We start from the raw sequence: 144,179 nt of genomic DNA on the forward strand, positions 1-144,179 counted from the left end.
CAGGAGTGATAATTCAACATGCATAATAAATATATCTATATTACACCCACCACAGGAGTGATAATTCAACATGCATAATATTTATTACGTATAAAATTATGTTTTGATAATATTTCAATTACGATTACGAATGTATCAAATGTAACTATCGAAAAAAACAATAATGAATAATATTGTTTCATTTAGACGTACCGAAAAGTTTTTCGAGGTAGGCATGGAATTGCTCATTGCTGTTAAATCTCATTAAATCCGATCATTTTTCGTTCGTATAACAGATCAACTTTGAACGACCAATGAAATGACAAGCAAGAAGCTGACATTAGCAATCAGAAAGCATTTTTCTGTAGATTTTAGACACTCGTTTCAAATGGCGATTTGGCTCTGAAAACTCTTATCATTATTATTATTCTTGATTCAAAATTTGAAAACAGATCTCATAAATCATTCTGGAATGTCACACAGATAACCGAATTTATATGACAGTATTTTACTTCTTGCGTTTCAATTGATTATGTAGTAAAGGCTGAGATAGACAATAATGTTCTTGCAGTCCATAACTGTCGCTCGGAATCCCTCGTGTAAACGTCTTTCGTGGGTAACGTGAATCATGTGCAACATTTTTTAAGCGACCATTGCCATGATTCGCACATGGAGGCGTTTGGCTGTCATTAAACATCAAGAATCCCAGGTGTAGTTGCGCAGTTCTCATTATCTTTCAGTGATGGGTGCGTTAGTAGGTGATTCGTTGACATATACCATCATCAGCATCAATATTTAAGCGTTGTAAGGTGACAAAGATGTTAACTACCCTGAAGCACAATGGCAAAGGTATTAACTGAATTAGGAAGGTTCATAATCAGGATGAATCAGGAATTCAAAACCGTGATCCGTAGATCCTGGCATTGCCGGGAACGAACAACCAACAACCACTACCTGCGACGCCTATGACCACATGGCTGGCTGTGAGTGAGTTTAACGCCTCTGTTAACACTATTTGTCATAAATACCAAGGAGAATAAGCTCATGAGGGGAACAAGTCCCAGGCAGCACAACGCGGACCGTTTTCCACATCCATGAGCACGGATGGTGTGCTGACAAATACAATGAGCCAACAAACGTATATTCTTGGCTGGCATGGAATGAGCCTTTGTTTCTGAAACATAAACAGAACTATTTCTGATCAATAACTGCTCACAACACGCCTCAATAAATTACGCAACACGTGTTTCTGAACAGATCTGATCCCCCTGCCACCATGTGTAATCTGCGTTATTGCCGGTACACATGCTTTTCATTCAGCGACGAGACCGGGAAATAATATTGCTATTGACTTAGTGCAAAAGAAAATATTTCGCTATCGATCATAACACCACCATCAACCATTTACCATCTTTAAAAACAACAAGCGGCGCGTCAGCACAGTATATACCTGCAGTTAACATAATTACTTCACAGATACACATCAAAGACTCCTCGCGAGATGCCATAAACACAGTTATAGACTATTTGCCCCTACGCTGTAGGGTCAAGGACACCGCCATGGTTTCACGTGAAACTTAGCGTTAGTGGGCTGTGATTTATTTGATGGAACTGAAAGCCGGTGCCAGGTGGTCCTATCTTGAATAACGTTTGTGGACCTTTAATTGACCTTAATGTGTGACATGAACAGTTAAATCAATTACACTCAAATAAACTTCATGGCCGGAGATATCACTGTGAACCCCGAAACTGTTTGACCGATGTTGCAGATTACTAGCAAAGAAAGGATTATCCTTGTAGTGGTGAGTGAGTGAGTTTAGTTTTACGCCGCACTCAGCAAATTTCCAGCTTTATGGCAGCGGTCTGTACATAATCGAGTCTGGACGAGACAATCCAGTGATCAACAGCATGAGGATCGATCAACGCAATTGGGATACAGTGACTTATGTCAACTAAGTCATCGAGCCTGACCACCCAATCCCGTTGGGTTACTAAAGATCAATTCTAACCCGGATCTTCCCGGGTCTTGTAGTGGTGATGTTGTACAGCTTTATACCGATTATACCATGTGAAATGATTATTCGTTTTCGTCAATAATGTCACTTCTTTCTTGCAAATAGAATAAATGTCTGTCAAATTTGTGTTAAATTTAAACATGGCAAAATGAACAAAATAACGTGATCGGTAAGTCAGCGTTTCAGTCTATATATGTTCTTAGAAGGCAGTGTCAGAATACTAAATCTGGTGAATTAGTGATTGCATTTTGTGTTCTTGTGTTGCGTTTATTGGAGCAGTATCTAGTTGACACGATTCCACAAACAAATACATAAAACCTCTGACTGACACGAGACTCGCGCACAGGAGACATAGATTAACATATAGTCTCAGTGGGAATATAATTGCGATAGAAAGGAAGAACGTTTCATCAGAAACCAGATTCAGAACCTGAATCATCTTCTTCCATTCAGGTCTTTTACACTACAGCGGGGATAAATGGAATGGGAAATAATCTGGTTCAGGCACTGTGAGACAGACAAGCTGCAGACACAACAAACACGTTTGATTGAGGACTTCGGGCTCAGTCTACTTCATTACCACAGTGGGATGTAGGGTTTCTTTTACGGTCTGCATGTGTTTCAGTCTACTTTGTATTGACTCTGATGTATCTCTGCACCAGCCATTATCGAGTCCTGGTATTTACTGAATAGTTCATGACAAATCATCCTATTTTATCTGTCTAACGTCTTATAACGCCTGACAGTCTGAAAAGCAATCTCAGCCCTGCTGTGATATAAACTGTTCCAACACGTCCAAACAAGACCTGCCTACACGTGATATCGTAGCACGGACTGTTTCATTGTCGTAGGGGTAAATGGTTATATTTGCACGTAGGTTAAATATAGATGTTGAATTATATATGTACAAAAATACACCAAAATTGCATTCTGCAACTAATTTGTTATTATTGTCAGATTCTGTTTGTCCGTGAAATAAAGCAGAAGTGATTACTGTGATTATGATTTAAACCTGTTCCCCATGAAATAATGAACTTAACCCCTCACGCCCACCTGCTCCCGTCACCAAGTGCTGTCACGTTTGGAACATACAGGTGCAATTGCAGCACTTCTGTGGGGACATGGGTCAACACGTAAATGAGCGTGATGACACGTCAAAGTAACATTGAAATATAACTCGTTCGAAATATATGGTCAGTGAAGGAATGCAAAATGGCGAACAAGTTTTGTGCGTGTCTACTGGCAAATAAGGCTAAGTTGGACCGGCGCAGAGAATGCGTTTACGAGAACTAGGCGGTGCACGGCAATGAGCAAACCCATTTGGATTGTGAAAGAGAGATAAGATGTAGGCTAGGGCACGTGCATTGCATGACGATGAATTGGTTCCGCGCGTAGCTGCACACGTCTTGCTCATAGGACTCTCACGTAGGTGTAGCAAGTCGCACTACACTTGATCGCGGACACCCTGGGGCCCCTTCGCTAACAATGGCAAGCAATATTGGGCGGCACTCATACATGCTAATACGGGTCAATTGTCAGGTCCATGCTCAACTTATCCTTGTTTGCCAGCCAGTTCTTGGAGTCTGAGGTGAACATATCTTACTTCATTAAAATATATAAATAGATTTTATTAAAACTTAACACCCGGCTTAACAGAAAAAGAACTAAAGATCTTTATTTATTGAGTGGTGTTTGTTGGTTAAAAAGGGGCATTACAATTAATTTATTGTTTAAATCGGATTCCTGTTACACAATTCACTCACTCGCCCTCTCACACCTGGTGTTCTCGGCGAATTAAGGCTGGAATGTTATCTAAAGGAGTCCACTTAGTTTAGGCTTTTGGCCAACATACTTAATGTACATGTATGTTTCCGGACAGGGTAATGAAATACATCGTAAAGAATGAACCAATTAGTCCCAATTAAAGCTTACTGAAAATCGAGAAAACAAATTCTCTCAACAGCGTCGGAGTTTTCCGTAGTGAACTTACCGCACTACATCCTGAATTAGCATGATGATAAAGTAACGCTATTCTTCTTACAGTTGTTTCTGAGCAAGGAATCCGCGGCCATGCTGATCGCATAAAAGTGACGCAACTATAGGATATTGTGAAAAATTACAAATAAAATATGTATCAAACATATTATAGTTTAAGTTAGTTCGAATATGATTTATTCCAAATATGGACTCAACTCTACCCTCCTGTTTCGTTGATTTGTATGATTTCGCCATTATCTTTTGTTTGTTTGTTTGTTTGTTTAACGCCCCACCAGTAATATTCCGGAAAATAATCGACTGTAATGAAGACAATCTAGCAGCTGACATCATGAGCATCGCACTACGTCGTTGGGTTAAGATGAGATGCGTAATGAGCCTGACCACTCGTTCCTGCATTACTCGCTGCTTACGACAAGCATGGGTTGCTGACCAGCTTATCTGTATTACATATTAAAGTAAATCGACCTAAATTACTGACGACAAAAATAGGGGAACTAATTATTTGCATGTGCCTTTTATTGAGATAAACATTAACACATGTGGCGTTACATCAGAACGCAACATCTTATCACATTGAGATTTCATAGCATGCATTGACAGCACAGAAGCCAAAGTGCCTGCTGGAAACTCACAATCACTATTATAGGCACATTTCATTAGGTGTCTCTCAATGAACAGAAAAAGGCGAATTGTGGATACGGAAGAGGGAACACCTTGACAAGATCGTGTCGTTACACTGGCGCAATACATTCAGATCTGCTCCTTTTATCGAGGGGAATCCCATACGGTAACCAAACATTGACTTTCCACCATGTTTACGGACGAATCGTGGTTTTCCTCCGATTCACAGATGGCAGGAAACGTTATTTGCGACGTAGCGGCGAGTGGTTCTCCAGAACAACAATTCTTGACCAGGAGTGCGAGTGAGTGAGTATAGTTCTACGCCGCTTTTTGCGATATGCCAACAATATCACGGCGGAGGACACCAGAAATGGGCTTCACACATTGTACCCATGTGGAAATCTAGCCCGGGTCTTCGGCGTGACGAGCGAACGCTTTAACCACTAGGCTACCCCACCGCCCCTCTTCACCATGCACGAGGGGGTAATGTCATTTCCTGGGACTGTATCACACATTGCAAGAGTGAATATTTGACGTGCCAGCGATATATTGACGAAACTGTGCGTCCTGACGTTGTTCCATTTCTCACGAATCGACAGAAATAATGAACTATAAGATGACAATACCAGACCACATCGTGCCCAGAGAAGGCACTGGACTTGCTTGACAAGTCGTCAGACATGTTGCTAATGGAGGGGCCCAACACCTGACAACGTATACACGTACGAAACTGTTCAGGCGGAATTGCGAGTAATACCAAGTGTTGGTTGATTGGTTGTTTAACGCCACACTCAGCAGTATTCCAGCTATACGGCGGCGGTGTGTAAATAATCGAATCTAGAGCAGACAATGCAGTGATCAACATCTAGTGTCGACCAAGACAGCGAGCCTGACTAGCCGAACCCGTTAGTCGCCTCTTACGACAAGCATGAGCTGCTGAAGATCAATTCTAAACCGGATCTTCTCGGGTAATACCAAGTTCAACAACACGCAAGTTAATCAACAGCATGTCATGAAGGTGTCATGCGTCCATCGTCCAACATAGTGGACACCAGAAGAAGATCAACACGCTCGAAATTAATTCTAACAGACATTTATGGCCATTACACCATCACTATTTGTTCACCTGTCCATTTGTTGGTGGTGTATGTTGAAATACACCCACACAAGACAGTCGATCCTGGGGGCGAGGAACAACTTGATCAATGTCCCTGACAAATGTTACCTCCTTCCAGTCAAAGAACTTTCCGGCGTTTGATCTGTAAGATGACGGAAATCTGCCCAGATGATCTGAAGTCGGGATAGAATGTCTTAATGTCCCATCAAAATGTCAACCGCAACACAAGCCGAAAGAAGCCTACTTATACAGAGAACGTGACGGCCTGTGATTCTGGAGATAGGGCGCATGATGCAAGGTAACCCTCGTGTTTCGGGGGAAAAAAGGTTCAAATCTGTACCTGGAGAATAAATAGCCATCTTTTCTTTTCATGTAAGCCTGCAGATAAAATGGGGCGGGCTTGTGCCAGCGCCTCTCTGACTAACAAGCTTCCAGGTGTTGGTGAAAAAGAGAAAATTTATCAACTCTAAACACGCCGTTCCTACCGGTGCAGGTAACGACATTAGCATGAAGAATCTCCGTGAATTGGTAGAATTAGACCACACAGAGATATATTACACCACATCATGCAGCTATTTTAGATTCCATAAAAAGTGAATTTGTTGACTTAATCCTGTGGTATGTTGTATTATTGTCGACGGATTGGTTCGTTCTTTCTCCCGGTAACCGAGAGACTTCTTGATCGACTCTACAACTCGAACTCCTCCGAATCTTGTAGCGATAGTTGGAATTGTCGATGTGATGATTTGTGGGATAACGAGAATTGTGTGAGGTCAACATTGCTGGTCAAATCCAAGACCATGGCCAGAAAATGCATCCTCATAAACGACATACACTTCGTTCGAGTTAACTATGTGTTTGATAAATACTATGAGGATTATCCATTGACTGAATTTGAGTGATTGTGAGTGAGTTTAGTTGTACGCCGCTTTTAACAGTTGTCCAGCAATATCACGGCGGGGGACACCAGAAATAGACTTCACACATTGTACCCATGTGGGTAATCGATCCCGGGTGTTTGGCTTTAACCATTAGCCTACCCCACCGCCCCGATTTGCATTTGTAAGCACATTGATCTAACAATGTGATAATATGAAAGGGTAATAACGTTATGTGCTTTGGGCATGCTGACGTGACGTCTGAAGTAAACTACCCGTGAAGATCCGGGTTAGAATTGATCTTCAGTTACCCATGAGTGTCGTAAGAGGCGACTACCAGGATCGGGTGGTCAGGCTCGCTGACCTGGTTGACACTTGGTTCCCAATTCCGCACATCGATGCTCATGCTGTTGATCACTGTATTGTCTGGTCCAGACTCTATTAGTTACAGACCGCCGTCATATAGCTGGAATACTCACTCACTCTGAAGTAAACACAAAGTGGAAATATGCTTATAAGATTTCGAACTGTAGACAATAGATAAATCATGGCATTATGTTTGTTCATAGTTCTGTACGGAATTTTCCGCAACGCGAATTATCGTGACACCACTAGTGAGAGATCCTTTTAAAGTAATCAGTGATGTTATGTCAGCTGGCGCCCACGATATATATTCAAGAATGGTTGTGCCTAGTGACGTTTGACATTGCATTCTATTGACCTGCAAGTACCATGTCAAAACTTTTATGATACAATCAAACCTCATAAACCTTCGAGCAGTTCATGCTGGAGGCGCCCACCTGTATACAAAAGACATTCCTCAATAGGTTCGCCTGGTTAATCCGGAATTTTGATAATTTCTGAATGGATGACCTTTTAACTGTAGTATTTCACCATCTCGTGCAGACTAGGTGCTGTCTTTGATTCCGTTTATTCCATTCCAACATTGTACCCGTGTAAGTGAGAAACGGGCGGCTCAGGCGTCGAATGTGTTGTGTTCATGAGATGTGTCAGTGATGGTAGGTTCCAGTCCCAAACTCGTTCAAGACGAATGCACGTTCGAGCTTCCTTCCTTCCTTAAACCGGTGTTAAAGCTTATACGCTGTTCAAAATGACATTACGCTCAAATAACTCACTTACGTACATCCTCACTCACTTGTATAGCATTAAAAAGGTGAATCGGCGACGTGACGAGCCAACGTAGACTAACGCCTTGCCTCTTAAAATGCATAATTTTGATAGAAACAAATAAATTCATCCAAATTGAAAAGGAGCCCCAGAGAGATGGAGGATTCAGAGCCTGAGGAAAATCTAGACTTGCTTCTGCTTGTCGTAGGAGGCGACTAACAGGATCGGAGGGTCAGGCTCGCTCACTTGGTTGACACGTCATCGTATCAATTGCGTAGATCGATGCTCATGCTGTTGATCACTCCATTATCTGGTCCAGACTATTATTTGCAGACCGCCGCCATATAGCTGGAATATTGCTTAGTGCGGCGTAAAATAAACTCACTCACTAGACTTGCTGCATTTGGGACATTTGTTTTACAGATCCGATGGTCGGAAAGGGGAATAATGTGGTTCCTCGACTAGGAGACGGAAACACTACAACTAAGAGTCAAAACAGCCGGGAATGCTCCTTTTGTCGCTTCATAAACATGCTGATCACACACGATCTATTCCGATAATAGCCTCAACGATAGATCTTCAGTTTAAAAGGGAGAAGGCAAAAAGAGTTGGAATTTGCCGCTGATTTCTTAAAATACGCCCATGTTATTTAGAACCACTGGTTGCACATTTTTACTTTCATCTCAGCTGTGCCTGGCAGAGAGGGTGTTTTGCTGGAGGAAACAGGGCGATATGAACAATACCGCATCCTCTGTGTTTCATCTCACTGCATCAGTTCAGATTTGTTGTCCCCGTGGGGCAGGATCCCCGCCTCAGCACGTGCGCCAGACAGGTGACACCCCAACACCCAACAGAACACGTGTCAGGGGGAAAATCTCAGGGGGGATGTGAAGACCCTTGGGGTAGTAACAGGTTTTAGGAATAACAGTTCCAATGTATTGAGTCATGTGTGGGTTAGATGCGTGGACGGGTGTTATATTTCGCCACAGCACCAGTGTGAGTGGGTTTAGTTTTACGCCGCACTCAGCAATATCCGAGCTATATGGCGGCGGTCTGTAAATAATCGAGTCTGGACCAGACAATCCAGTGGTCATCAGCATGAACATCGATCTCTACATGTGTCAACCAGGTCAACAAGCCAGATCCCATTAATCGCCTCTGACGACAAGCATGGGTTACTGAAGATCAATTCTAACCCGGATTTTGATAGAGCATCAAGTGAGTATATAGGAAGCTGATTGTTGAGGTAGCGCGTTACACGGTGTTACCATCTAATCCTCATTATGATTTCTACTCAGCACCTCGGGTGTCCCAATCATCTTCATCCTTGATTGTCTCATGTATCATATCTCCATACCATCTAATCCTCATTATGATTTCTACTCAGCACCTCGGGTGTCCCAATCATCTTCATCCTTGATTGTCTCATGTATCATATCTCCATACCTCAATGACATATACACTGGACCCATTCGTCAACTTAGCCTCGTATTGAAACCGGTTTGAATGGCGTCCAATCAGATAACGTTGTTTTTTTCATTAAACAGTGATATTATCAGCATACTCTTCTCAATTATTGCCTTCCATCAGAAATACCAAAAACTCGGATAGTAACTTAAGGGCCTCCCTCCCCTGTTTAAGTACTCAGGAAGACATCTTTTACAGGTAAAACATCGTTCATAACAGTCTTGTTAAAATACACGGAGGTCCGATAGGATCGTGATGAGACTTGAAAATACACTTGTGGTAAACGCACGTTCAGAATTCGAAGTAACTTTTTGATTGTTCATCACAGAAATGGGTTCCCCTTAAGTGGTACGCGTTGATGAACCGCCAACAGCACTTACTTTTCTTTCACACCGTGCACAAAACAGCTGTGATGTAACTGGGAAAAAATGTTCAAAGCAACGCTTTAAAACCCTCTCACCCACTCACTAACTTCCGTGCTATTAGCGTGTCCCGTTGTAAAACAGCTGAATAAATTCAAAACACGTTGTCACTCAGTCAACCCATTATTTTGAAACCTGCATCTTCTAGTTGTTGCCGGTGGAGAAGCAAGGTGAAAGTCACTACGTACTTTCGCCTGTTTGACACCTGTCATAAGAACAGGGCGGAATTACGTAACCGTCCTGAAGGTCTGGGTCGTCGACGGTGAATGTCAGTGTTTCAGCAGATACTTTCAAACTAGTTTGGGGCAGAATTCTGAAACATAGCCAAGCGGCAGGTGGGCTCGAACAGGCTGACATTTCCCATCATTCATAGCGAGGAGCTTTCTTCATCTCAGACATCACAAATACAAGTGATTAATCATTGTCTTTATGTCTGTATGGCAAACGTACTGGTTTATCGTATCATATCGTTATATTAAATTACTACTGATTCTGTCGTTCATATCGACTTGGGAGGCGAGATAAAGTGGATATCCTTGCCCTGTAGAAATAAACAAATACGGAAAGATGCTTTTATTTGTTGTTTTCTAACGCTACACGGTTCTGTACTGAGACTCGAGTTACGAAATCAGACAAATCGGGATGTATTATTTCAAAGTGAACAACAATATATTCCTCTTCTGTTCAACATTCTTCGTCCATCTTTCTCCCTCTAGTGGAGCACGCCAAGGCTCCATCTCCAACCCTATAGTATTGTCAGGTTGTGCAGGAAGAAATGGAAATATTGCTTGGCAGGGATTGGGGATCTCCCACCACTGCTGTTTGAAGTGGATATTATTCTACATCGGTTTGGGTTTACAGAGATAATTACATGAGCTTGATTGAGTATATACTCCACTATTTAATTCATCCTCTGAGATTCCAATGATTGGCTGAATCCATGCTGACTCTGCTGGGTATATGGTAACTTATTTCCTACGTTGTGTTTGTATTCAAAATCAAAAGTAACTGTGATCATATGAAGTTATAGATAAATGACATGTAAGGCAATATGGTTGGTGGGTTGGTTGGTTGGTTTGTTGTTTAACGCCGCACTCAGCAGGGAGCAATATTCCAGCTATATGGCGGCGGTTTGTAAATAACCGAGTTTGGACCAGACAATCCAGTGATCAACGGCATGAGCATCGATCTACGCAAATGGGATACGATGACATGTGGTCAACGAGCCTGAACACCCGGTCCCGTTAGTCGCCTCTTACGACAAGCATGGGTTGCTGGAGTAAGGCGGTGTGGACATTGTCATGCCTGGTTCATCAGTCGTCTAACTGTGTTTACAAAACACCACCTGTCGTGGTTGATAAGGGTAGCTAGATTCTATTATCCTGAGTAGACTGGGGTCGAAGGCAAGTCACCCCCTATATCTCTTCAGGTGGACAGCAATAGCTGAGAACATAAAACAAAACCTGTGTTAAACAAACCTCTGTTAAACAAAACCTGTGTTAAACCAAAGGACATTATATCTACCGGAATTGAAATTTGGAATTTGTACAACATTTTGAAGCATTAGATCGGGTGCACCTTCACGCCAGTTGGGCACACATTATGCATAAACAAACTTCAAAACATACAAAATGTTTGAACACTGATCGTTTGGAGACCTTCACAACCTATATATCGTCTTCACATATATTTCCACTACCTTTTTAGTGTTGGTTAGCGTCACTCTCAGCTATATTCCAGCTATATGGCGGCGGTCTGTAAATCATCGAGTCTGGACCAGACAATCCAGTGATCAACAGCATGAGCATCGATCTACGCAGTTGGGATACGATGACATGTGTCAACCAAGTCAGCGAGCCTGACCACCCGATCCCGTTAGTCGTCTCTTACGACAAGCATGGGTTGCTGAAGACCAATTCTAACATGCATCTTCACGGGTTCACATACACTCTAATTGGCAGTACTTCATCATAACACAACCACGCCTTTGTTTCATAAAGTAAACTGGCAACATGTGTATGTGATGTCAAGGAACCGAATATCCCGAATACTGACCTGTATTGTACAGAGCAGTGTGTATGTTGTCCCAGCGTAATAGCAGCCCCTTCTCCCAGATAACTCCCGTAACTCACAAGGCAGTGTCACATACCGCCCACAACATGGACACAAAGGCCAGCTTAAACAATGGAACAGCTTCAGCTATTACAAAACACGAGTGAAACGGTTTAGAACAATGTAAATAAGGACAGTGTGAAATGAAAACAAGTTTTTAAAGCGATATACAAGGGTTAATTGATAGGATCTCCGCCTCATATAGAAGGAACTGCGGAATTGCGACATATTTTGAAGTGGTTTTATGGATCATTCACAAACCTTGATTCAGTAAAGTGAATTGTTTCGATGAGACAAGTCAGTCAAATTAGAAAAGCTCTGTTACATTTGGAGTATGGACAAACTTGAACATACAGTTATCAAGTAACTTACAAAAGGTAACGACTGTGCTGGCCATTTCATATTCGTATGGAGGATGTAGGCAAAAATTCTTCATGCTTTTTCTGTTTGAAAAATAAAATGATGTTTTTTTCTCATTAAAATTATCAGGTTCTGTATTTATAGCTTTTGTCTCCAAACAACATCCGAGTAGCCACTATCCACACTCCAGAATATCAAATGTCAAATGTCGGGGCATTGACACTCAAAGCAAGCCATGAAGACATGTTGCTGAAGATCAATTCTACCATGGATCTTCACGGGGAGTATGTAAAAGAAGCAGAACTTAAACTAGTTGTGACGTACCTTTTAAAAAAAAAACAGTATCAACATAAGCGTTTGTTAATAACAAACATTTGCATATCAGTAATTAGCGTAACACAGTTCAAGTAATGGAGGGTGGGGTGGGAGGTGGGTGGTGGTGGAGGGGGCTATTGTAGTTGTGCGAAGCGAAAATCTGACATTCAAGACGATTTCATAAGGTACAGGAAAACGTCCGGTGGTAGCTGTACACATAATGGGAAACGGTGTTGCTTTATCTTGAACAGAAGGATTCATTGCCATAAGTGTAGTGGTATACATATATATACCACTCAAAAGAAGTAAAGGAACACCCGATTTGTTCATAACAGAAAACGTATAGTCATGCGAACAGATCAGGTCTTCTTTTGAGTGGTATTTATACCACACAGAGTACGGTGCGGTATCTGTATCCCATAATAACACACAGCACCTACCCATATATGGCTACGATACCACACATCTTACAGTGAAGATTCTTGTACTTTTGTTCTGTTCAGGGACCGTTCATAATTTACGGCGTGTGTGTGTGTGTGTGTGTGTGTGTGTGACTCTCTCTCTGTGTGTGTGTGTGTGTGTGTGATGATGTTAGAGAGGAGGGGTTGTCACCCATTTTGTTCTGGGGAGCTAGGGGGGGTCATCAATTTTGTACACATGTACTGGGGGGAAGGGTCAGCAATTTTGTGCATAAAACTATGTTTAAAATTATGCTTAGAAATTATGGGAAGGGGGGTGATCATTGTCAGAGGAGCACGTGGTCCGTTGTCAAGGCTACAAGTTGTCCGACTTCCATTTTTGTGGAAGCTGCGGTGGCTGAGTGGGTTAGGTGGCTGATTTTGTGTGCTGGCGATTAGTTGTCTGACTCCAACAGTTTGGGTTCGAATCCCGGATGGGCCCCAACTGTGTGGATTGGTGTTCATGATATTAACCATTGGGTTGTCTGGCCGGTACCCTATTATTTCCAGGAAGACGATATTTAACTGGCGTATTGAGGAGTGCGGAGTGCGGCGTCAAAGAAAGAACAAAACACACAGTCCAAAGAAATAACGCAGGGGATGAAAATCTGATGACGGGGGATATCTTGAGTGCTTTATATTACTAAGAACATTTCTGGAGATGAGTCAGGAAGTGTGTTGTGTATTAAATCAAGAATGTGTTCACAATGGCCGAGGAAATGTATGTAATAGTTGTAATGTCAGTACGTGCATTTACTATGTGCACGAGATAGAGAATGGCTGACTGGCTGAGTATGGTTTTACGCCGATTATAGCAATATTCCAGCAATATCACGGCGGGGGACACCAGAAATGGGCTTCACAACTTGTACCCATGTGGGGAATCGAACCCGGGCCTACGGCGTGACGAGCGAACGCTTTAACCACTAGGCTACCCCACCGCCCCAGAGAATGGAGGTTATTGCTTAATGTTGTTAAGATGAAAGCAAGTGTATGTATTCAAATATCAGAATTGCGAGGGAACGTTTGGACTACACGCTGTAAATAATCTTCATTCTTTTCCTTTCATTAACTTTGTGGGTTTGCAGTATATTTGGAGCAGGTTCAACGGAGCCGACTAAGGTGCTGAATTCGCTATGGGGAGTTACGTCCCTTTAGTGTGCCAGAAGCACATGTGGGCTCGTGGGTTCGTGTGAGTGAGTTTAGTATTACGTCGCCGTTAGCAATATTCCACCATTATCACGGCGAGGGACACCAGAAATGGGCTTCACACATTGTACCCAGGTGGGAAATAGAACCGGGTTTTCGGCGTGACGAGCGAACGCCTTAACCACTAGGCTACCCCACCGCTTCCTCGCGTGTTCGAAATAACTTTGCCGAATTGTATACACGTATAGGTTTGTCATAAACACATCTGTGATCGTGGTTTCACCAAAGCTGTGAACCTCGATAACCTGCATCACCTAGTGCGTATCTCACACAAAATATGTTAGACCAAACGTACGAATAACAAAACACTTTGCGGTTTTCATACGAGATCCACTGGAAACAAATCAGCTTCTAAAATATAGTCACTTGAACTTCGAATTGGTGGAAGCTACGCACTAAGATCGGCAATTAAGTACATTAGAGTATTGAGTATTAACGTCAAACTTGTCTAAAACTGTGAACTTCTCATAAGATCAGTGACGTGAGTGATGGGATGATCTTGTCCGTTGATTAAGATCGTACTCCGTAATGTTCCAAGGCTGCCCCGCGAACAGTCAGAGTGAGTGAGTGAGTTTAATTTTACGCCGCACTCAGCAATATTTCAGCTATATGGCGGTGGTCTGTAAATAATCGAGTCTGGACCAGACAATACAGTTATCAACAGCATGAGCATCGATCTGCGCAATTGACAACCGATGACATGTGTCAACCAAGTAAGTGAGCCTGACCACCCGATCCCGTTAGTCGCCTCTTACGACAAGCATTGGTTACTGAAGGCTCATTCTAACCCGGACCTTCACGGGTCGTTAACAGCCAGGATATTCTGGGGCTGAGATACTCCATGCTCACGAGACTGACCGCTGCGATTTAGTCCGCTTTCAAAGCTTTTAAGGCGAGGTGACGACGTGCATGTGTGTATATGCGTGTGGCTGATTGTACTACCCATGGTTTTATAGTGCTAACCCACCGAGATACCATGCCGCAGTGAAGCATGAATACTTCACTCAGACACATTACACTGACTCCGAGCCGACCAGTCCTTGTTGTACCCATTAATGCCTAGCGCCAGGCAGGGACCAACAAGTACCATATTTTAACGTCTTTTTGGTATGACGCGGCCGGGGATCGAGCCCGCGACCTTCCGATCTCCGGGCGCTCTAATCACTGCACCACGGACGCGGTTTCAAATCATGACGTACTGATCACTTGCGGCTTTCCTCACCAAAACCCTTATCAGAGGTGTCAACAAAGTAGTCCGACTTTTTTCGGAAGTTGCGGTGACTGAGCGGGTTAGGCGGCTGACTTTGTGTGTTGGCGATTAGGTGCCTGACTCCCGGATGGGGCTCAACTCAACAAAAATAGTAGAACCTGCACTTTACTAAGAAAGTGTAATCCCAAATATAACATATGTTCCATGACATACTGGCCTGGAATCTATATGGTGTTAAACTTGATGGATTTCCGTATATTCCATAACATATGGTGAACATATACATAAGGATGGTTCAGTTGGCTGACGTTCCGCACTTCGTCGTGCAGAGTTGCGTCCCCTTGGTGGGTGAATAATTTGACCTTGGTTCAACTCGCATGTACAAAATCACGGAAAACACCCAGTGTAGTTCTTCCCAAACCGGCGTTAAACTGAACACATTCATCCATGCATGTAGAGGAACAAGCTGTAGTCACATCTACAACCTTTATTTCATACCTCCATACACCAGGTCAACAGTGTACCCAGGAGGAACTCATGGGTTACCGTGCGTAGTAAACATTGAGAAATACCATCAGTTTCCACACAAATCTCAACAAAAGGCATACAGTTCAATTGATGTCAACAATACTTCATCAGATTTTCTAGAAATACTGTTGTTCGCACTTTCTCACACATGCAGTGAATGTTTGAATAAAAGGCACAACTCAAAATGTATACCCAACAGTAAAATTAAAAAGATACAAATACGTAGGTTTCAATGATAAAGGAGACTGTATTACCTATTTGTATCGGTCGAAATATAATTTATATTAGATAAATATATAATGTTTTGAGATGCTTACAAGACATTGTTTGCAGAGGTATTTAGTCCCCTTGATAAATAAAAACATCCACCCATGGATGGAACAGCATTTCCAAGTACAACAACATTAACTTCAAATAAATGCAAACTAAATTTTTAGTCGTGTTATATGTTTTACATATTTACTCCACCAGTATTATATTCAACAAATACACTAACCCAAACATCTGGGTATTTCTCACGCTAACATTCACAACAATAAAACAGAAACAAATTATAGCACTTTTTGTACTTTTCTCAACATTTTGAAATGCGAGACCTAGTAACAGATTCATGATGTCAATTTCAGACATCCACTCTCTCTCCAACTGTAGATGCAGGGCCGAAATACGAATGTATTCTAACTTCTCCAGAGGATGACCAGGAGTTGCAATCACCGTCTTTTTAATGGCTTTGTTTCGGTATGTGTTGGGCCGTGAAACTTACGGTTTAAAGAATACATTTGACAGTTGACTGACATTTGACAGACAGCAGTTGTCAAAATCATGCATAAACTAATAATGAAATTATGGATACCCCTTTTAAAAAACCTGGATCTGCCTTGCATTTGTGTACGGGTACAAGCAAGGTGGAACAGACGTTGAGATGCATCCTCTGTCTCCATGTACCCTACTCTCAACACTTTCACTATGAGAACCCTGAGAAGATGTTGCAGCATCAAGCCTTGTCTTTCAGTCATTAGTGTTCCATCACCTTCTGCAGGCTCTCTAGGAACAGTGCACCGGTAAGAACACCAATCTCTATCCAATGTTGCGTCTGCATCAGCCCTTTCTGTGACATAATCTCCTTGGCATTGCTTCATCAAAAACTTGCTCGGGACTTTGCCTGATAATTTAGATCCTGTGACCATAAAGCTAGGGTTCTCCATCACCTCACTGTACACTTCCAAAAACTGTGAAGCCTCAGTTTCGTCTAACACACGAGAGTCGTATGATAAGGTCACTGTCATGCGTGTCTGCGGTCGCCCATCGTCGCCTAGTGTGATGCGAGAAGTCCCTACCGCCATGATGGCAGACTGGGGAGGGTTAATGACGGCCGAGAACTCGCTGATTCCAAACATTCCAAGATTGGAGATGCTGTAAACAAAAATGTTTGTGAGGTTTAAAGAGTGAGTGAGTTAAAATATTAAATGTGACAAGGGGGTTTAAAGAAGTATTTGCAATATTCAGGATTTGTCAGGAGACACCATGATACACTTTGTACTATCACCAAACAATTTACCACAAGGCTACCCAACAGCCCATGAAGAAACGAGTATGAATCTGAGGAGGAAAAGTATGAAAATAAGGGAATATATAACGGAGTGAGTGAGTACACTGCTTTTAGCAATATTCCAGCAACATTACCGTGGTAGACACCAGAAATGGGCTTAACACACTGTACCCATCTGGTTGTGATATAAAGCAATTTAAATCAGGACTGTGTCTAAAGCTGACTTGGCTTCTTTTCTACAATTTAACAATTACATACACTAGGACTGAGCAAGTTTATTCAAAATCCATCAGACTGCATCAACCACTCACCTAAAACTTCCACCCTGGAATTCATGTAATTTGAGCTTTCCTTCTCGAGCTCGGCCTGCTAAATCCTGAAGAAGAAAACAACGAAAAACTGTTAATTTGGTACTTTAGTCTGAGTAGTGCCGGAAGCAGTACTTAAAATCTCCATAACTTGCATTAAGACATAGAAGAGTTCTCCCCCCTTGCAGTTTATTATGCACATAGATAACATGGGTCAACAATGTAAAGCACTTTGAAACATAATGGAATTTAGATCCTTATTTGATATGAAACTTTTGAAGTAGTTACTATGAAAATAATTAAAAACAACTGAATACATTCACATGGAATAAGAAATTAACACCAACCTAAAATTGATTTGCTGGGATGAAACCTACCCTGACTGTAGATGATATTTCGTCTACTCCCAGAGCTGATGCATTTTGAACAATTGGGGTAATGAGTCCATTGTCTGTTGCCACGGCAACAGATATGTCTACACTAGAAAGGAGTTGAGCACCATCGTTCTGCCATATAGAGTTCACTCTGGGGACACGCTGGAACAGATTGGTGCAAGTAATCCATTACTTGTGTTGTCATAAAGTTAAAACATGTCTTGAACTTAAGTCAGTCCTAATACCGAAACAGAATCTGCACATGAGTGAGTTTTGTGTTTGGTAGTCATGTTGCTTTATTTGCTTGTAAGAACAATTATACATCTTATTTACGAATGTGTCTTTTCTGCATGAACTCTGCCACAAGACAGTTCATATAAACAATGTCTGATTACTTTCTGGGCCACGTTCCATAAAGGGATGCTAGCACATATGTGACCTTAACTCCCATACTTCAACCCAGGATTACAATCATCATAGCACTTAGGTGACCTTAACTCCCATACTTCAACCCAGGATTACAATCGTAGCACTTATGTAACCTTAACTCCCATACTTCAACCCAGGATTACAATCATCGTAGCACTCATGTGACCTTAACTCCCATACTTCAACCCAGGATTACAATCATCGTAGCACTTAGGTGACCTTAACTCCCATACTTCAACAAAGGATTACAATCATCGTAGCACTTATGTGACCTTAACTCCCATACTTCAACCCAGGATTACAACCATCGTAGCACTTAGGTGACCTTAACTCCCATACTTCAACCCACGATTACAATCATCGTAGCACTTAGGTGACCTTAACTCCCATACTTCAACAAAGGATTACAATCATCATAGCACTTATGTGACCTTAACTCCCATACTTCAACCCAGGATTACAATCATCGTAGCACTTAGGTGACCTTAACTCCCGTACTTCAACACGGATTACAATTTACAATCATCGTAGCACTCATGTGACCTTAACTCCCATACTTCAACCCAGGATTACAATCATCGTAGCACTTATGTGACCTTAACTCCCATACTTCAACCCAGGATTACAATCATCGTAGCACTTATGTGACCTTAACTCCCATACTTCAACCCAGGATTACAATCATCGTAGCACTTAGGTGACCTTAACTCCCATACTTCAACCCAGGATTACAATCATCGTAGCACTTAGGTGACCTTAACTCCCATACTTCAACACAGGATTACAATCATCGTAGCACTAAGGTGTTTGATTACCTGCAGAGCAATACTAGCTGCCTTGATGATAAAATCATTTATCGAAACTTTAATGCCTTCATCTGAAACAAAAGTTGACATGAACAGACCTTATCACAAAATATAAACATCAACAGTTTTTAACAACAATATGTGTCTCCGTAGCAACTGTCTGTAAACTTCATTATAGAATACAACAGTTAAACATATCAAAGTTCCTTGCTGTTTATCAGTTTCACATCAAGTTCTTTTACAGGTTTTCTGGTCAACACATAAGAATACTACTGTGTTTAGAGCTACTGACTAAGCTATCTAGTATGACTTGCCTGCAAGTTGTTTCCGGAGTCGTGACACAGGCCCTATGTTCATGTCCATCGATGCATAGGAATGGGGGATTGTTGTCTGAAACAGGAAGACAACACAGTGATGATTATATGACAGGAAACTTGGAATTCATGGATCTGTTTCAGTAATGTATCACAAAACTTAGTATATTTCCTAGTGCTAGAAATTAACTGATACAAATATATTTCTTTGGGTTCAAGGCTGTGGGACCCATGTTACTTGTCATGTGACGAGGCATAAAAAAAAAAACAATCAGAGACAAGTGGTGTTCAGAATAGCTGTCAACAGTAAGTGAGTGAATTTAGCTTACGCCGCTTTTAGTAATATTCCAGAAAAATCACGGCAGGTGACACCAGAAATAGGCTTCACACATTGTACCCATGTGAGGAATCGATCCTGGGTCTTCAGCGTGACAAGCGAACGCTTTAACCACTAGGCTACCCCATCGCCCAGCTGTCTACAGAATTGATGCTATTTTGGTAAGTTAATGGTGATTAGCAACAGCATAAATCGCTGTAGATTTCACTGCGGACTTTTCATATTATTTATAGGCGTAACAATGTGACAACTCCACATACCTTAGATTCTGTGAGTCTCTTGGCGATAGTTTTCCTCATACTTGTGTTGGGGATGTCTGTGAAAGGCTCACCCTCCATGGGGGCAGGGCCTGGGGGGTGGGGGCAGCAGTGGCTGGGGTAGCTGATGATACTGGTGATGTGGTTGCCAATAGTTCCCTCTTAGGGAGGTTCTTGGACTTGATGTAGTTCAACACATCACTGCAAGAATTAACATATATATATGCCTCATGAAACCAATAAAAACATTCAAATTCAAATTCAATCAATGGCTGGAATGTAGAACGGGTTTTAAATGACGCAGAAATGAGCATCAAGGATTCACGAATGCATATAATAGACATTAAAAAGAAAAATAGTGCATTCCATGGTATACACAATAATTTTCAGTCTACCGAATACTGTTTCACTGTTTCTATAAAAATCTTGTCCAAGTGGCAATGCCTGGTCCTTAGCGTTCCTGTATATAATCTCACCCCTTGGTGACCCAGCTGTGTGGGCCGGTGCCAGTGACACTGGCTGGGCTGATTCCATACTCCTCCGCCAGCTTCCTCACAGATGGACCCACCCCAGCAGCATGGAGGCTGCAACAGACACTCCGTACAGTCAACCGCGTTACTCAGTAAAACATAGGGTCTCTGAATGGCATTTAAAAGTTATACACATATGGAAGAGAGTTTTATGGATGTCCTCATAATAGTGAGTATGGTTTTATGCTGCTTTTAGCAATATCCCAGCAACATTACGACGGGGAACACCAGAAATGGGCTTCACACATTGTAACCATGTAGGCAATCGAACCGTATGACGAGCAAACACTTTAACCATGAGGCTACCCCACTGTCCTCCTCTTAATAAAGAAGTTGACATAGAACTATCTTCCTTCAATGAAACATATATTCCATGCACAGTTTTAAAATTTACTTTATTACTGACGTAAAACTGAACTCACCAATATTCCAGCTATAAGATGGAGACATGTGTAATTGAAACAGGACAATACAATCTTGTGATGGATATTATACGTAATTATCCCTGTTGTGTGGGGTACAATGACATACAATGAACAAAGTCACCAAGTCTAGCCACCCTCTCAATTGAATCACTTTGTATGATCTGTGCTGGTTAGCTATTGTGACCCTGAATCCTGGTGTGGCCGACCATACGACTGGCATATCACTGTCCCAAATGCAGGGTTCAGGTTAATGACTTTTTACAGAACAAGTGACGTCATGGCCAAAAGATACCTATTAAAGCATTTGGAAACATTTTGTATTATTGTTGTAAGTAAATATATGAAAGACAAGTACATGATTGAACAAAATGGCTGTTACTTCAATGCATTGAGCTTTTTGCAAATCAACATAAAACACATACTTCTTATTTATAACACTTTTCACAAAGAAAAAGAAACAAAAACATACCAGCTGATACATATACTTATTGAACAAAGCGATAGAGTGAGTTTAGTTTTACGCCGCACTCAGCAATATTCCAGCTATATGGCAGCAGTCAATCCAGTGATCAACAGCATGAGCATCAATCTGCGCAATTGGGAACCGATGACATGTGTCAACCAAGTCAGCGAGCCTGACCACCCGATCCCGTTAGTCGCCTCTTACGACAAGCATGGGTTACTGAAGATCAATATTCTAACCTGACCTCCACGGGTTGAACAAAGCGATAGAAGAAGTAGGTGATAAGGCACTCACTCCTTGCTAGACACCTCCACTGACGCTGGTGTTGCTGCTGCAGCAGGTGGAGAAGCAGGGCTTGGTGTGCTGGGAGCCGGAGCCGGGGCAGCAGGAGTAGGTGGACCTGTGTCTGGGGCAGTGTGGGCGGGAATCTCCACATTCTGCCAGTCATCCCCCTCATCCACTATCACGGCGATCAGCGTCCCGATCTTTACATCAGCGGTGTTGTCTGGGACCTGCAGTTGTAGGAAAACTTGATAAGACTCAATGTACATTTCAAAAGTCAGTCTTACAGTTTCAGGTTGAGGAAGTGAATGAAATCCATTCAGTCTGTGAGTTATAAACCGGATGATACTAACCTGGTTTCTACTTCTGTAAGCATGGTAAGTAGTGAGTGTGTGTAAATAAACTTTTTCTCTTTGGGCAGTTGGGTAGAGTAGTGGATAAGCGTTTGAAGGCCTCAGTTCAATTCATCACATGGGTTTGGTTTGGTTTGTTGTTTTACACCACACTCAGCAATATTCCAGCTATATGGCAGCGGTCTGTACATAATCGAGTCTGGACCAGACAATCCAGTGATCAACAGCATGAGCATCAATCTACGTCTGATGGCGAACTGGGATCACGCCATTCGTGAACACTGCGATGATGTGTCAACCAAGATCACCTGATCTCGTTAGTTGCCTCTTACAACAAGCATGGGTTACTGAAGGCCAGTTCTAACCCGAATCTTCACGGGTCCCCACATAGGCACAATGTGTGAAGCCCATTCAGTGGTCTCCCTGACCGTGAAATTGCTTGAATATCACTCAACCACTCACCAGAATTTTGGCCAGGATGCCATCCTCCTCATTCTCCATGCTAACCACAGCCTTGTCTGTCTGGATATCACACAAGACGTCCCCCGGTCTCAGCGCATCACCTGCATCACAAGGAAACTGTTCCACACAACGCTCCACCAAGGTTCACACCAGTAATGCATGAATTCAAACACATGATGTTTACATTATATTACATCCCTTGCACAAGTCATATTATACACATGATTTTAACGACAATTCATTTGGACATGCATCATTTGTATGGTGAACACATGCTGAAAGAACCACTGTTTACAATCGCCAGAGTGAGTCTTAAATTCTTTATTTTACATTAGTAAGTGAAACACTAACAACAAATTACGTCTCAACTTTCCATAATTGCAGAGTTAAAATGCTCTCTACACTGTTGGGATGCAAGTTGACCATCTTACCATGGTTCCCAACATATTGGTCATGCAAATAAGTGACGTGTACTGTTTACCTTCTTTCTTTAACCATTTGACGATTGTGCCCTCTGACATTGTTGGAGACAGCGCTGGCATCAAGAGTTTCATTGCATCTACAAAATAAGAAAGGTTAAATGAAAACAAAGTTGAATGTACACCTAATGTAAAATATAAACAAACTCAAACATGTCAAGATCTGTGATTGGTCTTCACATACAATAGACAAAGTAATGGTCTATTCATTGACCATTTCTAAATTATATTTGAATCCCTGTTTTTGTTAGGAACTCATCTCATGCACAAGCATGTTCAGGGGTTCAAAACCCCATCGCCCGACGCAAGTCAGTTTTCACTTCGGGCAATCAAATAATGGTATCTTACTTGTCTGTGGGCTACTAGATAATTTCCACTTATGGTTTCAAACTGCAAATAAACTTGGATTTAACTTCATATCTGCTCAAAATGTAGCTATTAAATTTTGCAATGATAATAAAGTAGAGTTATCTTTCTTTGCTATTTATCACTTTTCAATAAATAGTCCAGTAAACATTAACATCAAATACCATGTTGATTTATTCTTTCATAATTATATCATCATGATTATGTCATAAATTCGGGGCAAGTGGAAAATTAGTCAGGACAAGTTACTTTCTTAAAGTCACTTGCCCTGTGGCAAGTGTTTTTAAATTCTTTTTGAACCCCTGATGTTAATAATTTTCTAGTGATGTGAAATACATCAATCTCTTTCAGATTAACTTTGAATTTTTCCTTCAAGTTACTGCTCAATAACTGATTGATATTTAGTTAGATTATTGATCTCTAAGATCAATATTAATAGCCAGCCCTAATTTTCATAACTATTTCAAGGGGATGCCAGACAGTAATAGAGGAGCAATGCATGGCCATGACTTAACAACGTAAAGTGTACAGACTTTATAGCCTTCCTTAGACTAACGCTTAGTCCCTGAACATATATAATATTGATAGTAACAAATAAGCCCATTTAAATTGAAAAGGAGCCCCTGTCAGGCCAGTGAGTTGGGAGATTCAGGCCTGGGGAAATTGTAGACTTGCTTCATTTAGGGCTTTAGCATTGCAGATAGGGCTTGACAGTTGGGAACATAATGTGGTTCAGGGACTGTGAGACAGACTAAACCTTCCTGTCTACTGATAAACAACTAATATAACCAGTAAAACAACTTGGCAGTGTTACGTTTCATTGCTTGATTTAGATCATTCAAAATTCACTTGATCTTCCAACTGACAGATGCAAATCCAGCTAGTTAATTGCGATATCACCACGAACTTACCCTGAAGACAATGCAATGTTGCATGAACTTGTCAAATCCAAAACGTTTAAGTAACAGCATGGTAATAACTGATACCTTTACTCAAGGACAGCAATATGACATTGACAGTACTTCAATTACAAACTCGACAGTGCATTGCTTTATTGGTCAGGATATTCTCCATATAGAAGATTTGGGTGCATACCATAATTTACTGTTTGGAGGTGGATCTGGCGTTGCAACAGATGCGGTAGCTGACGGTAAGATATACATTTGAAGGTGTTGACAACCCTAGAAAGGTTGCCAAACCTCAGAATGGCAGACGCCATTTTGCCGGTGCGCTGGGAGTCTCGCTACAAATCTCGTGTCATAGTGTTTGCATTATTTTCATTTTCAGTATCACACTTAGCACACACAGTTTTTTATGTGGCTAAACATATATCTAATGACAATTATCTATTATTGTAAGAAAAATGTAAGTTAATCTGGGATCCGTCTCTTTGTTGTATTTGAGCGCCTCTGTCGTGTTTCGAAACCATGGTTTTGGTAAATATTGTGACCACAGATCTACATTTATTTGCTGATTGTTCGGGTAAGTACAGATACCACTTCTTACTGAACATATAATTTATAAATGTAATGTATAATTAATAAATGTATACTTAATAAACAAATAATATATAAATAAGGTGTATAATATTAACGTGTTTGGTTACATTTAAGAATTGAATGTCAGTTTGTGTGTTTGCACTGAAAATGAACGATGTCAAAGCGGTGTTCAAACTCGTGTGAACGAGCGAGTTTACGAGCGAGTTCACGCGCAGTTTGAACAACGCTGACATCGTTCGATTTTCAGTCTACTAAATATTCAATTCTTATAATTCACACTTTGAAGTTTACACATACGTTTTCCACCCACTTGTAGATGATCATTGTTTAGTGTGTTTTAATACCTGTAAAATGTTGTAATGCCATTCGGTTCAAGAACGTACGTATTGCAGCGATGTTTGTATACACAGCGATTTTTCTTTTACACATGTATCCCAACCCTTGAAGAAATAGTTCTCAAAGTATTCGATCTTTAAAATATAACAACAAATTCGTTATGAGGGTTTGAAACTGCTTTAATAAGTATAATCAATAACAGTATCAAACAGAAACAAATATCAGAAGCAATAACAATACCATTTTAACAAACTGGCATTGTACCTTTTCACTTGTAAATACCTTGTTTGACCGCGTAATAATACACTGACCGACTTCGAAGTTGTGCGGCGTGGCGAATAGGAAACAGATCTTGTTGTATTCTATTTATTTGTGATTGTTTATTGTGAAATTTATTGAGCAGTTGTTAAACAGATCTCGGGGCAGAAAACCGCCGGATGAACCCGCAAACTGCGAGACATTAAACTCCTGTGAAAAGGAACAATGTTCGGCAATCCGTTTGGTAGTGACATTGCCAAACTTGGGGTGACTTGAAACAGGTTCGTTCGCGAAATTGGTATCACCAATTATTGGGGGTCCTTGAAACCGAAGCGAAAAACGTTCACACACGTATGAACGGTGTTTACACAAGTATGAACGATTAGAGGGTTCAAGAGTAATGAACCTTGAAATTTAGATCACATGACCGCTCTCTCAACCAACCAACGTTCGGGAATCTGTGTAAACTTGAAAGCACGAAATTTGGCGCTATATTAATGGACACATTATTATTATTAAGACGAGTTGATGTTTAAACTCATAAACAGTGCCGTAAACACACAAAGCGCTTCGCTAAAACGCATCAAAGTTGCCTCCGCACACTACGCGAAAAACCAGTCCAAATATTTCGGCCTTGACATTCAAGCGATCATCTTTTCGCACATGTCAGTGTTTACTATCGCGATCACATTGTGATTTCAACAGCAAAGCCGAGTGGTATCTGTGTGACGTGTCAGCCAAGGTCATGGATCCCAAATATTCTCCGGTTAGCTAAAGACAGGACTAGTGTAGTATGCATTAAGTTTAAAACGTTTAAAACCAACCAACAGGAGTTGCGAACCGCCCGATTCTTTCGTATTACGATCAGGGTTTTACGAGAACGAAGCATTTATGAACGTAGAATAGCACATATTTTACCTCTGAGGGATGCACAATATTAACATGTGTACCATGTTACTTACAAGATTTATAACGGTCATGTAATCAGAGTAATTAGGGACCGTTCCCAATTTATAGGGGGGGTGGGGGGTGGGGGAGAAAGATTTTTGGTGATGATGATTTTTATGCAGAAGCATGTACAATGTGAATGACCACCCCTAAAATGAATGTACAAAGTAAGTGACACCCACCCCTTTGCATATTATGTACAATATTGGAATATTGCTGAGTGGGACGTTAAACAACAAACCCAAAAATGGTCACATGGACTTTTGGTATTACCTTCCCAGGAACATCCACGGAACTTGATTCCAGAGCTGTGTAGACTGTTCTACAACAATGGCTGGGCAACAGGCACAGGCGGTGGAATCAGCATCAAGCTGGGGTAACATTCATGTTTGTTACTGTATGACCTACAACATGGCAGATCACATGAAAACTAAACACCTCTCTTTGCATTCAGTCAAAAAACAAGCCGATACTTTTTAGTAAAGATTGCAAAACTACATAATTTGTAACTTATGACCAGCTGATGACCCACTTTCCCCTAAACTTTCCCATGTTCCTAAATATGAAGTTTTATTTATTTATAAAGAAACACTGTCGTATGACAAACATTTTTTGCACTTGATTGCAATTTTTTGCACACTCCATGCCAATCTAACAGTAGCGTGTAAGATTCTAAGGCAATGCTAGCCATGGTCACCAGACTTTGGAACTGTCTCTTTATTCTTATGACCCAAACAGGTCACTTGATCCATCAACATAATGTTTTCTTTATAACTGTCTAATGAAATAAAACGAAAAGATAGAATCTTCTCTCCCTGTGTTGTCATTTTTTAAATATTCAAAACACCTGTCTGTTACATACAATAAAATACAGATTGACTTATGACAAACATGTCAGTGTAGATGATGATGTTATTCTGATTCCAGGAAATGAATCCTGTATTTGAATGCCTATAGTCCGTTTGGCTCAAAAGCGGACTGATGAATTGCAATCTAACTCGAAAACTAATAAACATATAACACTCAATGAAACGCTGATTATAATCAAAACATCAGACCAACTCTGAGATTTGTTTGCAGAATTTATGTCCTAAAATTAAAAAAGTTGTTTAACAAACTATCATTAAACTATTGACACAGTTCACTATTTGTTACGAGGGAGGAGTGCAGAGAAAGGGACAGCCAGGTGTTAGGGAAGTGCCGACAAAGTTATTGATTCATTAACCTGTGCTGTGCCGTCTCCATCTTTTCTCGCACACCTGGCTGTCACTTTCTCTGCACTCCTCCCTCGTAACAAATAGTGAACTGTGTCAATATTTTAATGATAGTTTGTTAAACAACTTTCTATTTTTAGGACATAAATTCTGCAAAAACTCACAGAGTTGGTCTGACGTTTTGATTATGATCAGTGTTTCATTGAGTGTTATATGTTTATTAGTTTTCGAGTTAGATTGCAATTCATCGGTCCGCTTTTGAGCCAAACGGACTATAGTGATATACAACATTTAATGAAAGGACGCTACTTGCCTTTCATAACTAAACTCACTGGTCGATTGCTAACCTCTGTATGCAAAGAAGATTTTATTTTACTAAGAACAGACACTGGGTACGTGTATCTGGTGTGGATTTGTATTGTATGTTGTTTGTTATGATATGTTTTATATTTCTCTTTGATATTTATGACCAAGGCAGTTGATATTGAAATGAAGTTGGTGTTTAAATTTGTTGTTTTGTATTGGTACTGGTTGTACATGGCACTGAAGAGATGGTCAAGAAGTACCAGCAGATTAATTTATATCACCGAGAGACTTTTGAATAATAAGAATCATTTTCACTGAGTGTTTTGAAGTTTCTTGAACGTGTCTGTTCCCAGGGAGGAGATATACATCGCTCCATCAGGTGTACAGAAAGAACGGATTCAGGTAACTCTGACATTTCTATGGCAGACAATATTTCAGTGGTGGATAGATTTCTGTTGTACAAGCATTTCAGTGTTAAAATATTTCCATACTTCAAAGAGCAGGGGCGGATACAGCTTTTTGAGAAAGGGAGAGTGCACAGTTCATTTTCACCCGTTTTCTCGAGAGTTTCAATGGTCATTTAATAAACTTATAGGACAAACAGGGGGTGTGCACCCCTGCACCCTACCCTGGATCTGCCTATGAAGTGAATAGAAAATGCTTACTTATAGCTACAAAAACTTACTGGCATCACACCAAACATGGCAGAATGTTCAAATAATTTCAAGAACAAAATGCAAACGAATGATCTTTTTCATTATGAATCTTTCTTCTTGCCAAGAAGAAATTTTCACACACAAAACCCTGCAGTCCAAGAAAGCAAACAGGCCTAGTTGTCGGGTGGTGCACATAGTAACTTGCATCAATGTACTCTTGGATTTATTACATCATGCTTTCTTCCAGCCTGACGACCTGTTCGTCCAGACGATTGACAATGAAGATATCACAGAGCCTCCGCCCAGTAAAAAACTTAAGAAGAGCCAATGCACACCTCTCTTCATGAATGCCTTCACAATGAGAAGTAGGTGTTAGTTGTCTGGATGTATTCCTACACCAACTAGAGTTGACTTCAAACACAGATAGTGTTCAAGGTTTTGATTTTTAAACATGAGTCCTGTTACTTTGGTCAGTGTGTTGATGTGATGGAGGAAGGGTGGGAAGAATTTCCGCATCCTCACTTCACATCCAGATGGTACAGAATCACTGTTGTTGTCAGTGGCTGTTATTATGAATTCCTTCTCTTTAATTATCTGTTGTCAAGACTGTCCTTGATATTGTCCTGAATGGCCTTGATATTGTTCTGAATGTCCTTGATATTGTTCTGAATGTCCTTGATATTGTTCTGAATGTCCTTCATATTGTCCTGTCCTTGATATTGTCCTTGATATTGTCCTGAATGAATGTCCTTGATATTGTCCTGAATGAAATGATTGTCCTTGATATTGTCCCAAATGAATGTCCTTGATATTGTCCTGAATGAATGTCCTTGATATTGTCCCAAATGAATGTCCTTGATATTGTCCTGAATGAATGTCCTTGATATTGTCCCAAATGAATGTCCTTGATATTGTCCCAAATGAATGTCCTTGATATTGTCCTGAATGGATGTCCTTGATATTGTCCCAAATGAATGTCCTTGATATTGTCCTGAATGAATGTCCTTGATATTGTCCTGGATGATTGTCCTTGATATTGTCCTGAATGTCCTTGATATTGTCCTGAATGTCTTTGATATTGTCCTGAATGTTCTTGAAATTGTCCTGAATGTCCTATTGTTCTGTGACAGATGCAGGTGCAGTGATACACAGCCACTCCAAACATGCTGTCATGGCAACGCTCATGTTTCCAGAGAAGGAGTTCAGGATCTCTCACCTGGAGATGATCAAGGGAATCAAGAAAGACAGCTCTGGTATGTGAGGCCAGCATTTCCATACAAACGATCATATGATACAGCTACCAACACTCAAATCCGTAACAGCATCTAAATCTGATTGAATTTTTGTATATGTATGGTTTATTGTAAGATACGCATCAATACATGTACATCAAAAAGACTATTGTGGATGAGTGAGTGAGTGAGTTTAGTTTTACGCCACTTTTAGCAATATTCCAGCAATATCACGGCGGGGGACACCAGAAATGGGCTTAACACATTGCACCCATGTGGGGAATCGAACCCGGGCCTTCGGCGTGACGATAGAACGCCTTAACCACTAGGCTACCCCACCGCCCCTATTGTAGATGAAATGTAGGGGCCATTGTCTCTATCTAGTGTCACAGAACTGTCTGTATCTCTTGTGTCAACCTGCCTTTACAATATGTCTGAGCAAAATCCATATGTCTGAGACCTGATTTGAACCTGATCTTGTCCCGACCTGTGTCTGGAGACCTGATTTACCCCAACCTGTGTCTGAGACCTGATTTGTCCGACACCTGCCTGTGTCTGAGACCTGATTTGTCCAACACCTGCCTGTGTCTGAGACCTGATTTGTCCAACACCTGCCTGTGTCTGAGACCTGATTTGTCCGACACCTGCCTGTGTCTGAGACCTGATTTGTCCGACACCTGCCTGTGTCTGAGACCTGATTTGTCCGATACCTGCCTGTGTGTGAGACCTGATTTGTCCGACACCTGCCTGTGTCTGAGACCTGCTTTGTGTGTGATTCAGGTGGGTATTACAAGTACAACGAGGAGCTGGTTGTACCAATTGTGGAGAACACCCCTGAGGAGAAGGATCTGAAGGTATTGTCACTCATCAAGCTGGATATCCTACCACTGGATATTCCGAGGTCATCATCATTTTAACAAATATAAATATTTGGGCACAGATTTTGTCCAATTTGTATGTTTTTGCTCGACTAGCTGCTATTATTAAAAAAAGAAAGTGTTGAAAAAGAAGAAGTATGTGTTAAAAAAATTTGTGTTGAAAAGGAAAATGTTCAGTTCATCATTTCAGATAAAACTTATGTTATGACTTGAAGCAGTTTCTCAAGAAATATTGTCATTCAACATACCTGTGATGATCCGGGTTAGAATTGGTCTTTAGCAACCCATGCTTGTTGTAAGAGGCGCCTAACGGGCGGGTGGTCAGGCTTGCTGACTTGGTTGACACATGTCATCATATCCCAATTGCGTAGATCGATGCTCATAATGTTGATCACTGGATTGTCTGGTCCAGACTCGATTATTTACAGACACCGCTGTCATATAGCTGGAATATTGCTGAGTTCGGCGTTAAACAACAAGAAAATAATTTTTTGTATAAGTTTATCTGAGAGAGTGTTTTCCCACCAGGATGCCATGGCCCGAGCTATGGAGGACTATCCTGACACGTGTGCAGTGCTTGTCAGACGACATGGATTCTATGTATGGGGAGAGACGTGGCAGAAAGCCAAGGCCATGTAAGTATTGATTCCTGCAGACTTCAGTTAAATGTTGTCCCTGTATAATTCAGCATGGGGATCCTGAATAGCAGAAGGAAAACATACAAGAAGATAAACAGTGAATGTTAGGAGGTGTGTGGTCCTGTGCATAGAGCTCAGGTCACAAATCTGGGGAAATTAAGCAGCATTGGGCATGGAGAGTCTGTGGATGGGTGACCATGTTTGGCAGCTTGACTCCTGAAGAGTTTCTAGGACTTCAGTCCAGCCCGACAACGAAGCACATGTGATACATGTGGTCTCACCTGAGGCAAATGAGTTTGTTCAAAATTGCCTCTGTTCATCCAGCAGAAAATGGGTACCCGGTGGGATAAGTCATGTGAATAATAACCTAGCACCTCACAGGTTGGGTTATCCGGGTAATAATGGTCTGATTGTTAGTGCTATGAGCATCCACCTAGTGACTGGAGTTTAGTGCTTTATAAATGCACTCATTATTATTATGTGGCTTTTATGTTTTTTGTGATGTTTCTGTATACTAGCTGTGATGTGGGTGTATATTTAATGTTGCACTGACTTAACTGTGATGTTGCTGTAATATGGCCAACATTTGTCCATATAGTGCTGATCGTTCTCACTTCACGTTTCTCTTTCCCAGGTGCGAGTGTTATGACTACCTGTTTGATATGGGAGTTCAGATGAAGCAGCTCGGACTTGACCCCACCACCGTCCCAAAACCCCTAAAGGGGCCTACGTCTCAGAGACTTCATGATCTCTTTCTTGTCAATAGTATTGTTTTCAAGGATTTTAAATATGATTATAGTATTTTCACTGGAGGTTTCAGGGAATCTGGACAGCCTTGACGCTGGTTTGTCTTTGGAGTTAAAAAAAAAGTATAATATTGCAATTTATGGTTATACTTACATGTCAAAATGTTTTGGAGCATTTATACCTCAACTTTTAACTGTATTGACAGACAACATAATATGTCTGATTTTTGTGAGGTTTTCTATTTCTGAGAAGTATTTCCAGTTTGCTGCTTGTACTGTGTACAGTGTCAGACTGCCACATATGCACTGCCATTATCATCTTCATCTGCCAACGGTCATCTATCCTGTCATCTTCATCTTGGCGCCATATAGCTGGAATATTGCTGAGTGTGGCATACAACTAAACTCACTCTTCATCTTGGTCTTCATCTCATTACATGTGTATTACCTCTACTTGAAGAGCTGATAATGCCCCCATAATATTGGTCAACCAGTTTTGTTGCTGTGATCAGCAACCTCAGCCTTTTTAGGTCGAAGTGCTGTCAAACATAGAAACACATTCAGGGTTATCTGGGATTTGAATCTAGAAATACAATACAGATGCAAGATCATGCCCCTCTTTGCAGTGAATTGTGGCATCACAGCCAACTTGGTGTGGCCCAGGATCTCAACTGTAGGGTTCTAGTCAACCAGTAGGAAATTAGGTTGAACTCAATCTGGAGGTTGTGAGAACCAGGCGCGTAGCAAGCCAATTTTTCTCGTGTATGCCCGATAGGTTTCAAAGCTTTACATATAGATGGTATTGAGGGCTTGCACAACCTTTTTAGCAACAGTCCGCCCGGAGAGCGGAAGATCGCGGGTTCGATCCCCGACCGCGTCATACCAAAAGACGTTAAAATATGGTACTTGTTGGTCCCTGCCTGGCGCTTCGGCATTAATGGGTACAACGACAAGGACTGGTCGGCTCGGAGTCAGTATAATGTGTCTGAGTGGGGTATTCATGCTTCACTGCGGCATGGTATCTCAGTGGGCTAGCACTATAAAACCAGCTTCAGTCTGGGCTAGTACAAGCAGCCGCGCATAGACATACACACGCATGCACGTCGTCATATGAGCGAAATATTCTCAAGCACGACGTTAAACCCAATTTACCCTTTTAGCAACAATCATGTGTAAGCCCGGGCCTTTTTTATAATGGTAGCGCCTTTTGGAAGTCGGATTGTAATGTTAAGACAAGCTGTTTTTAAGTACAGTTGTTTTGTTGTTGGTTAATGCCGCATTTAGCTATGTGAAGGCAGCCTGTGAATTGGAACAGACATTCCAGTGATTTACATCATGAGCATCGATCTACTCATATGCATCAATCTATGATGTCCGGATACTGAGACAAGTATCAACCATATTACTGAGCCTGATCATCTGACAGGCTGTTTCCACATTCATGGGTTGATGCATACCAGTTCTAACAGCTCATAACAGTTTCACATGTCTGAAACTGAATTCAGTTTAGAAATTGAGGGATGCAACAAGTGTCACTAGAAGGATGGGTGCTACGATTATTAGAAGCACAAGGTTGTGTTACACCCCTGTAGTCTGCCTTAAATGTGATACTTTCAGTGTAAGTCTTGTGTTTGGGAAGATTACCGTCTATAATCAATGTATTGGTATATGGTATATGTGGTTTTCCAAGAGAACATGTATTCAGAGTTTATATATATTTGTACAGGAAGACAAGAGCGTCTCTGTGTTGTTATGGAATAAAAGGGGAAACAGTAAATTGTGCCTTGTGTTCCGCAGCTTGCATGTTGGAAGACTCTTAAGATACGGACCGCTGTGGTGATGTGGCTAGAGCGTCCGCCCGGAGAGCGGAAGGTCGCGGGTTCGATCCAAAAGACGTTAAATATGGTACTTCCTGGTCCCTGCCTGGCGCTCGGCATTAATGGGTACAACAAAAAGGACTGACCGGCTCGGAGTCAGTATAATGTGTCCGAGTGGGGTATTCATGTTTAACTGGGGCCTGGTATCTCAGTGAGCTGGCACAATAAAACCAGCTTAAGTCTGGGCTAGTACAAGCAGCCACACATACACACGCATGCACATTGTCATATGAACGAAATATTCTCAAGTGCAACGAAAAACCCCATTTCACCTCACCTCACCTTAAGATAGGGAGAGTGCGTAGAGGGGAGTGAAGGTGGGTTGATCAATATTTAGGACACCAGAATTGTCTTCAGTTATTGTGTCTGTGTGGATCGGTCATGGCTAATGTTAAGATAACGACCACAACACCATACATATGACAGTGTACAGGTCACTGTGCCTCCTGGGGTAACCCCACTAGCCTTTATTACGCAGCTATTCCCGATTGATGGTGGATGTCTGCTTGTGAAACAGAACGATGAATACTAGCATCATCAGAAATAAATATTTAAGAGCTCTCGTAAAATCATAGCTATTTCTCCAAATAACCAGAGCGTCAAATTAATGGGTCCTAAACAGACTCCCCGACAATATTCCTTCGATATACGCTTGTTTGTTACATTGTAAACGTAAGATAACTGGTGGAACTGGTCACTTTGCACTTGATAAGTCCTGGTTGTTGAGGTTGATAACGAGGACTGATGCATCTTGTCATGCTCTCTCAGTTACCATTCACGTGTTTTCCTGTGTGCTGTGTGGTAACGGCTCGCACCGTAACAGTTCTTTCCCCTGCACACTATTGTCGGCTCCAGTCACCCCTTTATATAAACAAGTCAGGCAATGTACCAGACAAACCAGTGGTTGATATAATGAGCGAGGCTATACGCCGTTGGAGTTCGATCTTATGCCATAAACCTAGTCGCTGAGTCTGTACTACCATTCATTTAGATCCCTGTACCGTTGCAGCGTTGGAAATACCTGCCTGCCCGACCGCCCGGGACGGGTTATTTTCAGCACGGAGTGCCAGATTCTCAAATTCACCTGCCCGACGGTCGGGTTAAAATTTAGATATGTATATGGAGATATTCATCATATTTCAGGATAATAAATCATTATTAATTCACTCGTAAAAATATATGATTAATTCCAATTGGATGATAAACTACGTCGCTTGTCAAACCCTGTTTCATACCCTGCTGTGTACGACAAGCATATTTAGGATACCTGGGACGTTTTCCGTGCAGGAATCCTCGTGGTGATGGACAACGTGCTGGAGGTTCGTTGTCTCCATTGTTGACATCATGGCTTGTCCACCAGTTTGTCCTCTCTGAAGTGTTCATTAAAACTGGACCGGTATATGGTATGTTTACCTGCATAAGATCCACAAATACACGAGCAGATTCAGATACGCTTGACCTTGACCTAGGTACTCGTCACAAAGACATCGTTACGCAGATTCCTGCTATTACAGGCTCTCGTCACACACACACGTTACAGACACTCGCCAAGCAAGCACACGTTACAGACTCTCGTCGCACGATACAGACACCAGCGATGCAAACCCTAATTTAGCCCAATTAGTATTTTGGCCCAAAACTGATGCAAAATTACGTATTTTTGTCTAAAATCAGTATTAACTTTTCCAAAGAAATTTCATATTTAATAAAAAATACATAGATATTATGAGAACTTGTTATTAACATTGTACTCGCCTAAATCAGTTGTAAGTATCCACATATAGCTTGATACTGAATAAAATGTTGAAATTTATTGTGTATGGTACGTATGCTATTTGATAATTGAATTTATTTTATTTTTTTTAAATTCGTGTATTTTTACTGCTATCGTAGTCGCGTATTTTGTGTTGTTTCTTCGTAAGAAATACGATAAAATCGTTTGGGTTAGCATCTCTGCAGACGCCAATAACACGTTACAGACACTCGTCACACGTTACAGACACCCGTCACACGTTCGTCACACCCGGCACAAGTTACAGACAGTCGTCACGTCACACGTTACAGACACATTCGTCACCGTCACACGTTACAGACACACCGTCACTCGTCACACACGTTACAGACGCTCGTCACACGTTACAGACGCTCGTCACCCGTTACAGACACTCGTCACACGTTACAGACTCGTCACATAATGCCTGTTGAGACTCGTCACACCTTACAGACGCTCGTCACACGTTACAGACGCTCGTCACACGTTACAGACATTCGTCACACCGTTACAGACGCTCGTCACATGTTGCAAACGCTCGTCACACGTTACAGACGCTCATCACACGTTACAGACACTCGTCACACGTTACAGACGCTCGTCACACGTTACAGACGCTCGTCACACGTTTACAGACGCTCGTCACGCGTTACAGACGCTCGTCACACGTTACAGACGCTCGTCACGTTACAGACGCTCGTCACACGTTACAGACGCTCGTCACACGTTACAGACGCTCGTCACACGTTACAGACGCTCGTCACACGTTACAGACACCCGTCTTACAGACGCTCGTCACACGTTACAGACGCTCGTCGTCGTCACACGTTACAGACGTCACACGTTACAGTTACAGACACTCGTCACACGTTACAGACATTCGTCACACGTTACAGACGCTCGTCACACAGACGTTCGTCACACGTTACAGACATTCGTCACGTTACAGACGCTCGTCACACGTTACAGACACACGTTACAGACGCTCGTCACACGTTACAGACGCTCGTCACACGTTTACAGACACCTCGTCACGTTACAGACGCCTCGTCACACGTTACAGACGCTCGTCACATGTTACAGACGCTCGTCACACGTTACAGACACATGTTACAGAACGCTTCGTCACACGTTACAGACACTCGTCACACGCTTACAGACACTCGTCACACGTTACAGACACGTTCGTCACACGTTACAGACGCTCGTCACACGTTACAGACGCTCGTCACACCGGTCACGTTACAGACGCTCGTCACACGTTACAGACGCTCGTCACACGTTACAGACGCTCGTCACACGTTACAGACACTCGTCACACGTTACAGACGCTCGTCACACGTTACAGACGCTCGTCACACGTTACAGACGCTCGTCACACGTTACAGACGCTCGTCACACGTTACAGACGCTCGTCACTCCTTACAGACGCTCGTCACACGTTACAGACGCTCCTTACAGACGCTCGTCACGCGTTACAGACGCTCGTCACACGTTACAGACGCTCGTCACACGTTACAGACGCTCGTCACACGTTACAGACGCTCGTCACACGTTACAGACGCTCGTCACACGTTACAGACGCTCGTCACACGTTACAGACGCTCGTCACACGTTACAGACGTCACACTCGTCACACGTTACAGACGCTCGTCACACGTTACAGACGCTCGTCACACGTTACAGACGCTCGTCACACGTTACAGACGCTCGTCACACGTTACAGACGCTCGTCACACATTACAGAGACGCTCACGTTACAGACGCTCTCGTCACACGTTACAGACGCTCGTCACACGTTACAGACGCTCGTCACGTTACAGACGCTCGTCACACGTTACAGACGCTCGTCACACGTTACAGACGCTCGTCACACGTTACAGACGCTCGTCACACGTTACAGACGCTCGTCACACGTTACAGCTCGTCACACGCTACAGACGCTCGTCACACGTTACAGACGCTCGTCACACGTTACAGACGTTACAGACGCTCGTCACGTTCGTTACAGACGCTCGTCACACGTTACAGACGCCCGTCACACGGTACAGACGCTCGTCACACAGACTCGTCACACGTTACAGAAACCCGTCACACGTTAAAGACACTCGTCACACGTTAAAGATACCCGTCACACGTTACAGACGCTCGTCACACGTTACAGACACTGGTCACACATCACAGACTCGCCACACAGGACACGTTACACACACTCGTCGCACGTTACAGACAGTGGTCACACGTTACAGATTCGTCACACAAGCACGCGTTACACACACTCGTCACACGTTACAGACACTGGTCACACGTTGCAGACGCTCGACACACAGGCACACGTTACAGACACTCGTACAGACACCCGTCACACGTTACAGACACCTGTTACACGTTACAGACGCTCGTCACACGTTACACACACTCGTCACACGTTACAGACGCTCGTCACACGTTACACACATTCGTCACACAGGCACACGTTACAGACGCTCGTCACACGTTACAGACACACGTCACACATGGCAGACTCTCGGCACACAGGACACGTTACAGACACTCGTCACAGACGCTGCTCGAGCATATTCCCCTAATACAGACACGCTTCACACAGATTCCCGCCACGCAAGTTCCCGCAGAATAAACGATTTCCTCATCTCCAACGTTATATATCTACATACTATATACCATTACACATCACGGCTATACAAATCATAAGACGAGACACTTAATTCGAGATTTACTCAGTATTTATTGGTGAGAACAATAAGATCTAGTTCAGGGTTTTGTTAGCAGGGTGCAATGTACACGAGGTCACGTGACCCATCTAGTTTCACGAAGACTGTTGGTATCAGGAAATTTCCACCACGCCACCACAAGGGCGGGGGTGAACCCTCTGCACAGCAGTGTTAAGTAGAGGGTGGACTTCAACTCCCTTAATTAACAACTGACGCAAATTATCTCAGTTTCATCGATAACTGAAATGTTTATGTGAACGCCCAAAGCTTCTGGACTTCCCTGAAGGATCTGAGAGAGATGTCATTTTGCTATGTTCCAATACATCTATTATACTAAGTAAACATCAACAGTTCAAAATGGACGCGTCCCGGAACCAAACACGCTGGAAAATATATAAGATGATTCAAAAACATTTCAGCCCTGCAAAATCAAAGTTTGATATGATAATATCTGACACCTGCTTGAATATACTCCGACTGAAACACATGTTTCCGGTTCCAAACAAGATAGGGTATTGTGCGATGTTAGAGTGTGCGAGTTGGTTCTGAAGTTGGTAGTTTGGCTTACCGTTGTTTAGAACCGTTTTTACGTTATAACCGTTTACAGACATGTAGAAGGTAGACATCTACACACTGCTGGATCTGTGAAAAAGTCATGATGCTCAAAAACCACACCCATTACCAGAGCAAATCTGTGATTCGAGCCCGTGATCGCAGGATTCTAGTCCGCCCAGATATGCGTTCCTCCATTGTTTTCAATACCATATGATATGTATTGGAGGAGGCCTTGAGCGTGTGAGTCTGCATGCATCTCTCGATACAATTACTGAAACACTACAAACACTGGGTAAAACTATACCGACAACTCCATGTTCTTTCTTTGATTGGATTGATTTGTATGACATTACCTTATAGAGTTATTATATTTTTTCAACAGTTTGAAATTAAACAGGGGTTGAAAAATACCATTGCCCGACGCCCTGGTCAAGCGGAATTCTCCGGTCGGTCAAGTAAATATCCACATTAAACTTTACCGTGGCACAGTAGTGCCAAACTACTGAAATGTTTTGATATATGTATTTTGATGATGAAATAAAAATGCAATTGTCTGTTGTTTATAATTGATAAAGATTATTTGCAAAAGAAACCAAATTGCTAATTGTGGTCAAGTGAAATATATATTTGGTCAAGTGGATTTTGAAAGTTTAGTGGACATGTGTCCAGTGGAGTTTTGAAAAATAATTCAAGCCCTGGAAAACTTTGAAAAGTGTGCGTTTTTTGTTATATATTAATCTGGAAAACATGATATTTATCTTTTCAGGACTCTCAAATGTAGTTTTATTGAACACGAAAGCCAGTCTCGCTGCAAACTAGATGGGTCATATATGGGTGAAACTGAATAATCTGACATTGACAGAAGCTAAACATCAACTGATATTTCACTGAACAATTTGCACATACAGATTTGGGACAATACATATATTAAATACATCGAGATTTGACAAGCATGTACACACAGATAGATAAGCAAAATATATAACAATAAAAATATACACTTACTGTAAAGCCAATGTCCTACAAATTAATGCATTCACTTATTCAGTATATTACACAGCTTGAAGCACTTATATTGTAAAGCTACAAATAAAGATATCATTTCAGGGGTAAGCGGACCACGAGTTCCAACAACCTATCACACAGCTCTGTTGTCATGGAAACCATATTCATCAACATGTTGTCATGGAAACCATATTCATCAACATCTTGTCACGAAAACATATCCACCAACCATCAACAGCTATATTTATCAACATTTTGTTATGGAAACCATACTCATCAATACGTTGTCATGGAAACAATATTCATCAATACCTTGTCATGGAAACCATTTTCATCAACCATGAACAGGTACATTAATGAACATGTCGTTATGGAAACCATATTTATCAATATGTTGTCATGGAAACATATTCATCAACATGTTGCCATGGAAACCATATTTATCAACACACTAGGTGCAGCATATGTATGTTTCTGTTAGACTGTACTTCTATTGAAACCGTTTACACTGATGAACAAGAAATTGAAAAAGTGTCGTTACCCCAACATGATGAACTCGTTTTGAAAATCGGATAACTTACGAAGTAGGTGTAAACCGTCTTGTCTGGGGATCAGTATTATGTGAAGGTGCGTACATTAAAAATGGCCGCACCTAGATGATTCACTGGGTTAGAGATCTTTCCTTTCAAACATTGTGATTATGCGTTGGTGTGGGTTGTTAGTCAAACGGTGTTTAACGGTTGATACCAGACCTATTAAAATAAAAGGAAAGCGCTCAGCACCAGATTAAAACATAAACAAAAAGCTTCCCGTACGCCCAGCTACAAGGACGTCCTATTCAAATACCAATTTAAACAACTTGTCTTTCAAAGCAACGATATCCCCAGGTCCGAACCGTAGTATTCTGATAAAACAAAAACTACGTAACACTGTAACATTACCAGTTTTAGTGCATTTTCTTTCAATAATGTGTCATTCATTGTAGTCCAGTTCAAAATGGGTGACGGATAGGGCGTCACTTTACCCTTTAAACACATCTCGTTACTTTCATTGCTGAATCGTTATACGCAACAAAATGCATGACTGAAACTTTTATTCTTGGTGTTTGTAAAACCCATTTCCACGGTCGGATGGGAATTAAGACACAACACAAAAAAACACGACGCCCTTTACCCAGCATACCTGTCTAATGTAGAGAATCTCAAAAGAAAGAAACTTTGCTCTCATAACCATTAAACATATTACACGTTCTCTGAATGTAGAATTTCTGACATCTGGCATCAACTTTAAGTTGTATTTGCACAGAAATAATATTCTGAGTAACTGTATCTTTAAGGTTTCCTTTAAATGCGTTAGGTGTAATGACTATAAAGCGATTTGATCCTAAGGTGTCCCAAACCCCATAACCACTGTGTCGGATCGGGACTAAACCACTACCCCCATCCAAAACCCTACGTCTCTATTGCAGGTCGAGGGTAGGTATGTAGACATGACTTATGGCTACTGTGCTTTTTAAGCTAGAACGAGATGAATATATGCATATCGTATGTTCACCGATTCATTCTCCGTGCAACTAGCAGCGCCAGTACTTGAACACCCAGTTAAGGCGAAAGCCAGTTACTGTTGCTCGCGGGGTACAGCTACACACAGCTCTAAATCTCCACCCATCCATACACGGGATATAAAATGCCTTTACGTCAACCGCGACAGAGCGTTACCATGTATAACCAATTCTTATGGCATATAGTTTCTATGGCAACGCTTCCAAGGATTTCACATGAACACTGAACAAGTCTCCAATTGGTATACTCTCGTATACCGTCTCCTTTCGTATAGTAAGTCACGTGCTCAATTGTACCAACTACAGGAGTCATTTCCTCAACTCAACAATTAAACGTCCCACACTGTACGGCCTAGGACATCTTTTATGACACAACACTGATACAAATGAGGATGAGTTGCCTCCCTTGGATGACCTTTGCCACCGGAAGGCTATGAAATCCAGTCTGCTTGGAGCAGCATGAGGTCAAGGTCACGTGATGTCACATGATCACATCGCATGAAAATATTCCTATGAGTAATGCACATTCTCCTTGCTCCGAGCGTCGTCGCGGTCTCATCATGTGTTGAAGAATCGCCGAACTTTGGGCGTGAGAAGCCGGAAGAAGGATTGTGGGAACATCGTATGGGACACGTTTACGTATTTCAGATAGTTGTAGGGCTGGGCGATCACCTCTAGGAGCGCGTTCAGAAGCTTCCGGTCCTGTAAAGAGATGACGTCAATGTTAACATTATTAACTAACGTCATTTTCCAGCGGGGTAGCCTAGTGGTTCGTTTCGTTTCCCCCGAAAGCCCAGGTTCGATTCCGACATGGACACAATGTGTGAAGCTCATTTCTGGTGTCCCTCGCCCTCAGTAAAGCAATATTGCCAAAATGACACAAAACGAGTAGAGGCTACAGTCCGTTTGAGTCAGAAACGGACCGATGAATTGCAAATTTGATCATCGTACAAAATTGCCACATAAAGATAAATAGTACACATGTTTATCATTTACTAATACCCAACAGCTTTCTTATATTTGAACATTTTCCGGACTCCACCAAAAAAAGTTGTTTAAGAAACTATCATCATTGAAAACGCAAAAGTTGTTATCTGTCGCGGCGGGGTGAAACCGCAGAAACGGAACAGCCACTATCTCGTCGTGCACGGAATACACATGCCTGATGAAAAATGAAGTTGAATGCTGAAGTGAAACAGTTCATGATTAAAGTGTACGATATTTTCCGTGCTGAAGCCAAAAGGGGCAAACCATTTTATGCCATTAATAATTACGTAAGCGGGAAGCAAAAGCTTTAGGAGTATCAGCAAGGGTACTGACAAATGTTCTGGAACACAAACATTGAGAGGGTGATGCGAAGCAGGTAGGGGTCGTGTCAAAATCACACAAATCAAAACATTTGGACAACTTTCAAAAGAACCTTGTAAGGCAGTCTATCAACAAGCTCTATTCTAAAGACAAATACATGTCGCTGAAAATTTTTAAAAAGCATTTGAAGCAAGAACACAACCTCAGAGTATCAAAGTACACACTCTGGCGACTCTGACACTCTTTCGGGTATCGTTATAAGAAAATTTCGGGGGAGAATAGGTCAGTACTCTGTGAACGCCCCGATATCGTTCGCTTGAGAAATAAATTTCTCAGGGTTATAAAGAAGAAGCGCGAGGAAGGGTTCGAGCCAGTGTACTTGGACGAGACCTGGGTCAATGCCTCGCACACTGCCAGCAGTCAGTGGGTACCCGATGGGGGTGATAAGGGGTCATGTAGAAAGCTGCCTCTAGGGAAAGGAGAGAGACTAATCATTATCCATGCTGGTTGCTCCAGCAAAGGCTTTCTCCCAGGCTGCGACTTGGTATTCAGGGCAAAGTCCACAGATAACAGAGACTACCATTCCGAGATGAATGGTGCGGTTTTCCTCGATTGGGTTAAAACAAGTATATCATGGCTCGACAAATTTAAGATCGCACGGCCTTCAAAGGCAACGAAGCCTCAACTATATAAGATCATAAAAACCCACAAAGGTGAACCTTTCTACAAAGTTGACAGTTACAGAAAAAGTAAGGGTCACGATATTCTGCGACTTCCACCCTATCACTGTGACCTGAACCCCATTGAAATTATAAGGGGTATTGTCAAAGGAGATGTTGCCAGATCAAACACAACTTTTAGATTGCGTGACGTAGAGGTTTTGGTTCAGGAATCCCTTAGCAAAAGCACGACTGAAACTTGGCAAAAACAAGGTAGCTAACGTCATTGAACAAGGTTACTGGTCTCGGGATGGCTTACAACAGGCAACTGTGGCACCACTTGTCATCCCTTTAAGTCGTGACTATGACACTACGACAGACGAGGAACCGACAGGTCTCCCGGAATAGATTTTGAGATGTCCCCTGCCATGACTGGCTGTTCCGTTTCTGCGGTTTCACCCCGCCGCGACAGATAACAACTTTTGCGTTTTCAATGATGGTAGTTTCTTAAACAACTTTTTTGGTGGAGTCCGGGAAATTTTCAAATATAAGAAAGCGGTTGGGTATTAGTAAATGATAAACATGTGTACTATTTATTTTTATTTATGTGGCAATTTTGTACAATGATACAATTTGCAATTCATCGGTCCGTTTCTGACTCAAACGGACTGTATAGTTTGGCATGAAAGGCATGTGGACACGTTTTTTGTAAATATCTCTTCATCCAATGACCCAATCGATCGCAAACTGTGCAAGTGGATGTTTTGTCAGACAACCTAATCACATTGTAAATCACCGATTTTATGCATTTGTATTAAAGAATCTGTCTATGTAACTGTCAACAAAATAAACAGCAGAACGCAGAAAGCTTGCAGAGGGAGGGAGCCAATGACCTGTAACAGCGGCAGTGTTGGGTCATAAAGGTCAACGTTCGTCAATGTAGGTCAGCTATGCTGATGACCCTGATGTCAAAAGAATCTTACTTTGGATGCCTACCTTTTTCTACAAGGTTTTGTTTATTGGTTGTTGGTTTATTTTTCACAATTTTTAGTACGATGTTCTTTTTCATGCCAAAAGCAAAAGTTGTACTTTTCATGTAATCCGACACCTTATAAATCGGTTTGCTACGTTTGCTCTCTTTTAAAAAAAATTTAAACACATTTCTAATTAAACGTTTAGCATCATCTGAATAAGCTTTCATGATGACAGCTAGAAGAAGTCAATGTGAATGATTCAAACGGTCTATCACTGTGCAGTGCACAGGTAACTATCATGAACTGCACGTGCATTTCCCTTTATGACCCAGCACTGCCGCTGTTACAGGTCATTGGCTCCCTCCCTCTGCAAGCATTCTGCGTTCTGCTGTTTATTTTGTTGACAGTTACATAGACAGATTCTTTAATACAAATGCATAAAATCGGTGATTAACAATGTGATTAGGTTGTCTGACAAAACATCCACTTGCACAGTTTGCGATCGATTGGGTCATTGGATGAAGAGATATTTACCAAAAAACGGGTCCACATGCATTTCATGCCAAACTATAGTTACGCTTTATAATATTGGAACATGACTAAGGGATACCAAGACTGGTTTCACACACGGTCCCTTATTCCTATTTAGAATCATTCAATGAATTAACAAAGATCAACGTTTCGATTTAAAAAAAAGACGTTCATATATCTCGCAACTGCAGTTTTAGGGAATCAGTTTGCTGTATTTGTTCATTTACGCCGCATTTTTTTCAGCTATATGTTGTCGATCTTTAAATAATCTAGTCTGGTCCAGATAATCAAGTGATTAACATAGTGTACCATCGATCTACGCTACTTGGTAAACGATGCCACATACATCAACCAAGTCAGAGAGCCTGACCACTTGATCCCGTTAGTCGTCTCTTACGACAAGCATGGGTAGGATCTTCACGGGTCAGCAATCAAGTGAGGTGAGGTGAAATTGGGTTTTACGTCGTGCTTGAGAATATTTCGCTCACATGACCACGTGCATGCGTGTGTATGTGTATGTGCGGCTGCTTGTACTAGCCCAGACTTAAGCTGGTTTTATAGTGCTAGCCCACTGAGATACCATGCCGCAGTGAAGCATGAATACCCCACTCAGACACATTATACTGACTCTGAGCCGACCAGTCCTTGTTGTACCCATTAATGCCAAGCGCCAGGCAGGGACAAACAAGTACCATATTTTAACGTCTTTTGGTATGACGCGGTCGGGGATCGAACCCGCGACCTTTCGCTCTCCGGGCGGACGCTCTAACCTCTACACCACGGAGGCGGTAGCAATCAAGTAGTTTAAAAGGAGTATATGTATTTGATGACGTCAGAGAACATTTATAACTAAAGGGTTTTGCAGAGTTCTTGTTAAATGAACAACGCTTAAACAATCTCGGATTTGGCCGAGCTGCAATGTAGCCAGAACATTATTGTAACAACCTTGAATATTTGTTGATGTTGATAGGAGTTGTAGAGACGGCCGTCGCGGACGATGTCTTCAATGAGGGTCTGGTATTCCTCTGAAATCATAACAGCAATCATTATAGCAATAGCATATGTTGACATCAACCGTTTCAACAACACACGCGGTATTGCCCCTAAAGACAAACACTTGCTCTCAATAAGGTCAATTCCATATAGAAGGGGCAGGCAACGGTGAGATGAAAGTTATTGGTGCAGAGGCAGTCCCTACACTTTCTCTAGACACCAAACATGACGTGTTTTAGTTCGATTCCGCGTGAGTCGCAGTTTTAAATATAGTGATGGTTCTGAATTAGGTAATGAGTCTTCTGTGAATGAAATACCAACCGTTGTATGTGACAAATGGTATGGAGAATCCTTTGGCTGTGTTGTTGCCGTCCGACTTGAACTGAATCCACAGTTTCTTGGAGCGAGCAGTGAAGGCGATCGGTTGATCTTTGCTCTTGCATGTCTCGAACGTGGTCAGGCTGTATGGGGACTCTGTTATAACAACAAACAATCAGAATTTCGTCTCGGAATAACGTGTATGATTTTGTACTCAACGTATTAGTTCTTCATTACCAATGGGCCATACAAGGCCCCCTGCCAGACCATGACACGTTTAGAAAATGTTTCTCCACAACGTGCTGTGTCAGCATATTTTGAGGGCAATGAATCGTGGTGTGCTTAATACCATCAACATCTCTGAATATCAAGAATGGCCCAAAATCAAAAGGAAAGAATCGTCTGAATCTTTATCTTATACGTAGAATATGAATTCGAAATCGAGAACGGAAAACTGGTAGCCGGCTCGAAAATTAGAAAAGCATGAATATTTAAGGGTGGTATATTGGTCTAATAATATTACAATCTATAATAATTTAGAGTCGGGTCGATTCCCACCCCATGTTGTGACACAAATACTTAAGTAAGAATTAACAATACAGTGCCGAACAAAAAAACCTATCCCTTTCGCTGTGTTGTAGTCTCAACATTAGTCACAATATTCATATAATTATAACCATACCAAAAACGAAAGCAAAAGACTTTACGCACAGGTAAGAAAGATAATAATCAACCTACTAGATTTCCTCATGACGAGGACGTCGCCGCATTTGTCGTCCTCGCGCAGGTAGATCTCGGGAATGATGACGAGGATGCGGCGTCTCTTGTCGGGTTTGATCTTCCACGTGCACCGGATGTCGATGGGGTAATCCCCGGGGTAGTTGGGGGTCTCGATCACCCCCTGGTAGCGTCCCTGGTACCCGCCACACAGTCGGTCTACCCAACAAAAACGTTTTATGTACATGCAGCCAGTGACGATAACGTCTACACATTTCATACTAACGTGAAGGCCTTTACTCTTCAACCTGTATTTTACCAGATAGTTTTTCAAATCGCCCAATACCTTGTGGAAGCATTCAAAACTAATTTGGGATATATTAATCCTCGGAAAATGATAATAATAACCAGCAAGACAGCTTACTTTTACAGTTGCCGCTGCTGGTTGAGCCTGGGGCGTCCGTCGTGGTCGACCCCGGGCAGGCGATGCAGTAGTTGTGACCAGAACGAGGCTGGTAGGAGCCCCGTGGGCAGATCTGGCACTGGTGGACGCTGACGTTGTAGAAGTGACCGGCCTGGCATGTCGCTGAAAACACATCTGATTGATCCAGTTGCTCAGACAGCAGCGAGTTGGTAATAAAGGTTCAACACAGCTTTCAGCAACAGTTCAGTAAGATCACGGAGGGAATCGATATGAGAGGACGTACCACTGTAGATTGTTACAACTCGAACACAAGGGATTATATTTGGGAATTGAACCAACTAAAAGCGGATCCGGATACCTCTTTGGGACGCAACTCCGCAGAGCAACTTAAAATACGCAACCATCCGCAATATTTATGGTAAAATATTAACTGAGACATTACTCTTAACGGATTTACGTCATCCTTGCACAGCGCTAGCCTGTTAAACACACAAGGCAATTCTTTTCGTAAATACTAGAATGATGTCTTTGGACCTGTGACACCACCTTATCTGGTTCATGTTTAGATCTTTGCATAAAGGTTTAATTATAATTTCAGCTATATTGTAAAGTATATTGTTCTTTAGAAATTCTCAGAAGCGACTGGGATCAGACAGTTTCAACAACACCAACGTTACCCCTGGCACTGCACGCTTTGAACTCGGCTGCCGCGGGTCCCCGGGTCCTCATGCCATGCCCGCAGGGGGTGCAGGTTGTCCGGCCGAAGTCTGGTTGGTAGTACCCCTGGGAGCAGGGTACACATGGCTTACTGCCGCTCTTGGAGAAGAAGCCTGGCTCACAAAGGTCTGGAAATAGATCAGGGAGTTACGTGAGTGAAAGTTGTTATATGCCCCAGTCAACAATATTCCCGGAAATAATCGACTGACCGGACCATTAACTTATGTAAACTACCATACAATACGGTTACGATGCCATAGAGTCAGCCAGATCACAGAGTCTGATCACCAACAGTTGGCTCTTACAACACGATTGGATTCTGAGAAATGTTTCAGACTGGAATCCCCCCAGAATTGTAAATTGTGTACCCACATTCTTAAGAAATAGAAAAAGGGTCTAACGTCAGTGCGAAATAAGCTTCGCGTGAAGCACTGTTAAAGCGTTGTTTTAAAGTTCCTTTGCTCTTAAATAGGTAAGTACCTAAAATGTACTGTGAACGTTATTCTGAAATTCCCGATGAATGGAGAGTAAAATAACTCTATATTTTACCCATTAAGCAGTCCCTGTGATTTTTGGGAATGCTTTCAGAAAAAACAACCTGTTCCATAAATATTGTTTTATCATGATAAATTGTCCTTAGGTTTCACCCCAATCCCCATGGTTCCTTTCATATGCAGGATGAATAATCCTAACAGAGACATGATGGATAATGATTATTTTACCCATCCTCATTTTGAAGGAAAAAGACCCTGCTTTATTTCAAGGAGTGAACGTACAAATACTAGTATCTCATTCAAATATCTTCTCTAGGACCTCTCCTGCACGGGGCTATTATGTCCGCCAACAATAGCGAAGCATAAGTTCTATTTACCTGAACACTCTGCCGCTGCTGTCGCCCCGACTCGCCCGCCACCGACTCTACGGTTAGGGCAGTCCTTACATGACATCTGTCCCTCTGTGTCCTGATAAGTCCCTCCTGGGCAAGGGCGGCATCCACCCTCCTGAGCGTCGAAGTAGGTCCCTATACTGCAGCCAACTAATGGAGGGGAAATGCTCAATGATCACCAAGAAACTAATCTCGTGAACAATCGCTAATGTCGAGAATGCATGGCTCCATAGACAGGAGACAATAAGTTCATGAGCGATTAGTTCAATCTTATGTATTGTCCATGATCCAGATAACAATGCGTTGAGTCGAATCACATACATAATCTACCGAGTTAAAGAAAGTATTCACATTCATGGTGGCTAAGCAATATGTGGTTATTCCATTGTGACGATACTGGTACCGCAGCTGGCCTTAAGTTGGCAGTGGTCCAGAGACTGTTTTCAGACAAGTAAAGTTTTGATAACCTTTGCAATTTTTCAGTCTTTCTCGTGAACGGCAGATCACAAATTAGTCCTAACTTTCACTCTGTCAAACACGAAGACGATGACTTTCACGACGAGTACCTCGAACTATTCGAGAAATGACATGTGTTCTTTAAGGATGAGTGAGGATGTTGACATATGACGTACCACACACTTGATTGACGTTGATGGTACCGGGGCTGCAGGAGGCAGGAATCGCCTTCTCGGGTCTGAACGACTTCTTGATGATGTCTAATGGTGTTCCTGCAAACCTGCAACAAAATGTTGTGAGTGAGGAGCAAGAATGCACACTGATTTACAAATATCGTTATCTCTGTCAACCCAGAGTAGAATGTAAAGTGATGACCAACGTCTTACCCAATGGGTAGGTCCCCCTTCCTGATCGCTCTCTTCAACGTCTTGAACGCCTTCTTCAACTTCCGCTTGGTTCGCTTTCCCACACAGGCTATGTCACAGTTACCTGTATATCAATAAGGGGTGAATGAGCTGTTAGGTTTTTACAAATGTTATACACAAATGCTACATACCTACCCGCACTGAAACAAAACACGCTATTGATTTCATGCGCAAAGATTATTGTACGTGGCTGTCCCTAACCGCACACCCACATATCTTAATATGATAAACCTTTTAAACTAGCAATTTTCGCAATACAATTGTTGCTATGATAAAAGTTTTTGTAAAACAATATGTAAGACACTCATGATCAGATGCTTTTAACAATCCAAATCCAATCTGGGTACCACAAGAATGAGCTTCCTTTATAGAACCCATAAGATGACTTAAAATTGACATGGAAGCTGTTATGGATAAGAAAGAGGACAAACACATCTGTCATCAATAACCAGTGTAATTATGAAATGTCCTCATTATTTTTCCCTTTTATGGTATAGACGTAAAATTCGATACATCTCGGTTAACACAAATAAATATTGATGTACATATATACATATATACCCCAACAAAAAATAATTTCATAGATGCTAATTTAATCACTGACACACAAAAAAATGTAGATGTCTTTATCGGTTAATGGAAACAAACACAAAACAATTGCTTGTTCAGTTGATCAAATCACACGGAATCACTTGCAAAGTATTTATAACTTTGACATATTAACAGATAACAGTTATTTCCTGATTAAATTGGCGGATTAACAGAAACGAGATGGTTTTCTAAACACACCCTACCTGAAGGCTTTCTGGAGTTCATGAGGAGTTCGAACTCGGCCGTGACCAGAGACTTCCCGTTGCCCTGGACCTTCCTGGAGAACTTTCTCCGCCTGGACCCGCACTTGATGTCTATAGAGGTCACCTGGCATTTCTTCCTGCACTTGAATTTCTTCTGTTCTGTGGGGTCAAGGACGAAGAACGCAACAGTTACCCCGGAAGTGTATTTGTAAGCGCATTTGTCCAGTAACGATAATCTGATATAGTTCGGGCGCCGTTGTTTCAATGCAGAAAGAATATAACCAGCAATACCTTTGTTGATGTGTGTACTTAAATACCCCTTCACAGATGCGAAACACTCTTCTACTGGTATCCCTGCGACTGTGGTATGGCCCAGGGCCCCGTTCCTCAAAGTGATCGTAGCGCTACGATTGTGTTAACTCCCAAACTTTAACATTGACTTACGACTGTCGTAGCGCTACGATTGCTTTGAGGAACGGGGCCCTGTACCACATGAGATGTCTAAGCATCAGTATCTTCAGCAGTATCGTCAGTATTGTCGCTATGGTTGTTGTGCTACGGCCCAGTTTCTACATGTAGTTTTATAGAGACATTATCTTCAGCATTACCGATATGACTAAAGCTGTGGTATAGCCGGTAGCAATAATTTATGTTGTGTGGATGACCCTTTTACCAATTATCGCTACTCTATCATAAACCAAACAGCCTTAACAATAGTTTCAACTGAATACTCTATCATAAACCAAACAGCCTTAACAATAGTTTCAACTGAATACACTATCATAAACCAAACAGCCTTAACAATAGTTTCAACTGAATACTCTATCATAAACCAAACAGCCTTAACAATAGTTTCAACTAAACTCTATCATGAGCCTTAACAATAGTTTCAACTGAATACTCTATCATAAACCAATAGTTTCAAAACAGCCTTAACAATAGTTTCAACTGAATACTCTATCATAAACCAAACAGCCTTAACAATAGTTTCAACTGAATACTCTATCATAAACCAAACAGCCTTAACAATAGTTTCAACTGAATACTCTATCATAAACCAAACTGAGCCTTAACAATAGTTTCAACTGAATACTCTATCATAAACCAAACTGAGCCTTAACAATAGTTTCAACTGAATACTCTATCATAAACCAAACAGCCTTAACAATAGAAATGGCAACACTACTTACTGTTGAGAATGTTGGCCAGGCTGGCTCGGAGGATTTCTGTCGAAGACCTCTTAAACTGGCACTTGTCTGTGACAAACAGGAACCGCGCCTTTCTCTTGTACCCCGGAGGTGCCGTCAGCTCTGGAGGGAGTGGTGGTTATATTAGATACACTTCCATACAGATATATATGGCAGTGTAGGAGTGGGCGTGTTTCAAGTTTGTGCATGCTGTGTAAAGGTAGAGTATGAAGGCTGATAGTGCCGAGTGTATGCATGACAGTCAGGGGTATATTTTGGCTTATTTGTGAGATTGGCATTTTTCTTGATTGTAAATAGGCTTTCAATTTATCTTTCAGTGTTCATGACATGCGGCAAATCACTAAATAAAACCATCAAATTACCTCATATCGTTTTTCGTTGAAACAAACAGAATGTAAATGTGTGTGATGCATGTAGCTGGAAACACAGGATATTTCAGAAGAAATGTTAAGTACTGCATATCTTCAGACAAGCACTTGCTAAGCACAACGAGTAACTCTTATTTTACGCCGCTTGTAGCAATATCCCAGCCACATCACCACCAGAAAGATCTAGGCAATACATGTGTGGAATCGAACCTGGTCTTCTGGTGACAAGCAAACACGTTACCCATTACCCTATCCTACCGCCCCCTGAACTGCCATGTCCTCATTACTCTGAAGGTAACTGGGTTCTGAGTGAGTGAGTTTAGTTTTACGCCTCCTTTATCAATATTCCAACAATATTACGGCGGGGACACCAGAGAAGGGCTTCACACATTGTACCCACGTTGGGAAACGAACCCGGGTCTTCGGCTTGACGAGGCTACCCCACCACCCAATGGGTTCGGGAACCTACCTGAGCATGACGGGAGTGTGGAGTTGTTACGTTCAAAGTTCCACATGTACCCTGTGCTTGGTCCACACATGTACGTGATCTGGGTGGCCACACCTGACGTAAACCTGGCGTTCCTGTTGCATGCGAGACTGCACTGTTGCTCCCCACCGGCCACGTTGCGGCATGACAACGTTGCCTTGGAGGGGTTTGATAACGGAATGCATTTCGCCGACTCTAAAATACAAAATGGAGTGATCGAATGTTGTTTATGGCCGCAGTCTGCAATATTAAAGACAAGTAAACAGTCCGATTAACGAAAATCTCACCGGGGAGTATCCATAAGGACACATCGGGCATACTCAGTCACATGGCGAAATCCGATCGTTCGATATTATACAGCGACCGATTATATATCCAGACTCTTACAACATTTATGGGGAAGTAGGAACCTATTCTAACCACTGCAACCCCGCCCAGCTTCTGTATCCCCGCTTCTGTATCCAGCATATCCAGTACAACACGAGTAAAGAGAGTCAATAATGAATTGAGAACTCCAAATGATTATTCTGAGATCCAGGGACATTCAAACTAAACACACATAACCAGCGTGATGTAGCTCACCGATGCAATCTTTCTTGTTGGGATGGAGTTTGAACCCGGGTCGACACACACAGTCATAACCACCAATACGGTTCGAACATGAATGTGCGCAGTCGCCATTGTTGATGCTACACTCGTCAATGTCTGCAAACAAAGGGTATTAAGTGAGTCATGTTTAACAAACGTTGAAATCCACATCAACTAAGTCTGGTAGAAAACTGTGCGTTTGTCCGCGATATAAAGACGACAGTGTTGACAGACACGTTCCTGGTCCAATGGTTAATACCGTCAGTTTTACGGAACTGCCATTGTGGCATTATACACAATCAGAATGGCATTGTACACTACCAACATGGCACTACATACTCCCAGCATAACAATATACACAACCAATTGGCATTATCCTCAACCAACATGGCGGTTTAGAGTATATTATTTAGATCATTATTCTCTACCAAGTACCAACATGGCAGTATACGGTACCATTATATCATTATACGCTAGCAACATGGCGGTATAATTACAAACGGGGCATTATACGCTACAGTGTCAGCATATCAAGGAGCATCATACACATTGTACATATGTAGTTACCTGCACAGTGAGTGGATCCATACATCTGGTAACCAGGGCGACAGTTGCACTGGAAACTGCCAGGAGTGTTGACACAGACGTGGTCACATGTATTGTTGAGGGCACACTCGTCGATGTCTGCAAAAGAGAGGTGTACTCAATACAGCTTTCATATTTGGAATAAGCTATCACTGGTGTTTATGTCAAACATTCATTAGACTTGAATTCCCCCTTAGATGTCACGTTAATATTCGTCACGAAGACAGCTATTCCCCCTTACATGGCACGTTAATGGTCACCATAGAGACGGGAAGTCACCCTTAGATGTCACGTTAATATTCGTGATTGAGACGGTAATTCCCTCTTACACAACACGTTAATATTCGTCACGGAGACGGGAATTCCCCCTTAGATGTCACGTTAATATTCGTGACTGAGACGGTAATTCCCTCTTACACAACACGTTAATATTCGTCACGGAGACGGGAATTCCCCCTAGATGTCACGTTAATATTCGTCAAGGAGAAGGGAATTCGCAATTACATGACACGTTAATGTTCGTTATGGGGACGGGAATTCCCCCTTACATGGCACATCAGCATTCGTCAAGGAGATTTGAACACGCCCTAAAATGACATGCTGCTAGTTATGAAAACATGTCATGGGACCAACTATGTTTAGGAGCTCAAAAGACAATCACCTGTACACGACTTCTGGTCAATGTTGACCTTATACCCTGCCGGACACACGCACTCGTAGCTCCCCCTGGTGTTGATGCACTGATGACTGCATTGGCCATTGTTAGACAGACACTCGTCCACATCTGAAACATTCGGTACACCTTACCATGCACAAAAGGTCAGGGGATACTGTTCAAAAACATCAATAGGGCATCAAGAGACAGTCAACTCCAGAAATAGCAGTTTCAAAAGGGACATTTTCGTTGAATGAATATGAATTTACATAGCTTTAACACTATTCCAGCAGTATCACGTCGGAGAACACCAAAATATGGGTAACACACATTGTAACCATGTGAGGAATCGAAGCCGGGCTTTGGTATTGCTCAAGGACTCTTTAACGACTGAGCCAAAGCGCCGACCCCAAAAAGTTGGCAAAAGTATGCATTACAAAATAGACGAGTGAGTGAGTTTACGTTTACGCCGCACTCAGCAATATCCCAGCTATATGGCGGCGGTCTGTAAATAATTGAATCTGGACCAGATAATCCAGTGATCAACAGCATGAGCATCAATCTACGCAATTGGGATACGATGACATGTGTAAACCAGGTCAGCGAGCCTGACACCCGATCCCATTAGTTGCCTCTTACGACCAGCATGGGTTACTGATGATCAATTCTAGCCCGGATCTTCACGGATGACTAAATATTAAACTACTCATATCTCCCCAAGACATTACACTATGCAACGTGTTGCTAATAGCTAATAAGACATAAAAAATTACTGAAGGAACTAAATGAGACTATAATGAAATGTTAGTTGAGACTAAACTACAAGCAAGACAGCAAAGGCGATAGATGAAGAGGAACAAGACCTACCAGACGGCGAACCTTCACCCACAAAGAATAAGTATAAAGGATATCTATCGGAGTGGCAACATGTTCTATCGGCCGCATGTTTAATTACGAGTGATAAGCAGAGTATTTATTGTTGGATACAGCATACACCGATTAAAGAGATATTGCGATATAGTTAGACCTGTGATCTTGCGAAATAATAATGAATTTGAGTATATAAATACCATCCTCGAATGTAAGAGCATACTTTCACAAAGTAATGGATCAAATTGTATTCGTTCCAAAAATGTTTTCTCCACATACTCTTTTTAAGAAAAACAACTTCTTTTGTTTAATAGGAGCGGCAAAACCCTTTCCACATCCATAAGAAATATCTGCTAAAAACATTCCAATGTATAAAAAGTATGCGTCATACAAAAGCATGGCGTCTTTTAATGAACGGTTTCCATGACGCTCGGGATTTGTGATGACTAAGTTTTACGAAAGAAAAATAAATATAATACTAGTATTTATATTAGTTACGCTGTCAGTCAAGATATATTCTTTCATGAAGGAACTAAACATAAAAGTGTGTAAGTGAATGTGTTGACATTAAGGAAGCTTAATTTAAAAGTAAAGACTGCTTTTTATTGAGACAAACATTCGATTACAATTTATAAGTATTAGCAAAAGTTTATTTTAGGATACTTTGACGATATACGAAACAATGACAGCTGTTATTTTATTGAAGCACAAAACTTATTATGACAAGCACTTACGTTACTGTGTCGATATAAGCGAATGTTTATTATAATACAATGAAAGCTGTTAGTTTACTAAGGCACAGAACTAGTTATGACAAGCAAATAGGTTACTGTGTCGATATTAGCGAAGGTTTATCAAAACACAATGACAACTTATATTTTACAGAGGCAAAGGCCTACTCATGAGAATGATGTTACTTTGTCGGCATAACCCAAGATCTATTATAAAACAATAGCTGATATTTTACTGATACAGAGAACTAATTATGCGAGGAATCTACGTTAGGCTACTGTGTCCATACACAGGCAAACTGTAGCGCAAATAGGGTTGCGCAACAGAGAGAGAAATGACAGCGAATATAGGAAGACTGGTAATTTTCTCTCTGTTGCGCAACCCTCTTTGCGCTACAGTTAGCCTGTGGTCCATATGATCCAAAGTTTTTAATAAAACAATCACAACTCTATTTTACCGACACAAATGAGAAAGGGAAGTACTGTGTCGATAAAATTCAGGGTTAATAAAAATAACAATGACAGTACATTTTAAGGAGATACTTTATCTAAATATGTGAAGAGGATTACTGTGTCCATATAACCAATGGTATATCGTAGGTAAGACTAAATGGCAGATATTATTTCTATAAGACAGAGAACTTATTAAGAAAATAATGCTGGATATTAAACCGATATAAATAAAAGTTTATCCAAAGAAATGACAGCTATCATTTTACAAGGCTATGGGCTGATTTAGAGAAGAATGTAAGTTATAAGTCTATATTATCACAGGTATAATGGCCGATATAATTTCGATGAGTTAAACAGCTTATTATGAGAAGAAAGTCTGGTATTATTTCAATGAAGTCAGTTGTTTGGTGGCAATGATGACAATGTGTTGTGGAAGACGTGACATACCGAGGCAGTTTCTGCCGTCCTGATGCAGCTGATAGCCCCGGGGACACGTGCAGTGAGGCCCGTCAGCAGTGTCAACACATTTACGCTCACAGCCCCCGTTGTTAACGCCGCAAGACGCTGCAGGAGAAACAGCCATACGTCGTCATAGATCGCCCGCAGACCGTTAACACTGCCCCCAAAGCAATAGCACCTGACAGATTCATATATACTTTCATATCAAAGCTGCATTTACAGCTGTGTCTAAACCCCTTATTGAAAACCAACCAACGACAATCATAGTAGAGATCTGGTGTAGAGTTTGAGCAGTTTCATTCTCACGTTATTGACTGTGGGTTGTTCTACGGGAGGCTGTCGAGGTATATAGAAGTATAGTGGACAGAAAGAGACATGCGTCTAGGCCCCAGAGAAGACTACCCAGTCTAACCCATGCATACGGAACAGTCGGTGCAGGCGTGTGAAGAGAAGAAGACTGAACACAGTCTAGATTTTTACGACAGAAATAATTAACACAGGTAACTCACATTGAATAATGTATGGACTTTTTGTAGCCGAAGTCACTCATTGCATATTTACAACCATTCTGCAATTAGGCTAACTTCAGTGCTTGTATTCGAAACGAACATATTTTTCATAACTTAAATGTGTTTGTATACTTAAAGAAAGAAGAAGGGAAATGATAGTAAAAGAAGTTGTTTTGTTGTTGAATTTGCTATTTACCATATTTGGCAGTGCATTAAATGCATATGTGTTAAAAGCATTTTATTCAAAACAACAGAAATCATGAACTTCTACATTTTGTTTCTGTTTCGATCAATGTGTAACACATTACCATGGCATGTTCCACAACGAGTATTGTTTCAGAGACGAGATGCAACGGGGTGAATAGATAGAGTCTACAATAGAAATTCCGATTCTTTCGTATAATTTGGCAATGGAGCGTAATGTTATCCAAAGATCCCCTGACCCGCGGTAAAGCCGTGTGTAGGTGGTATGGTTTGACTCACCCTCCCATACAGACCTTGATGCACTAAGCTAGAGAACCTGTCACCTACCGATGCAGGTCTTCTTGTCGTCCCTCAAGACGTATTTAGCAGCGCAGGAACACACTGAACCATCCGGGGTGTCTTGACACTTGTGCTGGCACCCGCCATTGCCGACCTGGCAAGTCTCTGAAGAGGAAATATTATGGAGATTGAACGTGGTTATATCGATGACTTGTGAAACTAGATGTTACGATACAGTCCTTACTTCAACGCATTTCAAGAATAGCAATTACTACCAATCTGGACACCTCGCTAGGCGATGGGTCTCACGTTGGTTAGCGTTCTGACTGATCCTATGGTAAGAATCGAACAGAGTGCCGTATCAGAGAAGCGAACGTACAAACTGTTGACACTACAAACGCACGTGCGCGCGCACGCACGCACGCAGTTACATACACAATCACAACCACTACTTGGAGCAAAGCCTACTGGAACTAGTTCCCTAGTTTCACTCATCCACGTGACTGTCACATAAGGTAATCTTGTTTTTCTCTTCAACATTGCGCTTTCCTGTAAGACCAATCCCCTAATCACGTAGAATCTGTGAGTGGCGAATTAGACAAAGTGACCAAAACGTTTTCAATCCAATACACCTTTGCAACTCAAGGAGTAGAAAGTTTTCGTCCAAATAACTTTAATCTAAGTTTAATGAGATGATACTTTCAAAATATTAGGAAAACTTAAACATCATGACTTGAACATCACATGATTTAATCTAACCTTTAAAATCGTCAAATGGGATGTAGGCTAATATCATTTTTAGAATTTAAGAATATTTGCTACTTACGAATACAATCTTTGCCATTTTTGTGTATCCGGTATCCGTCTCGACATGCGCAGATGGTGCCTGCCTGGGGTGTTGTTTTGCAGTGGTGAGCGCAGCCCAGGTGCTGTCGACAATATGTTCCTACTGCACAGAACACACTGATAACACATATAATGGCTGACCAGTGGATAGTGGGTTCGAATCCTGGATTCGGCTTTCACGAAAAGCATGAAGTATAAGGGATCTCTACTCTGTGATACTGTGTCACTGTTGACCAGCATTAACCATTGTTTAGCAACGGGTTTAATTCAACTTTAATACGTATTTCAGTTACATCATAGTGTGATAGCTCGAAATAAAACAGAAGCGCGAGTGTAAGAGAATAGATATGATTCTGAACAAACTTGGACCATCGCGAACAAGTATACGGACTCACGACCACGTGGTGCCGACAAAACTAGAAACATCAGCGAACTGAGACTCGAACCCAGAACCTAAGTTTTCGAGGGTAAAAGAAATAGAAACATGACCTATCCACCAAGGAGACCAACAAAACACCATTAATTTTTGTCGTTCGTTAACATCAGAAACAAATATCATTTCCAAAGAATGCAAATATTGTTAAACAAAAGATAAATAGAAACGCCATATCAGTTACTTAGACAAATGAGTATACTTTCTACGGACGCTGACATACATTTGCAGCTCCTTCCGTTCTCCTCCAGTGAGTAGCCGGCGTGACACTTGCATTGGTAGGATCCTACCGTGTTCTGACACTGCTGTTGGCAGCCTCCCTTGTTCTCAAAACACTCGTTCTTGTCTGCAGACAGAAAATACAAATGTATAACTTCCTGTCACCGTTAAGCTTTGATTATCAGTGACTTGGATTCAAACCCGCTTTAACCAGTTGACCACCCAAATCCCGACGCGTCTGCTCTCTGTGTTAAAGGTGAAGACGATCACTACAAACAGCCTCTAATGCTGTCAAACAAAACATCAAAATCGGAATGAAACTGGGAGTCGAACCCAGAACCAGCGTATCCGGGCACATTGCATAGAGAAGATCTCTTAGTTTTCACACATGACAAGTACAGAGTCTAGACGTGGTGATAAGGTGAACAGTTAACCGACCACAATTCCTTCAGCCATCAGTAATACATCGGAACCACCGGTTTAACTACAGGGCACTCCATCGCCATGGAAACAAAAGTAGTAATCTGTGGACCACTGTATTTCACTCAGCTTTTACGCCGCTTTTAGCAATATTCCAGCAATATCACGGCGAGAGACATCAGAAATGGGCTTCACACATTGTACCAATGTGGCGAATCGAAACCGGGTCTTCGAGGTGACGAGCGAACGCTTTAAATAACCACTAGGCTACCCCACCGCCCAAGGGGAGGTAAATAGCTTCGGTGACATACACACGCGGTCGTGGTGATCTTTTGTGTCATTGGACCCAGACAATAATTTGTCGAACTTTAGCTTGTATAAAGTAGCTTCAGTAATGATGTCATGTTTAGACGTATGTTTTAGAATTACTTACCCTTGCAGTCGTGGCCATCTTTGGTGAGTTCGAACCCAGCTAGGCAGCTGCAGGAATAGTTGCCAGGACTGTTCTGACACGAGTGTACACAGCCGCCGTTCTCAAACTCACACTCGTCGTCGTCTGAAGATAAAAGTGGCAAGACGATGCATAGTTTAAGCTGTTGTTCAATGAAGAAATATTCCACCTTTAGGGCCGCATCCGATAAGGAGGGTCCCCCGCCATCGGGGAACGATGCCCCGCACCTTGGCAAACAGATCCAATTTGCTGACTCCAAAGTCCAGCATATATTGCTGGGTACCTATTCTTATGCCAAATCCAAACCGGGGATGAGACAAGCAGCATTTTCCTTCCCATTCCCACTAGATGTGTGTCGGTAACGTGAACTCAGGAATGATTTTTAAAGCTTGTAATAATATTCCATCTATATCACGATGTCAGCCTGTGATGATCTGAACTTGGGCCTCTTAGTATGCCTTCACCCACTATACCAATCCGAACACCCCAGAATGAATGAATGTTGTTTTACGATGTAATCAGCAGTGACAATTCTCCTGTGGCCATGTACGATGTAACATCAAGACTGTTGGTTGGCCATTCTTCACAATCAACAGCCATTTACTTCTCATAGTCAGGATCCATTATAACCATCCAATCCTCATATATATAGATTATATGACTTGAAATGTTGGTTTTAGCATTATTACAACTATACGACCGAGAGGAATAGTGTTTACGTATATCAATAAGATATAACATTGAACTGAAACAAACAATCTGACGAAAGTGTACTCACCAACACATATCTTCCCGTTTCCATAGAAACCTGTTTTACAGCGGCACTGGTATGATCTTCTGGAGTTGAGACACACTGCGTCCCTATGGCATGTGTGGGTGCCCCTCTCACAGTCTTGGCCTGCAATACAAAACCCCGGACTTCACACAATGGACGTCACGTGAACATCAATGGTACTCAACTAAACTAGAACATTAGGTGTAATTGATCTTGAACGAAAACATGGCAAGGGCACATGCTTGACAAAAGACATATCCGAAATAGTTTACACAGACATAACAGGGGGCACCTGCTTGACAAGAGGAACACTCAAGACGATGTACTGAGATGATAAGGGGGAACCTGCTGGATTAGAGGAATATTTGAAATAGTTTACACTGACATGACAACGGGCACACTCAAGAAAATATACTGTCATGACCGGGGGCACCTGCTGGACGAAAGGCACACTCGTGACGATATACTGATATGACAGGGGAACCTGCTGGACTAGAGGCACACTCATGGCAAGGGCACCTGTCGGACTAAAGGCACACTCAAGGCGATAAACAGACATGGCAGGGGGCACCTGCTGGACTATAGGCACACTCAAGGCGATATACTGACATGACAGGGGGCACCTGCTGGATTAGAGGCACACTCAAGGCGATATACTGACATGATTGGGGCCACCTGCTGGACTAGAGGCACACTCGTGATGATATACTGACATGACTGGGGGCACTTGCTGGGCTAGAAGCACACTCGTGATGATATAATGACATGGTAGGGGGCTCTTGCTGGACAAGAGGCACACACGTGATGATATACTGACATGACTGGGGGCACCTGCTGGACTAGAAGCAGACCCGTGATGATATACTGACATGAATGATGGCACCTGCTGGACTAGAAGCACACTGATGATGATATACTGACATGACAGGGGGCATCTGCTTGACAAGAGGAACACTCATTATGATATACTGACATAACAGGGGGCACCTGCTTGACAAGAGGAACCCTCAAGACGATGTACTGCTATGACAGGGGGAACCTGCTGGACTAGAGGCACGTGGGGGTGGGTATTGCAGAGAATTTTCATATTGTGATATATTGCGATGCGCAAGCATATATTGCGATATGTATTGCAATATATTGCAGGAAGTTAATGCTTGATTTATAAAGCAAAAACACAACAAAATCACTATGCCTGATTAAGCTTTAATAAAATGTACGCATGACTTCCGGTGTAAAAAAATCGTTTTCGTATCAACTTTCCATGTCTGAACCAGTATATACCGGTTAAACCGGTTATATTGCGCAGCCCTATATACTGACATGACAGGGGGCACCTGCTTGACAAGAGGCACACTCATGGTGATATACTGACATAGCAGGGGGCACCTGCTGGACTAGAGGCACATGCAAGGCGATATACTGACATGGTAGGGGGCACCTGCTGGACTAGAGGCACACTCAAGGCGATATACTGACATAGCAGGGGGCACCTGCTGGACAAGAGGCACTCATGACGATATACTTAAATGGCAGGGGGCACCTGCTGGACTAGAGGCACACTCAAGGCGATATATTGACATGGCTGGAGGCACCTGCTGGACTATAGGCACACTCAAGGCGATATACTGACATGACAGAGGGCACCTGCTGGACAAGAGGCACAGTCGTGATGATATACTGACATGGTAGGGGGCTCTTGCTGGACAAGAGGCACACTCATGACGATATACTGACATGACTGGGGGAACCTGCTTGACTAGACGCACACTCAAGGCGATATACTGACATGGAAGGGGGCACCTGCTGGACTAGAGGCACACTTAAGGCGATATACTGACATAGCAGGGGGAATCTGCTTGACAAGAGGAACACTCAAGACGATGTACTGATATGACAGGGGGAACCTGCTTGACTAGACGCACACTCAAGGCGATATACTGACATGGAAGGGGGCACCTGCTAGACTAGAGGCACACTTAAGGCGATATACTGACATAGCAGGTGGCACCTGCTGGACTAGAGACACACTCAAGGCGATATACTGACATGAAAGGGGGCACCTGCTGGACTATAGGCACATGACGATATACTGACATGACAGGGGGCACCTGCTGGACTATAGGCACTCTCAAGAAGTTACACTGACATGACTGGGGGCACATGCTGAACTATAGGCACTCTCAAGAAGTTACACTGACATGACTGGGGGCACATGCATGGCAACAACCATACTCCAAACGATGTACCGACATAGCACGGTTAACAGTGAAGTAACGTGAACTCTAAATCTAGAAAGTTCACTCCATTCACACAGTTCTCCGCCGTCGTCTGTCATCGCCACTGTAACCACTATTTCCCTGACGAGCGAGGCGCTAATAAAAGCCCCATTTAACTGTCTGGTAGCGATCACCTGGCTGACGTACAACCGGCACCCATCACTCACGACACAGACTGGAGGAGCGTTTACAGTCAGCCTCAAGATGTAACCAGTCCGAATGCGAGCTACAATGGCGTTAATTACAAACAAACATGGTGGATGAGCGAAGGAATCCCAGCTGCAAGTGAGCTCCACACAGTAAACACTTTTATCTCTGCATACAGGAAGAGATCTTGTCATAGACAACGGGTCTTTTTTCACTACTTTCACATTTATTACTGAGAAGCTGAATAAAACATTTTATAACTAAGTCTGTAAAGCTGTTCATTGACGGGGAGTGAGATACAGATCTGGGTATATGGAATTAACGAAAACTAGACACTTGGCATATTGAGGTGCCGCATTTCATCATCAAAGGAACGAGATGAACACATTAAGAAAGCTGAGTAAATCAAAATGGGCTTAAAAGCACAACCAAACTTATATTCCTGTGAGAGTCTAGACACATATGCCGGTCCTGTGTTGTATCTCATTCACGGAATTTTCACCACAGGCTTGTCTTCGGCGTCCACTGGTTTTGGTGGATGATAAAGACGTCTAACTGTGACGATTTTTATTCTCTTTTGTTATGACGGGATTCCATCATATAGCGAAATTTCGCTAAACTGGACGTTATTTTTGCAAATTGTCAAGGGTAACACATTCCCGAATAAACTAACCACGTGTTTGCAGTGACGTCACTCTGTACATACATTAACGTTACAAATGTATTCCGAGTTCCGGAAAAGAGAGATTTAACAGAACTTGAAATTAAAGTTGAAGACATTTTTATCTATGCACGTGGGTTGTAAGTAGTGAAGAGTGAATGTGTTTAGTTTTAAGCCGCTTTTCGCCATATTCCAGCAATATCACGGCGAGGGGCACCAGAAATGAGCTTCACACATTGTACCCATGTGGGGAATCGAAACCGGGTCTTCAGTGTGACGAGAGAACGCGTTAACCACTAGGCTACCACACCACCCCTATAAGTAGTAAGGAATCATACGGAAACCCTTTCCACTGAGTGAGTGATTGTGTTTGGATTAACGCTGTTTGGAACAGCCTGTCTAAATCACGGCGTGTCTGATGAGGGATAGTCTGTCATACAGACCCTGAATTAAATATACCCGTGAAGGTCCGGGTTAGAATATTGATCTTCAGTAACCCATGCTTGTCGTAAGAGGCGACTAACGGGATCGGGTGGTCAAGCTCACTGACTTGGTTGACACATGTCATCGGTTCCCAATTGTGCAGATCGATGCTCATGCTGTTGATCACTTGATTGTCTGGTCCAGACTCGATTATTTACAGACCGCCGCCATATAGCTGGAAAATTGTTGAGTGCGGCGTAAAACCCAACTCACTCACTCACTCATACAGACCCTGAAGTAAATATATCCAAGAAAGCCCACGCAAGTCTAGAAAATGTGGCAAGTCTAGATTTCCACAGCTTCAGGCTGAAAATGAAGAAAGTCTCAGGGCTCCTTTTCATTATATTTTATTTTTTGCACTATTAGCTTTTTTTCTGTAAAATGTTCATTTCAGAGACAAGTTGTTAGTCTAGATGAGAGATGAAAGGCCAAGTAAATATAACTCTGGTGAACCTGGGACTGGAGATAACAAACCAAGAAACATATAGGAACTTGGATTCAAACCCACGATCATATTATGGCACGCATCAGAAACGCAGCTATGCACAGCGAATCGCAGCGCTGTAGTCGACTTAAGTTGCTTATCAAAACTCCCGTCCACAAACGGTACAGCTGTTCGGTATATTTGTTTCTTACGGGTTATGTGTTTTTCGACTTTAAAACTGTCTAAATTGCCCCGACATAATTGAAAGATGCAGTAGATGGGCATACAAGTGTTTGATAAAGATACACGACTCTCGTTTTCTACACACATCCCCTGATCACTTGTCTGATAAACCTCTTAAGAAAATAACATTCCTTGGCATACATTAGTCAAGAAGTCAAACCCATAGATGCGTTCTCTTTCTTCAAATATTTTACACGTATATTCCATGTCGTTTGAAGAGATCTGGGGTTATGGGAGTCGTTGAGATCAAAGGAAGGCACTTGAAATAAGAAGCTGATACAAACTGGGCACCTATCACGGCTGTGACATTGTCAGCTGAAACGTATCTACTGCGCATCACAGTGTTGTGTAACTGACCTCCTAACACCGCCTTAGACTCACGTCGCTGTGTGGAGCCTGCGATAGGCGGGCCGCTTAATGAAAGCTACTAAATCATAACCGCTGACACCTATTTGTTAGACTATTGCCAAAAGGCATGTTTACCTGCCTACTTATTGAGTAAAATAAACATAACATCCTCTGTCTCTCTGATAACGCCATTAGATCATCAACAAGTCTTTTTTCTTGTTTTTATTTATACTGTCGTTGGGTGGTCGTCAATTTTAATGTTTAAAATGGTCTAAGTTTGCATACGTAGGTTTTTCCGTCTCCGGGAATAAAGAGAATATTTTACTTGGGATCACTGAGCACTGCATAGGGCCTGAGTCTTCAAATTTCGCATATCCTAGTGGGTTCTTTGCAAGCCTGTATATGTAACACTCGTAAACGTGTCCTATGTCCCCTGCGTTGTAAGGAAAATATCTTTTTCCCGTGATGCAAGGAGAACTGAGTTTACCGTAAACATTCCTATACATTAAAACCAAAGCTCCCAGAAAAATAGCACAAAATACAGAATTGTTGATAGTAGTAACAAATTTAACGAGAAACGTTTCTAGGTATGGGTTCGAATCCAAGATGTTTGATCATCCTCGATCGTCTAGGGAATTTTATCTCCATATTGTTATGACAACTTCGGAGATCCATTACTCCAATAGTTTCGTTAAATAATGGTATTTCATATCATATGACATATCAGTACAATTCTCGGGTTTTTGTGTTATTAGGCAAAGACGCAAAACGAAGCGAAGTAAATTTAGGTTATTTATGGTTCATCACAGGATAGACCTATTACACATTAGATTGTCGAGGATTATCTCACATGTCTATTCTAAGACCACAAAACTGATATTGTATCGAGACAACTACACTGAATAATGGGCATATCGGTCGCTGTATTTTATAGTTTTGTATGCATTGGGCGAGGGAGGACATCAGTATATTTTTACCTATGGAATTTAGGCACTCACGCAGATAGGTGTGGCCAAGATATATTTCAGTTTGCTTTTGAACAAAGACACCTTTATGAGATAGAGATATGGCAATCGTTCATCCGCGCTAACCTCGCAGCACATGGTAGGTAAGATGAAATGTGACTGAACGTTGTCTTCAAGATTCTGCACTTAAAAAGCGACGCATATATACATATATGCGTGCGTGCTTACGCGCGTGTGTGCGTGTTTGTATGTCTGCTTGTTGGTCCTATTCCGGTCCTATAGTTCAAGTTAGTGAGTGAGTTTGGGTTTACGCCGCTTTTAGCAATATTCCAGCAACATCACGGCGGGGACACCAGAAATGGGCTTCACACATTGTACTTATGTGGGGAATCGAAACCGGGTCTTTGGCGTGACGAGCGAACGCTTTAACCACTAGGCTACCCCACTGCCCCTTATAGCTCAAGCCCACTGTAATACATGTACAATGCAACAGTTTACTATGGATACCCCATCCAGGCATTAGCTCCACACCGTTTCTCCGCTTCATGCCGAGCACCAGGCATGGTAACAACAATGGCCACCTTCTGATATGTTTTGGTAGGGCGCGACCTTGGGATTGAACCAATCACCTTCTACACTCCTGACGTCCCAGGGGCGGTGGCCTAGCTTAGTGGTTAAAGCATTCGTTCGTCACGGCGAAGACCCGGGTTCGATTTCCCACATGGGTACAATGTGTGAAGCCCATTTCTGGTGTCTCCCGGAGAAGTGCTGACTCTCTGGTTTTGTTCTTCTCAAAACTTAACTATATATATATATATATATATGTTATTTTTTAGAAAAAAATTCAGCGGTGGTTAATCAAATGATGCATGGATGTTACGGAATTAGTTTCAGCATTTCACATTAAAAACGGTTAATAGAACGTTTGGTTCCGGCGAGTTCTCGGATAGAAATGGAGTGAAAACTAATAAGGGTAGACATCATTTCGTTAGTCCTCACCAATCGTGGGGAAAATATGTTAGTTACGTATGCATGAACTGAAATAAACATTAAATAAATAAACCGAAACATAGCTTATTGCTTATATTTGGGTTGGAAAAACTCCACATATTTCTTCGCTCAATAAATAAACGGATAAAACGGATTAAGATGCATAATTTATCGGTAAACGGGGTAATTCGAGATTAGGGAATTGAAGACAAGGGAGGCAGATGGGTGGGGGAGGAGAGAGAAGTGGTGTGTCGGTTAAGACGGGAGAATGGAGAGATATGGGGGCGTGTAGGTGGTTAGAAGGAGAAAGTGGGAAGGGTGAAGGGAAGGTGGTGGATAGGCAGTAGGAAGATGGTGTAATGGTAGATAGAAAGGTGGTAGATGGATGTATGGATGGTGGTAGAAAGGCAGGAGGTAGATGGGTGTATGGATGGTGGTAGATAGAAAGGAGGTAGATGGGTGTATGGATGGTGGTAGATAGACAGGTGGTAGATGGGTGTATGGATGGTGGTAGATAGACAGGAGGCAGATGGATGTATGGATGATGGTAGAGAGACAGGCGGTAGATGGACGTATGGATGGTGGTAGATAGACAGGGGCTAGATGGATGTATGGATGGTGGTAGAGAGACAGGCGGTAGATGGGTGTATGGATGGTGGTAGAAAGACAGGCGGTAGATGGGTGTATGGATGGTGGTAGAGAGACAGGCGGTAGATGGGTATATGGATGGTGGTAGATAGACAGGCGGTAGATGGGTGTATGGATGGTGGTAGATGGGTGTATGGATGGTTCTAGATAGACAGGAGAGGTAGATGGGCGTATGGATGGTGGTAGATGGGCGTATGGATGGTGGTAGATGGACAGTAGGGTAGATGGGTGTATGGATGGTGGTAGATAGACAGAGAGGCAGATGGGTGTATGGATTGTGGTAGATAGACAGGAGAGGTAGATGGGTGTATACATGGTGGTAGAAGGGTGTATGGGGGGTTCTAGATAGACAGGAGAGGTAGATGGGTGTATGGATAGTTGTAGATAGACAGGAGAGGTAGATGGGTGTATACATGGTGGTAAATGGGTGTATGGATGGTTGTAGATAGACAGGAGAGGTAGATGGGCGTATGGATGGTGGTAGATGGGCGTATGGATGTGGTTCTAGATAGACAGGAGAGGTAGATGGTTGTATGGATGGTTCTAGATGGACAGGAGAGGTAGATGGACGTATGGATGGTGGTAGATGGGTGTATGGATGGTTCTAGATAGACAGGAGAGGTAGATGGGTGTATGGATGGTGGTAGATGGGCGTATGGATGGTTCTAGATAGACAGGAGAGGTAGATGGGTGTATGGATGGTGGTAGATGTATGGATGGTTCTAGATAGACAGGAGAGGTAGATGGGTGTATGGATGGTGGTAGATGGGTGTATGGATGGTTCTAGATAGACAGGAGAGGTAGATGGGCGTATGGATGGTGGTAGATGGGCGTATGGATGTTTCTAGATAGACAGGAGAGGTAGATGGTTGTATGGATGGTTCTAGATGGACAGGAGAGGTAGATCGGTGTATGGATGGTGGTAGATGGGTGTATGGATGGTTCTAGATAGACAGGAGAGGTAGATGGGTGTATGGATGGTGGTAGATGGGTGTATGGATGGTTCTAGATAGACAGGAGAGGTAGATTGGCGTATGGATGGTGGTAGATGGGCGTATGGATGGTTCTAGATAGACAGGAGAGGTAGATTGGTGTATTGATTGTGGTAGATGGGTGTATGGATGGTTTTAGATAGACAGGAGAGGTAGGTTGGCGTATGGATTGTGGTAGATAGGTGTATGGATGGTTCTAGATAGACAGGAGAGGGAGATGGATGGATGGATGGTTCTAGATTGACAGGAGAGATAGACGGGTGTCTGGCTGGTGGTAGATGGACAGGAGAAGGAGATGGATGGATGGATGGTGGTAGATAGGCAGGGGAAGTAGATGGGTGTGTGGATGGTGGTAGATAGGCAGGGGAGGTAGATGGGTGTATGGATGGTTGTAGTTAGACGGGGTAGATGGGTATTTGATGGCGGTATATAGACAGGAGGTAGATGGGTGTATGGATGGTGGTATATGGGTATGGATGTGCTAGCTAGACATGAGACACACTGACGTAGAATCACATACAGAAACCGACACATTGAGCCGTCCATCAACTAAAATACCACTTCACTACGAGGTTCAACTGTACTGTCTTAAACTGCACGGCCTCGACGCCAAGTGATTTAAATAACTTACTTAAACGCACAGAATTTCAGTATGAAAAACAACAAGAAATAAACAAACTAAAACAGCGCCGAAATTGATTTTCTTCCTGGCCCGGCCTGGTTTTTCCCCATCAGCGAAGTTCCCGTCATCCCGAGTGTGAGACGTATCAGCGTTTACTGCCTGGATATAGCGGAGGCAGGCCACGCGTGACGCGGCGTAATGAGGCAGGTTGGAAACATCCATGACGCTAGCGAGAGAGGCTTGTTAACATTACCCTGTACATCTACACTCTCATCATCAGTTCATTTCATTTACCATTAACAGTCGCATCCCTGCCCCTCATGTTCAGGTTCAACATGCCTATCTATTTCCGAGAATTCTTCATTAGCATGGATAGTCAAGTTTTTAACTCTTGTTGCACTTCTCCGCCTTGGCTTGGTACGTTCGAGAATCAAATGCAATCAGAAGAATATACAAAGTAGTAAGTAGTAGTAGTAGTAGTAGTAGTAGTAGTAATAATAGTTGTTGTTGTTGTAGTAGTAGTTGTTGTAGTCGAAGTAGCAGCAGCAGCAGTTGGCCGTCATTGGAGAACATGTTCATAAACAGCGGAGGAGATTTCAGGAGACACACATTTCAAGTATTTAGAGAATTTAACACTGACTGAGTGCTGGAAGCTAAACTGAGGTAAATACCCGACTATTACCAGAGGGTATATATACATACTATGACATTAATTTTAAACAGAAGCTAAATTAGAATAAGCCCGTTTTAGGTATAACTCGCGCGTTTACTTCAAATGGATTGACCGAACACGTTCTTACTGTCACATGGAGAGAACGAACACATTCATTCTTTCACACGGAGAGAACGTACACTTTCATTCTTTCACACGGAGAGAACAAACACATTCATTCTTTCACATGGAGAGAACAAACACATTCATTCTTTCACACGGAGAGAACAAACACATTCATTCTTTCACATGGACAGAACGACCACATTCATTTTTTCACATGAGAGAATAAACACATTCATTCTTTCACATGGAGAGAACAAACACATTCATTCTTTCACATGGGTGGATCGTACAGATTTATTCTTTCACAAGGACAGAACGTACGCATTCATTTTTTCACATGGAGAGAACAAACACATGCATTCTTTCACATGGAGAGAACAAACACATGGAGAGAACAACACATTCATTCTTTCACATGGAGAGAACAAACACATTCATTCTTTCACATGGAGAGAACAAACACATTCATTCTTTCACATAGAAAGACGTACACATTCATTCTTTCACATGGAGAGAACAAACACATTCATTCTTTCACATGGAGAGAACGAACACATTCATTCTTTCACATGGAGAGAACAAACACATTCATTCTTTCACATGGAGAGAACAAACACATTCATTCTTTCACATGGAGAGAACGTACACTTTCATTCTTTCACATGGAGAGAACAAACACATTCATTCTTTCACATGGAGAGAACGTACACTTTCATTCTTTCACACGGAGAGAACGTACACTTTCATTCTTTCACATGGAGAGAACAAACACATTCATTCTTTCACATGGAGAGAACAAACACATTCATTCTTTCACACGGAGAGAACGTACACTTTCATTCTTTCACACGGAGAGAACAAACACATTCATTCTTTCACATGGAGAGAACGTACACTTTCATTCTTTCACATGGAGAGAACAAACACATTCATTCTTTCACATGGGAGATGGAACATTCTTTCACACGGAACACATTCATTCTTTCACATGGGAGAGAACAAACACATTCATTCTTTCACACGGAGAGAACAAACACATTCATTCTTTCACACGGAGAGAACAAACACATTCATTCTTTCTCTTTCACAAGGACAGAACGTACACATTCATTTCTTTCACATGGAGAGAACAAACACATTCATTCTTTCACATTTGAACAAACACATTCATTCATGGAGAGAACAAACACATCCACTTTTCACATGAACGAACACATTCATTCTTTCACATAAAGGACAGAACAAACACATTCATTCTTTTCATGGATGGAGAGAACGTACACTTTCATTCTTTCACATGGAGAGAACAAACTTTCATTCTTTCACATGGAGAGAACGTACACTTTCATTCTTTCACATGGAGAGAACACATTCATTCTTTCACATGGAGAGAACAAACACATTCATTCTTTCACATGGAGAGAACAAACACATTCATTCTTTCACACGGAGAGAAGAACACACGGAGAGAACAAACACATTCATTCTTTCACATGGAGAGAACAAACACATTCATTCTTTCTTTCACATGGGAGAGAACAAAACACATTCATTCTTTTCACATGGAGAGAACAAACACATTCATTCTTTCACATGGAGAGAACAAACACATTCATTCTTTCACACGGAGAGAACAAACACGAACACATTCATTCTTTCACATGGAGAGAACAAACACATTCATTCTTTCACATGGAGAGAACAAACACATTCATTCTTTCACATGGAGAGAACAAACACATTCATTCTTTCACATGGAGAGAACAAACACATTCATTTTTCACATGAAGAGAACAAACACATTCATTTTTTCACATAGAAAGACCGAACACATTCATTCTTTCACATGGAGAGAACAAACACATTCATTCTTTTGGAGAGAACAAACACACACTTTTTTCACATGAAGAGAACGAACACATTCATTCTTTCACATGGAGAAGAGAACAACACATTCATTCTTTCACATGGAGTGAACGAACACATTCATTCTTTCACATGGACAGAACAAACACATTCATTCTTTCACATGGAGATAAACTAATTCACACATTCATTCACATTCAGTCATTCACAAGGACAGAAAGAACACATTCTTTCATTCACAAGGACAGAAAGAACACATTCATTCATTCACAAGGACAGAAAGAACACATTCTTTCATTCACAAGGACAGAAAGAACACATTCATTCTTTCACATGGAGAGAAAGAACACATTCTTTTATTCAGATGGAGAGAAGGAACACATTAATTCATTCACGAGGACAGAACGAACACATTTATTCATTCACAGGGGCAGAAAGAACACATTCTTTCTTTCACATGGAGAAAACGAACACATTCAATCTTTAACATGGAGAGAACGAACAGTCATTGTTTCACATGGAGAGAACGAACACATTCATTCTTTCACATGGAGAGAACGAACACATTCATTCTTTCCAATGGAGAGAACGTACACATTCATTCTTTCACATGGAGAGAACGAACACATTCATTCTTTCACATGGAGAGAAGAAACACATTCATTCCTTCACATTGAGAAAACGGACACATTTATTGTTTCACATTGAGAGAACGAACACATTCATTCTTTCACAAGGACAGAACGAACACATTCATTCTCATGGAGAAAACGAACACATTCATTCTTTAACATGGAGAGAACGAACAGTCATTGTTTCACATGGAGAGAACGAACACATTCATTCTTTCAAATGGAGAGAACGAACACATTCATTTTTTCACATGGAGAGAACGAACACATTTATTCTTTCACATGGACAGAACGAACACATTCATTCTTTCCAATGGAGAGAACGTACACATTCATTCTTTCACATGGAGAGAACGAACACATTCATTCTTTCACATGGAGAGAAGAAACACATTCATTCCTTCACATTGAGAAAACGGACACATTTATTGTTTCACATTGAGAGAACGAACACATTCATTCTTTCACAAGGACAGAACGAACACATTCATTCTTTCACATGGAGAAAACGAACACATTCATTCTTTCATATGGAGAGAACGAACACATTCCTTTTTTTACACGTAAATTCATGTAGATTTTGAACTCATCCATTATTTGACAATGAATAATCGGGTCCATTCATCCTTTCGATCGAACACATTCAATATTTCAGATTTAAAGACCGAACTCATCAAGTGAGGAATCTGAGCGATCGAACACTGCTACTTCACATGGACAGATCGGGCTCTATCAATCACAATAGGAGGAGAGGACGGACTGTGCACTTGGAAAGGGGGGAAACAATCATTCACCCACACTCACTGGAAGCAGCAAATGTTACCATATGTTCAAGGATTTATCAGGTCACGGTGTTCCGGTACTTAGGTAAATCTTAACATGTGTCTAGTGCTTCGTCAACACACTCAAACAGTCCGTAAGTCAGGGGCTGGAATAGCATATATTGGTGTAAACGACCCTTGAACTCTGCCAGTCTGTCTGATGTAATCCTGGTTGGCTTTACGTGTCAAATCGCCTCCATGGTCATACTGAAGTGCATCCTCCCAACTTGGCCTGGACTCATGTCATGTTACTCTCTGACAATCCCACATAGCCCTACCAAATCGATTTTCAGTGATAACGTGGATCAAAGATCAAATGTGGGTAGCGAAAGTCTTGCAGTGGTGTAAATGGCTCACATTCTGACGCTCTGTCAGGCGGGAAGGTCTGAGGTTGGGGCCATGGTGCGCCGAGGTCTCCGGATCATCGTGACACTGTCGACATGGGGCACTGACCTTGGAACAACTCAAGGTCAACGGCGACCACCGTCGAGACGGCTGTGATTGAAATCGTCTGCCAATGAGAAGAAGACGATTAGAGTCTTCTATTTAATCACGATCTCTCCTCAAAACTTATTCATGCCTCTGCTTGTAATCATGCTTCATTTGCCCCCATTCTCGCTAGGGGGCGCTGGTAAAGACATCAGCAGACGACAATGCAGTCAGGACCTCCAGACAGGGGACGGGATTGGGTAGAGGGTTGATTGGTGCATCAGTCGAATGCAGATAAGACGTTAAGTTCAACTGATCGGACATGGTACATTGCATATATTTTCCCACCAACCGTCCTTAATAGCTTTACCACTCTTATGTCAAAAAGCAGTAATTGTCAGAGGGTGAACATACATCAGACCCGCCACTCTCTGTGTCCTAAGCCTCTGTTGTCGCGCTACGTTAGCTTGTAGGAGACTTAAAGTATTTAATTGGAGGATGATCACAGTGCACGTTTGGTGGAGTCACAAATAAAAAACTGTTTCGTCACATTCTTGCCTTGAAAACACATTCATTGTAAAATGGCGAGAACGTGTAAGAATGTAATTCCGACTTGAGCATACTTTGTTGATAGCTGGTTGATAACTGTGAGTTTTCGGCAGAGTTTCAACGAAGAAAAGAATACACGTCCTGATGTAACTGAACGACTGGCACATTTACTCGATCGCAACAGATTCGAACTCTTTAAGAGCGAACACATTAACCAGCTTCCTATCTTCAGAATGGGGTTCTGCCCATGTATAACAAGTTCAACTTGACCGTTCAAAAAGCGTTCAATAAATACTTTATATCACTGTACCTGAACAACAATAGCTGAAATACGTTTTACATTAGTCCACCTTGTCCGATGACACTATTGTCGGTAAATGTCTGCCAGTGAGGACTAAAATCGGGAATCAGCGCTGGCTAAACGGTTAAGAAGATTGCTACACAAATAGTTGGCAGGGGAATGAGATGGCTGGGCTACTGTTATAAACTCCGGAACTGATGACTGTGCTGGAGGCAGTGTCGGTCTAGACGGTGAAGCAGACTTGGGCAGTGTGAGTAATACCCCCGTCTAGTCAACTGAAACCCTCTTTATGTGCTAACACTGTTCAAGCGGAGCTCATACGGGGAAACGGACATGGTCACTGCTTGGTCGGGCCTTTGTACAAACAACGCTAACACTTATCACAACATTTGTATATAATTCATATCAACATTACTTCATACTAGACGCTCAGTCATCAGGAACTTCAGAAGCTGTCTTCAAACTTGCGTCTCGCAACGGCTTTACTGGATTGTTAACGGTACAAGGTCCTCACGAGAACGAATTGGATTTTCCGCTGTTGTCAGCAGAAGTTGTTGATGTCTTTGACGAAAGTAGTAATAATGTCGGTTTAGTAGCAGTAGTTTGTAATAGAAGTAGCTGATGACTTTAGTGGCAATAGTTGATATCGTCTTGAGAGTAGCTATAGTTGATGTCTTTGCGACCTGCAGCCCATTAACTGTTTCGCCGTATCTACCACTAACCCATCAACTGTTTCACCGCATCTACCACTAACCCATCAACTGTTTCACCGTATCTACCACTAACCCATCAACTGTTTTACCGTATCTACCACTAACCCAACAACTGTTTCACCGTATCTACCACTAACCCATCAACTGTTTCATCGTATCTACCACTAACCATTCAACTGTTTCACCGTATCTACCACTAACCCATCAACTGTTTCACCGTATCTACTACTAACCTATCAACTGTTTCACCGTATCTACAACTAACCCATCAACTGTTTCACCGTATCTACCACTAACCCATCAACTGTTTCACCGTATCTACTACTAACCATTCAACTGTTTCACCGTTTCTACCACTAACCCATCAACTGTTTTACCGTATCTACCACTAACCCATCAACTGTTTCACCGTATCTACTTCTAACCCATCAACTGTTTCACCGTCTCTACTACTAAACCATCAACTGTTTTACCGTATATACGTCTAACCCATCAACTGTTTCACCGTATCTACCAGTAACCGATCAACTGTTTCACCGTATCTACTACTAACCCATCAACTGTTTCATCGTATCTACTACTAACCATTCAACTGTTTCACCGTATCTACCACTAACCCATCAGCTGTTTTACCGTATCTACCACTAACCCATCAACTGTTTCACCGTATCTACCAGTAACCCATCAACTGTTTCACCGTATCTACCAGTAAACCATCAACTGTTTCACCGCATCTACCACTAACCCATCAACTGTTTTACCGTATCTACTTCTAACCCATCAACTGTTTCACCGTATCTACCAGTAACCCATCAACTGTTTCACCGTATCTACCACTAACCCATCAACTTTTTTACCGTATCTACTTCTAACCCATCAACTGTTTCACCGTATCTACAACTAACCCATCAACTGTTTCACGTATCTACCACTAACCTATCAACTGTTTCACCGTATCTACCACTAACCCATCAACTGTTTCACCGTATCTACCAGTAACCCATCAACTGTATCACCGTATCTACCAGTGACCCATCAAATATTAACATATTTGCCAGCAACCATTCAAGTGTTAATGTATCTGCCAATAACCCATCACCTGTGTCAACGTATTTGCCAATAACCCGTCAACTGTGTCAACCTATCTGCCAATAACCCATCACCTGTGTCAACGTATTTGCCAATAGCCCATCAACTGTGTCAATCTATCTGCCAATAACCCATCAACTGTGTCAACCTATCTGCCAATAACCCATCACCTGTGTCAACGTATTTGCCAATAGCCCATCAACTGTGTCAATCTATCTGCCAATAACCCATCAACTGTGTCAACCTATCTGCCAATAACCCATCAACTGTGTCAACCTATCTGCCAATAACGGTGTCCACATATCTGTCAGAGACACATTAACGGTGTCCACATATCTGTCAGAGACCCATTAACGGTGTCCACATATCTGTCAGAGACACATTAACGGTGTCCACATATCTGTCAGAGACACATTAACGGTGTCCACATATCTGTCAGAGACCCATTAACGGTATCAACGCATTAGTCATTAACACCTTCTGTGCACGTCAATAAACTTGGGTACCGGCCTCAGAGGTTCTGGGAACTGTTGATAGTATTCTGTTCCACTCCATGTCGCTGTTGTACTTTGTGGACCCCTAAAGTCATGTCTTCTGCTGTGTTCAACTCTCCCCATGCTCACCGTCAACTTTCTGTGTTGGAAACTGCGACCGGTCAGACCCTCACTGCACACTTTCACACCGTGTTTACGTGGTGTCATCATGCTTTTGTCTATACACGACTGTTATATATTCTTCCATACAGTCCGCATTATGAACATCAATAAAGACAGGTGTTTCCTTTACTCGAGACGTTACAAGTGAGACGCTAGACGATGGCCCGTCTGAGACATGGAGGAACAGTTCTGACGAGAGACACGTGTCGACCAGCCTCCATCCCCTCATTATAACTACCAGTCATTTGATTCCCATCACGGAATCACAACACAAAGCATTTACAACTGGGAGATCAAATAGAAGGCATTGTAGCGTGTTCTGATAAATAAACACGGAGGGAAGAGATACATTCGGCTGTCATTATTCCAGGATCGAGTATCGCAACCCTCCATTCAAGCAATCTGCACGAACCAACTGTTTGTTGATTTTCTGGCTCGGGAGAGGGTCTGCATTTCAGGCGCTGTAACGACCATGTGCATTTCGCTTGCAGCAGGTGTCTTGTGTTTAATGTATAGAGTGTAACAGAACAAACAATCCAGGCTTGGTTGTAAATGTTATGTTTTGTCTGAAGAATAGGATATTGAGCTTCTTATGGGAATGATAGATTTCATAGAGTGAGTAAAAGAGCCAATTTGGCTTGTTGCGGAGAAACGCTATTTTTACCTACTTGACCACGGGGTGAAGTATAACTGGGAGGTAATTATGGCACTTGAGGAGGAACTCAGGCACAGTGAAGGTTGTCGTTCCGGCTCGAAACTGCACGATCTCATGTTTATGTGCAAACGCATACGCCATGACACCCGCGACTGGCGGTTAACACAAGTCGACCAATTTCAGCAGTGTCGCGTTACCAATGTCACATGCGGTTAGCTGGAATATGTTTCGCAGACTTATAACTCAAAGACTGTGTAAATAAAAGAAATATGACAAAAGGAATACTTTTAAGTTTGTTTTAACTGCACTCTGTTTCTTTGAATAAATTGAAAAAGAATCCAACGTAAGTCTAAAATGATTTGCAAGTGTATATTGCGTCTGTTCTGAAATTAAGCATTTTGCTGAGCGTGTGGATTACGTTTGTAGTTTTGTAGATATGTATGTATATAGTAGGATAACTGTATTTATGGGACTAAATGTTAGTGTACCACGACTGATGGGCGGCATGGCATGGTTCATAGAGTCCTAAAGACAACTGGGCGGAGTCTTGTCCACTCCTCCTGCAGCGCCTGCCCCAGTTTGCTAAGGTTGCGGGTTAGCAGCAAAGGATTACACCTATTGACACCGGTATTTTGTGACCCTTCCACAGACAATATGCAACGGCATTCTGGCAGTCATAATGAAACCACCCCATTATGATTACAGACCCACATACCAATATGCCATTTTGCCTTAGTTTTTCCGCACGCATGACGTCTGTGAAGACGCCTCCAGACATGTCCACACCTATCCAGAAAGTCCAGAATGAGTCTTGACTCCTCTGAAAACACAACACGAGGCCACCGGCGACTCCCGCAGTTTCTGCACTCTAAACACCATCGGTGTCTGGCTCGAATGTGTCGGTTGTAAAACACGTGGTCGAAGAGCATGCGTGGTCTACGTGCTGAAAATATCCAGCACCCTGGTGATTTGATTCGTTTCTGGCTCCATTTCTTGAAGACCGGTTTCTGCAAAATCGATCCTGGGCTTGTGTTGCTGACCACTGTCGCCATGTGCGGGGCCTGTCATTACCATTTCGTGTCTGCAGAAACCTGTTCTAAAGTCTGCAAATCACAGACTGAGACATGTTGCACATGCTTGCAACCTGTCGCTGAGTTGTACCAGTCTGAGCAAGCCAACAGCCCTAGGCATTCAACACTTTGTAGGCGAAGCATAATATACATTCTGATCACATATACCGCATTAAAGAGTAGAAATGTGTCCATCAAATTTCGGCATCTCGAAATCGACAAATCGTTTCTATCCCCGAATCGAATTTTGAAAGTCGAATGCAAAGTCAAACATGGAACGTTGTGGTGTGTCATATATCCACAAACCCACCACAGTATTTCACTATCCCTTGACAACTGTTTCATATATATATATAACTACTGAGCCCACACAAAGCCAGCTCTCTGCATGTACATATATTGGAATTCTAACTATTCCCTAGACGTATCATATGAGCTGCTAAGTTGAATATCCTCCACCGCTGATTTCAAACTAACTCCAGGAATACCTATATTTCATACCCAAAATATACGTATATCTTCAATTCCGGTACCTTTATTACGTCTATATATGTATACTATGTTCCACACGACACACATGTAAGATATGGGGTCTTCTCCTGGAGAGTGCAATCTACCTCATGTGATGTTCCCCCCACGACTGCTTCTGGGTACGATATTCCGTGGCGCGGAAAGGGGTGAATACTGGGCGAAGGGAGATATTTACATCATTAGTACCAGCTTTATCTCCGTCATCATATAGGTAATTACGTGCGCCTCCGTGGATCATCTTACAATTTGATCGCCGACTGTGCAGTTTAATTGGAAAAGGTATGCGGGGAAGCAGTATCAAGTTTGGCCCCGTCTTCCCTCAGTGTCCGACCCAAGACACGCAGGTTAATACCAGTTGAACAAGTCTTAGCCCGAGCATCCCAACAACGAGAAACCTTCTCACTACAGCGTTCTACAGGACAATCCAACTTACGTTGGTAGATATGCATGTTTTAAAAATGTATTGTTATTTATGAACGGCCATAAGCAGGTCCCTCACTCACCAAAGAAAATAAATATATATCATGGTACTCCTCCAGTGATAAATGGCTAGAGCATGGGACAGAAGTCTCACACCCACCCAAGAATGACTGGGTACATAAAAAAACACGCAAATTCTCGCACTCATCCCAACGATGAATGTCTACAAGCATGAAGCAATATATCGCTCTTACTCAACGATGACTGGCTTCAAGCATGAAGCATTATATCGCTCTTACTCAACGATGAATGGATACAAGCATGAAACAATATATCACATTCACTCAACGATGAATGGCTGCAAGCATGAAAAGAATTCTCGCATTCGCACAACGATGAATGGCTACAAGCATGAAAAGAATTCTCGCATTCGCACAACGATGAATGGCTACAAGCATGAAACAGAATATTGCAATTCCTTAAATATGAATGGCTGCAAGCATGAAACAATATATCGCTCTTACTCAACGATGAATGGCTACAAGCATGAAACAACATATCGCACTCACTCAACGATGAATGACTACAAGCATGAAACAACATATCGCACTCACTCAACGATGAATGGCTACAAGCATGAAACAACATATCGCACTCACTCAACGATGAATGGCTACAAGCATGAAACAATGTATCGCACTCATCCAAACGATGAATGGCTACAAGCATGAAACAATGTATCGCACTCACTCAACAATGAATGGCTACAAGCATGAAACAATGTATCGCACTCACTCAACGATGAATGGCTACAAGCATGGGGCAATTAGCTGTGCGAGCTTGGAATAAATAACAGTAGGATTTATATGGAAGTAAGATCGGTCGGTACCCTGGTTGCTAAAAAGCTCACTCGAAGACTTGGTTCGAATCACGCTCACGCATAATGTATGCTTCCATTTCTGGTGTCCACCTTCTGTAGTCGTAATGTCCCACAACCCACACACATAGTTAGACTACTGTCATGACGAAACTGTGAACCTAATCGACGACCTATACCCTCGGGGATGGGGTTGAGTGGGATGGTGTTGAGGGGGATGGTGTTGAGAGTGATGGAATGAGTTGTGACAAGGACGGTTTCAACAGCATTCCAGTTACATCAGGTCTCAGACATTTAACCCTTTTGATGAAACTGCACGCGCGAGCATGGTGCTGTCAAACCTTGAAACATGACCAGGACCAAACTGGATTCGAACCCATGCTGACGTGCTACCCTTGCCTAAAGGATGCTCACAAAGAGTTGTGAAAATGGTGGCTACGTTTTTGTTAGGGCGGAATTCGGTTGGGAAGTGATATAAATGTTCGTTTATAAGGTGTGATCAAGCTCAAGGGAGAAGATTAAGTTTGTCTTGTCCCACCTACATCAATGTTATCAATTCCATCACGATACGCAACACTTCTTCATAATCCTCACGAACAGAAGAATGGGCTTATTCGGATTGTGCCAGGGTAAGGGTTTACAGACTCTCAACTTACGAGAATTTCCGTAAATAAATACCGGAATTGGTGTTGAATGGCTCCGTGTTTCAAGCAGACTGTATACTAGACCGTCACGAAACATGTCTTGTGTTTACTTATCTAATTCACTTCATGAAGATTTGCTTTAGCTGTTTGCATTCTGCACAATTTGTAAAGCGAGACTGCACAAACACTCTACTAGGACCAGATTGGAGTAGCCTCATTAGGAACAGGCTTCGGTGTCTCGAGCCGGGCGAGAATGTTAGCCGGACGACCTCGATTGCTACTTGTTACAGGCGAGATTTCACGAGATGTTATCTGTGACATCACAATGACCTCTGACACGTCATGCCGCCTGCCACCCACATGTATCCGCGCGGTGGAGAGCACAAGCCGCATTGTGTAACACGCCAGTTTGCTTTACTATCAATAGATAGCGATCGCCTATCCCCCGTGTCTACAAGATATATGAACGGGTGGAGGGGCGACTGGGTGCAGCGTTCTGCTGTAGGTAGTCGGGGCGTTCACTGACATACCGGGAGATACTATCGATTATATACTCGTGGCAATCACGAGTACCTGTTGCATCGTCATGAACCACCTGTTGCATCGCCGTCACTGTACCCGTGAATGCATTTGCATCGTCTTCACGTATGTCATCGTGCGAGCAGGTAAACAGCCAGACTGCGAAGCGTATCAGAGAAAGATTAATGTTTTTCTTCCACAAAAACGGTGTTCTTGACAGATCAGACGAGCCGCTTCGAAACATTAACTCCTACAGAAATAATGCCAGATGTCAAAACGCTTTCTTCGTTAAAAATGTGAACATTTATCACTGATAAACCTTTGAATACTGTGGATACATTGTACATGCAACTATTTTAGTGAGCGTGGAGTTGTGGTAGTACACAAGGTAAACGTGTTGTTCATCGCCTCAAAGATCAAGGGCGGAATCCAAGTATACGAATAAATTGTGAAGCCCGTCATTGATGTTCCTCTGTCGATCTCACCATGATGTTTAAACAAAAACAGATAAAAAACCCACCCCTCCATCCTCGATACAAGAATGTTACCGCTTACATATCCTTATATCTTTTATACCCATCAATCTACATCTACAATGCAACAATGTTACCGATTATATCTGTTTAATACCAATCCATTCTACATCTAAAATACAACAATGGTACCGTTTATACACGTTAAATACCCCCACACACACACACCCTCTGCATATACAATACAACGATGTTACCGTTTATACATGTTAACTACCCCTGCTCTCTGTATCTACAACAATGTTACCGTATATGCATGCTAAATACTTTCTACTTTACGTCTACAATACAACAATGTTACCGTTTATACACGTTAAATACCCCTCCATTCTACATATACAATACAACGATGTTACCGTTTATACATGTTAAATATCCCTGCTCTCTATATCTACAATACAACAATGTTACCGTTTATACATGTTAATTACCCCTCCTCTCTACATCTACAATACAACAATGTTCCCGTATATGCATGTTAATTACTTTCCACTCTACGGCTACAATACAACAATGTTACCGTTTATACATGTTAAATACCCCCTTTGCACTTCCACTCAATTTTGTATTGCCATTGTCATTCCTTTAAACTAATTTGTATTGCTATGTATAAGTTAATTTTATAATACAACTGCTAATTGTATAACATATTTTTTTGTTGCTTGACTTTTCACATGGATTTCATTTACGTACACATTTGTAGTTAACTTATTGCTACAATTTGGAAGTCGGAACGAAACCTGTTACAGCTTATACATCCCGCAATACCACCCCAACTTGTAACAATAATATACTCTCCCAAGAAAGAAACGCATCATGAAAATAGCAATTTCATGTAGCAATGAATTAAAACGTGATTCATCAGATAGTCTCAATGATGGGTATAAAAGGTTGATCGCTGTCTGTCGATTATTCACTGTATTTGGAATATTGTTGACGAACGCAAAATGCCACGTCTAAGTGAAGCCAACCGTCATATCGCCATTGGTTTGCTTGAAGCTGGCCAGTCTCAACGTGCAGTTGCCCGACGCATGAATGTTCACCAAAGCACCATTTCACGGCTCTGGGAGAGATATCGCCGGCAGAATTCGGTAGCAGATGCCCCTCGTAGTGGGCGACCTCGAGCGACCACTGCGGCGCAGGATCGCTACATCCGGGTACATCACCTGCGTCATCGAACAGCTACGGCGACCAGTACCGCTCGACAAATACCCAGATTGAGGAGGCTTTCTGCACAGACAGTCAGGAACAGGTTGAGAGAGGCTGGTTTACGTGCCAGAAGAACTTATTTTGGCCCTGTGCTTCGACAACAACATCGTCGACATCGAGTTCAATGGTGCACTAACGTTCAGGCCTGGAACCTACCGAATTGGCGTAGAATCTGGTTCAGTGATGAATCGCGATTTCTATTGGAACGACGCGATGGAAGAATGCGGGTGTACAGACGTCGACGTGAACGTTTCGCCGACGCTTGCGTTCCCCAGGTGGACAGATTCGACCGGGGAAGTGTTATGATGTGGGGAGCGATCACCTGCCGTAGGAGAAGTGATTTGGTGATGATCCAGGGCAACCTGACAGCTCAACGGTATTGTGACGAAATACTACGCCCACACCTCCTTCCAATCATTGATCCCCAGAGGGAGTTGTTTCAACAGGACAATGCCTGGCCCCACACAGCACGTCACACTAGAAACTTCCCCCAGAACCACAACATCAATGTGCTTCCCTGGCCCTCAAGATCACCGGACTTAAACCCGATCGAACATCTGTGGGATGCCCTGGATAGACGCGTGCGACGCCGGAACCCTCAGCCCCAGACACTTCAGCAACTCGCACAGGCACTACAGGCAGAGTGGGTTGCGATTGGGCAACACGAGATTCTGAGACTTGTTCGTTCGATGCCGAGGCAATGCCGTGCAGTTCTGGATGCCCACGGTGGTCACACGAGGTATTGACCTCAGCGCCACCACACGTCTCCATGTGACACTCAAACTGACTTTCCTCGAGTTGGTGCCAAAGACGGATAAGTCTGCATTCCCAGTGTGCAATTTCGCTATATTTAATGGCTCATAAAGCCTACAAGATGTTTCACAAGAAACATAAAAATACAGCTGAAATTCCTATATGCGTTTCTTTTTTGGGAGAGTATATTATATACTATCGGTAATATACTCCAATTCCTTCCACAATAAAAGAATGTCACAGCTCATTACTCTGAATGCTCAAAATTTCAGCCCAAATACAATGTTACAGTTTATCTCTCCTGTAACATATCTATATATATATAATACAATGTCACAGTTTATCTCTCCTGTAACACATCTATATATCCATAATGCGTTACAGTTTATCTCTCCTGTAACATATCTATATATCCATAATACAACGTTACAGTTTATCTCTCCTGTAACATATCTATATATCCATCATACAATGTTACAGTTTATCTCTCCTGTAACATATCTATATATCCATCATACAATGTTACAGTTTATCTCTCCTGTAACAATATATCTATATATATCAATGTTATATCTCCCATCATACAATGTTACAGTTTATCTCTCCTGTAACATATCTATATATCCATCATACAATGTTACAGTTTATCTCTCCTGTAACATATCTATATATCCATAATACAATGTTACAGTTTATCTCTCCTGTAACACATATATATATATATATATATATATATATATATAATACAATGTCACAGTTTATCTCTCCTGTAACACATCTATATATCCATAATGCGTTACAGTTGATCTCTCCTGTAACATATCTATATATCCATAATACAACCATATCTATAGCAGTTTATCTCTCCTGTAACGCAATACAATGTTACAGTTTATCTCTCCTGTAACATATCTATATATCCATAATACAACGTTACAGTTTATCTCTCCTGTAACATATCTATATATCCATCATACAATGTTACAGTTTATCTCTCCTGTAACATATCTATATATCCATCATACAACGTTACAGTTTCTCCTGTACATATATCTAATCACATCATACAACGTCACACAAGAGACTTCTCCAGAATATCTTATATATTATCAGCTTATCTTTCCTGTAACATATCTATATATCCATCATACAACGTTACAGTTTATCTCTCCTGTAACATATCTATATATCCATAATACAACGTTACAGTTTATTTCTCCTGTAACATATCTATATATCCATAATACAATGTTACAGTTTATCTCTCCTGTAACATATCTATATATCCATAATACAATGTTACAGTTTATCTCTCCTGTAACATATCTATATATATATAATACAATGTTACAGTTTATCTCTCCTGTAACATATCTATATATCCATCATACAATGTTACAGTTTATCTCTCCTGTAACATATCTATATATCCATCATACAATGTTACAGTTTATCTCTCCTGTAACATATCTATATATCCATAATACAACGTTACAGTTTATCTCTCCTGTAACATATCTATATATCCATAATACAATGTTACAGTTTATCTCTCCTGTAACATATCTATATATATATAATACAATGTTACAGTTTATCTCTCCTGTAACATATCTATATATATATAATACAATGTTACAGTTTATCTCTCCTGTAACATATCTATATATCCATAATACAATGTTACAGTTCATCTCTCCTGTAACATATCTATATATATATAATACAATGTTACAGTTCATCTCTCCTGTAACATATGTATATATCCATAATACAATGTTACAGTTCATCTCTCCTGTAACATATCTATATATATATAATACAATGTTACAGTTTATCTCTCCTGTAACATATCTATATATCCATAATACAATGTTACAGTTTATCTCTCCTGTAACATATCTATATATCCATAATACAATGTTACAGTTTATCTCTCCTGTAACATATCTATATATCCATCATACAATGTTACAGTTTATCTCTCCTGTAACATATCTATATATCCATCATACAATGTTACAGTTTATCTCTCCTGTAACATATCTATATATCCATAATACAATATTACAGTTTATCTCTCCTGTAACATATCTATATGTCCATAATACAACGTTACAGTTTATCACTCCTGTAACATATCTATATATCCATCATACAATGTTACAGTTTATCACTCCTGTAACATATCTATATATCCATCATACAATGTTACAGTTTATCTCTCCTGTAACACATCTATATATCCATAATGCGTTACAGTTTATCTCTCCTGTAACATATCTATATATCCATAATACAATGTTACAGTTTATCTCTCCTGTAACTTTACTATATATCAATAACACAATGTTACAGTTTATCCGTAGTAACTCCTATAATATCCCACACGTCGACCACCGCTTTCCACAGCTTACAACTACAGTCATATCATCCCGCAGCTGGGGCGGTGGGGTAGTCTAGTGGTTAAAGCGTTGGCTCGTCAGGCCGAAGACCCGGGTTCGAATCCCCACATGGGTACAATGTGTGAAGCCAATTTCTGGTGTCCCCCGCTGTGATGTTGCTGGAATATTGCTAAAAGCGGCGTAAAACCAAACTCAGTCAATCAGTCGGTCATCCCGCAGCTCCACAGTCACTTAACAATAATGTTACAGTATCTTCTGTAATACCCAGCCAGTTGACAACTATAACAAAACAAATGTTACAGTTTATAGTTCACCATGATACCACACAATTCCTCTCCTGCAATACACTCCTGTTATAATTTGTAACCTGTAATATCTCGAAACTCGACATCCTTAATGCAACTATGTTAAAGTTTATAACTCTTGTAATCCCCGACTATTCTAAAGCCGCAATAGTATATCGTTGGATGAGCGACGGCTGAAATACTATAGAGGTCAGACTCTTGGAATTCATAGCTGCCTCGTAGTGCACAACCCTAGGCCGCCTGCAAGGTGCTCGAATGTCCACATTCACATCGTCATCTACTCCGATCGCTAGTCGATGAACAGAAACACCAGTAGACTAACACTTAGTCTCTGAATATATATAATTTTGAGAGTTACCAATTATTCCATTTAAACTGGAAAGGGGCCCCAGTGAGAAGGGAGACCCTATGCAATCTAGACTTGCTACATCTAGGACTTTAGTGTTGCAGGGAAGGATAGGTAGTTGGGGAAATACTGCGGTTCAGAGTCTGTGAGACAGACTAGGACATCACCTGTTTCAGTTTGGAGCTGAATCGACACCCTGGGCACTTCCTGAAGTCAGAGAACCTAAGGTTGGTCACCCATGGAGCTCCTCTCCGCTGCCAGCTTTGGTTCATTCAGTTCACTTTGGGACATGTGCACTGAGCTGCTACTAAACAACGCTACTCAACTACCATCTTTAACACCGGGTTCAATCCGATAACTCTTAACCATTCTGCTAACACAATGTTAAATGCAATATCTGTGCAAATTCCCATTATCCTTCTTTAACCGTCTTGAAAATGTAACAACTCAGCCATTCTGCTAACATAATTTACAAGCAATGCCTGTGTAAATCCCGCTCAACTGTTAACCCGGCAAATACCGCTCAACCGTTCTACTAAGACAGGTTGAAGTATGATGAAATCCATCCATTATCCGGAAGATATCAGCCTCTCACATGCGCACGCGCGCACACACACGCACGCACATACACACACAAAACAAACAAAACACAAGCACGCACACAAGCACACTGCAAAACGAACGTTCTGCTGAACAACAAATTTTCGACGCTCGAAAGGTGTCAAGTGGCCAAATATGAATTTATTTATTCCATCTTGGTCACTCCATTTCCTCAGTATTTTGCCCTGGACAGTTAGATGTAGAAGGAGGAGTATTGTAAAAGACTGTTCCAAGACACTTCCCCTTCCCCTTCCCTGAACCTATATCCTTTATAGTTGTCATGGGGTACTTGCGGCAGGAGCAAGTTGTTTGAAGACGAAGTTGCGTGCATGCTTGCCATGGCACACATTCCTCCAGAAAGCACCTCTGACTGTGGTTCGTTCACCGCTTTATGCCTGCAGTATGGGCCAGGCCATAAACCATACAATCATTTCACGGAGGGTTTAGGAGATAACTAATTTTGCCACTACTCGTTTTCCCGTAAATGCCACAGAATATGGGTCATGGCTTTCTCCAACTAGTGATAAATATGATTTAAGTAAATTAAATGCCGAGGGTGGGGTACCGGACCCACAGCGCCATGTATATCTGCAGCAATCATGCTTTCTTCAAAGTGTTCCACACGAATCGTACATAATGGGCAAAATAGCAGGTTACTGTCACAGGAATGTAAAACAGAATCACTTTAAAGAAACATTTACATGAAAAACCCATGATGAACAGTCCAATACCCTTTCAGACTGGACGATGATCAATGCAGGGCGCTTGTCACTTGAGATAGCATTTCCCAAATAACTAACTCCAAGAAATAGCACCTACGCGTAATGTCCTATCGCCGTGAAATCGCAAGTCCTCGTCAGGCTATCAGCTTCATCAAGATGCACTTCGCCAGTCTTGTCTCCGTCCAAATATTACATTGTTGGCCGGATTAGAGTTTGTTCGCGAGCGGAAAAGGATGTCAGAAATACGCAAGAAAAGGTGTGTATGTCATCTGGCTGTGAGACGATACTTCAGAAGCTGATAGTAATGGTTTCCACTTTGCCCCGGAACTTGAATCAGACCCTTCGTCACATAACGCTGGTCGTGTCGTCAAGCAGACTCGAGTTCCCACAATGGAGGGAGGAGCATGACTAGTTCATACGTTTAGAAAAAAACATGCCAGAATTTGATCCCTCGTTTAGAGGGAGAGACATCATAAATCGTAACTCTGATGATAACATCGAAGAGACGCGGTCACAAGACTGGCCTAGAACTGCTGGTAGTTGGGGCAGGTGTACATGACAGTCGTAAGTTGACTCACCTGTGAGTTGCCATTGTAGCCATGCGTGCCACAGACGGCTGACACACATGTATACACTATACATCATTGACAGTCGGGTAATCTCAATGGGAAAATTGTTTTAAAGTAACTTTGCCCCCTGCGACGTCGAATACCAAACCTTCTGGCAGTATTGTCAACGCTTGACGTTACTTGCTGGACAACAGGGTCCTGTCCTGGCTGGTCTGCCTTGTCCCAATACCGCTTTGGCTATCACATTATATTACATACATACACACAATAACAACAAAAGTGTCACTAATACTGAGCTGTTTCCACATCACACAGATGCATGCTACGGGTGCAACATTATTACCCAGGTCAATGGTTCAATTGGCAATCGATTTTCATCCTCAACATGGAAAGTATACAACCCTATCATGTCATAATAATTACCAATGGTCATGTCCTAGTGTACACTCAAGATCATATCCAAATACATGTAAATGAACATACTCAAGAACACTAATCAATAAATGTTCAAAACGATATCCTAATGCATAATCAAGATCATACCCTAAAGCTACTCCAGGTCATATCCAATTTCACTAAAAATCATGTCCTAATACATGACTGTACTCGGTACATACTCGTCTCACAGTCCCAACCATTAATTCCCTACTTGGTCCTCTCTGCAGTGCTAAAGCCCTAAATAAAGCAAGTCTAGATTTCAGGTTCAGACCTGGCCTCCGTGGCTCCTTTTCAATGTAAAGTGGTATCAAAATTATATATATTCAGACTAAACCGTCTACACTACTTGGTAACCGGAAGGTGTAGTGAGTTAGCGTCCGCCCGAGTGCGGAAGGTCGCCCTATCGACCGCGTCATACCAAAAGATGTTAAAATATGGTACTTGTTGGTCCCTGCCTGGCACTCGGCATTAATGGGTACAACAAGGACTTGTCGGCTCGGAGTCAGTATAATGTGTCTGAGTGGGGTATTCATGCTTCACTGCGGCATGGTATCTCAGTGGGCTAGCACTATAAAACCAGCTTCAGTCTGGGCTAGTACAAGCAGCCGCACATACACATACACACGCATGCACGTCGTCATATGAGCGAAATATTCTCAAGCACGACGTTAAACCCAATTCCACCACCACCACCTGATACATACTTATGATCATATATTAATTCATCCTAAACAGACCTTTAAAACTGCTACATACAATCTGTCGATACTGGCAATTTGATACATACATCGATCTCTTACAACGGGAGGGGGAGGCCCAACGACCCCATAGACCCTACCACCCTGGATGCGCCCGTGGACTGGGTTGCTACGGCAAGGGTGTGCGCAAACTTCACTCGACTAAATCCCCGCGTACAAAGCAGTGAGATATTGTTTGTTTATCAAGATAAATATAAATCACTGGTCTGATGGTATCTGGTCAGGTGCAAAACATCTATCACACATAGTGGCCATTCTGTGACAGGGGAACGCCGTGGGTCGTGTGACAGAGGCCCCGTGGCGGAACCTCGCTCACATGACCAGACACATGTAACCGAGGCCTTGTGGAGGCCTTGCCGAGATTGCCATCACACTAGACAGGTGAGCGCACCTGGATATAGCCACACCACTGACCTAGACAACGGGTCATCGCTTGTACGGGTCAGGGGTAACCCGAACGCGCCACAGTTACGGGTGGGGGAGGTGGGTGGTGTACAGTAACTGCTGAATCCAGGATCATTAGATAAGCATGTGAGCGCTAATGGACTGGAACGTGCGATAAATGAGAAGTAACATGAGAATTAGTTATACAGCATGAAAAGTATCATACTTCCCAGTGGAAGGTCAAACAGGTTCTCAATGGACAATGTTGAGCACCACGAGGGGTCAATACAAAACCCCGGGGTTATCCAATCCTCGAGGGAAGACGATGCTTCTATGTAGGATTTTTAAAATATGTCATAAACACGAACAAATGTAATTGAATTTCAGTACATGGGGTGATATCGAACGTTTGATCTTACACCTTGGTTTTCATCCCTGGGATTGCTGGGGGTTGCTTTCTCTCGTCACGCCTCCATACACGGGAACAATGTGGACAATATCTTGCTTTCGTTGAAAACAAATTCTTTTTATTTTACGGATTTCCGATATACGTATGTCCCCACTATAATGTACAATGTGAATACCATGGTTTGCACCTTTTGTAATTTAAACAGGTGATGATCTGTAGATGGCATATCCATTCTCCCAGTTCAAGACTTGCCTGGCGTGTATAATATACAGTTTCACGGTTATATATGAAACGGTTTATAACTTATGTTTTTGATACGAACAAGCAAAAAAATATATAAATAAAAATACCAATGTGAGCAATAACTTCAAAACATAATACAATGTGTAGATGATGGCCTTGACACCGTATCCAAACGTCATTCGTAAGTACAAATGATCACATGATGTATGCTCTATAAACTGTCGGATTGGTTTGACTAGCGACAGCACAGGGAAGGTGACCAGTGAACAGAGGTAGCGACACACGTTCCGGCACAGATCAGCAGGGGCGGCGGGTAGCCCAGTGGTTCAAGCGTTCGCTCGTCACGCCGAAGACCCGGGTTCGATTCCCCACATGGGTACAATGTGTGAAGCCCATTTCTGGTGTCCCCTACCATGACATTGCTGGAATATTGTTAAAAGCGGCGTAAAACTAAACTCACTCACTCACTCATGGATCAGCATAGTAATCTAGAGTTCCGTAATTGATTCAATCCTTCCTGAAGCCACTCTTTCTCTCTGAAGCCACTATATGTTCAACCAGGTTTGCACAACATAGACTAACGCAGGCCGCGGAGCCGATATCGATGTATGAGACCAGTATCTGGACTTGTAACGGAAGTTGCAAAGAATATACACGAAGACAGCTAATTCAAACTTCAGGTTCTCTATTCATTCAAGGCATGCGTCGGCTATGTGCCAGTACCTATAATAAGCAAGTAATCTATAGTCATCTTTGTCGTAATTGATACTACAGCTTCTAAGATGCCACTTTAATATAATGCTGAGATTATATTTCATAGAAAGGCGAAATAATGACAACTTAACATTAAGTTATAAATGAAATAGTGATACGAGGAATTAAGTCACCTTGATAATATCCCATCAGGAAATCTATAGAGCGATTACAGGTTGAAAGAAACACAGGAGCCTGTCTCAAGACCAAGGGTCACAATAGGGAAAACAATGTCATCCGAAATCGTCACCATGGAACCACACGTCCACACAACCAAATGCGAGATGACTGGGTCAATGTGCAGCTATTGCTCCGAGTGTCTTTTATGGAAAGGCACAGTCCAGCTGCTCAATGCTGCTGCTGACTTGACCAAACACTGACCAAACACATATGTCAAGAGATATCAGTATTGCTGGCCGGGTGAGAAGGGCTTAAGGCCTTTCCTGACGGCAAGTTTAAGTCCGATACTTGTCGACATTGAGCGGCATAGTGTTGGTTGGTTTTGTAACATGGTTTCGTTCGAGGGGGAGAGAGCAGTAAGATAAGGAAATGAAGCATCGAGCATATATTTTGCCTAGGGCCCAATCAATCTTTCACGGGCATTGATGGATGTTCTAACATTTAAAGTGACATAGGTCCAAAGGAATTGTCTGGTTCCTTTCAAAGGAATAAATAACGTTTTGAAAACATGTTTGTTCTTAAAAAAAGACTCAGCAGTAATATCACAGTCATGAGCAAAAACGATATATCAGATGTTGCCTTGTAAGTGGACATTTTATTCAGCTAAAAGTCCTGCATACCTGAAGGAGTGTAGGGATCAGGGAATAACGTGATACCCAGGTGGGGCTATTTTCACACTATTGTCACCGGAAGTACTAAACAACGTAACGTTTCGTGAAGTGTCGTGACCTACTTACGGGCGCCATACTCAAAGCTCAGTCCATGCTCCAATATGTTACCAGATGATTTGTCCTGTGGGAGACCTCAAGAAGTCTAGATCATTGACTTGAAACATCCATCTATATTTACGTTTCCATAATCCACGTTGCATCAGGTTGAAAGCATTTAAAACGTCCAGTACCGACAGAACCGTCGCTACCTGGATACTAGGGGTTCTGTATACGCCAGGTGTGAGAGTGTACAGGAAAAGGTGGGTGATACGCGCACTATCTTCCAGGTTGAACAGACACATGTACATGTGGTGAGAAGAATACAACAAAGGAGTTTCAATCCGCCTCTGACATCGTATTTATAAACAAGTGCTAAAAGTCACTCACAGCATTTACATTAACTGAAATCTTAACAGGAGGATGAAGGCTGATAGATAGCATCCGCTGTATTGAAGACCACCCTAAGATCTGCTTGATAGCTGCACAGCGTAGCAGAGGGTTCCTATGCAGAGAAGCCTTCAATATCTGAAGTGGAAGACCATGTGTACCGAGGAACCTCTATTACGCGGACTATGCTATTTGTTTGTGGATTTTCCAGGTCGATTCCAAAACTTGCTGATATATTACTGCTGGGAACTGTTTTGTCATACAAACACTATTTGACAAACAAATACGAAAAACACTTAGAAACAATAGCGGGGAAAACCGTGATAGATAGCAAAGGGTAAAGTCATTGCGAGTGATTACACACCACCCAAGGATCATAATGGGAGAATCATGGCATGAAATCATGATGAGCAAAAACAAGATAGCCATGAAGTTTTAAACGGCATTTAAAAGTGATACACGTAAAATTTCATGGATGTCAAATTCTTAATTATTATATCCTCAGGTGATCCATAAACGTTCACCTTTCAAGACAGGCATAAGTGGCAATTCTGAACATCAACATAATGTATCGTTCACAAAGCCTTCATTAAAAGTATGAATCATGTTTTTTCCCATCAGATCATAAGATTATATTATCATATGCATGCCTGTGTTATCTAAAGTTAAGAGAACAAATAGCCTTGAATGAGTGAATGAATGAGTGAGCGAGGATAAAAGCAGCAAGTCAGTTTCAGTGTGTCATCTTCGTGAGTCAGCCCAGATGTTCAACCCTCGCATGTTACCAATGGATGCGAACCGAAGATTTACCCCCACCTTCGGCAGATCCTGGTTTACCTAGAGTAGCAAACTTGTGCCTGGAATTTCAGATCACGGGACTAGTAGAACACAGGTGGCGTCAAGCTATTCAAAGACAATTATGCAGCGTATGTTATATTCATTTTAGAATGATAAATATCCTGGACACATCCGCCATCATAACTTCGTTCAAGAAGTGACGTCACGCCGCCATCTCTCCTATCTCTCATAGCATATTTCTTTCGCTCATGAGAATACTTTGGTTGAGCGGCTATATATTATCGTCGATCCCTTCAAATCGGTCTCAGAGAAGACGTATTGATACAGAAATAGTTCCACCATATTTATGAAATAAAACGGAGAAATTATATATTGGATAAGCTTCTAAAATATCAGAGGCCGACAACTATGTACCGAATTGACGTCAATACAGCAAGGGGAGATAACCATACTGAAATCGCCTTAAACATACCACAAACATATTTCGTGACTCGTTATCTTACTCGCGGTTCCAAGTGCTATTTAAAAGTAAGTTCCACAAAGATTACGTTCAAGTGTTTGGTGTTTGTCGTGGGTGTATGTTTATTTCCATGGTAACGACAAGTACAGCGTGAGCTTCAGTTGAGGGGTGTGCACTTGGGTCGGCGTTGGGTGGATGTTGTGACTAAGCTTTGACAGCTATTCCAGGATGTTGTCGTTGACGTGACAGAAGCGACACCTGTTGGCGAACCCCGACACGACAATCGTGAGATATAAGGTCATGGTGTATAGTCATAACCGAGAGCCGGTGTCGACCCGCACCGTCCCCGGTAGAAATCAGCACTTTCACTGATATGTTACATGTTCCCCCTGTCTCACTGATAATCACAATGTGATGCCATGGTTTTAAAACCTTGATTAATTATTTTCCATTTTTCTTTGCAGTATTGCAACACGCTTATATTTGAATAAATATATAATGTCTAAAAACCTACAGTATAAATAGGGATATGTCTTACCCAATTTCTAAAACTACACATTCAAGTTCAGTGAGTGAGTGAGTGAGTGAGTGAGTTTAGTTTTACGCCGCACTCAGCAATATTCCAGCTATATGGCGGCGGTCTGTAAATAATCGAGTCTGGACCAGACAATCCAGTGATCAACAGCATGAGCATCGATCTGCGCAATTGGGAACCGATGCCATGTGTCAACCAAGTCAGCGGGCCTGACCACTCGATCCCGTTAGTCGCCTTTTACGACAAGCATAGTCGCCTTTTATGACATGAATGGGTTGCTGAAGACCTATTTTACCCCGGATCTTCACGGGTCAGTTCAGTGAGGCTGCATATTGTAAATGTTTTACGTTGTTTTTAGAAAATGCGGCATCACACATTCCTAAGCGAACTCCGGTTCTCTTTTTGAATGAGTGAGTTTAGTTTTACGCCGCTTTTAGCAATACTCCAGTAATATCACGCAGGTGGACACCAGAAATGGGCTTCACACATTATACCCATATGGGGAATCGAACCCGGGTCTTCGGCGCGACAAGCGAACGCTTTAACCACTAGAAAGACGCGTTATCCGCCAGGTGAACGAACCACCGTCCCATTTCGAGTGGCGAATCTATGCATATATCTTACAGAAATCATAGAGTAACTATTTCTTGCAAACCAATTGATGGATAAATTGCGTTTACCTCATATTTTAAGAAACCTGAATATATTTAGGGCTTGGCTATGTTTTGACTTCTCTTTTTCAGACTCGAAATAAAAGTGCCTCCTTCCTACTGCCTGAGTATCGTCACGGGGAGACTAGCTTATGAGTTGTACAGGCTAGTAAATCACCGAGAAATTGGATGAGTTGAGAGCGCAAACCCTGCTAATGCTATTCATTTACCACACGTTATTAGATCATGTCCAGACAGTTTTACTGACCGCGGCTAGACTACCGGTCAAGATGTCAACATGGCCAAGCCTCCAGCAATTCAGCGAGTCTGACGTCACGCACGTGCAGCACAAAGCCGTTATGGCGTTGCGAGCCACGAGAAGGTTGTAATGCGTGTTAAATCTGTCTGCGGTCATGGCTGATCCACATGTCTACAAGCTAGGCACTAATTGTGTGTCTCTGCAGCGTCAGGTCCGTGTCTTACTGTGTTAGAGCAGTGCCTGATTCGGAGACATCTCATCCTGTCGATCAAAACCATCCAGCGAAGAGAGAATTGAACTTTTCTAAGACTAGAACAATTCCCATAAAATCACGACTTGATATTAATGTAAATATTTCATCCCGAACATTTCTTCAGTAATCGATATAGATTTTGGTGAAGTGTTAAATGCTGGGGGTTATCGCGTCCAGTGCAATATCGTGTCTAGCCAGCGTGACCTTGAAGAGCAACTTCCGTGACCTTAATGACCCCGCCACGTGACCAGACTTGCAATATACTTCGTTCATGACATTCCAGCGGTATGATAATCGCATCCTTAAGAACCAGACCGCATAAGACTATAAGAAAACATTACGTAACTTAAATATGTGTTTAAACTACAGGAACTTAAAAAAAACAGTCCATAGATCTATTTCGTGTATGGAGTTTACCTAAAGCTGTTTCTTCACAGACAAATATCCGTCTTGTAACACATCAAATGAGTGCTGATAAGAAATAATCAAACATGTAGCATCCTTTCTGGAAGAAGACTTAGAAATTGGGCAAGAACATGCACTGCCACAAGCAGCTGATAACATCGTAAAGTATTTGCAGGGTTTAGTCGGGCTCTACATGAACGTTTGCATTCCTTCTAAAACACGAGCATTCCGTCATGAGCAGCGTTTACACCTGACGTGTACGGGCTTAGCCCAGGTAGACGGTTCAGGTGACACAGTGTTACACTGACAGCAGCGTCGCAACCTCCATCACCCCTCCAATGTACCACACAGGCGACCCGGAGAGACACAGGTCGTCTAAACTATTGGGCTCCGGTGTAAATATGGCTATCTGGTAGAGGGGCGGCCCCTCCTCTCATACGTGTGTGGGTAGGTGGGTGGTCGCCGGTGTACAACATGTAACCACGGTGCAGTGGCAGTCGTTACTGCCGTGTCAACACCGTCGGGGTCTACATACAAGACACGACACACACAAGCGAACCAACGCCGCTTCTTACATAATCCCTACTTACAGATCGCCGGGTTGTAGGAGGATTGTTTAGAAGGAAGTTTTTGAAAAGGCTAAAGTACAAATAAAAGGTCGGTTTAGGATTGTATTTTTCACTTAGGTTAGTTTGTAAATTAATCATGAATCTCACCTGCCTTTTGACGATTCCTTTTCTTTCCCAGCGTTTCCAATGGGAGACAGAGGAGGAACAACAAGCATCCGTGAACAAGGAGAAGAGTCGGCGCCCCCCACCTCATATCCTCACTCAGATAGACAGACGGGCCGAGGGAGGAGTTGTCAGTGGTGATGTGTTGTTTAGGTGCTGTTGACGAAGTTACACGAGGCCGACGTCCACACTGCTACTGTCGGCGGCCATTGCTTTTCCGCCACGTGCTAGTCTCATCACAAGAATCAATTCGTCCAGTGTCTTCGGTTCATGTCATAACCGAAAGTTTTCAATTCGCGCTGTGATTTGATTGGAGGATATCACCACCGCGTAAATGTAGATAGAGAATATTTCTCTAAAGTAAAAGTACAAGCCGTGAGCGGCGCTATTCTCTACATAAGTCTGTTACGGGTGCAGGACACGAGAAAACTTTGTCTTAAGACATGCTGACAATATTTCAGCTGGTCGACGTATTCCTTGTGAAGTAGGTATCCCAGGTTATCAGGAATGCTCAATGGGTGGATACCACCCTGAGTCTTCTCTGCCGTGTACCCTCCAGTATTGAGTGACAGATGCAGAGAGGTTTTGGGATGGCATAACGTAGCCCGATCGGAGAGCGGGACCCGTACTCGGAGATACTCACTCGGCGAGGGAAGTTTACCACTCGCCTGCTTGCCTGCCTGGCTGTCTGTCGCTAGCACGCCCCTCGGTCGACCCGCGTTCGGGGAATCGCAAGGGGAGAGCCCGTCTTCTGTTAACTGCTGGCTACTTCATCCCGTCCACTTGGCCACGAGATGTCTGCTTATTACGGAAACCAATTGTTTCAGGTAGAAAGAGGCAAAACACTTTGAAGTTTGAGATGAAAAAGACACAATTTGTGTTTCTTTCGTCGTCCAAGTTAAGAGCACAGGAAACACTGTGCGGGGTTAACGGCGAGGAACATCAGCAAATACTTCATTCAGTCAGCCTAGGCTCATATACACCGCTACAGACGTCGACATAACGAAATAATCTATGAATCTGAAGAGTAAGTTAGCAAGGATTTATAAAAATGTTCTTGATCTCTGAAACATTTACATTGCCATTAATTAGACTGACTGACTGAGTGAGTATGGATTTACGCCGTTTTTAGCAATATTCCAGCAATATCACGGCGGGGGACACCAGAAATGGGCTTCACATATTGTTCCCATGTGGGGAATCGAACCCCGGCCTTCGGCGTGACGAGCGAACGCTTTAACCACTAGGCTACCCCACCGCCCCGGCCATTAATTAGAAGCTGCAGCAGCAACAGTAGTAGTAATGGAAGTGGTGGTAGTAGTAGTCATCTATATCATCATCATAATAATCACCTCTACTGCTTACAGTAACTTCACTTTTATCATATTATTACGTATTATAATTTGTGGTTGGGTTGAGCATCATTACAGTAGCAGAAGAAGTAGTGGTGGTGGTTGTGTATCATCATCACCGCATAATAACAACCATTACTTCATCTACGAATACAACAACGACTACGACTACAACATTGAAACTAGGAATGACTCTACACACCTGTTGGTTTGGGGACTGAGTGAGTGAGTTTAGTTTTACGCCGCTTTTAGTAATATTCCAGCAATATCACGGCTTGGCACACCAGAAATGGGCTTCGCACATTGTACCCATGTTGGGAATCGAACCCGGGTCTTCGGCGTGACGAGCGAACGCTTTAACCACAAGGCTACCCCACTGCGGTATCATTTATACTCTTGTAGTTTTGAAAACGACATTCCATGTTTTTACTAATCTCTGGCATTATATTTAGAAAAACAAAACATACTCTGGTCTTTACCAATCAGACAGGGATAAAGTTTGGTACTATGAAAACATGACATCTAAATTATATCATGCCATTAACGGACGCCACAGGCGAGATGTGAAGCACCATGACGTCATCTCTTATGGGTGGGGGAGCACATATGTTAGATGGAGATGGCGATGGACCTACAGCCAAACTTCAGTGTCTTCCAAAGCAACGGCACGCTTCACGAGTTCGGTATAGTCGGTACATTGTGAAACACGGCACGCTTGGTAGGTGGGGGACTTTCGATCCTGCATAATAAGGTTATAAGTCATACGTGCAACAAGTATATGTGGCCGCCGCCTTACTGTTGGACGCTGATTGAAGCAGGGTGGGGGTGGATGGGGTTAGGTGGATACAGTTGTCTGTACAGGTAATACTTCAGTATTTGAAGTATGTAGAGGTTACATTCCAGATACTGTAGGTAAACAGCATCACGCCTTAGTTTCCAGAAAAAAGAAGGTAACAAACATCGCCTCAAGTTGATCACCAGAATACTGGAGGTGACAAACATCGCCTCACATTGATTACCAAAAAACCGCAGGTAACAAACATCGCCTTGCCCTGACCATCAGAAGACTGGAGGTGACAAACATCGCCTCACATTGATTACCAGAAAACCGCAGGTAACAAACATCGCCTTGCCTTGACCACCAGAAAACCGCAGGTAACAAACATCGCCTTGCCTTGACCTACAGAAAACTGCAGGAAGCAAACATCACATCGCCTGCAGGTAACATACATCGACTCGCGTTGATTGACAAATCACTGGAGGTAAGAAACGTCGCCTCACCTTGGTCACCAGAAAAACGCAGGAAACAAACATCGCCTCACCTTGATTACCAGAAAAACGCAGGTTACAAACATAGCCTTGCCTTGATCACCAGAAAACCGCAGGTAACAAACATCGCCTTTGCCTTGAACACCAGAAAACCGCAGGTAACAAACATCGCCTCACATTGATTACCAGAAAACCGCAGGTAGCAAACATCACCTCACATTGATTACCAAGAAACCGCAGGTAACAAACATCACCTTGCCTTGATCACCAGAAAACCGCAGGTAACAAACATAGCCTTGCCTTGATCACCAGAAAACCGCAGGTAACAAACATCGCCTTGCCTTGATCACCAGAATACTGGAGGTAACAAACATAGCCTTGCCTTGATCACCAGAATACTGGAGGTAACAAACATAGCCTTGCCTTGATCACCAGAAAAACGCAGGTAACAAACATCGTCTTGCCTTGATCACCAGAATACTGGCGATAACAAACATCGCCTTGCTTTGATCACCAGAATACTGGAAGTAACAAATATTGTCTCGCTTTGATCACCAGAAAACTGCAGGTACGAAACACCGTTTGTCTTTGATTACCAGAACATTGCAGCTGACAAACATCGACTCGCCTTAATAACCTTGACGCTGCGGATAACAAATATCACACCAGACATGAGACATCATTGGCCTTAAAAACACCAGACATGAGACATCATTCGCCTGAATCACACCAGATATGAGACATCATTGGCCTGAATCACACCAGATATGAGACATCATTGGTCTGAATCACACAAAGACACGAAACATGAGACTTCAGATATGTCATGACATATTTCCAAGCATAGTCAAGCAGGCCTTTACAACAAATTACCGACAATAAAATGCACCCATACTGTATTCTAAGGCATTTGACATTTTCACATATATTTGATAAGCTTTTATAGAGTTTTGAATCTCGTATGTACCGTAGTGATTGCGGAGGCAAAAATGAACGGTTGTCCACTTTTACTTGTGATTGATCAAGAAGTAGGTAAAAACATCTGTTTATAATTTTTATACATATGTTGGGACATCTACGCATTGTAGGTAATATGTACGACACGCATTTGGATATTTTAACATTCATGTAATTACAACATTGTTGTAATGAATGCCATCTTATAACTTTGATTTACATGTATACCGATCTGCACAACTCACATGATGATAGTCCTGTTCTGCCAGTGCCAACATCAAAAGTAAGATGTAACAGGTCCTCAATCACGTTATCTATAAGAGCATCGAGCGTTATCATTTTCTGACTTTTTAATCAAGGACAGGTAACTCTAACCTGATTTCCCAAATGTTAGTGGGCGCAAATATGCCTCTTATTGGCCCACGTCGCCCTAAAACTATAAAACCAACAACCCAAATGTTAAAGGCTACGCTTCACACACGATGCCACGTGTGTCTACAGGATATAGGGTGGGATTATAAGGCCCTGTAGACTTGTCGAATGTAGTTCAAAACGTACAGTTCAAAAAGTGAAGTAAATCCTGTACAGGGAGTCAGTAGACGTGCAACTGATGCCTACCCATAAAGATCTAAGTTTGAATTGTTCGTAAGAAACCCATAATTGCGGTGAAAAACGACTGACGGGAGCGGGTGGTCTGGTTCTCTGGTTCTCTGACGTAGTTGATGCATGTCATCGTATCCCAGCTGCGTAGATCGATGCTCAAGATGTCAGTCACTGGTTTGTCTGGTCCAGACTAGATAATTTACAGACCTCCGTCATATAGCTGGAAGACTGCTGAGTGCAACAATCTAAACAACTTCTAGTGGTTTGGTTTTTTCGAACTCTTAAATGTCATGCAAATGATTTTGTTACAAAACAAATCATATCATTATGTCATTGTCAGCTAAATCAAAAGATCAGAAACATGATGCTTTTTTATAGGCCTAATGTACCATACAGGTAAATTTCTCTTATGTGTGTGAGAATTGCGTGAAGCAGCTTGCCTCCCTCACAATGCTGAACCATGTGTTGTGCGCCATGATGTAATCTATTGCATATTGAAACTCAGATATGGAACGAAACACCGTTGTCGACGTTCAGCAACACCGCCGACTACTATTAGTGGTGATTGATCGCTGCCGGTCTCCATCTCGATGCTGCCACGTCTTGCCACAACTTGTAGACTATGAGGGGTGTGGGTCTGGGGGAGGGGGTTGGGGCGACGTGGTGGATTAGGGGTCTTGGAAAGAAGGGGAGGGAGTTTGAGGGATGATTGGGGTGAGGGTCTGAAGGAGTCTTCAGAAAAAGATTGTCTAGAAGAGTGAGTGAGTGGGGGAAGGGGCTTGAAAGGGAGGGGGTTGTGGGTTCGAGAAGAAAATCGAGGAAGGAGGATTAGGGTATATTGGGAACGAGGTGGGTTGAGGGGTTTGGGTGTTTGGGGTCGAGATTTGGGGGGCCTTCTTACTTAGGATGGAGGATGATTGCTACCGACCCGACTTTCATTAATGCTTTTGTGCTTGCCGAACCTTCTCCTTCTAATTCATCTTCAGTTATAGTTGTTACTCTGCTTGTTGGCAACATCGGGATCACGACCCGAAAAACCCACATGCAACAGTCGGGATCTGGGCCGTTTTGTTAGTGGAACCATGGCGGATCCATGTCCCGTAATTCGATATTCATTAAGACTGTGTGCGGCTCTAGGAATCCCATGAGTAGTTCTTGGGCCCAAAAGTCTGGATAGGAGTCCGTGTTTAGATATAATTTTGCCTGTGTGTGGATCCAGAGGCCTGAGAATGGATACCGGGCTGGAGTGTCTGGATCCAGGGTCTTGTGTCTGGATCTTTGTGTGTAGACCAGGACTCCACGTGTGTGGATCCGAGGCCCTTGTTGAGAGAAAAAGGACGCCCATATGTCACCAGGCGTGGATCTACGGATCAAGTGTGTGGATGCATGGCTTCCGTGAATGGATCCAAGGCTCACAGTCAGTACCTCAGTATATATCTAACTCGTATTTCTATTCAATCTGCCGTCTCCCGGCGCTGTCTCGGTTGTCCTGTGTGGCTCTCAAACGATGTCTGCGCCTCAGCAAGATGCAATGTCGAGGGGGAGGGGTGCCAATTGAAACGAACGAATAAAAAAAGACGATAAAATTTCTTTGTTGAATCTGTCTGGCGAATCGTTCCAACTTTCCACGCCATCGGAGAAGCTTGATACGATCTACATTCGGGACTGTGGGCGGCAAACATAGCTCATGACTATCTAACACACGTTTTTGTTTCAGAAAAATAAAATGGCGCAAAGGTTACTCAGTATATTCGTCTGCCAAGTAGTTTCTACTTCTGCAATGGCTTATGGTGTTTAAAGTGTATCGTCTCTACTTCACCGATAGATGCTTTAACTCAAGTGGTTGGAAGAAGGGTTACGAGCAAGGAGGTCTGGGAAGATGAAGGAGCTTCTCTAGGATGGGGGTTGGAAGGGAGGGGAGGGGTGATCAGTCAGGACAAAAAGTCATTATTGGCAGGTTGACTACAGCCTTGTGGACCACCTGCCAACAGTGGAACTGGGGAAAATGTTACAGATGCATCACAGCGCCCCTGAACACAGTCGACTTTGGACCAGACGAACCAGTATGACAGAATAGACAAACGCTTATGTCCAGGGACATAACGCCGAAGACAAGGGTTCGATTCCCCACATGGGTACAGAGAGTTAAGACCATTTTTGGTGTCCCCAGCCGTGATATTGCTGGAATATTGCTAAAGGCGGCGCAAAACCAAACTCACTCATGAGCGCTCAAGGGACATATAGGCGCTGTCACAAAACGTTACGGAGTCTGACCTCCCGATACAATTAAGTAATGTCCTGTGAACGCGAATAGGGTGCACGGATAGCAATACTAACCCTGAAACACCAAGTGCAAATAAGGGGAACGAATACCATATGGCTCAGTCTTATACCCGGTGGTTGGATATCGAGACGCTCGGGCCTCTGAGCGATGAATGTATAGATTGTTGCATTTCGGTGATCTCTTATGTATCTGGTCGAAGAATATTTAAAATGTGCAATAATGTTTTAAGGCAATGGGTGATGGGGTAAAAGCCCTTGAATATGGGATGGCCAGATCTATTCTATAGTGTCCTTGAATATAGTAGATAGATGAAGCCTTCACCCCCTTCATGTCGAGATGGTTGGATCTCTTCTGTTCGGTCCTTAGATATGTGGACAGACGTTCTTGCATCCCGGGGCGACCTTTTGGATCCGTGAAAATGGGGACAATTGAAGCTTTCGGGCCTTGAACATCGAGAGGCCATATCTTGCCACAGGGTCTTTGAACATGGGGATAGATGAGTGAGTGAGTGAGTTTAGTTTTACGCCGCACTCAGCAATATTCCAGCAACATGGCGGCGGTCTGTAAAAAATCGTGCCTGGACCAGACAATCCAGTGATCAACAACATGAGCATCTATCTGCGCAATTGGGAACCGATGACATCTGTCAACCAAGTCAGCGAGCCTGACGCACCCGATCCCGTTAGTCGCCTCTTACGACAAGCATAGTCGTCTTTTGTGGCAAACATGGGTTGCTGAAGACCTATTCTACCCCGGATCTTCAAGGGTCGGGGATAGACGAAGCCTTCAGCCCTTGAATATCAAGATGGCCAGATCCTTGAAAATGGAGACAGATAATCTTTCAGCCCTTGAATATCAAGATGGCCAGATGCTTGAAAATGGAGACAGATAAAGCTTTCAGCCCTTGAATATCAAGATGGCCAGATCCTTGAAAATGGAGACAGACAAGGCTTTCAGCTCTTGGATATCAAGATGGCCAGATCCTTGCCATAGGATCTTTGAATATCAAGATGGGACAGAAAATGAAGATAATGCTTTCAGCCCTTGAATATCAAGATGGCCAGATCCCTTGCATACCGAGGAAGGCAAGGGTTCTTGAATAACAGTCACCAGATCAGAGATTCCGCCCTTGAATATCAAGATCAGATCCTTGAAAATGGGCGTCTCTGGTGAACAGGGCATGCTTTCGGCAGAGTGAAAAAGTAAGGATCTTTCTTGAATATCAAGACACCAGCTTCTACCATAATACATGTACTCTCATATCCTGCGGTAATTAAATCTACCGGTTGAGTATTCAGAAAACCTGACTAAAAGGTACATGCTCCTAAATGCTGTCGAAACGTTTAACACAACCGAGTCGTGTGATGAGTTCCATGAGACAGCATAAAACATGTAAAAATCGCAAAAGTAAGTCATTTGTGTGTAGGCCAGCCACAGCGTCAATCAGTGAAAGAGTGAGCCTTCATCGTCCCTTCTGGAACTGCCGCTATATTGTAGTCAAAATACCACTGTCATGCTTCTGAGAATTAATGAACGGTAAAGAAATGAAGTAATTGCTAAACTATCTCGCAGCATTCCTCTCCACTACAAAGACTAACGGGGAGGCGGCGGAGAGTGCACACCCGTCTACTCAGCAAACTGCCTCCAACGCTTGTCGAGATGTACTACATTTAGGAACTTCGCACGATGTAATTAATACTTCAAGTCTGCCCAAGTCAGGTCTGTTTTCGAGGAGCGAAAAAGTTGTTTTTTCATATTTAGATAGCTTAATTAGCTGACATCGTATATTTTCTAAATACACATTTTCATGTTATATTTGTACAAAAATGAAATTCTAAATCGGTGTACGATAAACAAAGCAGGCTTGTCATGATGTTCATTATCCCATGATAGAACATCTGACAGGCGACGACCGGTCAGTAGCTACCAAAGTTAAAATAATCCTTTGAAACAAACAGATCAAGGGTATCTTGTGGATTTTGACAAACAGCTTCGGCTGATCCTGTCAAAGTATACAGATATATTCATACGATGGTTGCCAACACAATTCAAACTCTATTCAGGGAAGGAAAACACAATATTGCTGTCAGCATTGTTTATAAACAACAGAGGATGGACACGCCGGCGTTATCCATTAAGTAAAATACTGACTGACTGACTGAGTTTGGTTTTACGCCGCTTTTAGCAATATTCCAGCAACATCACGGCGGGGGACACCAGAAATGGGCTTCACATTAAGTATAATAAACAACATAGATAAGCAACACTATGGGAGTAAAACATGACGTGTTGTACAGCAAATAACTTCATGGACGTTAAATGCAGTCCGTGCCGTATAGCATACAACATCTTTGACGTCGAGCGATATGCGTTGTGTCGCATTAAACATCATGTGTGAGTGAGTTGGTTTACATTTATGACGCTTTTGTGCCCGTGAAGATCCGGGATAAAATAGGTCTTCAGCAACCCATGCTTTCCACAAAAGGCGACTATGCTTGTCGCAAGAGGCGACTAACGGGATCGGGTGGTCAGGCTCGCTGACTTGGTTGACAGATGTCATCGGTTCCCAATTGCGCAGATCGATGCTCATGTTGTTGATCACTGGATTGTCTGGTCCAGACTCGATTATTTACAGACCGCCGCCATATAGCTGGAATATTGCTGAGTGCGGCGTAAAACTAAACTCATTCACTCATTTTATGCCGCTTTTAGCAATATTCCAGCAACATCACGGCGGAGGACACCAGAAATGGGCTTCACACATTGCACCCATGTGGGGAATCGAACCAGGGTCTTTGGGGTGACGAGCGAACGCTTTAACAAATAGGCTTCCCTACCGCCCCATCAACATCATGGACGTCAAACGTTGTTCATATTGTACAACAAACATCATTGGTATCAAAGATATACAACAAATAGCATCATACGCGTTTATCTTGTATTGCAAAACAGCACCATTGACGTCAATATTTCTCCGATAATACCGCCGCCAGACGTTGGACTTTGCAGCATGTGAAACGGAAACGTTTCCATTTTCTTACGAAGCGGCAGTAAAATGTTCCATGCAGTTATTCCCAATGCTTGTGCAATTCCTTTATTGGTGAGGATAATCACTGCCTCTGAAGCCGTCGCTGAAGACGTTACGGGGTACGTGGCAGGGTTTGCCGCGTGTGTTTTGGTCGTACATTTTAAAGTTAACGTACTGGTACTTCACAAAGGCACAAAACAAAACCAATTACAATTTTACTGATCTCGTTGTATGTCACAACACCATTGACAATTTTGTATCACATAAAAAAGTGTCATATCTTAATGACACATTTACAGACACAATAACATTAATAATTATTCAATACAAGAAATACGCATTGCTTGATCTTCTCCTCCAAAGTGAATACTCGGAGGCAAACAAGTACGATATCGTAGCACTGATTGACCGCGTGCACCTCTCGCTTTCCTGATCCCATGACATTTGCACGTGCCCTACGTGCAATCAAGTTACTGTGACAACACAGACCCCGTCTAGCCCGGATGCATGCGAGGATCAACAAAATCAGCAATGTCAAGGACGCCACATGCAGTTTATTAGCTCTAACATCTGTACAGGTAGAGCCAGGTTCTGTGATTGAAAACACCGATACAGTTAGCGTCGGGGCGTTAATGACGTCAAAACCTGGCTTACACGTGCGAAATCCGAGCATGTACTGAAGCACTAGCTTGTCGCGTGTGTTGCAACAGAAACATTGGAAGTTTAAAGGCCGTTGAACTTGCTCCACCTGACTTGCACAGTTCTGATAGCAGGTAAACGGCAGCATTGACGTCAGTTGGCCATCTTCAACGTCGTGCAGCGACACCGTCTTTACACCAGCTAAATATACATAACCTCAGAGAAAAATGGCACCATTCCTGTTAGTAATTTGCGAATATTAGATACATTACCCATGACTAAACTTTTAATCAAATGTATAATTCGTCATGCTTCCAACCTGAAATCGTATGTATATTGCTGGTACGACGTCATTTTTCTTACTCACTCACTCGCTCACTTTAATAATTTGAGAAATAATGTAATCAACAATCTTTACCATATACTTAAATTCGAGTCTTCAATTCTACAGTGACAACTCATGTTAGTTATTGGATTGCTGACGAAGTATTGAACTTGTCTGAAATTCTTCTATACGGGTTCAACTGGGTTGTGTGTCGACAGGCTGACATATACATCTAAGAAGCCTTTATTGCACTCATTTCTCTCTCCTCAGAATGTTGGTTTCCAATCCTAAGTGAAATACAGCAATCTAGGCTTGCCTATTTAAATTTTCTAGATCGGTTTTGATCAAACAAAAAGCAGATATTCCACACCCGTGGAGAAGACTAACGTGTCGGCTGCACTCATCTGTAAATATGGCCACCTTTTGGTTAAATTGTTCAAGAAGTAACAAAAAGTACGTTACTGACAACAAAACCCGTGGTATTACGCGTTCCCTTTCGGTAGATTGGCTACTGCTGTTCACTGCAGTCCCACAAATACATCTATCACGCATACGGTAGATATGCGCAGTGTTTATTCAACATATAGGAAGCGTTGGAAAACAAGCATCACTCCTGCGTCTTCATCCCTCTTTGGCGTTAATAGCGGGCGTATCAGCCACCCATGCTCCTCAAGCCGTTAGCCACTTCTAAACAATTCATCTCGTTGGTGGTAGATATATCTTTGAGACAATGAGCTGTGTGTGTAGATGATGCACCCCAGCATAAACCCACATAGCAGGTGGTTCGAGATTACAAGGGAGAAGTCGTTTATCAAGATGTGCACACTGCAGCCTCGTCCGAACAACGATTGATCCCGCCCAGGCTATCATGGCTTGTGACAATGGACTGCAATCTCCTGCCGCCATGTGAGAACCACGCCGTTAGTTGTGTATGGGCAACACGGCTCTTCCCAGTAGCTTCAATGTGTAATCACAAAAACCTTTTAGCCCCAGACTAAACACAGGGCGGGAGGACACAAAACGCAGGGCGTGCTTGTTTCTTGCAAACATTACAACACCAGCATTAGAGGTGTTAACACATACGTAATAGGGAATAAACTGGGCTTAGGAATCTGTCCCTGAGCGCGTGTGTGGTATAGAGTTGCGGTAGGCGGATTGACGGCGTCTAGAAGGCAGTGATAAGACAGTCGTTACCGCAGGTCACACGGCAGGGACAAATATCACACCGCCATGAGAGCAGGACGAGGCGGTAATTAAACCCGCCAGGTGTAGTCGGCCTCGATCTCAGCTATGTAACCTTTACATCACTTCACGACAGTCGTTGTAGGTACATGAAAGTATAAGGCCGGGTTATATGAAACCGTTCTGGTACACGGATGGGGGATATATCAGGGAAGATTGACGGGATGTGCACAGCTTGATACAGAGATGGGTTAAACAGGATTGTATGTTGGGAGAGAGGGGCACATCACATGAGCAGGAGAGGTAAACCATCGTAATACGTGGACAGGAGAGGAAAACCATTGTAATACGTTGACAGGAGAGTTAAACCATTGTAATATATGGACAGGAGAGGTTAACCATTGTAATATATGGACAGGAGAGGTTAACCATCGTAATATATGGACAGGAGAGGTTAACCATCGTAATATATGGACAGGAGAGGTTAACCATTGTAATACATGGACAGGAGAGGTAACCATTGTAATATATGGACAGGAGAGGTTAACCATTGTAATACATGGACAGGAGAGGTTAACCATTGTAATATACGGACAGGAGAGATCAAACCATTGTAATATATGGACAGGAGAGTCAAACCATCGTAATACATGGACAGAAGAGGTTAACCATCGTAATATATGGACAGGAGAGGTAAACCATTGTAAGATATGGACAGGAGAGGTTAACCATCGTAATATATGGACAGGAGAGGTTAACCATTGTAATACATGGACAGGAGAGGTTAACCATTGTAATATATGGACAGGAGAGGTTAACCATTGTAATATATGGACAGGAGAGGTTAACCATTGTAATACATGGACAGGAGAGGTTAACCATTGTAATATATGGACAGGAGAGGTTAACCATTGTAATATATGGACAGGAGAGTTAAACCATCGTAATATATGGACAGGAGAGGTAAACCATCGTAATACATGGACAGGAGAGGTTAACCATTGTAATACATCGACAGGAGAGGTTAACCATTGTAATACATGGACAGGAGAGGTTAACCATTGTAATACATGGACAGGAGAGGTTAACCGTTGTAATACATGGACAGGAGAGGTTAACCATTGTAATGTATGGACAGGAGAGTCAAACCATTGTAATATATGGACAGGAGAGTCAATGGACAGAAGAGGTTAACCATCGTAATATATGGACAGGAGAGGTTAACCATTGTAAGATATGGACAGGAGAGGTTAACCATTGTAAGATATGGACAGGAGAGGTTAACCATCGTAATACATGGACAGGAGAGGTTAACCATCGTAATACATCGACAGGAGAGTTAAACCATTGTAATATATGGACAGGAGAGGTTAACCATTGTAATACATGGACAGGAGAGGTTAACCATTGTAATACATTGACAGGAGAGGTATACCATTGTAATATATGGACAGGAGAGTTAAACCATTGTAATATATGGACAGGAGAGTTAAACCATTGTAATATATGGACAGGAGAGTTAAACCATTGTAATATATGGACAGGAGAGTTAAACCATCGTAATATATGGACAGGAGAGTTAAACCATCGTAATGCGTGGACAGGAGAGGAAAACCATCGTAATACTCGTAATACGTGGACAGGAGAGGTAAACCATCGTGATATATGGACAGGAGAGTTAAACCATCGTAATATATGGACAGGAGAGATAAACCATCGTAATATATGGACAGGAGAGAAAAACAGTCGTAGCAGATGGACAGGGGAGATATATATCATCGTTATACGTGGACAGGAGAAGTAAGTGATCGTAATACAAACCATCATGATACATCCAGGAGAGATATAAGCCATCATCATACAGCGAGGAGAGATATAAGCCATCATACTCACTCAGTTACATAAAAATACATACAAGCATGAAACCGTTTCCATAATTGTTAAAAATGGCTAACGCCAGAAAATAACTTGCTTATCCCATGGAGCAGATTCCGGACTCAGCATATATTATATCTAATGCACTCTCTCTCTCTATCTCTCTCTCCCCCCCTTCTCTTATATATGTACACACGCACGCACGCACACACACACACACACATATATATATATACGCACGTACGCACAACACATGTTGTTGTTGTTTTATTTAAATCCAAAATGCACTAGATTCTGTGCTGAGATGTTGCCCATGACAAATGATTATACACAGTAAGGGACCGTTCATAACTTATGGCTAGGGGTGTGTGTGCGTGTGCGTGAGCGTGTGTGTGGAGAGAGAGAGAGAGAGAGAGAGAGAGAGAGAGAGAGAGAGAGAGAGAGACGGGGAACGACAGTTTGACTTCGCGCAAAAATATATGCCGAGTCCAGTACATGAAGGTTATATTGTTTGATATCAGCATTCGATACTATGATAGTCCCTATACTAATGTATGATTCAGAAATATGGGGTTTTGAATGTCTATCGGTAATAGAGAAAACTCACTTAAAATTTCTAAGATATGCTTGTGGTCTCCGAAACTCAAAACCCAATGTCATGCTTTATGGCAAATTTGGAAGATATCAGCTATATATTAAGATATATAAAAGAATAATATCATTCTGGCATAAACTAGCTACAAACACTCTTAAAAAAAATTATCGATCTTTTTATTCGATTTCATTATATCTTCTTCTCCAAACACTTTACCTAAATTGAAATGGTTTAAATTTATCAAACAGATCTTAGATAACTGTGGACTCTCAGAAATGTATGAATACCCGTTTCTATGTTCATCAGAATGTATGATTACCCGTTCATGTGTTCATCAGAATGTATGATTACCCGTTCCTATGTTCATCAGAATGTATGATTACCCGTTCCTATGTTCATCAGAATGTATGATTACCCGTTCCTATGTTCATCAGAATATACGATTACCCGTTCCTATGTACATCAGAATGCATGATTACCCGTTCCTATGTTCATCAGAATGCATGATTACCCGTTCCTATGTTCATCAGAATGCATGATTACCCGTTCCTATGTTCATCAGAATGCATGATTACCCGTTCCTATGTTCATCAGAATGCATGATTACCCGTTCCTATGTTCATCAGAATGTATGATTACCCGTTCCTATGTTCATCAGAATGTATGATTACCCGTTCCTATGTTAATCAGAATGTATGATTACCCGTTCCTATGTTCATCAGAATGCATGATTACCCGTTCCTATGCATGATTACCCGTTCCTATGTTCATCAGAATGTACGACTACCCGTTCCTATGTGCATCAGAATGTATGTTTACCCGTTCCTATGTGCATCAGAATGTATGATTACCCGTTCCCTATGCTTATCAAAATGTATGATTACCCGTTCCTATGTTCATCAGAATGCATGATTACCCGTTCCTATGTTCATCAGAATGCATGATTACCCGTTCCTATGTTCATCAGAATGATTACCCGTTCCTATGTTCATCAGAATGCATGATTACCCGTTCCTATGTTCATCAGAATGCATGATTACCCGTTCCTATGTTCATCAGAATGTATGATTACCCGTTCCTATGTTCATCAGAATGTATGATTACCCGTTCCTATGTTCATCAGAATGCATGATTACCCGTTCCTATGTTCATCAGAACGCATGATCAGAATGCATGATTACCCGTTCCTATGTTCATCAGAATGTATGATTACCCGTTCCTATGTTCATCAGAATGTATGATTACCCGTTCCTATGTTCATCAGAATGTATGATTATACCCGTTCCTATGTTCATCAGAATGTATGATTACCCGTTCCTATGTTCATCAGAATGCATGATTACCCGTTCCTGTTCCTATGTTCATCAGAATGTATGATTACCCGTTCTATCAGAATGTATGATTACCCGTTCCTATGTTCATCAGAATGCATCAGAATGATTACCCGTTCCTATGTTCATCAGAATACATGATTACCCGTTCCTATGTGCATCAGAATGTATGATTACCCGTTCCTATGTTCATCAGAATGCATGATTACCCGTTCCTATGTTCATCAGAATGCATGATTACCCGTTCCTATGTTCATCAGAATGCATGATTACCCGTTCCTATGTTCATCAGAATGCATGATTACCCGTTCTTATGTGCATCAGAACGTATGATGATTATTGTCCCCGTTCCTATGTTTATCATTTTCGTCAAAATTCAATGCATGATTACCCGTTCCTATGTTCGTCAGAATGCATGATTACCCGTTCCTATGTTCGTCAGAATGCATGATTACCCGTTCCTATGTTCGTCAGAATGCATGATTACCCGTTCCTATGTTCATCAGAATGCATGATTACCCGTTCCTATGTTCATCAGAATGGATGATTACCCGTTCCTATGTTCATCAGAATGCATGATTACCCGTTCCTATGTTCATCAGAATGCATGATTACCCGTTCCTATGTTCGTCAGAATGCATGATTACCCGTTCCTATGTTCGTCAGAATGCATGATTACCCGTTCCTATGTTCGTCAGAATGTTCGTCAGAATGCATGATTACCCGTTCCTATGTTCGTCAGAATGCATGATTACCCGTTCCTATGTTCGTCAGAATGCATGATTACCCGTTCCTATGTTCGTCAGAATGTATGATTACCCGTTCCTATGTTCGTCAGAATGCATGATTACCCGTTCCTATGTTCGTCAGAATGCATGATTACCCGTTCCTATGTTCGTCAGAATGTATGATTACCCGTTCCTATGTTCGTCAGAATGCATGATTACCCGTTCCTATGTTCGTCAGAATGTATGATTACTCGTTCCTATGTTCCCGTTCTTTGAAGCTGGAAATCAGCTCATTTAAATGCTATTTTGGTAGGACTGAAAAATGTATGCTGTGAGCAATCTCTCTGTAATAGGTGAAAATGTTTACTACTCACACTTTACTAAGGATCACATAATTTCACAACTTTACTTAAACGTAGATTAATAATTTGAAATTGTATCCATTTAAAACTGGATAAATAATAATATGGAATCCCCTCTTTAGGCAAACAGTCACTTTAATCTAACCTTATGCACTTGAGACATGAGTAATCATCAAAATGATTTTCATGGCACCAATCAACCATTTTTCAAATCATGGAATGAGTCATTGATAAGAACATAACACATGTCAATAGCAGGTATGGGTTCCACAAGATGAAATGACATACTGATACCATGGATCCATGCTTACAATAAGCTTAGATATTTAAACCAAATCTGACCCAACATCAAAGTTTTCTGTTCCTATGTTCATCAGAATGTATGATTAGCCGTTCCTATGTTCATCAGAATGCATGATTACCCGTTCCTATGTTCATCAGAATATCTGATTACCCGTTACCCCGTTCCTATGTTCATCAGAATGCATGATTACCCGTTCCTATGTTCATCAGAATGCATGATTACCCGTTCCTATGTTCATCAGAATGTATGATTACCCGTTCCTATGTTCATCAGAATGCATGATTACCCGTTCCTATGTTCATCAGAATGTATGATTACCCGTTCCTATGTTCATCAGGATGTATGATTACCCGTTCCTATGTTCATCAGAATGTTTGGTTTCAAAAGTAGAAACAATACTCAAAGACCAATATTTACAACAATGGCGATGTGAACTAGCGTCTAGTTCGAAAGGTAAAATTTTACCAAAATGTTAAAGACAATCTATGCTTTAAATACTACCTCTTCCTTCCCAAATCTATACATAGTCCAATTCTTAGATTTAAGTTATCAAATGACAATTTACCGATAGAAACAGGATGCTGGTACAACGCTCTTAGAGAAAATAGACCCTGTAAACTGTTGGGGACGAATTCCATTACCTTTTTAGATGTGAAGCTCTTCTCCCACAGCGGATGATGTATATTCCAAATTATTTCTATGAATGGCCTAATCTGTTTAAACTTAAACGGCTATTTTCAATAAAGAAAACAAAACATTTGAAAAACCTCGCTAAATTTTTAAATGCCTTGTCAAATGCACTGAAATTGTAAACGAATTGTGATAATAATAATTTATCTAACTATTCTATTATACGCCATCTTGATTGTATATTTATGATAAATTGTATATCATTATATTCTCATGTACCACCGTGGGTGGGTGTTTAGAGAATAAACTGTTCTGTTCTGTTCTGTAAAGCCCTAAAGCTTTCATGTCACGAACACCACTGTAATCGTGCGTTCCAGATTTCAGACAATTTTCATGCACGACCAGGAACAAAAAATGTCCCAAAATTCTGTGAATTTCCCAAATGTACCCATTCAGTAGCTATATTTATAGAGTTACCTAGTGAAATGTAATATTGTTATAAGTGGCGTTAAAAAGGTGTTCCTAACTGTTGGGTATTATCGGAGCTACCTTCATAAGATCTGAAAAACATACAGCCATTGAGGTCATGCTACTGACCATTTCCAACATATGTAGTGAGATATCGATGAGTTATATTTTTAATTTTATACATAATTTAATCATTAAATATATTATAATAACAACAAATTAACGATGACATCTATCCATGTATCATATATTGTTAAAATAATTATTTAAATTTATTTCAAACAAATCCATGTGCTGGTCTAAAGTAGAGGTGTGACGATACAGAAATTTCACGATACGATATGTATCGCGATATCATGGAACGATACGATTCGATACGATGCATATCACGATATGCTATCTTTAGTTATTTTCTTGAAAAATGTATTTTGATAACAAAAGCAAGTGTAAATTTGACAAAAGGTTCAATTTCTGAATTCACAATTTTAAGGTCAACGCTACATTTTCGATACGGATAAATATCGATATATTTGTTGTCAATCAAAGTATTATATATACTTCAGATATCGTCAAGCCTTAGTCTAGAGGGCATCTATATGTGCCACCAAACCAAACGTATATATCCCACGCGAATATAGCACATTTGTGTCAACGCGTGCATGTGTGATATCTCCTAAGATCGTTCTCACAAGCTGATATAGGCAAATTAAAACAAACAAATTTTGAAATTCGGGGTAAAGTCTGTTGAAATTACAAGCACAAATAGACTTTATCATTATCTGTTTAAACGGAGATGGGACCCCATGTGTTGGGAGATGTATATCGTACATGCAGTTCACATAGAATCTCCCTTTTATCATACGTGTCGCTTGATGCTAAGTTTAGTCTAGAAAATCGACTCTGGCTCTTGCTTCAAAAACCTGTTTATGTAAGTTCAAATCTCCTCTCGCCGCACGTGAGTTCCCGGCACTGCGTGCGGCCAACTGCTAGGAGAAAGGACTTTTACCAGCTTTCGCTAATTGGTAAAACAGAGTCGTTTTAGATTTTCTGAGAAAGAAAGACATTTTATTATTTATACGCATTCAAACACTGCCAAATATTGCGTAATCGTCTACGACGATACGCCGTAAATATTGACAAGTCGTCATTAGGTGTGGAGCAAGAAAACCGGGTGGCCAAGGTGCCCCACCTCGGTACAGTAGATAATCTGAGTAAAGAAGCTGTACGTGTGTGTCGAGATTAGGATTAGGAGATTAGGAGATTGCAGTGAGCACACTATTTTCGCTTTGGCATGTAAGTATTCTTGTATGGGATCAACTGCTTGAAGGAAAACTGGACAACACCGGACAGTGTAAGGAAAAGTAATTTCAATATACATTATTTTTGTAAATTACAGATTGTTGTAAATTGATTTTTTTAATCTTTGAAGCTGGAAATCAGGTCATTTAAATGCTATTTTGGTAGGGCTGAAAAATGTATGCTGTGAGCAATCTCTCTGTAATAGGTGAAAATGTATACTACTCACACTTTGCTAAGGATCACAAAATTCACAACTTTACTTAAACGTAGATTTATAATTTGAAATTGTATCCATTTAAAACTGGATAAGTAATAATATGGTAACCCGACTTTAGGCAAACAGTCACTTTAATCTAACCTAATGCACTTGAGACATGAGTAATCATAAAAATGGTTTTCATGGCTCCAATCAACCATTTTTCAAATCATGGAACGCGTCACTGACAAGTACACAACACCTGTCAATAGCAGGTATGGGTTCCACAAGATGAAATGACATACTGAAACCTTGGATCCATGCTTACAATAAGCTTAGATATTTAAACCAAATCTGACCCCACATCATAGTTTTCTGTTATATCCATGATTTGATCCTTAGCAAAGTGTGAATAGTATATCTATAGTGTATTTAAGAAATCCATGACAGCTGAATTATCCCAGTTTATACAAGTGCAAAACGAACACAACGGGTTCCCCATTGACACTGAACTGGTTCATAGTTTTCGGGTCTTGGGGTATGGTGGGTGAAGTTACCCTAGAATTTATAGCACAATAGTCTGCGCCCACATTACGATCACCGTGGCACCGATATAGTAGTGATAGTAGTGAGAGAGTGTGAGTTTAGTTTTACGCCGCTTTCAGAAATATTGCAGTAATATCACGGAGGGGGACACCAGAAATGGGCTTCACACATTGTATCCATGTGGGGAATCGAACCTGGGTCTTCGGTGTGACGAGCGAACTATTTAACCATTAGGCTACCCCACCGCCCCGGTCGCAATAGTACATGGGTGAGGGACGTTATACTTAACGGAGTCAGTCCCAGGCAAACCACTGACCGAGAGAATGAGGAGCGATATTTACCATCAGGTCGCGACGACACGCCAAATCGTCGAGATTAGCCACCCAGCCAGACCCTTCCCAATCCCAAAGCGGTTAAGTGGTTAAAGCATTCGCTCTTCACGCTAAATGCGGCCTAAAACACTCACTCACTTCTCAACCAGCGCACTCTGTTAGTTTAATATACGTCATCAGTACACTATTGTCTGTCGTAAACTGCTACTAAACTGGATCCAATGATCAGACTTGGTGACTTGGTTGATTGAAAGCGACGATGGAAGCTGCTCCCAACAACCACCACTGGTTTGCCAGGTCCAGAATCAATCATTTACGTGGTGCCGTACGCGTGTTATAACTGGAAAATTGCCAACTGCGGAGTAAAACAATAAACAAACACCAATCACCCGACATCCGCTCCTCAGTTGTGTGTGTTTTACAACACTGTGAAACATCAGAGTGTATTTAACCTCGGCATACCGAAGGTGTCAGGAAACAGAGAGTCGTTTTGTACCCAATAAAGATAACTAAGCATATTCTCACTGTCCCGGGTTTCCCATCCTCGAGGATGCAGGGCATTTTATGTGCAGTGTTATATATATCCCATCAGAACGGAGCAATATACTTTTGATAAAGAAAGTTGGTTGGTTGGTTGTTTAAGGCAGCACTCAGCAATAGTCCGGCTATATGAAGGCGGTCTGTAAATAAATGAGTCTGGAGCAAACAATCCAGTGATCAACAGCATGAGCATCGATCTACGCAAATGGGATACGATGACATATGTCAACCAAGTCAGCGAGCCTGACCACCCGATCCCGTTAGTCGCCTCTTTCGACAAGCATGGGTTACTGAAGACCAATTCTAACCCGGATTTTCACGGGTCTGATAAAAAGACGAGTGTACGATAAGACACTGCTCAAACATAATTATTGATAAAGGAATACATATACTGTATGACATGATACATGTTTTATCGGTGTTAATAACTTTATACGAACATGCCACAATATTGGTACTATTCGTTCCCGCTCAGAAAAGAACGAACACGTCAGACTGAAAGTCCGAATCATGTCTGAGAGATGTGTCTCATGTTTAACAAGGGAAGGGAAAATGTTAAATAAACAACCATAAATGTGAAATAGTATCGAAACATGCCCAAATCATTATTTGTATATTGTCCCTCAGAGCCTAACTTCCTACGCCAATGAACAGTCATCCAAATAACCAAGCGTCGATATTGGAAGAAAAGCACCAAGTACCAATCGAGTTGTCTCCCTTGAGTTACGTCTTGCCTATAGAATAGTGGCTCAGACTCATTGAGTCACTCTGAGCGATGTCCAGCGAAGAATTTATATGGCTGTAGATCTGTATGACTAATTAAATTTTAACATTATGGACATGGCTTCTGTTCTGCTTGGTTATAAATTCTACGTAGTAATCACAGATATGTGCACGTGTTGTTTCTGTTGGGTCGACAGTACCTGGTAACCCTGGCTTGACTCGATGCCATCAACAATGAATCTACGCCTAGAAGTCGGGAAAATGAATGCTAAACCCACACCTTTGTCAGTTCGGGCAACTGCTGCAGGCGAGGGCAGTCGACGTAACATCCTAGCTCCCGTTTCCCTCATACTGGTACCGTGAACTCGGCACGTGTGGAAAAACCAATTGAGATACATAAAAACTCCTGTGAGATCCTTTGGCAGCATGGGCCGTTGGCAGACAGGAGTATTAGCAGAATTAACGCCACTTCCACGAGATTTCGGGTTCGCTGGGAACAACTTAATCACCCTTCTACATAAAACCACGGAAACTTAAAGTAAGAAGTTGGATTGATGGAGCTTTTCATCACGAACTCACCTCACAAACAGTTTGGGTAAAATAAATACTCAGATCATTATCAGAAATATATTCTAAAACCTTGATTGAACACAATAGTCCACAATAGTCCTTCAATAGTCGTTTCGCTATTTTCCTTGCATAGTCAGAAGATACATTACCGTCAGGGAGCATGTTGACACTAACGTCAGAGAATAGGTGACCTTAGAACGGAATAGAGTCACACTGGTGAAAAAAAATACACGTTGTAGTGGCGGACTATATTCCGGCTGATGTCATAGAATACTTATTCCAACGAAGGAATATAGTCACTCTGATTTCATAGAATACGTGTTCCAACGGAGGCATATTGTCACTCTGATTTCATAGAATGCCTGTTCTAGCGGAGAGACATAGTCACTCTGATGTCAGAGAAATAATCTTGTTCTAACAGCAGACTAAAGTCACACGGATTTCGGGGAATACGCATCGCAACAGTGGAATATAATGTCATAGAATCCGTGTTCTAGAGGAGGAATATATTCACACTTATATCACAGAATATGTAATAAAATGTTAGTAAATATGACTCCATGTTGTAGCTGTTCGTGGCTTTAGTTTTACTTAGTTTTACGCCGTTTTTAGCAATATTCCAGCAATATCACGGCTCGAGGACACCAGAAATGGACTTCACACATTGTACCCATGTGGGGAATCGAACCCGGGTCATCGGCGTGACGAGCGAACGCTTTAACCACTAGGCTACCCCACCGCCCCCGTATTGTAGCGGAGGGATATATTCACGCTTATATTACAGAATATGTACATAAAATGTTAGTAAATATGACACATTCGCATCAAGAATATGTGATTTAACGTCGGGATCTATTCACACCGTGTTATCTCAGGTAGCAAATGTTCTCACAAATATCAGGAAATGAGTGTAGAATTGAGTAAATCAGGCTATGTGTAGATTTTCTGAACATGTCCTACGGGGGCACCAGAACCCTAGGTGAACACTGATTGGCCACATGTTCTGTTGTAACTACCTTTGTACTGGTATCCTCGGACAGACTGACCTGGAATAGTATGTTCCATGGGTGAGTGAGTGTGGGTTGACACTGATTTTAGCAATAATCCAGCAATATCACACCAAAAATGGGCTTCACACAACGAGGGGAATAGAACCTGATCCTTCGGATTGATGAGCAAACGCTTTAACCACAAGGCTACCCAAACGCTCCTCCATGTGTGAGAGCGCGCAGTCATGGATTGGTGCGTATAGCGATCAGGTATCGTGATATCCTGATGCCTAACTATAACATTCAGTCACTCATTCTACCTACGGAACCTACCTGGCTGATACAGCGAGATGGTGACCCTGCACAATCCACTTCCGGAGCGGTACTTGCCCCTCACAACTCTGTTGAAACCGACGTAAACGTTGGACTCCACGGGACCGTACTCCGTCTTCTGGCCGCTGAGGGTGAACAAGTGTCGGGACTCCATGTAATCCCGTTTTCGCCCCTGAACCCACTCGATCCTCTCGTCGCTGATATCCACGGAAACTTTGGCACCTTTTTTCACAAAATTGTCCACAACCTTCAACAGGTTTCCTCCATTTATTGAAGCGTCCATGTAACCAGGGAGACTGTTTCCGTACACGCGTAGTTGACGGTTATGTATTTGCGCTTCAGCGTTGTTACTGCTGGTGCCGTTGTCTCCACCGAACCCGTCTCCGGTAGGGGAGTCCGATATATCAAGAGTCCACAGGCGGGGAGACTCGCCATAGTCCAGCAAGAACTTGGCTCCTTTGTAGGGCCCGGAGAAGTCCATCCGGATGACGGCCTGCGCTGCGCATGTGCGGTCTCTGGTAGGCGTCGGCGTCTGGACGAAGGTGATGTAGGGGCTGTAGCCTTTCACGATGCCGTACCTAAGGTCGATCTCCACGAAGTTGTTAGTGAAGCCAGACACCCCTGCCCTTAAGATACCTGAAACAGAGACATGGAATCGATTATTGCTGTTTAACTTCACCTATATTCGAACATTTGATATGTTTTTCATTCTCAAGATGATTTGTCATTTAACAGAAAGATGACACGGCACTGATGCTTTGTTACATATACGATATGACGGCATCCATTGTTCATTATGCCACACAGGACAAAGGGTCATCAACGGAAGGTACGAGCCTTGCTAAAACCGAACGTAATATCAACCATAGAGATGGATGAGGTCATCCTAATCTGTAAACATATCCAGACCTTGAGCTTGAGCTTGAGCCAACCAAGTGTCAGGACATTGCGAGTAAACAGGAAACAGGAAATGGCAATAGATGATACAACCACAATGACCCCCAATGTGTCTTTGAACACTGACCTTTGACCTTTGTCAAAATGAGTGAGTTTAGTTTTACGCCGCTTTTAGCAATATTCCAGCAATATCACAGCGGCGGACACCAGAAATGGGCTTCACCCATTTACCCAAGTGGGGATTCGAACCCGGGTCCTTTGCCAAAGATTTCCTATGGTCCATTGGGAAGATATCCATGGAAGAACAATCACTCACCAGAATATTGTGTTGCGGAAAATATTAACATCAGTAAATGCGACAACCTGACCCTATTACAGAAACTGTAGTCAGATGTACTCAGTATTTTTCTACATTGAGAAAAGAAACAATTCATTGCGTTCCCAATACAGAGTTAAAAGGAAGTAATTGAGACGCGCATGTGCCAAAAGTCACTCTAACGGAATGTTCTATTTGGTCAAAATGACTTTGCTTATTCAAGTTCTTCCATCACATAGTCTTTTTGTGTGATACATTTCATTACTTTTGTCACCATAGGTTGTTAGTTATATAGCGTTTCCCGTCTTCACGCGAAGTATCAATTAAACCGCTTAGATACATGACTCGAACAGACCAGATACCACCGAGTTCATTCGCGTTTGAGGCGTTGTACTTCTGCAATGACAATATGGCTGATGCCAGGATCGGTGTAAACGGTGGACACGAAAGATGACATTAGCTGTCTTTCATGATAAGATCATAATAATGTGCATTCTATTAAATTTCGATCCAATAATTTTTACTTGATTCTGATTAAGTCGATTAAAGATATGTGTACAAACGTTTATCAATATTAAGGCAAGCGTCACACAAACGTTTATCATTATTAAGGCAAGCGTCACACAAACGTTTATCATTATTAAGGCAAGCGTCACACAAACGTTTATCAATATTAAGGCAAGCGTCACACAAACGTTTATCAATATTAAGGCAAGCGTTACACAAACGTTTATCATTATTAAGGCAAGTCACACAAACGTCACACGTCACACAAACGTTTATCAATATTAAAGACAAGCGTCACACAAGCGTTTATCAATATTAAAGCACACAAACGTTTATCAATATTAAGGCAAGCGTCACACAAACGTTTATCAATATTAAGGCAAGCGTCACACAAACGTTTATCATCATTATTAAGGCAAGCGTCACAAACGTTTATCAATATTAAAGCAAGCGTCATCATATTAAGGCAAAACGTTTACGTTTATCAATATTAAGGCAAGCGTCACACAAACGTTTATCAATATTAAGGCAAGCGTCACACAAACGTTTATCAATATTAAGGCAAGCGTCACACAAACGTTTATCAATATTAAGGCAAGCGTTACACAAACGTTTATCAATATTAAGGCAAGCGTCACACAAACGTTTATTTATTCAAGCGTACACAAACGTTTATCAATATTAAAAGCAAGCGTCACACAAACGTTTATCATTATTAAGGCAAAAGCGTTACACAAACGTTTATCAATATTAAGGCAAGCGTCACACAAACGTTTATCATTATTAAGGCAAGCGTCACACAAACGTTTATCAATATTAAGGCAAGCGTCACACAAACGTTTATCAATATTAAGGCAAGCGTCACACAAACGTTTATCAATATTAAAGGCAAGCGTCACACAAACGTTTATCATTATTAAGGCAAGCGTCACACAAACGTTTATCATTATTAAGGCAAGCGTCACACAAACGTTTATCAATATTAAGGCAAGCGTCACACAAACGTTTATCAATATTAAGGCAATCGTTACACAAACGTTTATTAATATTAAGGCAAGCGTTATACACCTGTAAACCTACAAGGAAATTGCACTATTACTTACGTATTGGAATCGGTCACACATGTGTATCCACTGATACAGTTTTACATTATTGCAGAAACATCACGATGGTGTTATAACATAAACTAATCTTCATTTCAGTATTTTAATATTTGACATTTTGTTCAATGTTAAATGTCACTCATTAAAGTGCCAGAGAATAATTCAGCAAAGATGCAGCTGTTATTATATAATAATTATTGAACGAACAATGAATATTTCATAAAAGCACATTGCTAAGCATGTAATCATTGTTTGTTATCCTTATTACGCCCATCGATACTCTCGATACAGTTGGGTGGTATAAGTGTTAAGTAACCGTGCAGTCGAAGTATTGCCATCCCTAGTGGGCAATTAAACATTCACCCGTGAAGATCCGGGTTAGAATTGATCTTCAGTAACCCATGCTTGTCATAAGAGGCGACTAACGGGATCGGGTGGTCAGGCTCGCTGACTTGGTTGGCAAATGCCATCGTATCCCAATTTATACGATCATGCTGTTGATCACTGGATTGTGGGGTCCAGACTCGATTATTTACAGACCACCACCATATAGCTAGAATATTGCTGAGTGCAGCGTAAAACTAAACTCACTAACTCACTCAATTAAACATCCTCAATAGTTTCATTAATTGTTCATCAACCAATGTCCGTATTGACGAATCATTTATGTGTACACGTGACCATCATGGGGGCAAGATGTCCGGACTGACGAGGTGTCACAGTCTATATAAAATATTATTGTAAAACCGTTTCCTTGCGACCACTATGTTCTCTCAGTGCAAACTGGGGAATTCCGTCGTGGTAACGCATCAGTGCGAACGTAAAATATTCTGCGGGAAAACCGCAGAAGCACTGGTTGTGCGGCTCTGTCTGTAGCGCGAGGCGAATCACGGTATGGTCAAAGTAAATATGCTATTTGAACCACCTGCAATCCCGCCGTCTAGATATTTATACTGTAATACTTTCGACACTTTAGACAGGCGTTGTTGGATTGTCATCAAGAGGCGAAGAGCAACGCAGAAATGACGTGCAGAAATCCCACCCCAGAAGTGGATATTCTATGGTTTTGTGTAATAGCCGCTTTGAAAAGTGGAGACTTAGGCTAAAAAACGTTAGACAAAGATTATTCTTACACATACTTGTGATGTCTCCTCTAAAGAAAACGTGTTTTAATTACCCCTGAATGTTTCAGAACAAACGGGCCCCCAAAACGCTCTTATTCGGGTACGGGCGTGAATGGGGTGTTTTTGTGTTGTGTGTGGTAACGGGGTGATGAGAGGGTGGCATGTCTTCTAATCTGCGCCGTCATCCCCCGAGACAGCGTCTGCCAGAGACAAGAGAGATATGCCTCTCACAACTCGGTGTCAAATGCAAAGTGGTGTATGGAATACGTACTCGGCGACACAGCATGTGACATTTACCCCCTCACACCAGCATCCGCGACCACATGCTAGCTTTCGTATCAACGTGTGATTTTATGTCGAGTTTGTGTGCAGGAAAAGACAGCCTGCATCATTAAGGCTTGTGATAAGCATGAGAATTACCTTTGCTATTATAGCTGACTGTCGTGGATCGTCAGCTTCAGTGTTAACGTCTTTAGGCTTGCCTTCATCGACCGAAACCATGCAGACGAAGACGCTGAACTACTGTCAACTTTGTTACTTCCATATGTGCAACATTGTAATGATTGCTGTAGTGAGGTGAGGTGATATTGGGTACAACGTCGTGCTTGAGAATATTTCGCTCATATGACGACGTGCATGCGTGTGTATGTGTATGTGTGGCTGCTTGTACTAGCTCAGACTTAACTGGTTTTATAGTGCTAGCCCACTGAGATACCATGCCGCAGTGAAGCATGAATACCCCACTCAGACACATTATACTGACTCCGAGCCGACCAGTCCTTGTTGTACCCATTAATGCCGAGCGCCAGGCAGGGACCAACAAGTACCATATTTTAACGTCTTTTGGTATGACGCGGTCGGGGATCGAACCCGCGACCGATTGCTATAGTATGCAATACTTTCACAGATGCAGGACCTACTGAACATTGCTGCACACCATGTACAGTAGACCCGTGAAGATCCGTGTAAGAATGGATCTTCAGTAACCCATGCTTGTAGTAAAAGGCGACTAACGGGATCGGGTGGTCAGGCTCGCTGACTTGGTTGAAACATGTCATCGTATCCCATTAGTGTAGATCGATGCTCATGATGTTGTTCACTGGATTGTCTGGTCCAGACTCGATTATTTATAGACCACCGCCATATAGTGTTTACGTACAGGTAGCAACAGGTTGATGTTCCGGTAGTGACAGATCGATGTACAGGTAGTGACAGATTGATGCACAGGTAGTGACAGATTGATGCCCAGGTAGTGACAGATGTATGTACAGGTAGTGATAGATTGATGCACAGGTAGTGACAAATTGATGCCCAGGTAGTGATTGATGTATGTACAGGTAGTGATAGATTGATGCACAGGTAGTGACAGACTGGTGTACAGGTAGTTACGGACTAATATACAGGTAGGGAGAGATTGATGTACAGGTAGTGAGAAATTGATGTACAGGTAGTGACAGATGTATGTACAGATAGTGACAGACTGATGCACAAGTAGTGACAGATTGATGCCCAGGTAGTGACAGATGTATGTACAGGTAGTGACAGATTGATGTACAGGTAGTGATAGATTGATGCACAGGTAGTGACAGACTGGTGTACAGGTAGTTACGGACTAATATACAGGTAGGGAGAGATTGATGTACAGGTAGTGAGAAATTGATGTACAGGTAGTGACAGATGTATGTACAGATAGTAACAGATTGATGCACAGGTAGTGACAGATTGATGCCCAGGTAGTGACAGATTGATGCACAGGTAGTGACAGATTGGTGTACAAGTAGTGACGATGATATCACTGCAATTGCAACCAGGACATGTATCACATCACGGCAACAACACGTGTGACATCACTACATGTACCTGTGTCACATCACTACAAGTACCTGTGTCACATCACTACATGTACCTGTGTCACATCACTACATGTACCTGTGTCACATCACTACATGTACCTGTGTCACATCAACTACATGTACCTGTGTCACATCACTACATGTACCTGTGTCACATCACTACATGTACCTGTGTCACATCACTACATGTACCTGTGTCACATCACTACATGTACCTGTGTCACATCACTACAAGTACCTGTGTCACATCACTACATGTACCTGTGTCACATCACTACATGTACCTGTGTCACATCACTACATGTACACCTGTGTCACATCACTACATGTACCTGTGTCACATCACTACATGTACCTGTACCTGTGTCACATCACTACATGTACCTGTGTCACATCACTACATGTACCTGTGTCACATACATGTACCTGTGTCACATCATGTACCTGTACCTGTGTCACATCACTACATGTACCTGTGTCACATCACTACAAGTACCTGTGTCACATCACTACATGTATCACCTGTGTGTCACATCACTACATGTACCTGTGTCACATCATCACTGTACCTGTGTCACATACCTGTGTCACATCACTACATGTACCTGTGTCACATCACTACATGTACCTGTGTCACATCACTACAAGTACCTGTGTCACATCACTACATGTACCTGTGTCACATCACTACATGTACCTGTGTCACATCACTACATGTACCTGTGTCACATCACTACATGTACCTGTGTCACATCACTACATGTACCTGTGTCACATCACTACATGTACCTGTGTCACATCACTACAAGTACCTGTGTCACATCACTACATGTACCTGTGTCACATCACTACATGTACCTGTGTCACATCACTACATGTACCTGTGTCACATCACTACATGTACCTGTGTCACATCACTACATGTACCTGTGTCACATCACTACAAGTACCTGTGTCACATCACTACATGTACCTGTGTCACATCACTACATGTACCTGTGTCACATCACTACCTGTGTCACATCACTACCTGTGTCACATCACTACAAGTACCTGTGTCACATCACTACATGTACCTGTGTCACATCACTACATGTACCTGTGTCACATCACTACATGTACCTGTGTCACATCACTACATGTACCTGTGTCACATCACTACAAGTACCTGTGTCACATCACTACATGTACCTGTGTCACATCACTACATGTACCTGTGTCACATCACTACATGTACCTGTGTCACATCACTACATGTACCTGTGTCACATCACTACAACCTGTGTACCTGTGTCACATCACTACAAGTACCTGTGTCACATCACTACAAGTACCTGTGTCACATCACTACATGTACCTGTGTCACATCACTACAAGTACCTGTGTCACATCACTACATGTACCTGTGTCACATCACTACATGTACCTGTGTCTCATCACTACATCACATCTACATGTACCTGTGTCACATCACTACATGTACCTGTGTCACATCACTACATGTACCTGTGTCACATCACTACATGTACCTGTGTGTACAAGTACCTGTGTCACATCACTACATGTACCTGTGTCACATCACTACATGTACCTGTGTCACATCACTACAAGTACCTGTGTACAATTACTGTGTCACATCACTACAATGTACCTGTGTCACATCATACATGTACATCACCTGTGTACATGTACCTGTGTCACATCACTACAAGTACCTGTGTCACATCACTACATGTACCTGTGTCATCATCACTACATGTACCTGTGTCACATCACTTACTCCTGTACCTGTGTCACATCACTACATGTACCTGTGTCACATCACTACATGTACCTGTGTCACATCACTACATGTACCTGTGTCACATCACTACATGTACCTGTGTCACATCACTACATGTACCTGTGTCACATCACTACATGTACCTGTGTCACATCACTACATGTACCTGTGTCACATCACTACAATGTACCTGTGTCACATCACTACAAGTACCTGTGTCACATCACTACATGTACCTGTGTCACATCACTACATGTACCTGTGTCACATCACTACATGTGTCACATCACTACCTGTGTCACATCACTACATGTACCTGTGTCACATCACTCACATGTACCTGTGTCACATCATCACTACATGTACCTGTGTCACATCACTCACTACATGTACCTGTGTCACATCACCTGTGTCACATCACTATCACTACATGTACCTGTGTACCTGTGTCACATCACTACATGTACCTGTGTCACATCACTACAAGTACCTGTGTCACATCACTACATGTACCTGTGTCACATCACTACATGTACCTGTGTCACATCACTACATGTACCTGTGTCACATCACTGCAAGAAGTACCCCTGTCATGTATCAGTACACAATAATTCAATCAGTGAGTGCGTGCGATACACGATAGTCATATCTAACAGTAGTTGCAACATTCAACCTGACACATGCTGGAATGGACGATATTCACTTCTGAATATCGTTGCAATATACTATAGTTTCGTCTACCAGTTGCACGAAATATGTCAAATCTTTCAGTAGTTGCAATATACGATAATCACCATGTAGACGTGATAATACTACCTGTATATTAGTCCGTAACTACTTGTACATCAGCCTGTCTCTACCTGTACATCACCCTGTCACTACCTGTACATCAATCCGTCACTACCTGTATATCAACCTGTCTCTACCTGTTGCCCAATCTGTCTCTACCAGTACATCAGTATATCACTACTTGTCAACCAATCTGTCACTACCTGTACATCGATCTCTCACTACCTTACCTTAAACCTGTCATTACCTATTCAATAGTCTGACTACCTGAACATCTATCTGTGAATACGGATATCTTTGACTATCTGTAGGTCATTTTCTGACAACATGTACAGCAGCATGTGAGTTACCAGTACACCATTCTGTGTCTATCAATACATAGGCCCAGGACCACGGAATGACAGGTGCGAGAGAAGTAGTACCACAACCTTCCAAGCAATTCCGGAAAATTACTCTCATTAGCATGTTTCGACAGAATCTGCCGACCTATTCCGAATGTTTCCCAGTGATGAAGGGACATGGTTAGGACAGGGTCTATTATAATTCCTTACATACTTCATCTCCTGTAACCATGGAAACCTTCGGGGTAGCACACGCCCTGTCTGTACATCTCGATGATTACCTTAAAGGTTAAAGGTCAGTAGAACAAGAGATCTGATCTCCGAATAAGTAAGATGACTTCACAAAACAGCGAGTCAAATGAACCATTACTTGTGTTATATTTCACAACAGAACGGTACATGTAACAGGAGATTAAAAAATGGCCATAAATATCACGTCATTTGAAGCCAATACTTCGGGTCAACCCACACCATAGTGCAGGAATATAGCCGAATATTTACCAAATCCTCACTTATTTCCTCCCTCACGAACTTACCCTTACCGTTTCAGTTTGATTGACATAGAATACAATCTACTCAAAGTTTGACCACTGGTCGCAGACTACTTGGGGAATAGGTACTTGACGAGTGATGACTATATTGGGTATTAGATGCTCGATGATTTTATGAAGAATGGGTTTCCACAATCATAACGGGTCTGTAAATTGGGCTTCTTCAGAATTTATTTGGATTGTGTATGCTTTGGGCGCGGACTTCATTGGTATTGTGTATCTTATGGACACAGATTCTTTTGGGATTGTGTATCTTATGGACTCAGACTTTTTGGGATTGCGTATCAAATATCGTGTACCATTTGTGTATCAATGATCGCAGACTAAATGGGGACTGGTAATCCCATGGTCACTCACTACAAGTACTTGTGTCACATCACTACCTATAATGAGTGGACGAATCACGTGTGAACGCGTCTGACCTGGACGAATGGTGGCATTGCCCAATGGTGAATGGGTGAACACGCAGTCAACGTGATGGAGAAGATTTACACAGCTAATGTATAGGTGAATTGAATTGGTGTCGTATTGCGTGGTTAAACAACATTCAGTCATTTGCATCCTTCAGCTGCAGCTATGCTGCGGTGATGTACTTCGTGGCGTAGGAAAACAATATCGTGGATGCTCAACAGATGCTACGAAGACATGATATTCTGACTTTCTTGAAATGAATTAAATTCCATGAACATAAAAAAGGAACCTTTGCTATAGGAGACCCTCCTTTGTAAAGTACAGATGCGTCAGCCGAATTAGGTGCGGATAAACAGTCAGCTTTCGCTTTTTGCTATTCTGATTTCTCAGTTGCAATGTATTCGGCTACGCCTGACGACGGGACAATAGGGGTGTCAACAAAACCGGCCATACAGCTGACCCCCAACCATGACCCACACTCTGACACATTGCATCAAACAACCCGGAAATAGAGGTCACCGTCTGTGAGGAGCAGACGACACTTGGCCGCCATGTTTGTTTTCAGTGACGTTGCACACCTCTGTATACACGTGAAATAACGAGAGGGGTGGCACTCCACTTACTGAGGTTTTAGCACTAAACACGTTTTCCCCCATGTACTTTCCCAAAGAATCAACAGCCTGTCTGCTACGTGAATGCGGCGAGAAGACATTGCGAGATTTAATCATGTTGTTAACTGTCTTCAAAGAGATGGTGAGGGCTCTCCACGAGACTCTAGGGCCCTCTAACCCTTCGCAGTGCCACAACGGGACATCCAACAGCGTAGAGTGCCTCTTATCGACACTTTCGTGAACTAAAATGGCCGTTATATTTCAAACTTTGGATAACCCATGGTAAACCATATGTTTGTGTAACGCTGAAAAACGTCAATGTGAAATACAAATAGTTCAGTTTTATACCATTGATGAGTAATCTCGGTTTGACCTCCCTGAATATATAGTGTATCCGTCAGTCATATTTCAGCTGATTCATTCACGCTTCTTACAGTTCGGCTCACAGATTTGGAGAGCATCGTCACTGTATAGATCTTCACACAAAAGTCCATGAGCCAGAACAAATCTGACTACCAAACAGAGGGACAAATCAACGAAAATTTGCCCCAATTTGGTAGTCAAACATAAAATTCACGGTTCTGGCTCATGGACTACAGAGTATGAGAAGTGGAATCAGTCATAAGTCATTTATGTCCAGATGCAGACAGATTTCCTCAGTTCTGTCTTACCTTGTTATGTCGCACTAACAATCAAACATATATGCTATTATAAAAACAATTAAAAGTACCCTTACGTTTCCGGAAACACATGTCAATATTGTCCTGCGTCCCCTCCAGTGGATTCATGTGAGATAGTCCAGATTAAGGCCACGGGGATTGCCTATATTCCCCTCATTTACATGTTGCAAAGATGGAAGGCCAGATTTCTGGACTATATGGTTACCTTGAACACACATATATTAGGGAATGGTCAAGCGTTTATTGATAAATATGAAAAACTGTCACACTGTTTTTGAACAACTAGATATCAACTCAACATTTGGCCATGATATTGCGTGTGGGCATATACTGCTGCTGCTGTTATTGTTCTTGTTATTATTGTTGTTGCTGTTGCTGCTGCTGCTGCTGCTACAAAACGTGCTAAACATCCAACCATAGTTAGCACGGGTATTGTCATCTCAGAAAACAAAAACGTCAGCCAGTGACACTGGCAGTGGTGCATGGACACGACAGCACGTTTACCATGGCAATACAGACAAGAGACAGTACAGACATCCTCCACCCCTCTCACCAATGGACATTTTGTCCGTTATGGTGATCCCATCATCATTCGACCATCACCATACACGTCTTTAGGGCGGAAATTGACTTTGGAATCACGTTCTTTGGCACGTCTCGAAACACGACCATGCATATGAAGAAAACCTATGTGAACCTGGATTCGTCTGAGAACATCAAACGTGATGATCGCCTATTCCTCGTGTGTCTACATGGTCTCCACCAATTGGAGTCGGGCTGCAGTATGGCAATTTAGGATTACAAGTCAATGTCCAGCACGCAGATGAGCTGCATAAAGTCGATTTAGATTGGTCTGCCCTAAAACGCTGACATCAGTTTCTCTGTGTAGGCGGTTAGCGATTTGATTGGCTGTTGGTCCTCGATTCGGTAGAACTTGGGCCCTAATCAGACAATTTCGGACAGCTGTTGTGGATGTACAGTCTCTTGATCGGGGTGTGTGGCGGATGTGTAACACATTGATAGCCACAGACTTTAACTGTATTGTCTGAATCGTCGTATTGTTAATTGGGCCCGATGATTAGAACAGACAGCGTGTGCTATTAACAGGTGCGTGAGTCACTAAGATCGGTGTATTCACAAAGATTGAATCACTGACTGTTAACAATCGATCCTACAGTAAGTGAGTGAGTTTAGTTTTACGCCGCATTCAGCAATATCCCAGCTATATGGCGGCGGTCTATAAATAATCGAGTCTGGACCAGACAATCCAGTGATCAACAACATGAGCATCGATCTGCGCAATTGGGAACCGATGACATGTGTCAACCATGTCAGCGAAACTGACCACCCGATCCCGTTAGTCGCCTCTTACGACAAGCATGGATTACTGAAGATCAATATTCTAACCCGGACCTTCACCGGTCGAACGGGTCGTACCTTTGCACTACCTTTGCGCACACAAACGTCCGTCATACATTGAGGTAACAGAGGAGGGGGTACTTTGGGCGATTAGGTACCAGCAATACAAGAGACCATACATAAGTAATATTTTCTGAAAAACTCTGTCGTTCTTAGGAATATCTTGTGTGACAAATAATTAACATACTCGTATATTAGTAGGCGTTATAACCTGACATAACTTATAATGGGTGGATAACTCGGTAAGAAAGTCAATAGATGAAACGGTTTCATAAGGGCACATATTTGGATGAATATGGCTGGTCGGGAAGGCAGAACTTTATGTGTTTACAAACAAACATGTCGCTGAGTAAGAATTTACCATCGTCTTCACGTCGCCTATATATTATTGCGCACATTTCAGGAAAACTCGGTTGTCGTTTGTCAGAGACGAATTTTAGAATGACATTATGTGCAGGAGAATGTCAAATGTTTTCGCACGTGGATTTGGTTCGAGGTGGTTTGGTCGAGAACACGTTTCATTTGATTGAGATTGCGAGATTGAATTTTTTTCTCCCATATCAAAAAAAAAGTTCGATCAAGTGCATACCTAAAACTAAGGGAAATTGCAAAACAAATGGAACAATGCTCTAGTGAAAATGACGACAGGGTTATCACGCGTGTGTGTTTTGGGGTAGTAAATACTCTACATTAAAAGCAAACACTGTTGATTATCTCCCCAAGACTGTTTAAATACAATCATGGCTATTCCTAATACGTGATTTTCCACGCCGAAATATACTCGCGTGACAGGCCGGGAAGTCGATCCTACGTCCGACTACTTCTGGAAACGTTTTTTTCAGTTCCAAGAGACAGTACGACTTTACCATGTTTTGTAAATCCTGAGATGTTTCAGCGGAAACGCCAATGTTCGAGCATATAAGGTGAATCACTGTACACAGGTAGCTAAGCTGTATGAGCAGTGAGTTACGAGTCGGCATGTACACCAGTATAAAACCAAGGCACTCCTAGATTGGGCATCACGTGTTACAACACTAAACTGACGTACTAAAGAAAGTATACACCTGGTGATTTGGGATTATTTTCCTAAAAGCATGGTACATATTTTGAAAAGTGCTGTGATTCTGACTTACAAGTCACAAACATTGTCCACGTGTTGGCAAATTACCACAAATTAGCAAGGCCTTCAAGTGTGATAGCAAATACTTTCACCACTAGCCTATCACTGCCCCCAGACGTAAGGAGCGACCCTTTACTGGACAGATTGACGAATGTTTCCGCAGACAAGTGTTATGAAGCTGTGATGTATAAGAATTTGCTTCCATTGAATGCGTGAGTGGACGCTGTTTAGGGGTAGCCTAGTTGTTAAAGCGTTCGCACGTCACGCCGAAGACCCGGGTTCGATTCCCCACATGGGTACAATGTGTGAAGCCCATTCTCTGTAGTGAGTGAGATCCATATTCTAACTCGGATCTTCACGGGTCCCATTCACTGTAGGTTCTGCCACACAGATTAGCGACCATCCCAACGATGATAATATAACTAACAAATACAGTATTGGTTGACCGTGAAATAATAGTATAAAAAACACATTAGTAAACCGAGATCGCTGTAATATAACTGGAGAGACGATGAGACAGTCAATGACGTGTTGTTGAAATAGTTGACAATCTGACCCATAAAATTCTAACTTGAAAATACCACATCTGGTCCCGATTTCTCGAAACAAACTTACGTTTTCACTCAAATGAGTTTGACAATTTGAAACAGCTGAATTTCTAACTCAACTGCATTTCTAAAAGCATAAAGCCACAACAATTCGAGTAACCTATCTACCAAACTCAAACAGTCTGCTATCAATTTCAGTTTATTCAGGGAAATGCGATTTCCCGCATTTTCTCAAATTTCAGTAAAAACATCTAACTTAAGTCAAAACTCAGACTTAAGTTTGTTTCGAGAAATCAGGGCCAGCGGAAACAAAAAACATAATGGAAACAAGAGCGAACAATGATGTTGGGTACCTATGTTAATCCGCGTCCCGATGGACTTTACACTTAAGAGACATCGACCTTAACCGAAATGTATCGAGTTTAATGCGTGTGTGGGATGAAGGTACTGATCGAGCTGAGACTTGAGTGCACCAGTCGACCTTGTGAAACATATACGTATATCACTGTGAAATCTTCAAGGGGTAAGACAGGAAATATATTTCTCTCATGCAACAATGACATGGATGAACACTCCCGACGATATTGTGTCAATGTGAATAGGATCTGTTGGGGAAATTCTGCCATCTTGGATATCCCGAGTCATCACCGGAACAGGATAGGTCACTGGATGGTAAATGTCATGTCAAAGGTCAGTCAGGATCAAACCCTTATTTGCAAACCTAACGGTGTATGGTTAGGACTTGACCCGCTCATTTACCAAGCGTATGCATGTTTTACGAGCCACATAATCGATGAAGGAGTAATTATCAATTTGAGTAGATAGTTCGTGTCTCTACTACAACCATAGCTGAGTATAGACTCCACGTGCTGTGTTGAGTGTTGTAGTCATCCGCAGTAGATACCCATTACCCCGTTAATCCAGACACCCATTATTCTGGACCCCGTTAATCCTGATATCCGTTAGTTCGACACTCGTTAATCCAGACACCCGTTAATCCAGACCTCGTTAAACCAGACATCCGTTGGTTCGTCCCTCGTTACTCCAGACGTTCATTATTTGGGACCCTGTAAATCCGGGCATCGTTAGTTCGACACTCGTTAATCCAGACCTTGTTAAACCAGACTCCCGTTATTCCGGACCCAGTTAATCCAGACACACGTTAATCCGGACCGCTTTAATCCACACATACCTATCAATCTGATCCTGACAAATACTGTTAGGAACGTTTAAGAAATATACCATGAATATTTTTGCACCATTGATCAGATCAGCCGGAAATGTTCGGAACAGGAAAGCAATATTTGAGGATGTCCAATAAATGATGTTACGAATACCACATCGCGATTCTCTGGTTGGGAACAATGTGTGATGTCTTTTTTATAGATTCTGTTGTCATGTTGCTTCAGATGTCACAGTTGAAAGATTTGTGATATATGGAGACTAAAGTATTCCTCCAAAGGAATCGAACCCGGAATTTTCGCCGTGGCGAGCGAACGCTTTAACCACTAGGGTACCCCACCGCCCCTACTCGGATAAACAATGACGTTGTGGGGAATGTCCGAGTCAACTCCTTGAAAATAATGGAGCCGATGCAATTTACATTGTTTTAAGGATACATCGAGCTGATACAGTTCGAGGTTTCATCTGCGCACTACAAGATACGTTCACCTTTGGAACTCCCTCAAACTGAACACCCATGTTTACAGTCGCCTTGGCAAATTGCTCCAGTACATTCATCATGCAGTATATGATGAATGATAGTGATAAGAGAGGTTAAACCAAGCTGACATTAATCCGTTCATCATTCACTGCAGCGTGGAACCGACCCGCGACGGCCATGTCTTACACCTTGCCCGGTCCAAACAAACACCCTCCTGGCACGAGGGGCTTGGCAGGCAACATGGCTGTGCCCCCGGCCAGCTTATGGTAATCATTGGGCTTGCCCGAGTGATGTACACCACTCCAGACACAATAAAACTGATATATACAATCTTTGATGAACAACACTCCAGTCTATATACAAGAAGCAGGTGCCCGTCGATGCCAGGAGCTGCGGCTGTATGGTTTGTATACAGCAACAGGTGAAAGGCGCTGTGAGGAGTTGTGAGACATTGTCTGGCAAAAAGAGGTTCCTGGTGGAGTGGGTCTACTTTCAGCTGTACAATGCAGTAACAGTAATACAAACAATTGTAGCAAGATTTTGTCTTCATTTTGTGACCGGAGACTTTTGTTGGATAGTTGAGGTCTATATCGGGTAACAGTTTGTTAACGTTTAAACGAACATGGCGTTTCGATGGCATAATGTCAAAGACAATACCTACTTTGAACATGATTCATTCGTGGGATGTCAAGTTTACGACGGTGGTTAGCAAGCATGACCAAAGAACCTGTTTTCCCTGCTAAACAGATTACTTGAAAAACTGATCTCGCAATAAAATGTTAACTGTGTTTAGAGAAAACCCTTACATTTGATATTTATTTCATTATTACTTAAGAGCAGATGCTTTTAAAAGGGTGATTAGCAGTCTGCAATGTTAGAATATATTCACTTGCATAGAACAAACATCCTTCTGTTAGACTGAGTAAGTCTGGTTCAACGTCGCTTTCAGCGGTCCAAGTCAAAACATTGGTTACACAACAGTCTTGTTTCCTGCTGACTGGGTTCCGTCCTATTGCGCAACTCAGTACAATAACCAGTCCCGAATTCTTAGACCAAATGATTCAACTTGAAATATAAATATTAATCAGAATTATTTGATACATCTCAGTACTTGTATATTGCAACAATACGCTCCTTCTAATCCTTGCAAACACGTCGTGCAAATCTGGAAATTGTGCAAATCTCAAAACGAGGCTCGGCCGCTAGAAACGTTTGGCGGTCTGGTACGGCCTTGAAATTATATCAATCACATTGTGCGTTACCAAATATACACTAAATAAGCGCAAAGAACACATAACAGGTGTAACCAGTGAGCCCGATGAATTGTGAATCATTCTCAAACAGGCGCAGTCTGTGACGTCTTAGTTAACGTCATGCTGTCTAAACCTCGCCATAAAATATAGTTTAATATTAAAATTCGTTTGTAAATACCATTTACTTATGATACAAGGAATCGGAATTTCGTGTAACCATAGTTGTTTTTAGTGTCTTTTCCCTTTCACACGAGAAAATTCGGATCGGCTGAAAAGTAGGTCATTGTCTGAATTGGTTCATGAGACTTTCGGTTTGAGATTATCGCTTGAATTCTAGTTCGTGACAGAAAACCAAAATAAGTTGGAAGTTGGCGAAATAAAATTTGTGTAACAACTCAATCTCTGAGGGACTATTGGCACCATTTTACACACGGTTCATGGGAACTAGGACTAGGAACGGTTGTCGTGGGTGAGTGAGTACGGTTTTACGCCGCTTTTAGCAATATTCCAGCAATATCGTCTCAGGGGGCCCCAGAAATGGATTTACACATTGTATGGAACTGTTGTCAGTAATTTATACACGTATCAAGTTTGACTATAAACTACTGTCAATGACGTACATACATTTTATGTTTGACCATAACCATCTTTCAAAAGGTAATACAATGTTTGACTGGAAACTTATCAGTATTTTATACACTATTCATGTTTGACTGCTCAAGGTCAACATTAGGCCTTAACCCTTCTCTTGTTGGCACCGCGCGAACCCGCACGTCTGTGTCGCCCTGTCTTGGAGATGGTGAAACCATCAGACATCGCCTCGTTTCAGTTAAATTGACGAGAACGGGAACAAGAAGGGATTACATTTCCGATTTTGGCACGGATGTCGAAAAGCACTTGATGTTTACAGACAGGCACGGAGTACGCTGCTCCGGATTATTTTCAAGCAAGATCTCTTTAAATTCAGAAATCCAAAATTATAGCACATAGAATCCAAGTTAGCATTGTTTTCCTTTTAGCTTTGGCTACTATGAGAAATGAATAACAATATATCATTTTTATGTATATTGAGGAATATGGGATAGATGACAAGAGCACGATATGAGGATGATAATGCCAAAAACTTCATGGGTGTGACGGTATGTACATACGGGTACAAGGGTACGAGATATAGGACATATACCGATACGGATGAAGATGTCAGAAGATGTAGACATTGGACGGGGGTACTGATGAAGATGTCACAGGATGTACACTGGTACGAGGGTACAGATGAAGATGTCTAAGGAACGGTACACACCGGTACGAGGGTACGGATGAAGATGTCAGAGGATGTACACTGGTACGAGGGTACACATGAAGATGTCTAAGGAACGGTACACACCGGTACGAGGGTACGGATGAAGATGTCAGAGGATGTACACTGGTACGAGGGTACAGATGAAGATGTCTAAGGAACGGTACCCACCGGTGCAAGGGTACGGATGAAGATGTCAGAGGATGTAAACCCTGGTACGAGGGTACAGATGAAGATGTCAGAGCAGGGCTCAAGATAAGGGCCGTATGTACGGATAAAATATATGCACGATACGGTTGGAAACATTTTGGAAAACGTAGCAGATACGCACCCCAGCAATGGTGTACGGTCTTAGAATCATTTACAGTCGTATTTTCTGAAAAAGTATTGTTTTATTGTTTATTTACCTGTTTACACAAGAGTAGCAATGTTGTAGTGCATATATGAAACGAAACACAAGATTACTGATACTCCATTAAATTTCATTCAGTACTCTAAATGTATTCTTAGGTTTTCCTGTTCTCGTTTATTGACAAATTAAGGAGTACGTACTCCTGATGTTGAAACAATTATCTGGAGCCCTGTCAGAGGATGTAAACCCTGGTACGAGAGTACAGATGAAGATGTCAGAAGATGTACACATGGGTACGAGGGTAGGTGAAGATGTCAGAGGATGTAAACCTGGGTACGAGAGTACAGATGAAGATATCAGAAGATGTAAACCTGGGTACGAGGGTACAGATGAAGATGTCAGAGGATGTAAACCTGGGTACGAGGGTACAGATGAAGATGTCAGAGGATGTAAACCTGGGTACGAGGGTACAGATGAAGATATCAGACGATGTACACACGGGTACGAGGGTACAGATGAAGATGTCAGAAGATGTAAACCTGGGTACGAGGATACAGATGAAGACATCAGAAGATGTAAACCGTGGTACGAGGGTACAGATGAAGATATCAAAAGATGTAAACCTGGGTACGAGGGTACAGATGAAGATGTCAGAGGATGTAAACCTGGGTACGAGGGTACAGATGAAGATATCAGAAGATGTAAACCTGGGTACGAGGGTACAGATGAAGATGCCAGAAGATGTAAATCCGGTTACAAGGGGTACGGATGAAGATGTCAGAAGATGTACACACTGGTACGAGGGTACAGATGAAGAAGACAGTCAATGGGTTCACACTGGTAAGCGGGTACAGATAAAAAATGTCAGAGGATGTAAACCTGAGTACGAGGGTACAGATGAAGACATCAGAAGATGTACACATGGGTACGAAGGTACAGATGAATATGTCAGAGGATGTAAACCCGGGTACGAGGGTACAGCTGAAGATATCAGAGGATGTACACACGGGTACGATGGTACAGATGAAGATGTCAGAAGATGTAAACCTGGGTACGAGGGTACCGATGAAGATGTCAGAAGATGTACACCCTGGTACGAGGGTACAGATGAAGATGTCAGAGGATGTAAACCTGGGTATGAGGGTACAGATGAAGATGTCAGAAGATGTAAACCTGGGTACGAGGGTACAGATGAAGATGTCAGAGGATGTAAACCTGGGTACGAGGGTACAGATGAAGATATCAGAAGATGTAAACCTGGGTACGAGGGTACAGATGAAGATGTCAGAGGATGTAAACCTGGGTACGAGGGTACAGATGAAGATATCAGAGGATGTACACACGGGTACGAGGGTACAGATGAAGATGTCAGAAGATGTAAACCTGGGTACGAGGGTACAGATGAAGATATCAGAAGATGTAAACCGTGGTACGACTGACTGACTGACTGAGTTTAGTTTTACGCTGCTTTTAGCAATATTCCAGCAATATCACGGCGGGGGACACCAGAAATGGGGAATCGAACCCGGGCCTTCGGCGAGACGAGCCAACGCTTTAACCACTAGGCTACCCCACCGCCCACCGTGGTACGAGGGTACAGATGAAGATATCAGAAGATGTAAACCTGGGTACAAAGATACAGATGAAGATCTCAGAGGATGTAAACATGGGTACGAGGGTACAGATGAAAATGTCAGAAGATGTACACCCTGGTACGAGGGTACAGATGAAGATGTCAGAAGTTGTAAACCTTGGTACGAGTGTACCGATGAAGATGTCAGAGGATGTACACCCTGGTACGAGGGTACAGGTGAAGATGTCAGAGGATGTAAACCTGGGTACGAGTGTACCGATGAAGATGTCAGAAGATGTACACCCTGGTACGAGGGTACAGATGAAGATGTCAGAGGATGTAAACCTGGGTACGAGGGTACAGATGAAGATAACAGAAGATGTACACCCTGGTACGAGGGTACAGATGAAGATGTCAGAGGATGTAAACCTGGGTACGAGGGTACAGATGAAGATGCCATAAGATGTACACCCTGGTGCGAGGGTACCGATGAAGATGACAGAGGATGGGTTCATACGGGTACGAGGGTACGGATGAAGATGTCAGAAGATGTATCCTGAAGGGAGAGGGTTCAAAGAAACCTAAAGGAAAATAGTGGAATGAACCGAAAGGAAGAGGGTCGGTATGAACCAGGAAGATGGCGGTTGGTATTAACTGAGATGGAGATGAGCGGAAGGCCAATGGTTGAACTAGATAACAAGGCAAGAAAAAGACTTATGGATGTCCTTGATACCTATGCCATCGAAAACAAGACACAAATACAAGAAACCATATACAATACAATGTACTAGAGCTACAGGCGAACTATATCTCCACTTATATACTGTATTACATGCAGACGTTCAGGGAAACTAGATGCACCATAAATCGACACTAGCCATGACACATGGTGCACCATATAGCTAGGCGGGTCCTCAAACTGAAAGTACCATATATCTAACTAGACCAACCACGAAACGATTTAAGCTAGCCGTGAAACTAAATGTACCATATATACAGACATGAATTGAGTGAGTATGGTTTTATGCCGCTTTTAGATATATTCCAGCAATATCATGACGGGGGACACCAGAAATGGGCTTCACACATTGTACCCATGTGGGGAATCGAACCCGGGTCTTCAGCCTGACGAGCAGACGCTTTAACCATTAGGCTACCCCACCGCCCCCTACGGACATGAAACAATTTAAACGAGCGATGTATCTAGGTGCCCTATACATCTAGACGGGCCAGGGAACAAGATGCATCGAATACCTAGATGGGTCATAAAACTAGTCGCACCTGAACAGCCTTAAATCTAGATGCAGACGAGCCACGAAATTAGATATACCATACACCAATACGAGCTTTGTATCATGGTACACCATATACACCTGGACCATCCACGAATTTAGATTTATTATATATACTTAGATGCGCCATATAGTTAGATGAGCCACGAAACCAGATTACCATGTACCGAGACAAACCAGGAAACTGAACCATATGCCAAAATGAGCCTTGTGTCCTGATGTACCATATATCGAGACGGGCCATGTATATAAATGTACCATATATCGAGACGGGCCATGTATATAGATGTACCATATACCCAGAAGAGCCATGTATATAGATGTACCATATATCGAGACGGGCCATGTATATAGATGTACAATATACCCAGAAGAGCCATGTATATAGATGTACCATATATCGAGACTGGCCATGTATATAGATGTACAATATACCCAGAAGAGCCATGTATATAGATGTACCATATATCGAGACTGGCCATGTATATAGATGTACAATATACCCAGAAGAGCCATGTATATAGATGTACCATATATCGAGACTGGCCATGTATATAGATGTATCATATACCCAGAAGAGCCAT

The 144,179-nt window shown here is 42.1% G+C and overlaps 3 protein-coding genes across 4 annotated transcripts; 1 reads left to right on the forward strand and 2 right to left on the reverse strand.

Annotated features, from left to right (window-relative positions):
- Window positions 1-15,761: 15,761 nt before the first annotated feature.
- On the reverse strand, window positions 15,762-24,787 carry LOC124270505 (pyruvate dehydrogenase protein X component-like). Its single transcript, XM_046705523.1, is given in 12 exon segments — window positions 15,762-17,230; window positions 17,678-17,742; window positions 18,052-18,210; window positions 19,293-19,354; window positions 19,598-19,673; window positions 20,195-20,271; window positions 20,274-20,392; window positions 20,668-20,775; window positions 21,904-22,121; window positions 22,707-22,807; window positions 23,188-23,265; window positions 24,647-24,787. Coding segments are annotated over 12 exon segments (1,890 nt in total). The 5' UTR covers window positions 24,771-24,787; the 3' UTR covers window positions 15,762-16,527.
- Window positions 24,788-26,257: 1,470 nt separating this feature from the next.
- On the forward strand, window positions 26,258-32,671 carry LOC124270506 (methylthioribulose-1-phosphate dehydratase-like). Its single transcript, XM_046705524.1, is given in 9 exon segments — window positions 26,258-26,410; window positions 26,874-26,968; window positions 28,466-28,514; window positions 29,016-29,133; window positions 29,899-30,021; window positions 30,781-30,854; window positions 31,407-31,513; window positions 32,151-32,227; window positions 32,230-32,671. Coding segments are annotated over 9 exon segments (699 nt in total). The 5' UTR covers window positions 26,258-26,389; the 3' UTR covers window positions 32,265-32,671.
- A 5,965-nt stretch (window positions 32,672-38,636) lies between these two features.
- On the reverse strand, window positions 38,637-99,302 carry LOC124270507 (signal peptide, CUB and EGF-like domain-containing protein 1). 2 transcript variants are annotated; one of them, XM_046705525.1, is made up of 22 exons: window positions 98,638-99,302; window positions 61,509-61,628; window positions 60,713-60,835; window positions 59,864-59,986; window positions 59,188-59,310; window positions 58,410-58,526; window positions 57,358-57,474; window positions 54,863-54,985; window positions 54,184-54,300; window positions 53,611-53,733; window positions 53,011-53,223; window positions 52,156-52,275; window positions 50,966-51,124; window positions 50,133-50,235; window positions 49,923-50,026; window positions 49,276-49,440; window positions 48,365-48,532; window positions 47,688-47,849; window positions 47,285-47,482; window positions 46,550-46,702; window positions 46,181-46,260; window positions 38,637-42,465 (listed from the first exon to the last, which is right to left on the reverse strand). In XM_046705525.1, exons 1-22 carry the CDS (start codon window positions 98,741-98,743, stop codon window positions 42,322-42,324), a joined length of 2,961 nt encoding a protein of 986 aa, XP_046561481.1. In that variant the 5' UTR covers window positions 98,744-99,302; the 3' UTR covers window positions 38,637-42,321. The 2 variants fall into 2 exon arrangements, with proteins under 2 accessions (XP_046561481.1, XP_046561482.1); XM_046705526.1 differs by lacking the exon at window positions 57,358-57,474.
- Window positions 99,303-144,179: the final 44,877 nt, after the last annotated feature.

The sequence above is a fragment of the Haliotis rubra genome, unplaced genomic scaffold (genome assembly GCF_003918875.1).
Source record: "Haliotis rubra isolate DU_JTF1 unplaced genomic scaffold, ASM391887v1 Scf152, whole genome shotgun sequence".
NCBI lineage: Eukaryota > Metazoa > Mollusca > Gastropoda > Lepetellida > Haliotidae > Haliotis > Haliotis rubra.

Coding starts and splice junctions, on each gene's coding strand:
- LOC124270507 (XM_046705525.1), bottom strand. CDS start 98,743: ATGAGGTGGGGGGCGCCGACTCTTCTCCTTGTTCACGGATGCTTGTTG. Junction 59,311..59,863: donor GAACGGAAGGAGCTGCAAAT/GTATGTCAGCGT, acceptor TGTTCTGTGCAG/TAGGAACATATTGTCGACAG. Junction 50,027..50,132: donor AAGGGGGACCTACCCATTGG/GTAAGACGTTGG, acceptor ATTTTGTTGCAG/GTTTGCAGGAACACCATTAG.